At 43.9% G+C, this 144,179-nt stretch overlaps 2 protein-coding genes across 2 annotated transcripts; one reads left to right on the top strand and one right to left on the bottom strand.

Annotated features, from left to right (window-relative positions):
* The first annotated feature begins 30,275 nt into the window (after positions 1-30,275).
* LOC145349289 (lysine-specific demethylase 3A-like) lies at positions 30,276-99,710 on the top strand. Its single transcript, XM_080197826.1, has 25 exons — positions 30,276-30,526; positions 38,301-38,447; positions 42,732-42,845; positions 45,591-45,696; positions 46,728-46,852; positions 47,621-47,717; positions 51,334-51,875; positions 56,088-56,245; positions 57,545-58,275; positions 59,771-59,972; positions 61,088-61,302; positions 67,227-67,379; positions 68,227-68,322; positions 71,872-71,999; positions 73,483-73,657; positions 77,398-77,573; positions 82,081-82,347; positions 85,668-85,839; positions 87,767-87,857; positions 88,741-88,871; positions 88,965-89,084; positions 91,000-91,139; positions 93,808-93,984; positions 95,184-95,318; positions 98,955-99,710. Exons 1-25 carry the CDS (start codon positions 30,317-30,319, stop codon positions 99,048-99,050), a joined length of 4,704 nt encoding a protein of 1,567 aa, XP_080053952.1. The 5' UTR covers positions 30,276-30,316; the 3' UTR covers positions 99,051-99,710.
* Positions 99,711-108,365: 8,655 nt separating this feature from the next.
* chmp3 (charged multivesicular body protein 3) lies at positions 108,366-142,482 on the bottom strand. The gene is made up of 6 exons (XM_080197716.1): positions 142,381-142,482; positions 131,584-131,644; positions 126,364-126,543; positions 114,464-114,585; positions 112,184-112,298; positions 108,366-110,539 (listed from the first exon to the last, which is right to left on the bottom strand). The coding sequence occupies exons 1-6, from the start codon at positions 142,423-142,425 to the stop codon at positions 110,397-110,399; spliced, it is 666 nt and encodes a 221-aa protein (XP_080053842.1). The 5' UTR covers positions 142,426-142,482; the 3' UTR covers positions 108,366-110,396.
* Positions 142,483-144,179: the final 1,697 nt, after the last annotated feature.

Raw genomic sequence — 144,179 nt, 5'->3', positions numbered from 1 at the left:
GAAGACAATTATAGAACCCTACAGTGCAGAAAGAGGCCCTTCAAGTCTGCACCAAACACAATCCCACCCAGTCCCTACCCCCATATCCCTACATATTATACCCACTAATCCCTCTAACCTACGCATCCCTGGATACTAAGGGGCAATTTCTTAGCATGGCCAATCAATCTAACCTGCAATCTTTGGACTGTGGGAGGAAACTGGAGCACCCAGAGGAAACCCATGCAGACACGAGGAGAACGTGCAAACTCCACACAGACAGTGACCCGCACTGGGAATTGAACCCAGGACACTGGAGTTGTGAAGCAGTAGTGCTAACCACTGTGCTACCGTGCCGCCCAGAAGGTACAGCAATGGTGAGGCATACATAAGGGTTAAGATTGGAAATCAGGCTTTTACATAGAGGGACCTGTCTAGGGGAAGAGGAGGTCGGTGAATTCAGAGTTGGGTGTGTTGGAAAAGCTGAGATGAAAGCTGAAATTCCCAGGAGATGCTCTAAGCCTCCAACGTCGACACTGAATCTCTTGTGCTGAGGTTTCCATTTGCCTTTGGGGGAATCTTTGAAATAAGAATCCCTGCCATCTTTGTTTTATCATTTCCTTGTAATATTTCTTTTGGGGGATTGACCCAGAATATTCTGACTCCGCACCTCTCGTCAAATATTTCTCTTCATTTCTCCAAGCGACCTAGCTGCTCGTAAGGTTCTGTCACCACTTTGTTCTCCCGGAAATGTAAACATGAGGCTATTGTTTCGCATCATGCCCCAACCCCCAAACACCGCGACATCATGGGTTCTCATAACAACGAGCCACTCTTGTTCCCCACAGTGATTCACAGCGGTGATTTCATTCCCCACAGGGAGTCCACACACCGCCATTTCAGAACTTTGCTTTATGTTGTTGCTGTGATTTAACCCAATATTCTTCTACTTTATAGGCACTCACTCATATTTCATTATGATGCTGCCATATCTCAGAGGGATTTTGTAGCGACCTTCTTGATTATTACACAGCTTGATGTACTGCTCCTGTTTTCAACCATTAATACACCGTAGTTTACTGGAACACTGCTTTACTTTCAATACAGACCCTTGTGTCATCTGCACAGCTCTGATCAATTTGCTGTGATGGACTAATTTCCCACAGGAATTCTCCGCAATACCTTTCAATGCTGTGATTTATTGCAATTTCCAGCAGTTCTCCATTTGCCGGTTTCCAGTTTCTCTCTTTTCTGGATGCGTCGGTGACCTCTCAGAGACACCAGCTGCCCAGTTAGATTCACTGCGCCAAGGGATGCAACATAATGTTATCATTACTCTAATTCTGGAAGAAAAGGGAAGATAAAAGCTCTGAATATATTTCAATTCCAGAAATTAAGTAGTTTCTATTCTTTGATTGACCATTAGAAATAGGAACTTGGGGAGGCCATTCAGCCCTTTAAGCTTGTTCCACCATTTAATAAGATCACGGTTGATCTAACACTAAGTCCATTTTCCTGCCTTCTCTCTGTAACCCTTAATTCCCCGACTGATTAAAAACCTATCAATCTCAGCTTTGAGAATATTCAAGGACTTTGCCCCCACAGCTCCCTGAGATAAAGAATTCCAAAGATTCACCACTCTTAGAGAGAAGAAATTCTTCCTCAAATCCTTCTTAAATGAGCAACCCCTTATTCGGAGTCGATGCCCTTTGCTCCTACACTCTCCCATGAGTGAAATCATTCCCCCCAACATTTACCTGGCCTTACCCCTAAGAATCTTATTTTACAATCATGTCATCTCTCATTCTTCTGAGCACCAAGGAGTACAGAGCCAATCTGTTTAATCCTTCCTCATATGGCTGTCCCCCCATACTGGGGATCATCCCAGTAAAACTCCTCCGTACTGTCCCCAATGATAATATGGAGTGATGTGGTGGCATAGTGGTTAGCACTGCTCCCTCACAGTGCCAGCAACCTGGATTCAATTCCCGGCTTGGGTCACTGTCTATTTGCGCGTTCTCCCTGTGTCTGCGTGGGTTTCGTCCGAGTGCTCTGGTTTCCTCCCACAGTCTGAGAGACATGCTGGTTAGGTACATTGACCCGAACAGATGCTGGAATGTGGCGACTAGGGGAATTTCAAAGTAACTTCATTTCAGTGTTAATGTAAGCCTTACTTAAGACTAATAAATAAACTTTGCTTTATGTCTTTATTTAAATAAGGGGACCAAAATTGTATACAATATTCTAAGCATAGCCCCACTAGTGCCTTGTACAGATATAGCAATTCCTCTTTTATTCTCCAGCCCTGTTGAAATAAAAGCCAGCATTCTATTTGCCTTCCCTATCACCTTGTGCACTTATATGTTAGCTTCCTGGGTCTCATGAGTAAGGACATCTAAGTCATTTTGTGCTACAGATTCCTGCAGTCTCTTTCCATTTAAATAATACTCTGTCTTACCATTCTTTCTTCCAAAATGAACAATCTCACATTTTCCTATATTGAATTCCATTTGCCAATTGTCTGTCCTCTCACTTAACCTGTCAATATCTTGATGTAAACTATTTATCTCCTCCTTACAAGTTACCTTCCGTCCCACCTTTGTATCATCCTCAAATTTGGCCACAATACTCTCTGTTCCTTCCTCCAAATCATTAATATGCATTATGAAGAGCTGTGGTTCTAGCACTGATCCCTGTAGCACTCCATTAGTTACTGAATGGGAAGCAAACATCTCAGGCAAGGTCCATTATTGCCCATTTCTAATTGCCCTTGATCTGAATGGCTTACTTGGCCATTGCAAAGCACAGTTCAGAGCCAGGCACAATGGTGTGGGTCTGGAGCCACATGTAGGCCAGGCCAGGTAGGGATGATAGATTTCCTTCCCTAAAGGGCATTATTGAACTCAGATGGGTTTTTATAACAATCAGTGATAGCTGTCATGGTCACCACTATTAACCAACTTTATAATTGAGTTTAAATTTCACTAGCTGCCATTGATTTGAGTCCATGTTGCCAGAGCATTGGTCAGGGCCTTCCCTGAGTGAATTATTGTTGGAAACAGGGAGGCCTAAGAACAATAACAAGCTATTTAGTCCCTCAGGCCTGCTCTGCTATGCAGTTAGATCATGGCTGATCTGCACCTCAGCTCTCTTTGTACATCTTAACTCCCTGTTCTGTGATATAGAACCATAGAATCCTACAGTGCAGAAGGAGGCCATTCAGCCCATTGAAACTGCACCGCCCATAATCCCACCCAGGCCCTATCCCCATGACCTCTTGCATTTACCCAAATTGGTCCCCTGACATAAAGGGGCAATTTAGCGTGGCCAACCCACTTAACACACACATCTTTGGAGTATGGGAGGAAACCGGAGCACCCGGAGGAAACCCACGCAAATACGAGGGGAATTTGCAAACTTCAAAACAGACGGTGATCCAAGCCGGGATTCAAATCTGGGTCCCTGGTGCCGTGAGGCAGCAGTTCTAACAACTGTGCCAGCATACCACCTTTATATATCCTCACCTAACAATAATCTATCAATTTCCGTTCAATTGTCTCAGCATCTGCAAATATTTGGGGGATAGTATTCCAGATTGTGACTACCTTTTCATGAAGGGCAGCTTCCTGATTTCAATTGTAAGGGCCAGCTCAAATTTTTATATTATGTTTCTCGTTCCTGACTTCCCCGAGAATCAATCTAATTTCTCTGTATCTACCCTATCAAATCTACTTTACATTTTACACAGTGGTCAATCTGCTATATGCAGGAGAATGCAAGTTATGTTTCTGCAACCTGCACTCATAAGTTAATCCTTTGAGCCCTGGGGTCATTCTGATTAATCTGTGCTGCGCCCCTTCTTTGCCAATATAGCCTTCCTGTGGAGAAGTGCCCAGAACTGAAGACAACACCCCAGATGGGGGTCTAACCAAGGATCTCTACAAATGAAGCATAACACCATCCCCTCTGTATTACTGCTCCGCTCAGATCATATAATCCTATATAATCATATACAATCCAAAAGGAGGCCATTCAGCCCATTTAGTTTGCACTGACAACAATCTCATCCAAGCCCTATCCCCATAAACCCCATGTATTTAACCTGCTAAACCCCTGAATTAAGAGGCAATTTAGCATGGCCAATCAACCTAACATGCACATCTTTGGACTGTGCGACCAGAGCACCCGGAGGAAACCCACGCAGACGCAGGGAGAACATCCAAACTCCACACAGTCACCCAAGGCTGGAATTGAGCCCAGGTGCTGTGAAGCAGCAGTGCTAACTACCATGTCATTGTGCCACCCCAACATCTTCCCAGTTGCCCTGGTAGGATTTGAACCTGCGTCATAGAGCATGAATCTAAGTCAACAAGAGAAACAGAAAATGCTGGAAAATCTCAGCAGGTCTGACAACATCTGTGGGGAGAGAATAGAGCCATTGTTTCAAGTCTAGATGACCTTTCATCAGAGCTAGGTCTAAATCTCTAGATTAACACTGAAACTGGGATTTTTTGGTCCCATTGCGGGTGGGATAGAAAATCTGATGGACCAGCCAAACCGAATTGACTTTGGGCATGAACTTTCAGTCTTGATGCCGGTGAGACCAATAAATCTTGACCTGAGATTCCATTCGCATTTATGATTGATTTTTGTACCTTGTCTATTGGTTTCTGTGCTGCAATTTTTTGATACAGGAAAGTAAATTCATGGAGCAAAGGTACAATAGTGCCCAGACACCCTGCGTTAATCAGGAAGAGAAAGGTGGCCTGGATCGGTAGTTGTTTTCACTGGGATTCAAGAAAGTTGCAATGTTCTTAGCACAATAAATCCCAACTCAACTGAAGTCTTCAAAGGAGGAAATGTACAGATTCCTAACTTGTGGAGGGCAATTTTTTATTCATTCAGGAGATGTGGCTAAACCAGCATTTATTGCCCATCTATATTCACCCTTGAGAAAGTGGTGGTGAGCTGCCTTCTTGATACGCTGCAGTCCATGGAGCGTAGATACAGTCACAGTGCTGTTAGGGAGGGAATTCCAGGATTTTGACCCAACAACAGTAAAGGAATGGCAACATATTTCAAATCAGAATGGTGAGTGGCTTGGAGGGAACTCCTTCCCTAACAGCACTCTGAGTGTACTTACACTCCATGAACTGCAGCGTTTCAAGAAGGCAGCTCACCATCACCTTCTCAAGAGTAAATATAGATGGGTAATAAATGCTGGCCCAGCCAGCAATACCCACATCCTTTGAATGAATAAAAAATTGTCCTCCATGAGTTAGGAATCTGTATGTTCCCTCCAAGGTGGTGTTCCCAGGTATCTGTTTCCATTGTTATTCTGGAAGGAAGCAGTCATGGGTTTGGAAGATGCTGCCTAAAGGAGCCTTGATGAATTCCTACAGAGCATCTTGTAGATGGTGCACGCTGTTGCCATTGTGTGTGGAGGGACTGAATGTTTGTGTATGGGGTGTCAATCAAACAGGCTGCTTTGTCCTGGATGGTGCCGAGCTCCTTGAGTTTGTTGGAACTGTCCCCATCCAGGCAAGTGGAGAGTATTCCGACACGTCTCTGACTTGCGTAAACTGTGCCTAGGCTTTGGGGAGTCCATCCACCAGTGCACTGATTTCATAGTCTCTGAACTACTTAGGGAGAAGAAAGTTGGATGGAAGTATTCAAAAGGGAATTGGATTGTTTTCTGAAAAGAAAGAATGGGCAAGTTATGGGGATTAGGCAGGGGAATGGGATGAGGTAAAAGGCTCTTTCAGAGAGCAGGTGCAGACTCAGTGGGCTGAATGGCCTCCTTCTGCACAGTATAGATTGTGTGATCCTGTGGATGAAAGATTTTCTCCATGTCTAGGCAGAGTTTTGGCTGACTCTTTTTTTTTCTTTTGCTTTGCTTTTTGTTCTTTATCTACCTTGTTCATAACCTCTTTCTTTATTCTGGGATGAGCATTCATGTGGGAGCCAAAGTCTACAAAAAATCTTTGCTTGTTTCTGGCTGCAGTCTTCCTTGTTTCTCATAACAGAAACCACAGAAAAGTTACAGTGCAGAATTAGACCATTCAGCCCGTCGTGTCAGTGCTGGCCAATAAAGAAAGAAAATAATCTAGATGTTCATTTTAACTTTAACTCCTTAGTTATTCTCAATGATAATTTGCCACTCAGAAAGTTCATTGCTGCCAAAGCTGTTACTGTTGTTTTCTTCAATAATCTTAAAATTTATTGCATCACATTCTGGACACATTCTGCTTAAGGTAGTGTATTTATTGATTACCCCAGCAGCAAAGTTATATATTCATAGCTTCACGTCATCTCGGCATTAAGGACAGGGTTAATTTTTAATACGAGATTATTTATAACCCATGTTAATATTGTATGAGAAAAAAATGCATTGTAAATAAGTAATTGTACTGCAAATTGATGGACTATATCAATACATCATCATAATGTACATATAGCAGCGAAGACCTTCACACCTGCAGAGGGTGCTGTTGGTGGAGGTAATTTATTTCTTTGACCTGACCATGGAGAGAGATCTGGTTAATTGACCAGGAGATGTGTGGATGAGCTTTCAGGAAGCCTTTGTCAAGGTACCACACACTATTGGAGACAATTAGAGCACGTGGAATTAGAGGGAAAGTGACAAAATGGATTAAGAACTAGTTAGAAGGGAGAAAAGAGGGAGCAGAAGTTAAGGGACATTACATAACAGCATTATATAGGATTCACAACATGGGGACAGGCCATTCGGCCCAACAGATCCATGCTGATATGCAGGCTCTCTCAGAGATCTGGAGAGGACCAGAACACTTCCAAGCTTTTGAGACCCCTAGTCATAATAACAAAAGATGAAGATACGTGAAAACAAAATAGGGCACCAAAAAAAGAGACATAATTTGAATTTTTTTAAGGAATGTTTTTATTGAAAGTTTTCCATTTTATATTTTACCCAAAGTGTGACAAATCCTCCAAATCTAGTACAGATGGAGTGAACATTATTCCATATAGGGGAGACAATGGCCTTGCCATTGCCAACTACCTCTGGCATGCACCATGACATAATTCTTCCACTCCAACAAAACAGAGGCACTAACAACAGCAAAAAAACACTCAGGCGGGACTTTACAGCCTTGCTTGGATGAGATCATAAAACCCCACCCAAGGCCAATGCAGTTTCCGTTCTGGGAACCTCGCGTGCAGTGAGATGGTAGGGTTTCAGCCTCAGTCTTTTCCAGGATGCATTATCTGTCTGTACCTTCATAGGAAACAAGCAAGTATTCCTTAATCCCAAAATATTCTATAACACCAAAATAACTAAAATACAAAAAAAATCCTGAGTCCATAAGTTCTAGGGGGGGTTTTCCTCACCAGCTGTGAGGACTTGTAGGGCCCTACCCTCTACACCCATATTAAACCACTTGCCCATTTCCCTGCAATGATGCTATGCATCTTAATCACAATTATAATAAAGGATATCAGGTGAAAAAGTCCATCATTATATATGCCAGGGTTATAAAACGAGAAGATGGATAAAAATTGAACAATCAGGATAGCAAGTGAAAATTTGCAACCATGCTCACTCACAGGACTGCCCCCATCAATGTGATAAATCACATAACAGAATCAATTGTGAGATAAAGTTACAGGAGGTAAGGATAAATGGATGTTCTTGGACTAACCGGGATGATAGGATAATAGGATAATGAGTAAAAATTCATTACCATGCTCAGATACAGGATTGTCCCTATAAGAACATAAGAACTAGGAGGAGGAGTAGGCCATTTGGCCTCTCGAGTCTGCTCTGCCATTTAATAAGGTCATGGCTGATGTTTTTGTGGACTCAGCTCCATTTAACCCACCCGTTCATCATAACCCTTAATTCCTTTACTGTTCAAAAATCTACATAAGAACATAAGAACATAAGAAATAGGAGCAGGAGTAGGCCATCTAGCCCTTCGAGCCTGCCCCGCCATTCAATAAGATCATGGCTGATCTGTCGCTGCTCAGTTCCACTTTCCCGCTTTCTCCCCATAACCCTTAATCCCCTCTCTTATCAAGAACCCATCAACCCGCTTCTTAAAAATATTTAGCGAGGCAGCCTCCACCACTTCAACGGGCAGAGAATTCCAGAGATTCACCACCCTTTGAGTGAAGAAGTTCCTCCTCAACTCCGTTCTAAACCGCCTCCCCTTTATCTTGAGGCTGTGCCCCCTAGTCCTACTGTCTTTTTTGAGCGGGAAGAGTCTCTCCACCTCTATCCTATCCATCCCATTCATCATCTTATACGTCTCAATGAGATCTCCCCTCATTCTTCTAAACTCTAACGAGTACAAGCCTAGTTTATTCAGCCTCTCCTCATAGCTCAATCCCCTCAACTCCGGTATCAGCCTAGTAAACCTCCTCTGCACTCCCTCCAAGGCCAAAATATCCTTGCGCAGGTGCGGCGCCCAAGACTGCACACAGTACTCCAGCTGTGGCCTCACCAATGCCCTATACAGCTGCAGCAAGACCTCCCTACTTTTATATTCAATCCCCCTCGCTATGAAGGCCAGCATCCCATTCGCCTTCCTGACCACCTGCTGCACCTGCAAGCTGGGTTTTTGCGACTCATGCACAAGGACCCCGAGGTCCCTCTGCACCGTCACCTGCTGCAGTTTTTCGCCACGTAAGTAATAGTCCTTCCTACCATTCTTCCTACCAAAGTGGACCACCTCACACTTGCCAACATTAAATTCCATTTGCCATTTCCTGGCCCATTCGCCCAGCCTATCTAGATCCTTCTGCAGACTCTCCACACCCTCCGCACAATTTGCCGTTCCCCCAATCTTGGTGTCATCAGCAAATTTCGACACCTTACCCTTGCCTTAAAAACATTCAACAAGGTAGTCTCAACTGTTACATTGGGCAGGGAATTCCACAGATTTACAACCCTTTGGGTGAAGTTCCTCCTCAACTCAATCCTAAATCTGCTCCACCTTATTTTGAGGCCATGCCCCCTAGTTCTAGTTTCACTGACCAGTGGAAACAACTTCCCTGCTTCTATCTTGTCTATTTCCTTCATAATTTTATATGTTTCTATTAGATCTCCCCTCATTCTTCTGAATTCAAATAAGTATAGCCACAGTCTACTTAGTCTCTCCTCATAAGCCAACTCTCTCAACTCTGTAATCAACCTAGTGAATCTCCTCTGCACCCTCTCCAGTGTCAGTATATCCTTTCTCAAGTAAGGAGACCAAAACTGTGCACAGTAGTCCAGGTGTGGCCTCACCAGCACTTTATACAGCTGCAACATAACCTCCCAGTTTTTAAACTTCATTCCTCTAGCAATGAAAGACAAAATTATATTTGCCTTCTTAATTACCTACTGCATCTGCAAACCAACTTATTGCAATTATGCACAAGGACACCCAGGTCCCTCTACACAACAGCATGCTGCAGTTTTTTAACATTTAAATAGTAGTCAATTTTGCTGTTATTCCTACCAAAATGGGTGCCTCAGTATCAACATTGTACTCCATCTGCCAGATCTTTGCCCACTCACCTAAACCATCTATAATCCCTTTGCAGACATTCAGTGTCCTCTGCATAATTTGCTCTACCGCTCATCTTAATGTCATCTGCGAACCTTGACACACACTTGGTCCCCAATTCCAAATCATCTATGGGATAAATCATGTAATAGGATTAACTAAGAGATTAAACTACAGGGGACATATTCAAGGATTAACAAGGATTGCTCTAAACAGGATAATCAGCAAAATTTGCCTCAGAACTCAGTTGCAGGATTGCCACCATCAATATGAAAAAAATCAAAGTACGGGATCAACAGAAGGATGTAATTACAGGGGGTACAGTATAGGATTAACAAATCGTGATTTTCACAGTATAACAGCAAAACAGGCCACAAACACCTCTGTGCTCATATATCATATACCCTAGTCAGGATAAAAGACAACATCACAAAATCAGGAGTATAATCACAAGGGAACAAAGTTCCAGATTAATGATAAACTGCAGGATAATATAATCTACCATGCATCTTAAAAAGACCACATCCAGGATCCGTCCAGAGTTTCACCTTTGTCCCAAAGCCTGGCGGGTGGTGAAGATCCCTCGCGTCCCTTCTTGACAAACACTGAGGACAAGACAATGTAAGACCAGCGGTCGGAATCTTCGGCCGATCCCAGGCCTCGGAGATCGGACATAATGTGCCCCAGCGAACTCGAAACACCCAGCTTTCAAATCAAGATTGTTAAAGCATGTCAGCCAGCCCTCAATTCAGCTGGGAATTCATCCCCAGGAGTTCTGACACATGGATACACCTTCTCCGGTCCCATCTCCCCGAATCAACAAGGATGTTTGACATGCCATGCAGCAGGGTTTCCAAGTACTGAAGGTGAACCCTCCCATCGAGGAAGCTACTCTCTTAACTGAATGGATTCTCTTCTCCGCTTCATTCATTCTCTTTAGGATATCTCGTCTGAGGTTCCCTTTGAACCTAAGGCCCCTCTGATTGGCTTTTCTGGGATGTACGATCCACATTGTTTCTGTGGGAGCTTGTTGTGTGCAAATGGCTGCCACAAATACTACATTACAATAGCAACTACACTCCAAGGATGTCCTGATATCGCTGGGACAGACCTGCTTTTATTTAATTTTGTCCCCACATTTCCTGGAAATGGTTCAAATATCCCACTTTACACTTTCCTTTTTTATCAAATATAATTGCATTACATGCAGCAGATCTCTATCCTTCTCTTGACCATTCCTTTGACATCTCCAAGGGAGTTGTCACAAATGTTTTGACACTGACGGCTCCATTGCTGTTGATGCCTTTTAAGCAGCCCCACGGAATAGGGTTGCCAATTCTGGCTGGACATATTCCAGGAGACGTCATCACTTGACCTCCCACTTCAACTACCCCTTCCTCAACTCTTGCCATTGTTCACCCAACATGTCAATCATCATAGAGCCCTGCCTTCCCATGGCTTTTCAACATATCCCAGTATTGACATTAGAAAATTTAGTTATCCCATACACTTCAAAAGTACTTCACCAACCGTAACACATTTTGGGTTGTCCTGTGGTTGTGAAGGTGTTATGTAAGTATCATTTCTTTTTTCCTTTCCAGTCCAGAACACTTCCATTACTCTGTCTCTCCATATGATCAATTCCATCTTATTTCCTTCCTCTCTAGTTTATTCTAAATGGTGTCTCAGCAGCTATTCTCATACCAACCTTATTGGTGTCTTTTTTCAGTGCAGCCTACCAATATTTAAATTGAAGTTTATTTATTAGTGTCACAAGTAGGCTTACATTAACAGTGCAGTGAAGTTACTGTGAAAATCTCCTAGTTACATCAACACGTCTTATTTCAAAACCAATCCACTTTTTCTCCCTAACTCCTGCACTGTTCAGTTGGACAAGTTTTAACTTCCATTTTTCTATTAGTCACAGTCCCTCTGCCTCGCACTATACTGTGCTGCAGAACACTGGGGTCCATCATTCCCTCTATCAATTTTCTACCTATTCCTAAGTATGTCTTTAAGGGGCATAATTTGTAAGTTTCGCTATGATTTATCACTATGTAGATGTCTATATTGCTCCCAAATAGCTCCCCAGACTCTCTTCAATGTGAACAGTTCTGATTTAAGGTCAATAGCACACTATTCTGTTTACATTATTCTGTCCGCTTTCAAAAGCATAAATGGTCTTGTAACCATAATCTTTTTGAGCCTTCTTGCTTGGTCCCCTAACCTGGCTGTTTTATCTGCCATCACATGTTTAGTGCATTTATCAGCCTGCTTTGCACAGGTCAGGGCTTGGATTCTGTGTCCTGGGACAATTTCTGTGTCACCCTCCCTTCATCACCTTTTTCTAGTCTATCTCATTGATTGTTACCCTTGTCAATGCCCTGGCCACTCTGAACTCTGTTTCTTCTCCAATACATCCCATCAACATTACCTTTGAAATGTGAGGTGATGTACTTTGGGAAGACTACCAAGGTAAGTGAATGCACAACAAACGGTAGGATGCTAGGATGTACAGAGGACTAGGGAGACCTTGGAGTAGCCAAAGATCCCTGAAGGCAGCAGGACAGGTAGATAAAGTGGTTGAGAAGGCGTATGGGATACTTGCCTTTATTAGGCAAGGCAGAGAAGATCAGGCAGGTTATGATGGAGTTTTAAAAAGCTCTCGTTATGCCACAGCATACAGTACTGTGTGCAGTTCTGGTCACCACACAATAAGGAGGATGTGATTGCACTAGAAAGGGTGCAGAGGAGATTCACCAGCTATGAAGAGAGCCTGTGTTGTAGATAGAAGATACCTCTGACACCAATTGTAAGTCAAAGTACAGCATGTTTATTCAAAAGCTTTTGGGAGATACACCTGGTACCTAACAGCGGTTCCCCAGGCGTCTCCCCGAACACAACTTAAGAGTATATATTTATACCCCCCAGTTACGTACGCATCTTCTCAGTTTCAGCAGTTTCCCAGGCTGTGGGTTAACATAGAACATAGAACACTACAGCACAAACAGGCCCTTCGGCCCACTGGTTGCGCCGATCACTTCTATACCTACTAAGCCATAGACCTATCTATAACCCCCAGTCCCATTAGATCCCATTTACTCATCCAGAAGTCTTTTAAAAGACCCCAGCGAGTTCGCCTCCACCACCACCGACGGCAGCCGATTCCATTCACTCACCACCCTCTGAGTGAAAAACTTACCCCTAACATCTCCTCTGTACTTGCTTCCCTGCACCTTAAATCTGTGTCCTCTCGTAGTGACCATTTCAGCCCTGGGAAATAACGCCTGAGAATCCACCCTATCTATTCCTCTCAACATCTTATAAACCTCTATCAGGTCGCCTCTCAACCTTCGTCTCTCCAGGGAGAAGAGTCCCAGCTCCCTCAACCTATCTTCATAAGGCATGCCTCCTAATCCAGGCAACATCCTTGTAAATCTCCTCTGTACCCTTTCAATAGCTTCCACGTCCTTCCTATAGTGAGGTGACCAGAACTGCGCACAGTACTCCAAGTGGGGTCTGACAAGGGTCTTATAAAGACCCTTGGGTTGTCCTCCATTGTGGGAACATGGCTGCCTCGGCGTTTCTTCATGGTTATCTCAAGGCCGCAATTGTCGTGTGTGATTAGCCGTTAGCTAATATAAGGCAGCAAGACAAGTTAAAATTAACGGGCCGGTATAACCATCTATGTTCACAAGTTATATAGCATATAATATGTATAATATGTTGGTACATGACACATAAGCAGTACATAACGAATATTTATATGAACATATATTTAGGGCACGCAAGCTTCACTACGTTAGGCAAAAGTCCACAAAAATTAAAGGCACAAACATAGATACGGGCTGGGTCAGCTACATTTATGAACGGACTATCATAAACTTGTGTACAACAGCAAGGGCAGCTGCAGTCCCTTTGTCTGGGCCACACGGAAACAAATCTTGCATCTGTCTGAGATACATGAAAACAAGCTACATACAAGTTGTACAATACTTTTTTTTCATTCTCCAAGTACTACAAAGTTCATTAACCCATCTGCTCCTGCAGCCTGGGGTTGCAGTAGGCTGGGGCTGTTCTCCTTGGAGCAGAGAATGCTGAGGGGGGAACTGATTGAGGTGTACAAAATTATGAGGAACGTAGATAGAGTAGATAGGAAGAATTAATAGAGGAGTTAATAACCAGAGGGTGTAGATTTAAGAATGCTGGAAAATCTCAGCAAGTCTGACAGCATCTGTGGGGAGAGAGTAGAGACAGTGTTTTGAGTCTAGATGACCTGTCATCAGAGCTCTGAAACATTGGCTCTGTTTTTGTTTCACATTCCAGCATCCGCAGTATTTTGCTTTTATATTAAAAATGGTATAAATTTATTTGACTTGATTTGATTTGATTTATTATTGTCCATTGTATTAGCATGCAGTGAAATGTATTGTTTCTTGCTCACTATACAGGCAAAGCATACCATTCATAGGGAAGGAAACGAGAGAGTGCAGAATATAGTGTTACAATCACAGCTAGGATGTAGAGAAAGATCAACTTAATGCAAGGTAGATCCATTTAAAAGTCTGATATCAGCAGGGAAGAAGCTGTTCTTGAGTCGGTCGGTATGTAACCTCAGACTTTTGTATCTTTAAGGTCAGGGGTAGAAGCTTTAGGGGGATTTGAGCAAAAGCTTTTTCAGCCAGAGAGTGGCAGCAATCTGGAACTCACTGCTTGAAAGGGTGATAGAGGCAGGAACCCTCACAACAGTTAAGAAGTACTTAGATGAGCACTTGAAATGCCACAGCATACAAGGCTACAGATCAAGTGCTGGAAAAATGGGATTGGAATAGATATCTGCTTGATGGTTGGCACAGACATGTGGGCCAAAGGGCACCTTTTTGTGCTGTAAAACTCCATGGCTATGAATAGATGAGCTTCTCTTCATTGTACTCAGATACGCCATCTACTGGGTTGCACTTGTCAATAAAGCTTTCTCAATTACCAAGTTCCCTGAGTGCCTGAACTCCTCCTTAATCTGCTCTTTGCAACATCACACCTGCCTGAATTTCTCACTGCTGACAGCTGAAAGCTTTTTGCAGCATATTCAGATTATTGTCCTCCAGTCTCTCTTGTGGGGTTTTTTTGGGTCTGATTTAACTGTAGGTAACTTTTGATATTAAAATTTTGGATTGCGCAGAATGTAAGACGTCTGTGTGTCACCAGAATATGGAAGTCCTTTTTTAAGCAATACAAATGTGAGCATCAGCACACAGGCACAGACTTACCTTAATCTGGGCTAAAAACAGCGATGTAGATAAACCTTGTGTTTGGTGTACTGAACCTCACAACAAAGACGCAATAATGTTAATTTTCTTTGACTTCAAGGGTTGAAATTGGTATGTGCCATATCCAAGAAACTGACACAAAGCAACTTACATCCAATCCACTCAGGGGTTGATTCCACCATTACATTCAAGAGTTCCTTTTTTAAAATAGGAATATTGGAGTCAATGCCTGCTTGAAGGACCCCACTGAGTGTGATCAGTGATGAAGTGGGCTGGATTTAGGTCTGATTCACAAATGAGCACAAATGACCTGAAATATCACGCCTGATCTGATTCTCTTGGGAAGGACATATTAACCTAGGAGGGAGTGCAATATACATTCACTAGAATGATTCGAGGTTAAACTACAAAGGGAAGTTGAACAAGCTAAAGTAAAGCTTTATTTATGAGCCACAAGTACACTTATATTCACACTGCAATGAAGTTACTGTGAAAATCCCCTAGTGGTCACACCCCAGTGCCTGTTCAGGTACATTGAGAGAGAATTTAGCATGGCTAATTCATCTAATCTGCATATCTTTGAAGTTTGTGGAGGGGGGGAGGGGGAACTCCTGGAGGATATGCACATGGACACAGGGAGAGTATACAAACCCCACGCAGTGATCCAAGCCAGGAACTGAACCCGTACCGGGCACTGTGAGACAGCAGTGCTAACCACTGTACCGTCATGTCACCCCATTGCATTTCTGGGAATTTCAAATGTTAAAGGCCAATTTGATTGACGTTTTCAAGATATTCAGGGGAACTGATGGAGGTAGATGGAGACAACTACTCCCACTGGTTGGGAAGTCTAGGATGAGAGGGTGTAGCCAAAAGTTAAAACCAGACCTTTTAGGAGTGAAATTAGAAAACACTATTGCACACAAAGTGCGGTGGGAGTTGGGAACTCTTTTCTGCAAGTGGCAATTGATTCCAGAGCAATTCTTAATTTTAAATTGAGGTTGATAGATTTTTGTTAACTAAAGGTGTTAAAGGATTTGGGATAAAGGCAGATGATTACATGGAGTTAGTTCAAGAACTATTGTTCTTACCTGGTCTGGCCTACATGTGACTCCAGATCATAGAACATAGAACACTCCAGCACAAACAGGCCCTTCGGCCCACAAGTTGCGCTGATCATATCCCTACCTACCAGGCCTATCTATAACCCTCAATCCCATTGAATCCCATGTACTCATCCAGAAGTCTCTTAAAAGACCCCAACGAGTTTGCCTCCACCACCACCGACGGCAGCCGATTGCACTCACCCACCACCCTCTGAGTGAGATCAACGGCAATGTGGCTGACTCTCAAATACCTTCTGAAATGAAAGGCAGTTAGGGATGGGCAATAAATGCTGACCATACAGCGACTCCTACATCCTGTAAAAAATGAATTTTAAAAAAATCAGTTATGACCTCACGTACTGGGGCCTGGGCTCAAGGCACTAGACGTCTCACTAATGTGCCGGAATTCTATCACACCGCTCACCATGAGAATTGGAGCAGACGAGGGGCAAACAACGGGAAGGCCCGTTGACCTCAGGTGGGACTGTCTGGTCTCCGGTCGAGCAAGTCCAGAAAATTCTATTCATGTTCTTTGGATACTTCACTTGCCCTCACAGCCACCAATGGAAGGTCATTTTGAACGGGCTAGTAATTGGAGCTGAATCCATGAAAAATGTTAGCCATGATCCTGTTGAATGGTGGAGCAGGCTCGAGGAGCCAGATGGGTTACTCCTGCTCCTAGTTCTTATTTTCTTATATTTTAAATAAACCGCCCCAAGAGGAGCGGGAGTGCTTTACAATTGAATGTTCCATTTGTAGTTCTCTCTAACACCCGACTCAGGACTAACCTGAGGGCTGCTGATAAGGCAGAAGGCCTGATATTGATCACTTTGCTCTGACGGTAATCTTTTAGGAGTGTGATCAGTTGCGACCGTTGGTATTGAGCCCCTAATTGTGTAGGGAATGCACTAGCCACAGATTTATTCATGAGACTACTTTAATGTGATAATGGCAGAACATGTCTATTAAGTTCTCAGGCAAACTATATCAATAAACTCAAGCAGTGAATTACAATTTAACATGGGTTGTACTTCTCGTGTTAAGACTGGGTAGGGAGTGCACAGTGACTCCTCTCCTTGCAGCTTTTGTTCCTTCTCTGTGTTTCTTTCTCTCTCTTGTCTTTTCTTCTGCCTTTTGTTTTTCCCCACTGCACAGCCTCGCTGGGGAGGTTCTCTTTTGTATTGGCCCTCATCTGGTTAACCCTCCCTGCGCCCACTCATAGTACATGTGAACAATGTCAGCCACACTTAGTCACATAACGTTCTGCGTTTTAATTATTGTCCTATTTCCTCTTATCTCAAGGTTGCTCGTTCTTATTGCACCTTATCTCAGACAGGGCCCCCTGCTTTAATATACAAGGTTTAGCTTTCAGCTGCTATCGACATTTTTTTTTTGAAGCTTGCTACTACTTTTCATAATTCTTCTACCTTGGCATCAGTTTATATTAGACTCTATGACTGGAATTTTACTGACCCGCCTGCCACGGGAAGTGGGCGTGGGGCAGACAATAGGATGGTCCATTGACCTCGGGTGGGAATTTACAGTTTCAGGGCGAGCGAGGCCATAAAATCCCGCCCTATTTCTAAGTTTTTCCACTCCACTGTGCTACAAAGAAGAATATCTGATAAAATTGTGATACTTTCTGATAAAGTTGAGTGTTAGTTTCAATGAAAGTTAAATGTTCTCCATTTCTTAGGCAGTCCCTCGGAGTCGAGTTGATTGCTTCCACGTTTAAAAAAAAATTTCTGAGGTGACTGAGGAAACTAGTGTGTGAACCACAGTCTGTGACACAGGAAGGGCAGATGGAGAGATGGGTGGGTGGGGATGTTGCACTTTAGTGAGGAGGCTTTGATGATGTCCTTGAGACATTCTTCTGCCCTCTGCTGCTCACTTGCATTAAATATTAACAGCCTAACGAACAAGATAATTATCGTACAGTGCCAAGAACGCTGGTGCTACTTGTGTTCCTGATTCCAGCCCAGAAATAAATCCAGACCAAATGCTAATCGAAGAGGGTCTGGTGGACTGAAGTGCATTTCTTTCAATAGGAGAAGTATAACAGGTAAGGCAAGTGAACTTGGAGCTTGGATTAGTACTTGGAACTATGATGCTGTTGCCATTACAGAGACTTGGTTAAGGGAAGGAAAGGATTGACAGCTTAACATTCCAGGATACAGATGTTTCAGGCGGGATAGAGGGGGATGTAAAAAGGGTGGGGAAGTTGCACTACTGGTTAAGGAGAATATCACAGCTGTACTGTGAGAGGACACCTCAGAGGGCTTGTAGAGCGAGACAGTATGGGTAGAGCTCAGGAATACAAAGGGTGTAGTCACAATGTTGGGGGTTTACTATAGGCCACCCAAGTGCCAGCAGGAGGTAGAGAAACAGATATGTAGGCAGATTTTGGCAAGGTGTAAAAGTAACAGGGTTGTTAAGGTGAGAGATTTTAACTTCCCCTATATTGACTGGGACTCACTTAGTACTAGAGCCATGGATGGGCCAGAGTTTGTAAGGAGCATCCAGGAGGGCTTCCTGAAACAGTATGTAAATAGTCCAACTAGGAAAGGGGCCATACTGGACCTGGTATTGGGGAATGAGCCCAGCCAGGTGGTCGAGGTTTCAGTAGGGGAGCACTTCGGGAACAGTGACCACAATTCAGTAAGATTTAAGGTACTGATGGAGAAAGAAAAATGTAGTCCTCAAGTTAAGGTGCTAAATTGAGGTAAGGCTAGTTACAACAATATTAGGCCGGAACTGAAGGATGTAGATTGGGGGGCAGATGTTCGAGGGCAAATCAACATCTGACATGTGGGAGGTTTTCAAGTGTAAGTTGATTGGGATTCAGAACCGGCACATTCCTGTCAGGATGAAGGATAAAAATGGCAAGTTTTGGGAACCTTGGATAATGAGAGATATTGTGAGCCTAGTCAAAGAGAAAAAGGTAGCATTTGTCAAGGCTGAGAGGCTGGGAACACATGGAGCAAGTGTGAATACAAGGAAAGTAGAAAGCAACTTAAGCAAGGAGTAAGGAAGGCTAAAAAGGGTCACAAAAAACCATTGGCCAGCAGGATTAAGGAAAATCCCAAGGCTTTTAAGACATGTAGAAAGAGCAAGAGGGTAGCCAGGGAGAGGGTTGGCCCACCCAAGGACAGGGGAGAGAATCTATGCGTGGAGCTAGAGGAGATGGGTGAGGTATTAAATGAGTACTTTGTGTCAGTATTCACCAAAGAGAAGGACTTGATGGATGATGAATCTGGGAAAGGATGTGTAGATAGTTTGACTCATGTTGAGATCAAAAAGGAGGAGGTATAGGGGTTCTTGAGAAACATTTAAGGTAGACAAGTCCCCAGGGTCTGATCGGAAATACTGAGAGAGTCAAGGGAGGAAATTGCTGGGGCCTTAAGAGAAATCGTGTATCCTCACTGGCTACAGGGGAGGTCCCAGAGAATTGGAGAATAGTCAGTGTTGTTCCTTTGTTTACGAAAGGTAGCAAGAATAATCCAGGTAATTATAGCCTTACGTCAGTGGTAGGGAAATTATTGGAGAGGATTCTTTGAGACAGGATTAACTCCTATTTGGAAATAAGTGGACGTATTAGTGAGAAGGCAACATGGCTGTGTGAAGTGGAGGTCATGTCCTACTAACCTGATCAAGTTTTTCAAGGAAATGATGAAGATGGTTGATGAGGGTAGAGCACTGGATGTTGTCGACATGGACTTCAATAAGACCTTTGACGTCCCTCATGGCAGACTGGTGCAGAAGGTGAAGTCACATGGATCAGAGGTGAGCTGGCAAGGTGGATACAGAACTGGCTCGGTCATAGAACACAGTAAAAAGTCTGACAACACCAGGTTTTAGTCCAACCTATTTATCTGATAATATAGAAGACATAGAGAGACAGAGGGTAGCGGTGGAAGGGTGTATTTCTGAATGGAGGGCTGTGATAAGCGGCATTCCTCAGGAATCAGGGCTGGGACCTTTGCTGTTCGTAATATATATAAATGGTTTGGAGGAAAATGTGACCGGTTTGATTAGCAAGTTTGCGGACGACACAAAGGTTGGCAGATTTGTGGATAGTGATGAGGACCATCAGAGGATATAGATAGGTTGGAGGCTTGGGAGGAGAGATGCAAATGGAGTTTAATCCAGCCAAATGTGAGGTGATATATTTTAATAATGATAGGAAATATACAGTAATGGTAGAACCCTTAACAGTATAGATAGGCAGAGGGATCTGGGTGTACAGGTACACAGTCACTACAAGTGGCAACACAAGCAGAGAAGGTAGTCAAGAAGGCATATGGCATGCTTGCCTTCAACAGCTGGGGGATTGAGTTTAAAAATTGGCAAGTCATGTTGCAGCTTTACAGAATCTTAATTAGGCATCACTTGGAATATAGTGTTCAATTCTGATAGCCACACTACCAGAAGGATGTGGAAATTTTGGAGAGGCTACAGAAAAGAGGATGTTGTCTGGTATGGAGGGCATTAACTATGAGGAGAGGTTGGAGAAACTTGGTTTGTTCTCATTGGAACAACGGAGGTTGAGGGGCGACGTCATAGAAGTCTACAAGATTTTGAGGCGCATGCTCAGAAGGGACATTCAGAAGCTTTTTTCCAGGGCAAAAGAGTCAATTACTCGGGGCCATAGGTTTAAGGTGCGAGGGGCAAGATTTAAAGGAGGTGTACGAGGCAAGTTTTTTACACATAGGGTGGTGGGTGCCTGGAACTCACCAGGGGAGGTAGTGGGAGGAGACACAATAGTGAGTTTTAAGGGGCATCTGGACAAATACATGAATAGAGGAATATGGTTCCCGGAAGGGTGGGGTGTTTTAGTTAAGTCGGGCAGCGTAGTCGGTGCAGGCTTAGAGGGATGAAAGACATGTACCTGAGCTGTAATTTTCTTTGTTCTTTGTTCTTTGCTACCCAACATACCTAAACTGAGCTGCTTAACACTGGCTCCTATTTCTCATGATCTTAAATTATAATAATATAATAATATAACATGCTTCTGAAGGAAAAATCAGTTGAAGCCGGATGAAGGCTGCAACTGTATCTAACAGGCCGTTAAGTGGAATAGTTGACATGCACCAGGGGTGAACGACCAGAACAGCTAGAAGATCCGACCCCAAAATCAGTTGGTGCCCAACTTTGTCAGCTGACTTTGGCTGTGGCCCATGGTGGTTTACTGGGAATAGTTGACTTGTGAGATGGGAACTGCAGTCACTGTTCCCCATTCTCTGTAATGCAGGTCCCCTGCTGTGTATCAGACTAGTGTTCCCCAAAAATTGCATATTCATTGGACAATTTGTATATTTTTCCCCTTTCTGGTTATCAAATCTTAGAGTCATAGAATCCTTACAGTGTAGCAGGAGGCCATTTGGCCCACCAACAACAATCCCACCCAGGCTCTACCCCTATAACCTCACCTGTTTACCCTGCTAATATCCCCCTGACACTAAGGGGCAATTTAGCATGACCAATCAACCTAACCCGCACATCTTTAGACTGTGGGAAGAAACAGGGGCACCCAGAGGAAACCCACACAGACACAGGGAGAATGTGCAAAGTTCACACAGAAGTCACCCGAGGCTGGAATTGAACCCGGGTCCCTGGCCCTGTGAGGCATCAGTGCAAACCACTGTGCCACCAAGCAAATCTCGCCAGGTATAGTTCTCTAGGTTGCACACAGACTCTTTGCCAAGCCTCCACTTGATTGACTAACTGCCTTGTATTTCACGGGATTGTCCTGCAAATTTGCACTGCTGCTCCTGTGTCCTGCATGTTAGTTGCCCAGGACGCCATTTGTCCTAGATTCCTCTGGCCAGCGACTCACTCAGTCAGAGTCTTTGGGCCAGAGTCAGGGTTGGTGGGGGAGGGGTGTGGAGGCACGTTCCAGCAGCAATCAGGTCTGATTTTCCATTGATCCCACAATCCATGAAATAATATAATTTAGCTAAGAAGAGCTGAAGAGAAAAACAAACAAAAAATGTCATGGCTAAACCCTCAGTGGAGTACAAATTTAGTCTCCTAAGGATAACAATACAGCTGTGTAGTATAAAGCTAACACTGTAAGCAAAGCTCTTGTATTAGGATACTAAATATATAAGAAATAAAAACTCTACTAAAACAAACTTGGGTAGATTATTTTTTCTATTAAATAAAAGTGCAACTATAAACTTTAATACATCTTCAACATCAAGAAAATAAAAATTGAACAATACTGCACTGACATTCCAGTTGAGAAAACATCTTACAGGTTAATTGCTGCCCCTTGGGTCTCCAGCATGGGTGTTGCCAGAGCTCATCAACAACACTATATCTTCCAAAATCCCTTTTCATTTGAAACCCTCTCCCGTACCCAACAATTTTGACCTTACTTAAGTTTGACTAGTTAAGCCAAATTCTGGTTTTCACTTTTTATTTTGTGATTTTTAAAAGGGATTGAAAAAGTGAAAACGTGGACCAAATGTTTTCTCTTATGGGGAAATCTCAAACAAGAGGCCACAGGTGAAGGTTGAGGGACGGTATTTTTAACACTGAGATGAGGAGGAACGACTCGCAGAATTTGTGGAACTTGCTGCCCCGTAGCACACTGGAGGCTGAATTGTTGAATGGTTTCAAGAAGGAGATAGATATATTTCTAATAAAAAAAAGCATAAGGGGATATGGGAACAGGTAGGGAGATGGATTTGAGACTAGGCAGAGATCAGCCATGATCTGATTGAATGGTGGAGCAGGCTCGAAAAACTGAATTTACTTACTTCTGCACCTAATTCCTACATTCCTATGATTTCCTCTTGTTTTGCATGTTGCTATAACTGTCTATTTGGCTCTCACTGTTTCAGCTTTCCCATTTTACTCCTTTCTTCTTTTTTTCCACCTTGTTGTATTCGCTTATGCTCCTTTGCTTCCGCCAGCATCACACATTTTATGAAGTTGAAGTCTGCCACCTTGCATGCCCATATTCTCCCACTCAGCCTCAGTTAATCATGTGGTTTGTCTATGGGCAGTGGCACAGTGGTTGGCGCTGCTGCCTCAGAGCACCGGGGACCTGGGTTCAATTCCAGCCTTGGGTCACTGTCTGTGTGGTGTTTGCACATTCTCCTTGTGTCTGTGTGGGTTTCCTCCCATACTCCAAAGATATGCCGGTTGTTGATTGGTCATGCTGAATTGCCCCTTGGTTTCAGGAGGACTAGCAGGGTAAATTATGTGGGATTATGGGGATAGAGCCTGAGTGGGATTGTTGTTGGTGGGCTGAATGGCATCCTGCACAGGAGATTCTATAATTCAAGCTTTCAGGCCTTTTGGATATCATGTAGCACATTCTCATTAATTTATTTCATGCACTTTTGGCCTGTCCTTCCATAGTCAACCTGACTATAACCTGAATTTTAAGATTGGGTAAGGAAAATGGTTTCATTGTAATTTCAAATTAATGATTAAAATATTTGTGTGAAACAGAGTCAGTTTTTTTCTATGAACTGCTCCAATTATTTTACAGGCCCTTTTTCAGGTCCACCGTTCTGCCTCTGGCTTTTTTTTGATTTCATTCATGGAATGTGGGCCTCAATGGCTAGGCCAGCATTTAATGCCCATCCCTAATTGTCCACAAGAAAATTGTGATGAGTTGCCTTCCTGAACCATTGCAGTCTATAAGGTCTAAGTAGACCCACAGTGCTGTTAGGGAGGGAGTTCCAGAATTTTGACCCAGCGACAGTGAAGGAACGGCAATTATATTTCCGTCGCAGTACAAACTGTAAATGGCAGGACCCTTAGGAACGTTATCATCCAGACGGATCTGGGCATGCAGGTCCTCACATTGGCAACGCATGTGGCCAAGGTGATTAAGAAGGCATATGGCATGCTTTTCTTCATCAGCTGGGACATTGAGTACAAGAGTTGGGAAATCATTTTGCAGCCAAACAAAACCTTGGTTAGGCCGCATTTGGAATATTGTGTGCAGTTTTGGACGCCAGACTACCAGAAGGATGTGGAAGCTTTGGAGAGAGTGCAAACAAGGTTCACAAGGATGTTGCGTGGTCTTGAGGGTGTAGACTATTACGACAGGTTGAATAAACTAGGATTGTTTCTACTGGAAAAACGGAGGCTGAAGGAGACCTGATCGAGATCTACTAAATTAGGAGAGACAAAGATAGGGTGGATACTAAGAGTCTTTTTCCAAGGTTGGAAGGGCCACTTATAAGGGGACACAGGTTGAAGGGGAGTGGGGGAAAGTTTAAGGGAGGTATGCGGGGCAAGTTTTTTTATGCAGTGCCTGGGACGAGCTGCCAGAATATGTGATGGAAGCCAGCACATAGCAACATTTAAGAGGCCTTTGGATGGGTACTTGAACTAATCATAGAACTAATCATAGATTCATAGAAGAACTAATCATAGAACCCTACAGTGCAGGAAGAGGCCCTTCGGCCCATCAGGTCTGCACCGAACACAATCCCACCCAGGCCCTATCCCCATATCCCTACATATTCTACCCACTAATCTCTCTAACCTACGCATCCCTGGATACTAAGGGATTGTGTATAGGGAGGGAATAGGGAGGGAATAGAGGCATATGGATTGAGTAAGGGCATAGGGATTTTCTTAAAGTTAGTTAGGGCATCATGATTGGCACAGATTTGGAGGGCTGAAGGGCCTGTTCCTGTGCTGTACTTTTGTTTGTTCTTTGTTCTCTTTGTTCTAAATCAGTGAATGGAGGAGAACTCCCAGGTGGTGGTGTTCCTAAGTATCTGCTGCTCTTATTCTTCTGGAAGTGGGTTTGGAAGGTGCTGTCTAAGGAACCTTGGTGTGTTCCTGCAGTGCATCTTGTAGAATGGAAGGAAGGAGTTGGCATAAATGGGAATTTTTCCAGTTGACAAGTTGGGTACTGCAGGGATCAGTGCTAGGATCTCAACTGTTCATATTATATATTAATGATTTGGAAGAGGAAACTAAATGTATTATCTTCAAATTTGCAGATGATACAAAGTTGAGCGGGAGTGTGAGCTATGAGGAGGATGCAGAGATACTTCAGCACGATTTGGACAGGCTGAGTGAATGGGCAAATGTGTAGCAAATTCAGTCTAATGTTGATAAATGCACCTGCGCAAGGATATTTTGGCCCTGGAGGGAGTGCAGAGGAGGTTTACTAGGCTGATACCGGAGTTGAGGGGGTTGAGCTATGAGGAGAGGCTGAATAAACTAGGCTTGTACTCGTTAGAGTTTAGAAGAATGAGGGGAGATCTCATTGAGACGTATAAGATGATGAATGGGATGGATAGGATAGAGGTGGAAAGACTCTTCCCGCTCAAAAAAGACAGTAGGACTAGGGGGCACAGCCTCAAGATAAAGGGGGGGCGGTTCAGAACGGAGTTGAGGAGGAACTTCTTCACTCAAAGGGTGGTGAATCTCTGGAATTCTCTGCCCGTTGAAGTGGTGGAGGCTGCCTCGCTAAATATTTTTAAGAAGCGGGTTGATGGGTTTTTGATAAGAGAGGGGATTAAGGGTTATGGGGAGAGGGCGGGAAAGTGGAACTGAGCCACGACAGATCAGCCATGATCTTATTGAATGGCGGGGCAGGCTCGAAGGGCCAGATGGCCTACTCCTGCTCCTATTTCTTATGTTCTTATGTTCTTATGTTCTTATGTTCTTATCCACTTCAGTAGCAAAAATAGGAAGACATTATTATTCGAATGGGTGTAAATTGAAAGAGGTGGACGAGATCTTGGTGCCCTCGTGCATCAGTTGCAGAAAGTAATTGTGCAGGTACAGCAGGCAGTAAAGAAGGCAAATGATGTATTGGCCTTCATAGAGAGAGGACTTGAGTATAGGGATAGGGATGCTTTCCTGCAATTGTATGGGGTGTTGGTGAGGCCACACCTGGATATTGTGTGCATTTTTGATGTCCTTATCTGAGGAAGGATGTCCTTGCTATAGAGGGAGTACAGCGAAGATTTACCAGGTTGATTCCTGGGTTGGCAGGTCTGTCATATAAGGAGAGACTAAGTGGGCTAGAATTATATTCATTGGAGTTTAGAAGAGTTAGAGGGGATCTAATAGAAACTTGTAAAATTCTAACAGGATTAGATAGGGTAGATTCAGAAAGAATGTTCCCGATGGTGGGGGAGTCCAGAACTAGGGTCCATAATTTGAGGATAAGGGGTAAACCTTTTAGAACTGAGTGAGGAGAAATTTCTTCATCCAGAGGCTGGTGAATGTGTGGAATTAACTACTACAGTATGCAGTTGAGGCCAAAATGTTTTCTGATTTCAAGAAAAAATTAGATATAGCTCTTTGGGTAAAGGGATCAAGGGATATGGGGGTGAGAAGGCAGGATCAGGATATTGAATTTGATTAGTCATGAAAAAATTATGAAAAATGCTCAAAGGGTCAGTGGCCTTCTCCTGCTTCCTTTTTCTATGTACAGAGCACTGCTTTAAGGCAAGGATGGATACATTTTAAGGCAAGAATGGATAAATTTTTGAATAGTAAAGAATTAAAGAATTAAAGAATAGTAAAGAATAGTAAAGAATAGTAAAGAATTGTCAAATAGGAGGCAGAGAGTGGGGGTCAACGGGTGCTATTCAGATTGGCGGATGGTGACTAGTGGAGTGCCTCAGGGGTCGGTGCTGGGGCCTCAGCTTTTTACCATTTATATAGATGATCTGGAGGAGGGAACCGAGTGTAGGGTGTCGAAATTTGCTGATGACACCAAGATTGGGGGAACGGCAAATTGTGCGGAGGGTGTGGAGAGTCTGCAGAAGGATCTAGATAGGCTGGGCGAATGGGCCAGGAAATGGCAAATGGAATTTAATGTTGGCAAGTGTGAGGTGGTCCACTTTGGTAGGAATAATGGTAGGAAGGACTATTACTTACGTGGCGAAAAACTGCAGCAGGCGACGGTGCAGAGGGACCTCGGGGTCCTTGTGCATGAGTCGCAAAAACCCAGCTTGCAGGTGCAGCAGGTGGTCAGGAAGGCGAATGGGATGTTGGCCTTCATAGCGAGGGGGATTGAATATAAAAGTAGGGAGGTCTTGCTGCAGCTGTATAGGGCATTGGTGAGGCCGCAGCTGGAGTACTGTGTGCAGTTTTGGGCGCCGCACCTGCGCAAAGATATTTTGGCCTTGGAGGGAGTGCAGAGGAGGTTTACTAGGCTGATACCGGAGTTGAGGGGGTTGAGCTATGAGGAGAGGCTGAATAAACTGGGCTTGTACTCGTTAGAGTTTAGAAGAATGAGGGGAGATCTCATTGAGACGTATAAGATGATGAATGGGATGGATAGGATAGAGGTGGAAAGACTCTTCCCGCTCAAAAAAGACAGTAGGACTAGGGGGCACAGCCTCAAGATAAAGGGGGCGCGGTTTAGAACGGAGTTGAGGAGGAACTTCTTCACTCAAAGGGTGGTGAATCTCTGGAATTCTCTGCCCATTGAAGTGGTGGAGGCTGCCTCGCTAAATATTTTTAAGACGCGGGTTGATGGGTTTTTGATAAGAGAGGGGATTAAGGGTTATGGGGATAGGGCGGGAAAGTGGAACTGAGCAGTGACAGATCAGCCATGATCTTACTGAATGGCGGAGCAGGCTCGAAGGGCTAGATGGCCTACTCCTGCTCCTATTTCTTATGTTCTTATGTTCTTAAGGGTTATGGTAAGCAGGCTGGTAAGTAGAGCTGAGTCCATGAAAAGATCAGCCATGATCTTATTGAATGGCGGAGCAGGCTTGAGGGCCAGATGGCCTACTCCTGCTCCTAGTTCTTATGCTGTTATGTTTTTATGTCCTTATGCCACTGTTTATCGATGGTGGAGAGAGTGAATATTTGTGAATGAACTGCCAATCTAAGCTAAGCGAGTGGGCGAGGACCTGGCAGATGGAGTATAATGTTAGCAAGTGTGAGGTTATCCACTTTGGCAGAAATAATAGTAGGAGGGATTATTATTTAAAAGGCGAAAAGCTGCAGCATGCTACGGTGCAGAGGGACCTGGGGGTCCTTGTGCACGAGTCTCAAAAACCCAATCTGCAGATGCAGCAAGTGATCAAGAAGGCGAATGGAATGTTGGCCTTTATAGCGAGGGGGATAGAATATAGAAGTAGGGAGGTCTTGCTGCAACTGTGCAGGGTACTAGTGAGGCCGCAGTTGGAGTACTGTGTGCAGTTTTGGTCGCCGCACTTGCGCAAGGATATTTTGGCCTTGGAGGGAGTGCAGAGGAGGTTCACTAGGCTGATACCGGAGATGAGGGGGTTGGACTATGAAGACAGACTAAATAGACTGGGTCTGTACTCGTTGGAGTTTAGAAGGATGAGGGGGATCTTATAGAGACGTATAAGATAATGAAGGGGATGGATAGGGTAGAGGTAGAGAGATTCTTCCCGCTTAGAAAGGATAGCAGGACTTGAGGGCACAGCCTCAAGATAAGTGGGGGGGGTCAGTTTAGGTCAGAGTTGAGGAGGAACTTCTTCACTCAAAGGGTGGTGAATCTCTGGAATTCTCTGCCCATTGAAGTGGTGGAGGCTACCTCGCTAAATATATTTAAGTCACGGGTAGATAGGTTTTTGATAGACAAGGGAATTAAGGGTTATGGGGAGAAAGCAGGAAAGTGGAACTGATCCACTTCAGATCAGCCATGATCTTATTGAATGGCGGGGCAGGCTCTAAGGGCTGTCACTATTTCTTATGTTCTTATGTTCAATCAAGTGGCCCGCTTCGTCCTGGATGGTGTCGAGTTTCTTGTGTGTTGTTGGAGCTGCACTCATCCAGACAAGTAGAGAGTATTGTGGCACTTGTACCTTATTGATAGTAAACACTCTTTGGGGAGCCAGGAGGTGAGTTACTTTTTGCTAGCCTTTGGCCTGCTCTGGTAGCCACAGTATTTATATGGCTAATCCAGTTCAGTTCCTGGTCAATGGTAACCCCTGGGATGTTGATAGTGACGGGATTCAGCAATGATAATGCCAGTGAATGTAACAGGGCGATGGTTAGATCCTCTCTTGTCAGAGATGGTCAGTTCCTGACGTTTGTGTGATGTGAATGTTAATGGTAGCTCAGCTGGCGACAACAATTAGGGCAGCATGGTGGAACGTTGGTTAGCACTGCAGCTCATAGCTCCAGGAACCTGGGGTCAATTTCCAGCTTGGGTCACTGTCTGTATGGAGTTTGTGCATTCTCCCCGTATCTGCGTGGATTTCCTCCGGTGTTCCAGTTTCCTCCCACAATCTGAAAGACAGGTTGGTTTGGTGCATTGGCCACACTAAGTTCTCCCTCTGTGTATCCGAGCAGATGCTGGAGTGTGGTGACTATGGGATTTTCACAGTAAATTCATTGCACTGTTAATGTAAGCCTACTTGTGACAAATAAATAAACTTTCCTTTAACGTTTAGTATACAATCAAAAGTATTGTTTCTTGCACAGACAAAGCATACCATTCATTCAGAAGTAGAGGGTGCAGAATGTAGTATTACATTCATAGCTAGGGTTTAGATAAAGGTCAGCCTAATATATGGTAGGTCCGTTCAAAAGTCTAATTGCAGCAGAGAAAAAACTGTTTTTGAGTCGGTTGGTACGTGACCTCACTGTGTGGAGTTTGCACATTCACCATGTGTCTATTAAAAGTTTAAAGTTTTTATTTATTAGTCACAAGCAGGCTTACATTAACACTGCAATGAAGTTTCTGTGAAAATCCCCCAAGTCACCACACTCCAGTGCCTGTTCGGGTGCACTAAGGAAGAATTTAACATGGACAATATCCCTAACCAGCACATCTTTCAGACTGTGGGAGGAAACTGGAGCACCTGGAGGAAACCCATGCAAACATGAGGAGAATGTGCAGACTCTGCACAGACAGTGACCCAAGCTGGGAATCAAACCTGAGTCTCTGGCGCAGGTGCAAGAGTGTGGCGACTACAGGATTTTTTTCCATAATTGCAAGCCTACTTGTGACACTAATAAATACAACAAACAAAATAAATAAACAAGTGGGCTAATGCGGAAGACGTGGGGATAGGGCCTGGGTGGGACGGCGGTCGGTGCAGACTCGATGGGCCGAATGGCTTCTTTCCGCGCTGTAGAGTTTCTAGGAGAGGAGAAAGTTGCAATGGTAAGTAAAAGGCTTTATTTTTCCGGTGCACCCCCTTCCCGGTTGCACTGCAGCGGTGTAAGCTGCAGAGGGCGGTTGTACACCGGTCTGACTCTGCGTCCCCATCCCCCCCCCACCACCACCACCACCACCACCTCTCCTCCAGCCTTCGGTGCCTACGCACGGATCGGCACGTAGTGTGGAGCTGCTCGCCGCCCAGCAAAGTGCTGCGGGGCGGAGGGTGAATGATTGACGCGGGACGCGGGGCCGGGCGTTCCCGCCTTCCGGGCGCGCGGCGACCAATAGTCGGCGGCGGCTGGCTTGTTACAGCGCGTGGAACTTGGGTCCCGGGTGAAGGTTCTGAGGATGGAATGTTGGAACATGTCTCCTCCGCTCGAGCAGCAGCAGCAGCAGCAGCAGCGAGATGCTGCACCCTCACACCTGGTGGGGAAGCGCTTCCTCTGCCTCTTGGCCACCAGTCCCGGCCAGCAGCTCCAGCCTGTGCCAGAGTGGGGCTGGAGAGCAGGAACCATCAGAGCTGTCTCCCACAAAGATCTATCTGACCCAAATCTGCTGGTGAGTGCGGGCCAGCGTTTTAATTGTTTTATTTCTTAGGGCCGGGGGGTGGAATGATGGATTTGAAATTGTGAGGCACGTTTGTCCTTTATTTAAAAAAAATAAAAGCCCCTGGCAGATGTCTGCCGATGATTAATCAACTTGATCCACCTTTTCTGAGGGGGAATAAAAGTAGGGAGACCGGTGCAGTTCGAGAATTCCAACTCATTCTGGTGCAAATTTGAATCAACAGGCTGCGACTTTTTAAAGTGTTCCATCATTTTATAAAGCTTGTGAGGTTTTTTTTTCCTTTAAGGATCAGAGGAATAATGTAACTTGCTTCCCACCTTTTCCCATCGGTTATCAGTTAGCGCTGTGCTGCTTGGGTTTCCAGCACTTCCCGTTATAAATTCGGTGTGCAATTGAATATTCCACTCGACTTGCTTCTATTTTGTTTACGAATTTTTACCGGGATGAACTTGGAGGGAAGAGAGCCAACTAGTCAGCAGTACAATTATCGATCTCTGAATATATCTGATCGTTAAGCAGCATTGTATCGAGTCAACAAAAGGGACCAGTCTCAATCTCCTTGCGGATTAGTACGGTTGAGTTTTTTTTTATTTTGATTCGGTGAGTTCATCACCGGGTTAAACAAGCCGGAAACTAGCGACTCCAATGTAATCAATGCCAATGTGAAAGTGATCCATTTTGTGCTTGTAAGCAAAGCCAAGAGAACTTGCTGAGGAGCGTCGATATTAAACAAAACTCCAGTTTGCAAGATCCTCTATGGTTTACTGGAGAAGTTAATGATATTGAGGGCAAAACACCAGAAGAAATAGGATCAGGAGTAGACCGTTTGGTTCCTCGAACCTGCTCCAGCATTCAGTAGGGATCATGGCTGATCTGACATTGCTCACGTCCTCTTTCCCCTGATTCCCTTAATGATCAAAAATCCATCTATCTGTTATTTATTTATAGTAATTTCTTATTTATAGTAAGAAGTCTCACAACGCCAGGTTAGAGTCCAACAGGTTTATTTGGAATCGGAAGCTTTTGGAGTGCTGCTTCTTTATCACTCACCTGATGAAGGAGCAGTACTCTGAAAGTTTGTGATTTCAAATAAACCTGTTGGACTTTAACCTAGTGTTGTGAGACTTCTTACTGCACCCACCCCAGTCCAACACCAGTATCTCCACCTCATTATTGTTTATAGTATATATAAATGACCTGGAGAAAAATGTAGGTGGTCTGATTTACTAGCAATTTGTGGATGGCACAAAAATTGGTCACAGTTGCAGATAGTGACAAGGATTGTCAAAGGATATAGATAGATTGCAGACCTAGGCAGAGAAATGGCAGTTGGAGTTTAATCCAGACAAATGCGAGATGTCGCATCTTGGAAGATCAAATTCATGCGCAAATTATACAGTAAATGGCAGAAGCCTGAGGAACATTGACATAAAGAGGGATCTGGGTGGACAGATCCACAGCTTCCTGAAAGTGGCAACACAGATGATTTGATTTGATTTATTATTCAGTCGTGGAGAAGGTGTTGTTTCCTATCCTTACTGATTGTGGTCTGTGAATTAGGAAGTTCAGGATCCAGTCGCAGAGGGAGGTGCCGAGGCCCAGGCCAAGGAGTTTGGAGATGAGTTTTGTGGGAATAATGGTGTTGAAGGCTGAGCTGTAGTCAATAAACAAGGACACCTATGTCAGACTCCTATTATCTGGGTGTTCCAGGGTTGAGTGCAGGGCCAGGTGGATAAGGTGGTGGAGAAGACATACAGCATGCTTGTCTTCATCAGCTGGGACATCGAGTATAGAAGTTAGCAAGTTATGTTACCACTGTATAAAATTTTAGCTAGGCTGCATTTGGAACATGTGTGCAGTTCTGGTCGCCACACAACTACAAGAACGTGGATGCTTTGGTGGGGATGCAAAGAAGGTTCAACAGGACGTTGCCTGGTCTGGAGGATTTTAGGTATGACAAGACTCCTGGGTGGCACAGTGGTTAGCACTGCTGCTTCACAGCTCCAGGGACCTGGGTTTGATTCCCGGCTCAGGTCACTGTCTGTGTGGAGTTTGCACATTCTCCCCGTGTCTGCATGGATTTCCTCCTGGTGCTCTGGTTTCCTCCCACGGTCCAAAGACATGCGGGTTAGGTTGATTGGCCATACTAAAATTGCCCCTTAGTGTTTAAAGATGCTTAGGTTAGAGGGATTAGCAGGTAATAATATGTAGGGATATGGGGGTAGGGCCTGGGTGGGATTGTGGTCAGTGCAGACTGGATGGGCCGAAGGGCCTCTTTCTGCTCTGTAGGATTCGATGATCTATGATCTAAGAGGTTGGATAAACTTGGATTGTTCTCACTGGAAAGAAGCCTACAAAATTATGAGAGGCTTAGATGGGGTGGACAGTCGGAGGCTTTTTTCCAGGGTGGAAGAATTGACTACAAGAGGGCACAGGTTTAAGTTGAGAGGTGGCAAGTTTAGGTGAGATGTGCAGGGAAAGTTTTTCACGCACGGTGGTGGATGACTGGAATGCACTGCCAGTGGAGATGGCGGAAGCAGGCATGTTAGCAACATTCAAGGTGTATCTTGATAGACACACATCGGGAGGTACACAGAGGATAGAAACTGCGTATCGCCACAGACTTGACAAAGGGCTTGTTCCTGTCATAAAGTCATAGAGGTTTACAGCATGGAAACAGGCCCTTTGGCCCAACTTGTTCATATGATGCCTTTTTTTTAAACCCGTAAGCCAGTCCCAATTGGCCCATAGTCCTCTATACCCATCTTGCCCATTTAACTGTCTAAACACTTTTTAAAAGGGAAAATTGTACCTGCTTCAACTACTACCTCTGGCAGCTTGTTACAGACACTTACCACCCTCTGTGTGAAAAAATTGCATTTTTGGACCCTTTTGTATCTCTCTCCTCTCATTATGCTGTATTGTTTTTTGTTCTTTACCCTCATAGCTCTCTGTGGCAAGGAGTTCCAAAGACACTCACCCTCAGAGAAGAAATTACTCCTTGTTTCAGTCTTAAATTGACATGCCCCTTTATTCTGAGACTATGCCCTCTGGTCCTGAACTTCCCCACAAGGAGAAACATCCTCTCAACATTTACCCTGTCAAACCCCTAAGAAGCCTATATGTTTCAATAAGATCACCTCTTATTCTAAATTCCAATGAGTCTCAACCTGTTTAACCTTTTCCTCGTAAGACACTCCCTCCATACCGGGGATCATCCTAGTGAACCTTCTCTGAACTGCCTCCAATGAAATGATATATTTCTTTTAATAAGGGGATCAATATCCTTGCATGAAAGGGAAAGACTGCATGTTGCAAAGAATACTGGTCAGCTTGAGGATTGGGAGACTTTCAGAAACTCGCAAAGGGAGTTACAGAAACTCGCAAAGGGAGTTACAGAATTATTGCAGTGCAAAAGGAGACTATTCAGCTCTGCACTGACTCAGTTCACTTCGTGCCATTTCCCTCTTTTCTCCCCATAACACTGTATGTTCTTTCTTTTCCTATGATAGTCTCATTCCCTTTTGATTGCCTCAATTGAACTTGCCTCCACTACACTCTTTGCCAGTGAATTCCAGTCCTAACCCACAAACTGGATGAAAAAGTTTCCCCCCTTGTTTATTTTGCTAATTACTTTCAATCTGTTCCCCCTCATTCTTGATGCCTTCACTAGTGGTAATAGTTTCTCTCCAGCTGCTCATGATTTTTTTTTTGAGTAACTCGATAAATCTCCTGTCAGCCTTCTCTTCTCCAAGGAAAATTCATTGTGCTATTAAGGGAGTGCTGCCTTTTAAATCAGCTCTCAAACGATGGCACGATGGAGTACAGGAAAGAGAGAGAGAGCCTGGTGAAATGGTAATCAACGTAAGAACGTAAGAAATAGGAGCAGGAGTAGGCCAACTAGCCCTTCGAGCCTGCCCCGCCATTCAGTAAGATCATGGCTGATCTGAGGTGGATCAGTTCCACTTTCCTGCCTGCTCCCCATAACCCTTAATTCCCTTGTCGGTCAGAAATTTATCTACCCGTGACTTAAACGTATTCAACGAGATAGCCTCCACCATTTCAATGGGCAGAGAATTCCAGAGATTCACCACCCTTTGAGTGAAATTCCTCCTCAACTGCTCTCTCTTCTCTCCCCCCCCCCCCCCCCCACCCCACTTATTTTGAGGCTGTGCCTTCTAATTCTGGTTTCCTTTCTGAGCGGAAAGAATCTCTCTACCTCTACCCTATCTAGCCCCTTCATTCTCTTGTAAGTCTCCATAAGATCCCCCCTCAGCCTTCTAAACTCCGAGTACAGGCCCAGTCTATTTAATCTCTCCATCAGGACATCACGAAGCGTAGTGGAGAACATGCCTGTGTCTACATCAATGGTGGTGAAATGGAAATGGTCGAGAGCTTCAGGTTTCTAATTGTTCAGATCACCAAAAACCTACCTTAGTCCCTCCACGTTGATGCTATAGTTAAGAAAGCCCGCCAACACCTCTACTTTTTTAGGAGGCTAAGAAATTCAGCATGTCTGCTACAGCTCTCACCAGTTTTTACAGATGCACCGTAGAAAATATCCTCTCTGAATGTATCAGCTTGGAAGGGCTCCTGCTCTGACCAAGAGCTCAAGAAACTACGAAAGGTTGTGAATATAGCCCAGTCCATCAGCCTTCCATCCATTGGCTCTGTCTACACTTCCAACTACCTTAGCAAAGCAGCCAACATAATCGACGACCCCACGGACCCTGGACATATTGTCTTCCACCTTCTTTGTCAGGAAAAAGATTCAAAAGTCTGAGATTGCGTACCAACAGACTCAAGAACCGTTTCTTCCCTGCTGCTTTCAGACTTTTGAATGGATCTACCTTATATTAAATTAATCTTTCTTTACACCCTAGCTATGACTGTAACACCATATTCTGCATTCTCTCCTTTCCTTCTCCCCTATGTACCCTATGAAAGGTATGTTTTATCTGTAAAACACGCAAGAAACAATACCTTTCACTGTATATTAATACATGTGAAAATAATAAATCGAATATTAAACTGGAGCCTAAGCTGACCAAAAAAACTTGTGGCATTTTTCTGAAAAATAGCTGGGAGTTCCTGGCCAACACTCAATGTCCTTCAGCTGCCACCACGAAAACAGATTAGCCGTTTACTCATCTGTTGTTTTTTTTTTCTCCGAAGAGCAACAGTGACTTCATTTCAAAAGTAACTTATTGCTTGCGAAGCACTTTGTTATCTCCTGGACACGTGAGAGATACTATGTAAATGCAGATTCACAGAATGGCTGCAACACAGGAGAATTTCAGCCTGTCTGAATTGTCATTTGAAATGAAATTGAGTCCATATTTGTAAAGCATGGAAATAACAGGCAAATGGGATTAGAATTGACAGCACCAGTACGAACACAGTTGCACCTGTTCAGAAGATTCCTCCAAACAATGATTTTCAAAATTGGCATCCTCATATTAACCAGTTGATGAGGGAAAACATTGAATAACAGTAAATTAATTGAATATGAAAACATTTATGTACATATGAAAAGGAGAAGAAGAGTGGCCAAAATAATTTCTGACCCCTTCGAGGAAGACATGGAAATCCTCATGGAGTGAGGAAACGGTGGAAGATTAAATAAAAATATTACCTCCACTTCTTGGAGTGCACAAATTACACACTGGAAATAGGGGATAACTAAGGAGCTAATATATCAACAGATGAAAAGTATTGGAGAAACTTGAATCTAAAAAGCCGACAAATCTCCAGCACCCGATGGCGTAAACCCTGGGTTTTAAAAACTGGCTGTGCCAGCTACGTTTTTCCAAGATTCCTTAATGGGTGGCATAGTGGTTAGCATTGCTGGCTCACAGCGCCAGGGACCCGTGTTCGATTCCCGGCTTGGGTCAGTGTCTGTGTGGAGTTTACACGTTCTCCCCATGTCTGCGTGGACTTCCTCCGGGTGCTCCGGTTCCCTCCCATAGTCCAGAGATGTGCTGGTTAGGTGCATTGGCCATGCTAAATTCCCCCTTAGTGTCTTAGGATGTGTAGGTTAGGGGGATTAGCGGGGTAAATATGTGGGGTTATGGGAATGAATCCTGAGTAGGATTGTGGTCGGTGCAGACTCGATGGGCTGAATGGCCTCCTTCTGCACTGTAGGGATTCGATGTTTCTTAAGCTTTTAGAACGATTGCAGCAGATTGGAAGTTAGCAAATGGTTACAAATTTGAAGTCCACTTAATAATTGGAGTAAATAACAGGTTAAATAAATTGAAGTAAGAGGTCTCACAACATCAGGTTAAAGTCCAACAGGTTTATTTGGTATCATGAGGTTTTGGTGCACTGCTCCTTCATCAGGTGAGTCAACCTGATGAAGGAGCGAGACTCCGAAAGCTCATGATACAAATAAACCTGTTGGACTTTACCCTGATGTTGTGAGACCTCTTACTGTGCCTCCAATGACGGCATCTCCACATCAGAAATAGGTGATGAGAGAGAACCTCCCTAGGTACAATGTGCATCCGAATAAACCTTTTATTTGTTAATTATGAATCTTTTACAGCAGAGGAAGTAAAATAAATGGTGGGGGGGGGTGGTAAGTGGATGGTCTGTTCTCTGCAAACATGTACGTGGAGATAAGTAGATGCACTTACCTGACAAAGGGGCCAACTCTGAAAGCTATTGGCTTTTACTACCAAATAAACCTGTTGGACTTTAACCTGGTGTTGTGAGACTTCTTACTGCACGTATCGTATGCAACAGATGGTCTGGCCCCTGCACTGGTGGTTTACGTCCCATGTAAGCCTCCATCCACCCTGCCTCTTTAGACAGTATGACCTATACTTACTTTCCTTTCTTCCTTGTGTACTTGTCAAGCTTCAATATTAAGTTGAGATGAGGTGAGGGGGAAGTGGTTTAAAGGATTGGGACTTCAGGGTGATGGTATGAATGTTGTTGCTTCCTCCTAGATATTTCTTTACAGCCAAAAATTGCACATACAATCAAAAACTCAAATTAGTTTGCTCAGTTTAAAAACCTAGCTCGTATGATAAATTGCTTAAGCATAAGCTGCTAATGTAGTAATAAATCTACCCACTATGAAAAATGCTAACGTTTATGAAGTTTATTATAAGCTCTAGCCTATGCAATGGTTTTATTTTTGCCTCCGCCATTGAAGGTGAGCAGAAATAATGTTTTTACCCATGATTGTAAGCAATATTTTGGAGGGATTTCAATAATACTTGGTGCACAGGTAAGATACAACCCAAGAAAGAACTTCTTGTTATTCGGCAAAGATGCACACCCCTGGATCCTAAAATTTTAAAACCATCCGTTAACGTTGCTAAAGAGTTGGCTTTTTTTTCAAAAGAGTGTTGTTGGTTGTTTTTTAGAATGCAGTTGATATCAGCTGCTGTGGTGCAGCTTGTCATAATGGTCAAAATTATAAGCCGAGTTTTCAGAGCAGGTTGTTGGATATGGTTTGAGCTGAAGCCTCCTTGGTGAGGTGGAAGCTCTTAAAGTTGGAGCATCAAGCAAGAATGAAAAACACCTAGGATGAACTATGTAATTGTGATAACGTTTGAGTTAATACAAAGCGGTGGAGGTATGTGGTCTTCTGAGTGCTGTCTTATCTTTGGTTTTCAGTTGTATATAATTGATAAGGGTCCTGATTATACAGACGTGTAGTATGGTGTCAGTACATTCAGATTAACCTAAAACTTTTAGTAATGGTGGATTTGTTGGTTACATTCATTGATGACTCTTTCTTTCCCTACTTCAGGTCTTTTTAGAATTTGATGAAAGTTGGTGTCGGTGGATGAAACTTCATGACGAGGAGTTGAGGGTCTTCCTGATCGAACACCAGTTAGTTTTGGCTGAAAGGAAATCTCCAAGAGAGAGTACAGATTGTCTGCAGTGGCCTGCACTAGTAAGGGACTTTTCTTCTGTTTTTTTTTAAGTATTGTCGGTTTGGATGAATGTTCTTGATTAGGCAAAATTGATGGACAACGTTCCAAACCGACAGGAGTTTTATTTAGCAAAGATTCATGGGTGGGATTCTCCCAAAAAAGCTGAGTGCCGAATTCACGTTAAAAACGAGTAAATCCTGGGGTTTTTTTTAGTGAGATTTTCAAAATGAATGCCCCACACTTTGTGCTACACCAGCATGAATCTCATTAAAAATCTGGGAGTGGGGCCTATTCTCATTGGAGAGGTCAGCAGCATAGCGCTGAGTGGGCCACTGCATGCTCCAATCTGTCATAGCAGAGATGAGTTCATGTGCAGTAACCTGCACTGCCAGCTTCCCAATCGCTGGCTAACCCCATGACCCCCGCGTTGCTGGATATGTGAATTCTTTACATTCCCTGGGTGAAGGTGATTTCAGTATCGGCACAACATTCCTGAGTAGGCAGTGGTATTGTCACTGGACTAGTAACCAGAGACCCAGGGTAATGTTCTGATTCGAATCCCATCATAGCAGATAGGATTAGTGAACTAGATGGGTTTTTAATGCCCTTTTTAGGGAAGGAAAACTGCCGTTTTTACCTGGTCTGACTTGCATGTGACTCCACATCCACAGCAAAGCGGTCAACTTTTAACTGCCCTCTGAAATGGCCAAGCAAGCCAGTACATGGGCAAACTCTCAGTTCAAGGGTACATAGGGATTGACATCAAATGCCGGCCTAGGCAATGCTTCATGGATGAATTAAAAAGGCTTCTAGAGCTGAGGCTCTTTCTCCACCCAGCTGCATTAAGATACCCCGTTTGTTCTTTAGCCTCCAGTGTTTTGCCTGACTAACACTGACCAGTTGCAATGTGACATGGATTGCTGTACAGTTCCCATTTGTAAGGGAGAAGTACAAGTAGACATTATGTACAAGTAGGCTTTAGCAGGAGAGAGTAGTGGAAAAAAATATATATATTCGGTGGGGACCAATGCGATGGGCCCTTCTAAAAGAAATTCTGAATTCTATTGACTGAAGGAATAGTTGCCAGGAGGAGAGAGATATGAAGGGCAGACCAGAGCCTAAGAAGGTTTGTGATTGTGGAGTTATCAAGACGGTGGCTTAATTTGAAGATGAGGACAACACACCTTAAAGTCATTTCTTTTGGACCATCTGGGCAATGGATGGTGGTTCGCATGCTGGCCCCATTGTGGGTGAGAAGTTAAGCCGTATGTATTTTAAAATTTAGGTAATTTTATCCTGTGAATTGACCACCAGGTTTGTTCACTCTGGATTCTTTCAGCTGACTTGAGTTATTCACTCTGAGATCTGGGCTGTATCTGTAATAGATGCCAGATGTGAAAAGTTTCTCTGCTATGACCAGCTATTTTGAATTTGGGTGTTTAAAGGGCCATAGAATGGGTACAGCACAATAGAGATTCCATTCAGTCATCTTGTCCCGTAGAGCTATTCAGCTAGTTCCCTCCCCCACCCTTTTCTCCACCAAAAATCATCCTGTGCCTTTTTTGAAAGGCAATTGAATCTGCCTCCACACTTTTGGGTAGGGCAATCTGCATCCTAACCACTCATGAGGAAATGTTTTTCCTCCTGTCACTGTTAGTACTTTTGCCAATTGTTTTAGATCAGTGTCCTCTGGTTTTTGATCCTTCTGCCAATGGGAACATTTTCTCTCGATCTCCTATGTCCAGGCTGCTCATGATTTTGAAAACCTCCATCAGATCTCCTCTCAATCTATGCAGTTTTTCACTTAACAAAATATTTCCTTAAGTCTTATCTGCATTCCTTTATTGCCTTCACATTTTTGCTGAAGTGCAGTCTCCATCTTGGGACATAATCCTCCATTTGAGGCTTTTAAAGATTCACCATAACTTTCCTACTTATTTGTACTCTTGTGCATCCCATCCACATGCCTTTCAATCCTCGTTCAATCTGCGTCAGCAACGTCAACGACTTGTCCACGTACTCTCAGGTCTCCACGCTCCTGCATCCGTTTTAGAATTGCATCCCTTATACTGCCCTGCCTCGTTAAATTTTCTCTGGCACGTATTGGTCGATCCCACCAGCCTTTTTAAGTTTATCATTCTCTCCTCGCAGCTCACAATACTTTACATTTTGTGTTGCACGCCCTGAGAAGGTCATTAGTATCAATCAAGAAAAGCAGTGGTCCTAACATTGACCCTGGGAGCTCTACTATAAACCTTCTTGCAGTATGAAAAATAATTATTCACCATTGCACTGAATCCTGTTACTTGGCCAACTCTGTATCCATGCTGCCACTGTCCGTTTTATTTCATTGGCTATTAATTATAAGAACATAAGAAATAGGAGCAGGAGTAGGCCATCTGGCCCTTCGAGCCTGCCCCGCCATTCAATAAGATCATGGCTGATCTGTCGTGGCTCAGTTCCACATACCCGCCCTCTCCCCATAACCCTTAATCCCCTCTCTTATCAGACACCCATCAACCCGCGTCTTAAAAATATTTAGCGAGGTAGCCTCCACCACTTCAACGGGCAGAGAATTCCAGAGATTCACCACCCTTTGAGTGAATGAAGTTCTTCCTCAACTCCGTTCTAAACCGCCCCCCCTTTATCTTGAGGCTGTGCCCTCTAGTCCTACTGTCCTTTCTGAGCGGGAAGAGTCTTTCCACCTCTATCCTATCCATCCCATTCATCATCTTATACGTCTCAATGAGATCTCCCCTCATTCTTCTAAACTCTAACGAGTACAAGCCTAGTTTATTCAGCCTCTCCTCATAGCTCAACCCCCTCAACTCCGGCATCAGCCTAGTAAACCTCCTCTGCACTCCCTCCAAGGCCAAAATATCCTTGCGTAAGTACGGCGCCCAAAACTGCACACAGTACTCCAGCTGCGGCCTCACCAATGCCCTATATAGCCGCAGCAAGACCTCCCTACTTTTATATTCAATCCCCCTTGCTATGAAGGCCAGCATCCCATTCGCCTTCCTGACCACCTGCTGCACCTGCAAGCTGGGTTTTTGCGACTCATGCACAAGGACCCCGAGGTCCCTCTGCACCGCCGCCTGCTGCAGTTTTTCTCCACGTAAGTAATAATCCTTCCTACCATTATTCTTACCAAAGTGGACCACCTCGCACTTGCCAACATTAAATTCCATTTGCTATTTCCTGGCCCACTCACCCAGCCTATCTAGATCCTTCTGCAGACTCTCCACACCCTCTGCACAATTTGCCGTTCCTCCAATCTTGGTGTCATCAGCAAATTTCGACACCATACACTCGGTTCCCTCCTCCAGATCATCTATATAAATGGTAAAAAGCTGAGGCCCCAGCACCGACCCCTGAGGCACTCCACTAGTCACCATCGCCAATCCGAATAGCACCCATTGACCCCCACTCTCTGCCGCCTATTTGACAACCAATCCTCTATCCACGCTAACACCCTACCCCCAACTCCATGCCCCCTAACCTTCTGCAATAACCTCTTGTGAGGTACCTTGTCAAACGCCTTCTGAAAATCAAGAAACACCACATCCACCGGCTCTCCTCTATCCACCGCCCTAGACACATCCTCATAGAACTCCTGTAAATTCGTCAGACACGACTTCCCCTTAACGAAACCGTGCTGCGTCTGCTCTATCAAGCAATTCCCCTCAAGATGCCTCGCAATTTCCTCCTTGATGACAGATTCTAACATTTTACCTACAACAGATGTTAAACTAACAGGCCTATAATTCCCCGCCTTTTGCCTGGCACCCTTCTTAAACAACGGCGTAACATTAGCTGCTTTCCAATCTTCCGGCACTTCCCCAGAATCCAGCGACGTCTGGAAAATAACCACCAAGGCATCCACTATCACCTCCGCCATTTCTTTCAGAACCCTCGGATGCATTCCATCCAGCCCTGGGGACTTGTCCACAATCAGCCCCTCCAGTCTGTCGAGCACTGCCTCTCTAATAACAGTAATGTCATCGAGACCCTCCAGTCCTACCACCTTTCCATCTCTAATACCCGGCAAATTATTCACGTCCTCCTCTGTGAAGACCGAAACAAAAATAGTTATTCAAGATGTTATCAATTTTTATGGAACCATGAATTGTTATAGCAGTCAAGAGGCAATATTCTAGTTTCACTTCCCTAATGAGGAATGGAGTTTGGTCTCGCACCCAAATTAATGCAGCAGCTGCCCCTGCATAGAGCTTAGATACAGCTTTAAGTCTTGCGCGTCTGTGTCTGAAAGTAGTTTTTAAGCTGTGGTGATTGTGTTTCAGACTTTTAAATGCTTGAAGGACAAAGTTGGTTTTGGATCGGTGACTCCTGTGGAATTTCTTACGGACAAGTACCGAATGTTTCTGCAAAATGAAATCCCTCTTCAGCCATTAAAGGTAACTGATATTGGGGGAAGGAGGCTCTTAAGTAGGCAACACAGCTGCTGCCTATTTAGAAAATTGTTAGCAGAACTTGACTTTAAATGTCCTGTATTAATGTAGTACGTTGCGCTCCAGCACATGTGTGTAGTTGGTCTGGGGCTCGAGTCCATGGATTTTTGCCACAACCAAGCTGACTATCCCATAAAATGACACAACCGGAGGTTGAAACTTCAACAGTGTGCCCAATAATGTGTTACATGTCCAACATCAGAGGATTGCTCCAGTACCACACTTGCCACTCTTGTAACTTGTTCTGAGACTGTGTACCATATGGAAGTTTCAATTTCCCTCGATTGCACTATTCTGATTTTGATTTAGTTTGGCAATGTTAATTTTCTTTTGCTTTGTGCTTTTCGATGAGGAGAGGGTTGGGAGGGAAGATTAGACTTGGTTTTGACACTCTTTTGCCACATCTAACAAAACCGGCCAACACCAAATAGGATACCTATTTGAAATAGTGCCGTGAGGCCAATCTAGAAAGGATAGGATTGCCACTACTCATTTCATTGTGGGTTAACGGATGATCTAAAGTGTCAGAGAAAATTTGTGCCTGTGCATTTCATTGCAGTTGCATAATTTTTAATTTCCTCCTCCTGTCACACCACTCCCCCACAACCTCTCCTGATCATTTCATCGTTAAACAAATGAGATTTTTCACACTCTCAACTGCTGTAACTATTTTAACATTTCCATTGATTACGCTGAGGTAATGAAAACTGTGCAGTTTCTGTCAGTTCTGCTTCTCAGCCTGTTTAGAGGTTACAATGATGACCTTTGGGTTACAGCCATTGCCACAGGTTCAGAAGTTACATGGGCTAAACATACTTTAAACATTAGTACCAAATTGACTTTGTCCTGTTGGCATAAGCCTGAGGGCTTCTATGATTGTGATATCAGTCACACACACGAATCAATCAGTAGGGTATCTTCCAGTCACCATTTGATTGACAAGTGGTTACAGACTCTTAAGTGGGATTATGAATTCCAATGCTTATTGTTATACGGGATTGTGTACTTAAATGTTTGTTGTTATGAGGCTTAGTTGGAGGAATGTAGATGGGCTTTTATGAATTTTTTCAATGTAGTGAAGTCTGCAGTAGATGCTTTATTTTATTTTGACTTTATGCTTTAACTTTATTTTATCTCTGCATGGATCCTGAGGTCTGCCCTTGGTGTGTATGGTTGGCATGGTAGATGTAGAGGCAAAAGGTGATGGCTAGGGGATGGGGGGAGGGAGAGCATGAATTGGCACAAAAGGGCCATGGGGGAATATAGAACTATGAGGTAACATTGGGGAGTTGAGGGTTGCAGGGATGTTTTTCCTAAATTTTCGCCCTGGGGCAGGCGAACCGCGACTGCTTCTGTACCCAACATCCCCTCACTTCTTTCCGAATCACCTGCTCCAACTCCTATATAAGCTTCCTTTCTTAAAACCCTCCCCTCCCCCCAAAAAAGGTTAAGGTTGTGGAGCAGGGATTTGTCCCATCTCTGTGCACCCAACCCCAGGAGCAAAAACTAGGGCCCTGTGTGCATCAGAGCCCTGCAGATTAGTAAGGTGCCACATAAGAACATAAGAAATAGGAGCAGGAGTAGGCCATCTAGCCCTTCGAGCCTGCCCCACCATTCAATAAGATCATGGCTGATCTGTCGTGGCTCAGTTCCACATTCCCGCCCTCTCCCCATAACCCTTAATCCCCTCATTTATCAAAAACCCATCAACCCGCGTCTTAAAAATATTTAGCGAGGCAGCCTCCACCACTTCAACGGGCAGAGAATTCCAGAGATTCACCACCCTTTGAGTGAAGAAGTTCCTCCTCAACTCCGTTCTAAACCGCCCCCCCTTTATCTTGAGGCTGTGCCCCCTAGTTCTACTATCCTTTCTGAGCGGGAAGAGTGTCTCCGAAAGGATAGTACACTTGGTACTTGTGCAGTCAGGAGCTGTACTGCAGATAGATTACAGAGCAGAACATTTGAGGTGGCTTTCCCTTGCTTGATCCTGAGCAACTTAATGTGTGTGGACGTAAGATGCAACCCAAATCTAAAACGGGAGGTGATGGCCTAATGGTATTATCGCTAGACTATTAATCCAGACCAGACAAGACCCCAGAGCCACAGCATTGTGGTTGACTCTCAACTGCTCTCGGAAATGCCCTAGCAAGCTATTCAGTCACTACTACAGCGTTTCAAGAAGGCAGCTCACCTACCACCTTCTCGAGGGCAACTAGTGATGGGCGATAAACGCTGGCCAGCCTGTGACGCCCATGTCCCACGATGAATTTTTTAAAAAAATGTGAAGGTGATGAATGGCCACTTGGTTACAGTACAAAACGGCGGCAACGTGAGTCAGAATGTAAAAGTCTCTTGTTACTCTGTGAATCGACCACTATTCATTATGTAATGTGACTTGTACTTTTAAGATTAGACATTGTTTATAAATTCCCAGAATAAACAATAACCCAATTGTAACATTGACTTCTGAAATCAATCCCATTGCAATGTCCTTTAAACAACCAAGGCCAAACACTGTGATTGTACTAAGGCCATTCACTGAGTGACTGCCAATTTCTGTGTTCTTCTTCTGCTCTTTCAATGAAACACTTGCTGAACTTATTGAAGTTTGTAAGTCAAACTTGAAGTTTGTAAAGTTTGATTTTTGTATGTTAATTTAAAGAAAAATTATATTGTGGGTGTCTTCAATAGATGAATAAGGATTGCTGGGCAGAACACCTCCAGGACAACAAGGAAATTTGTGCCAAGGTTAAGACCTGGTTCATAAAAAAATCCACACAAGAACTGCTCCTTTATGGTAAATATCCTTTTTCTTCCAAAAATTATGAAACTTGTTAGTAATTTTGAAAACAGGTTTGTGTTGTCATTGGGTTTCCTCAAGTGTTTGTTGCAGTTAAAGTTCTCTTAGAAATGGGAGTGACAATTATTGTTCTTGGCACGTTGGAGTATCAGAGAACCAGTTGGAATCCTAATTGGTGTCTTGAGCAAAGATGTTCATAGCTAGAGATCTGAGATAGGAAATAGAAAATGCACAGCAAGGCACTTGGCATTGGGAAAAGAGAAAGTTGATGTTTGGGTAGTAGCCATCATTTAAACCATCACCAGTTGTGGAGTAAAATTGAAAAGATCTGATAGTGACTGGACTTTCATGTGTTTCCAATTGTGTTTGATCAAATCATGCTATTGTTGAAACCATGGGTTATGTGAGCATACAAATGGATACAGGTCAGTGTGTCACCGAATCTGAGAGTGCAAACAATTGAACTAAATCTGTAATATCACTGTTTTCTGAGTAGTTTTTGTTGGCATAATTTTTCCCACTCAAGGCTTGATTCCTAGAATCTCCAAAGAACAGGAGGAGGCCACTTGTCATGTTATGTGAGACCTTATTGAAAGTCTAAATAAAAGTTTAAATAAACCACATCCATTAGGAAAAAGGAAAAAAAAGGCTAATAGCAGGGATAGTGCCTGCTTCTCCCACACCTCCCCCCCCCCCCCCCCCACACACACACACACACACACACACACACACACACACCTATTCTGCTTTTGACCCAGATAAAGAGTTCAACAAGGTAGACACGAGCTCACCTGCATGTTGAATAGTTTTTGTAATTGACATACTTGGTATTAACCTATTCCCGATACTGATGATGTAAAAATCACCCTGATCAGATAGTCGAGACTTTCAGATAGGAAAGAGCTAAGTATTTTCAACAATTAATTAAACTTGATCAAAATGGTACTCTGAACCTCCATGAACAATTGGCAACCGTAGACTGAAAGTTTTACAATGCTTACTTTTCAACCTATGTTCCTCTTTATCAGGTAGTAGCAATCTGACTGGCTATAAAGTTAAGGTGTTTGACTTGAAATCTGCTACACATTGGTGCCCAGCCACAGTGACTCATCACAATTCTACAACTCGATTAATGCAAATCAAAAGTGAACAGGTAAAGACAGTCTTTTGACAGCAGTTAAAAATATACTGTTCCATCACCTTTTTGTTCTTCCACTGCAGTATCGGATTTCAGATGTAAATGACTTTAACTCCTTGAGAGATGATGACCTTTAATATCTGTTCAAGTATGTTACTGTCTTAGTATTAACACATGGGATGTTAATTGTACCCTGCTGCCCAGAGTGATTGGATGATTTCATTTGGACTCTTTATAATTATAAACAGGGTTTTATTGTTGTGAGATTAAAGTGTTGAGGTTAAGGAATATCCTTGGAGAAAGTTGTTAAGCTAAACTTAAATGCTAAGCTTGATGATAAGAGCAAGATACTGAGGAGGCTGGAATCGGAAACAAAAACAGAAAATGCTGGAAAATCTCAGCAGGTCTGACAGCTACAGTGGAAAGAGAATAGAACCAACGATAACCTTTCATCCAGACTTTCAACGTTGGCTCTATTCTGTCTCCACAAATGCTGTTGGACTGGCTGAGATTTCCCAGCACTTCCTGTTTTTGTTGGCTATGCATGGTGGCTGCTCATTGACATCAAAGATAACACATTCAATTATATTGCTTCATGAACCTGTACTGAATTTGTATACCTTGTATTTTAAACAATACTGCCTGATTCCCTAAGCCCCTAACTTCCAAGACTGAGTAGCATTCGGCTGTTTATCACTCTTGCAGTAGACGGTCTGTTTTGAGAATTCTAATGTGAGCTTTCCCTGGAGAATTTAAGTAGCTTTTTTTTTTGAACTATTGCAGTTTCCAGAGAAGCAAATAGTTGACCCTGCTCTGATACACATGGCTTTCCTTCATAATGAAGATATTGAGGCACTGACCAATGATGGAATGGAATTTGGTGAGTGGCATTTCCAGTTCATTCTTTTGTTTTTGCTATTAACCCATCTCTCGTGTTGGTAATTCTGGATGACTTGGGGTATTTTATGTCTCCATGTTCTTCCTACCAAAATGCATCAGCTTGTATTTCTCCACATTGAATTTCACCTGCCACCTACCTGTTCACTCCACCAACTTGTCTCTATCCTTTAGAAGTTCTGCATTGTCCTCTTCATTAGTTGAAATACACAGCAGTGTGCATGATATCAAATTGGAAGAAGGTGATTTGTTCCAAACCCATTACTGCTGAGAGTTATCTTGACCCACATATTGCAGGAACATGGAATTCTGCAGTATGGCCCTTCTCCCTTGCATTTCAGCTTGAATTTTTTTTAACCCTGTAACTATAACATAACAATCTGTGGAGAAAGCAACGAGGTATCTGGGAGAGTTGATGAATGAGCAACAGCGTATGCTCCTAGCCAATGAATGTTAAGAATTGAGAAACAAACATAGGAGCAATGCAGAAGGTCAGAGAGTTAATTCCAGTCAAACCAAGTTTGCAAAGAGAAGGTAAAGAGATGGCAAGCAAGATTGGATTAAGAGAGAGAGATAAAACAAAAGCAAGTTAGGAAATATAAGAAAAGAAATTAAAATCCAGGAAGCTCTTAAAAAATGAAGAATAGATACCATTCAAATGAATACAGTAGTAGAGTTGTGGAGAGCTCTCAGCAAATTGTGACAATGTGTAGTTCACTATGTAACCTTTAATCCCCTATATTTACTGGCTGATTAGTGTATTTATAATAGTAGCCATGCTGTGATTTTTTCCAGCAATATTTGAATTAATGACAAAATCATTGCAAAGTTAACCAGTCAATGCTTAATCTTGGCATCCTTAGTTTCCTTCATATTTTTCCTGTGTTTCCAAGGGGAATATATGTGTAGAGCAGCGAATCAGAAGCAGTGTAGACAATGGCCAATAACACATTGCAAAGCTAATTCTGAACATCACAGATGAGCCACCATGCGATGGCAGCCATGGGAAAATCATGTAAAGGATCTGCAAAGATAACTTTTCTTATGATTTATGATTAATTATGGGAGTAGATGAAAAGGAGCACTTGCAGCAATATTTTGCATTTATGTAAGTAACAAAAATCCCAGAGTGCTGTAGAATGCCTTCTGAAAGTCCATGTGCACCACATCAACGGAAGTACCCTTGCCGACCCTCTCTATTACCTCCTGGATAAAATTCCAGCAGTTTGTTAAATATGTGAAAGAATCCCATGATTTTTTTTCGAAGATCATTCTCTTGACTCTTCCACTGTTGATCAATTGTCTAACTGCTTATCAACATCCAATATGAGATGAGTTAAGATATCCCGCAATTAACTGTTGGTAAGATTGATGCTAATGTTTTTAGTCCCCACGTGAAACCCTGTTTTCTAGCTACTGACTCCATCCCTCTTCCTTGCACTCTACAATCTGTGTCTTAACTTGCACAAAGTCCCCTTCACCTGTGTTCACTGATCTACATTGAACATAAGAACACAAGAACATAAGAAATAGGAGCAGGAGTAGGCCATCTAGCCCTTCGAGCCTGCCCCGCCATTCAATAAGATCATGGCTGATCTGTTGTGGCTCAGTTCCACTTTCCCGCCCTCTCCCCATAACCCTTAATCCCCTCTCTTATCAAGAACCCATCAACCCGCTTCTTAAAAATATTTAGCGAGGCAGCCTCCACCACTTCAACGGGCAGAGAATTCCAGAGATTCACCACCCTTTGAGTGAAGAAGTTCCTCCTCAACTCCGTTCTAAACCGCCTCCCCTTTATCTTGAGGCTGTGCCCCCTAGTCCTACTGTCTTTTTTGAGCGGGAAGAGTCTCTCCACCTCTATCCTATCCATCCCATTCATCATCTTATACGTCTCAATGAGATCTCCCCTCATTCTTCTAAACTCTAACGAGTACAAGCCTAGTTTATTCAGCCTCTCCTCATAGCTCAATCCCCTCAACTCCGGTACCAGCCTAGTAAACCTCCTCTGCACTCCCTCCAGGGCCAAAATATCCTTGCGCAGGTGCGGCGCCCAAAACTGCACACAGTACTCCAGCTGCGGCCTCACCAATGCCCTATACAGCTGCAGCAAGACCTCCCTACTTTTATATTCAATCCCCCTCGCTATGAAGGCCAGCATCCCATTCGCCTTCCTGACCACCTGCTGCACCTGCAAGCTGGGTTTTTGCGACTCATGCACAAGGACCCCGAGGTCCCTCTGCACCGTCGCCTGCTGCAGTTTTTCGCCACGTAAGTAATAGTCCTTCCTACCATTCTTCCCACCAAAGTGGACCACCTCACACTTGCCAACATTAAATTCCATTTGCCATTTCCTGGCCCATTCGCCCAGCCTATCTAGATCCTTCTGCAGACTCTCCACACCCTCCGCACAATTTGCCTTTCCCCCAATCTTGGTGTCATCAGCAAATTTCGACACCCTGCACTCGGTTCCCTCCTCCAGATCATCGATATAAATGGTAAATAGCTGAGGCCCCAGCACCGACCCCCGGGGCACCCCACTAGTCACCAACCGCCAATCCGAATAGCACCCATTGACCCCCACTCTCTGCCTCCTATTTGACAACTCCTGGTAAAGGAGTGTCTTAATTTTAAAATGTTTGTTCTTGTCCTTATTCCCTTTTTCTGTAATCTTCTCCAGCCTTTCTACCATCTAAAATACCTATGCCCATCAAATTCTGGATTCCCTCTCAACCGTTCCATCACTGGTAGTTGCACCTTCAGTTGCCTCAGACTCAATCTTTGGAATTTCCTCCTTGTTCCTCTCTGCCCTTTTACCCTGCTTTTTTTTTCTTTAAGCTACTTCTTAAAATCCAAAAATAACCTGTATATTGTATAGTCTGATGTTATGCCTGGTTTTACATTGGGTGCCAATGTGCAGGACCATTATAACATTGGTCTCACATACTGCATCCACTTGTACCTCACAATTTGAAAACTGGTTCTGTGCGCTAGAAGACACTAATTTGCATGTCGATTCTTCTTTCATATCTCTGTGAAACGTCTTTGGCATGGTTTACTAAAGACTCTATTGTCAACTCAGAGTGGTGGTGGTGTTTCAAACTGAAATGGGAGTGGTGGGTAACTAGAGCTCACACTACTCAGCATCCTACCTTAGAGAATAGTTGGAGTGCCAGCATAAAAAAGTTGGTAAGTGACCATATTTTTGGGTCACTGCTGCTGCGTTAACTCCTGGCAGATAAATTGGGACCAGGGAGTCCAAGCCAAGAGTAGATTTCAGGAGAAAGCTGCATTGGAAGTTGAGGAATAATCAGGGCAGTCTTTGGGTACTTCATCAGTCTTCATTGTGAAGTCTCCCATTCTGCTGTTGTTCATTTCTCCAGTATAAATTCGCAACCATGTCTTTATTGAAAAGCTGATGTAAACTGGGCTGGGAAGTCTTTGGGAAGCCCATTTGCGACATTAAACAAAGTATACAGTGTCCTTACTTGAGCAGATATTGTTACTGATGAGCATTGCACTGCTGTGTGACACTGCAGCAATAGTACACGACAGATTACAATTCCAACTTCCCCCTTTAACTTCAGTTATGTTATTTGCAGATAAGTCCGTAAAAGCTTGCTGTACAAAACGAAAGGCGACCGATGGCCACAGTGACAGTGGAGTGAAGAGAACAAAGTGCATTACGTTGGCCGAGAAGAAAGAACACAACCCTGAAGTGGCTGAGCGAAGTAAGGACCAATGCAGTAATGAGCAGTCGCCCCCCTCAAATCCAGAAAAATTAACAGGATATGATGATATGAAAGTGCAGCAGTTCCTCGAATCCAGAACCTGCCCTCTAAACAGACTCCTTACAAAGGAAGGTATTGAAAATGTGAAGGTTGCAGATCCTCAAAAACCAAAGCCTTCGCTTGGGTTTGGTGGAAGTTGGAATAGTTTTAACCATGTTTTCTCAACCTGGGCGACTGACAATGGAAGAACGTTGGTGGTCAAAGACAAACCTCTGTCGGGGACTAACCTGTTGACGCCCCATCGAGCCGCGGGTCCATTACAGTGTCCAGAGTCTGTTTCTCCTAGTCTTCAGAAACCCGAACGTTCTTTGATGCAGTCCAGCAAAGAATCAACCACTTGCTCTTCTTTTGAAGTAAGGCTTATTTCACTTAATATTCTTCTTAGTGGTGTTTTATTCTGATAAGAATTTTTTTTGCAGATTGTCCATGATCAGCTTCAGTGCAAGTTGTCAGTGAAGAGCTGAAATGAGCACTGTTAAATGAATTGGGTGATATGAGTACACAGTCCTGGTCTCCATATTGTAGAGAGCATTAGAGAAGGTGAAAAAACTAAGATTCACAAGCATTATACTAGACCGGTGAGGAAATGCCAAAAGGCTGAATAGGCTGCAGATCTTTATCTAGAAAACAAAATGCTGAAAATTATCCAAGGGATTTGATCAGGTAGAGGCAGAGAAGATGTTCCCAATCATGGGGAGGACAAAGGGGACAAATCATAGGTGTTATGAATATAAGATAGCCAACAGCAAAACCAGTAGGGTGGCACAGTGGTTTGTAATGCTGTCTCACAGCACCAGGGACCCAAATTCGATTCTAGCTTTGGGTGACTGTGTGGAGTTTGCACATTCTCCCATGTCTGCATGGGTTTCCTCCAGGAGCTCCGGTTTCCTCCCAGAGTCCAAAGGTGTGTAAGTTTGTTGGATTGGCAATGCTAAATTGGCTCTTAGTGTCCCAAGTTGTGTAGGTTCGGGGAATTAACCATGGTAAATTGTGTGAGCTAACGGGTTAGGTGGGGGGGAGAGACGCTGGATAAAATACTCTGTCAGAGAGTTGGTGCATACTCGATGGGCCAAACGGCCTGTTCTGCACTGTAGGGATTCAATGATTCTAGTGAATTTAGGAGAAACCTCTTTGGTCAGAGAATGGTAAGAATATGGGGCAGTGCCCTCAAGTGTGTTGGGAATCAGACCAGAAACTGTAAGGTATAGTATGCAGTTAGCCTTAATCCCAACCTTTACATTTGATTTTTGGCAATAGGGTGAGCACAAGGTGTTTCACTCTGGGTATGATTTAAGTGACCCACGAGGAAGCTTTTATCAAAACAAAGTTTATTTAGCTTATGAGGAGAGATTAAATAGACTGGGCCTGTACTCGTTGGAGTTTAGAAGGCTGAGGGGTTTTTTTTTTAAGAAACTTACAAGATAATGAAGGGGCTAGATAGGGTAGAGGTAGAGAGATTCTTTCTGCTTAGAACCAGAGGGCACAGCCTCAAAATAAGTGGGGGGGGGGGGGGCAGTTTAGAACAGAGTTGAGGAGGAATTTCTTTACTCAAAGGGTGGTGAATCTCTGGAATTCTCTGCCCATTGAAGTGGTGGAGGCTGCCTTGCTGAATATGTTTTAAGTCACAGTTAGATAGATTTCTGATAGGGGAATTAAGGGTTATGGGGAGAAGGTGGGAAAGTGGAACTGATCCACTTCAGATCAGCCATGATCTTATTGAATGGCGGGGCAGGCTCGAAGGGCTAGATGGCCTACTCCTGCTCCTATTTCTTATGTTCTTAAGTGCACAGTTAGAACATAACAAAAAGAATTAGTACAATGCTTGCTATCTCTTGTTCCAATCTAAAGCAATATCCTCATAGACATGTACTCTTCTTCAGAATTAGTTTGCATAAAAGAAACCAAGTAAGCTCATATGGTGCTAGATTTCCAGCCTTTAACACTTCTGAACAGAGCCCCAAATAGCAGTTTGCAGAGAAGGATAAATCCACAAACAGCAGAACTTCAGAAAATAAAACATAAATCTGGAGACTGGGAGCTCCCAGAGACTAAGAGAAAAGTAGTGCCCTCTCTCAGCTCAAAAGCAGCATTGGGTGGTACAGTGGTTAGCACTGCTGGCTCACAGCACCGTGGACCCAGGCACAATTTCTGCCTCAGGTCGTTCGTTATCTGTGTGGAGTTTGCACATTCTTCCCTTAGCTGCGTGGGTTTCCTTCCGGTATTTTGGTTTCCTCCCACACTCCAAAGATGTGCAGGTTAGGTTGATTAGCCATGTTAAATTGCTCCTTAGTGTCATGGGGGACTAGGAAGGTAAATATGTGAGCGTTACGGGGATAGGACCTGGGTGGGAATGTTGTTGGTGCAGGCTTGATGGCCCACGTGGTGTCCTTCTGCACTGTAGATTTTATGATTCTATCTAACCTTGAATTCGCTGTACAAACCTAGCTGCATTCAGTCATATGAGCTTTCCAGTCAATCAACCTAACCAAGTCCTATTCTGCAAAACCCCTGAGGAAATCTCAAAATTAGCAACCCTGCATTAGTCCAGATTAAAATGAACATAAGAAATAGGAGCAGGAGTAGGCCATCTAGCCCTTCGAGCCTGCCCCCGCCATTCAACAAGATCATGGCTGATCTGAAGTGGATCAGTTCCACTTTCCTGCTTTCTCCCCATAACCCTTAATTCCCTTGTCTGTCAGAAACCTATCTACCCGTGACTTAAATATATTTAGCGAGGCAGCCTCCACCACTTCAATGGGCAGAGAATTCCAGAGACTCATCACCCTTTGAGTGAAGAAGTTCCTCCACAACTCCAATCTAAACTGCAGCCCCCCCCACCCCCCCGCAACCTTATTTTGAGGTTGTGCCCTCTAGTTCTGAAAATTGTACATTATAGCAATTAAGATCAATTATGCTACTGCAGTAACAATACAAGATGCTGGTCACAGACAAAACAACCCCAATAATAACCAAAACAGATCCGACACAAACACGACCAAAATACATTTCTTGAAGGCGCAATATCGTTGTGCGTGTAGTTGATGTGAATAGGGCAAATGCATTTCAGGGGGAAGCTAGATAAATATAAGGGGCAAAGGAATTCGAGCACATGCTGATGGGGTTAACAACAACTACTTTGTATTTGTATAGCACTTTTTAAATGTAATAAACCATTTCCAGGTTTTGAAGGAATATTTGAAAAGTAAAAGAAGAGCTGATGAGGTTTAGGGAGGAAATTCATGGACAGGCTACCAGTGGTGGAACAATTAAAATCAGCGAGATCAGATTGAAACCCTGCAACCCTCGAGAGATATCTGCAAACCTCTCAATAGGGAAAGGGACGATGGGGTGGAGGGGTTAGAAGGCAAGAAACTTTACAATTGAGGCATTGCTTGCCAGGGAGCCAGTGTAGATTAGTGAGTGCAGGGTTGAGGGTGAATTGCAAGTAAGGACACAGGCAGCAATGCGGTGGATGTCTTTCGGTCTGCAGGGGTTAAAACGTGCTTGGGCAGATAGAATGAAGATGATGAGGAGAAGGAGGGCTGGTAAAGATGGTTGGATGAAATTATACATTCTGTGTAACCTAATATGTGGACCAGATGATTTAACATAACACTTTCTTCATCTCTGAAACTTCTCCTTGGTGCTTCAGGAGAGTAAACTGTAACATTTTCCCTCTTCCAACCTGCCCAGCAAACAGAAAATCACCACACCTGATCTGATCATAGAAGTTTGCAGCATGGAAACAGACCCTTCGGCCCAACTTATCCATGCTGCCCCCTTTTTAACCATTAAGCTAGTCCCAGTTGCCTGCATTTGGCCCATATCCCTCTATACCCACCCTACCCATGTAACTGTCTAAATGCTTTTTAAAAGACAAAATTGTGCCCACCTCAAGTACTACCTCTGGCAACTTGTTCCAGACACTCACCACCGTCTGTGTGAAAAAATTGCCCCCCGGACCCTTTTGTATCTCTCTTCTCTCACCTTAAACCTACGTTCTTTAGTTTCAGACTCCCCTAGCTTTGGAAAAAGATATTGACTATCTAGCTGATCTATGTCCTTCATTATTTTACAAAGCTCTATAAGATCACCCCTCAGCCTTCTATGCTCCAGAGGAAAATGTCCCAGTCTATCCAGTCTCTAGGTGTAACTCAAGCCATCAAATCCCTGTAGCATCCTCGTAAACCTTTTCTGTATTCTTTCCAGTTTAATAATATCCTTTCTATAATAGGGTGACCAGAACTGTACACCTGCTTACTGTAACTTGGTAACGTTGAATTCAGTAGGTATGTGTTTTACAGGTTGGGGAGTTGGAAGAAATACTTCAACCTGATCAAATCAAAAATGGTCAGGGTATAGTTGATGGAATTAAAGGATCTTGCACGTTTTTCACTTCTCCCACGAATGAGAGGGGACTTGTTCCCGTTTCCCTAGGATGCTCACGATTGTTTGTGATGTTGAATGTGCTGATTTCTCAGTGTGTCTTCCGAAGGGTGAGGTGGTGTCTTTGACTGAAGTTGTTGCCAGGTTAATGTTGACCTGTTGCCTTGCTCCTGCTGTAGGTTTCCAGGACGATTCGTGCAGCTCAGTTTGTTCACTCAACTTTGGGTGACATGCTGCTGGGCAGCACTGCTACCACCCCCGAGAGCAAAGACTCGAGACAGACGACCCCGCCACCTGCCAATTCCCCTCCAGCCATTACTGCAGTGGTACCCCAAGGGTAAGTGGTCTGATTAAAACTGTAGGCCAAGTTGACACAAAGTGCGTTTAACTTGGGTGGGAGGGATCACAAGCTTCCAGAGCGCTGCTCCTTCACTCACCTGATGAACGAGCAGTGCTCCGAAAGCCAATTGATTCCAAATAAACCCGTTGGACTCTAACCTGGTGTTGTGAGACTTCTAACTGTGCCCACCCTAGTCCAACGTTGACATCTCCACATCAAACCTAATCTCAATGTTAGCCTGATGCCTTCACAGCCACAGTAGAATCCATTCTGAAGGAACCTTTTTTCTATGAAATCATCGGGAAACATTTTCATTCTCAATTGTTCTATTTTGGATTTTTTTTTTAATCACAGTTGAGATGCAGATGAGCAGAATTGCAGACTTTTGTGTAAGCACATTTTTCCCTCTTGACAGAGCTCTGCAAAGCTAGCACCATATCAATGTATCAAGTCCGTCTCAGTCCAAATGGGCATTAGTCTCTACTAGAACCACTGGTATATCACTATCTTTAGACATTCCTTTCTCTATTTATTTTCTTCTCTCCTTCTGAGGGAGCCAAATCTGTGTAACTATAGTGAAATGTACATTTCTTGACTTAAGGGAATGTGAAGTTGAGGCCATGGTTGGACCAGCCATAATCTTGTTGAACGGCAACGGAGTAGACTCGAGGGGCTGAGTGGCCTACTCCTGCTTTAGGAGGTTCACCAGGATATGTTGCCTGGACTCGAGGGCGTTGACTATGAGGAGAGGTTGAATAAACCGGGATTGTTTTCGCTGGAAAGATGGAGGCTGAGGGGAGACCTGATAGAGGCCTACAAAATTATGAGGCATAGACAGGATAGTCAGAGACATTTTCCTATGGTGGAAGTGACAAATACAACGAGGCACAAGTTCAGGGTGAGAAGGGGAAAGTTTTTAAAGGAAATGTGAGGGGAAAGTTTTTCATGCAGAGAGTGGTGGGTGCCCGGATTGCGTTGCCAGAGGAGGTGGTGGAAGCAGGCACATTAACAATATTTAAGAGGCATTTGGATGGGTACATGAATAGGGAAGAAATAAAGGGATACGGACTAAGGGCAGAAGATTTTTTTTTAGTTTAGTTAGGGCATCATGATCAGCACAGGCTTGGAGGGCCAAAGGGCCTGTTCTTGTGCTGTACTGTTCTATGTTCTTTGCTTCTAATTTTAATGTATGTTCATACAATCGTGAAACCAATTAAATGCAGTTGTGCTGTAGGCCAGTGTTTCATGTGTCTGCGGTGTTGATATTTGGCAGTGTTGTCTTTTTTTTCTCTGTAGGACTGTTGAACAGGAAAGATTGGGAGAAGTGCTGAGTGAAAAGCAGTGTACTCCAGTAAGCAACAGCAATGCTAACCCCATCTGTCCAGATTCCAATAGGTCAGCATTATTTGTAGAAGATCACCATAAACCACCTTCTGTGGGGGGCCTCTCCAATGCTGGTGGTCTGGACAAGCGTGAGTCATGGCCAGGTTTTTCCAGTAACTGCCCTGTGACCACTTCACCAACACAGATGGCTAGAAATGGACTGCCTGAAAGATGCGAGAAGGAGAAATCCCTTCAACAAGAGAAGGGGGCGAGCTTTCTGGCGACTGATCCTTCAAACTGCCAGGTGTTGCTTCCTGCTGCAAACATCAAGGCAGGTGTGACGACTGGCATTCAGTCCCATTCACCCCCCACGTTTAACCTGTCCAGTGGCTTTTCAGTCAGCCCGTGTGGTCAGCCCCCTGCCCTGTCATTGGGCCTTTCTGAGCACTCAGAGGCAAAACATGCCAAGGGTTTACTGGCAGATTCTCGGCTACATATCGACGGCAATGAGAGTGATTCAGAAAGTACAGCGAGTGACTTGAGCTGCTCCTCTGGCATGAGTTCAGAACTAGGATTTGAACCCCTGAGCCCAAAAAGTTTGAAGAATTCGCCGTTTCACAAGACCTGGTCTCCGAATCAGAGGCACAAAGGGGAAGGAGGTGACCTGCTGAGCAAACCTGTCTTCAAAGGGAGAAGAGGCAGAGGTGAGTAATTAATTGTTGGGTAAAATATGTTTTAGACAAACGAGAACATTCTCACCTTTTGAACCTGTTGTGCCATTTGGTAGGATGATGGCTGATGTATGACCTAATTACGTTTATCCGCTTTTGCCTCCCCTTCCTTAACTGAAGATATTAACAAATCTGGCAACCTCGGATATAAAATTCACAACTGACTTGGCGTCAGTTTCCATTTCTGGAGCAGTCGCAAGTTTCTACTACCCTTTGTGACTCCTGAAAAGACCAGCTTATTTTTAGGTTATTGCTCTCCAATCCAAGACCCCCCAAAACATTGGAAGTACTTTTCCTCTATCTATCCCATCTGTTCCCCTTCATGGGCCGCACTGCTACTTCACAGTGCCAGGGACCTGGGTTCAATTCCCGGCTTTGGGTCACTGTTCTGTGCAGAGTCTACACCTTGTCTGCGTGGGTTTCCTCCCACAGTCCAAAAGCTGCGCTGGTTAGGGTGCATTGGCCTTGCTAAATTTTCCCTCGGAGTACCCAAACAGGCGGTGGAGTGTGGTGACTAGGGGATTTTCACAGTGACTTCATTGCAGTGTTAATGTAAGCCTACTTATGACACTAATTTAAAAAAAAGACTTAAATTCCAAGAAATATAACTGATTTTGTGTAATCGCGTGTTTATACAGGATACAATAATTTAACCCTTAGAGTGCTGACACACCCTTTGACAATTCGAATGATCCTAACTTTTGTCGATACTTTCCCTTGAGTTCGCAACTGTTTTGTAAGTGGTTCCACACACCAAAGCTTCAAGCTATCACTTTGCGGGTAGTATTGACTTGGGCGTTTCTTTGCTTTGCTGTCAATAATCAAATGCTTTCGAGGTCAATTGCAGCACTGTCGTGTAACGCAGCTGCCAGTGGCTCGTGAAACACTGGTGAGGACTTAGAGTCTCCTTTGCTTGTGTGGCCTGGTCCAATATGTTACTGAGTCACTGGGTGAGTCCCGTGCCCTAACTATTACATCCTTTGTTCTGATTCGGCTTTTAAATAATTTCGGACAGCAATGGACGGTACATGGCGGAGCAGGCTCAAAGGGCCAAATGGCTCCCTCTTGCTCCTATGTTTCTATATACAGCAGCTGGGTAATGGGTAACTTAATAGGGTTCTGTGGTAGGGGCTGTATTTAATATTCACTATCTGCGTATTTGTGGCTCTATTGGGCTGTTTGCTAAATGGATTAGTGAGGGAAAGGGATTGCAGGGGGGCTGGTGTCGAGGTGGCGTCACCTGGTGTGAGGCAGAGATGATCCCGGGATGTAACCACGTGGTGTCTGGGTTCAGCCGGACCAATTTCCGAAGGATTGGGAGGAGTGTTAAATGTTTGTTTATTTAGCCGAAAGGCTGCCTTGGTGCATAAACCAAGCTCAGGTTGGTAGGGGCAGTGAAACACTGCCATTCAGGTGTGCCTGCTATCTAATGAGACTTCCTGCTCACGGGTGTTGCTGTGTTTTGTAGCTGATGTCTCCCAGTCGGTGCTGAACGATGCTCAGAAAGTCCGGGCTTTGCAGCAGAGCGGCGAGTCCTTCCTGCAAGACGGCTCCTGTATTAACATTGCTCCCCACCTGCACAAGTGCAGAGAATGTCGCTTGGCCAGTTACCACCGGTACCGAGACGAGGCCGACTCCACTGTCTTCTGCAGGTTCTTCCACTTCAGAAAGTGAGCATTGGCTTTTCTAACGAACCGAAAGATGTATAATTTCTCACCTTTCTGCTGCTTCACTGTGTTAACCCATTAACTTGACCCAGGTGTGTTTCTCACTGCAGTTGGATGTCCGGTTGGACGTCTGCACCTGACAAACTCCTATCATGTGGTGCGTTTAACCGTAGAGAGCACAAAACTTTCTGGTTCACCTGCTGAACTCTGTCCCACCAGCTGGATTCGCTGTGGGCACCATAATTAGCTCCCGGTTGTAGTCACACAACCAATGAGAAGTATTGCAGATCAGCGGGTATTATTTCTGCTCAAATAATCTGGCCGCATGACAAATGGCCACCTGACTTACGGTCCCATTGCACAGCTTCAAGAGAAGGGCTCAGGTGGTCATTTTGGACCTGTTTTCAATGGAAGGTAACCTGCGGTGAATGGTTATCCTGGGTGCTATTTAAAAGAAAGACTTGGGGAAGGGCTCTCTGATTTCAGCCATTCCCGCCCCTGCTTTTGGCAAGAATGGAGAATTTGGCGCTCAGCCAAAACTCCATTCGTTGCAGCGGCACTGGAGAATCCCAGCCCGGACAAGGGCAGAAGTTTTGGTGCTGTCCTCACAAACTAAGGCTTTCAGAACTTTTAAATGTACAACTAAATTTCATCTCTGCTCGTCTTCTGAAGTCACTTGCTTCCTCCGTTTGAGATGCAGAATAGAAATCTTCTAATTCAGCGTGATCACTTTTGGACATTTGTGATAAAATATAATTTCAAATAGATGAGGGGGGATATGGATTGAGAAATATGCTTTGCTCAGACATAATCTGGAAAAGCATTGCCTGAACTGCTGGGAATCAGTTTCAATAGTAACTTTCAATGGGGAATTGGAGATGGATTGAAAAGGAAAATATTTGGGAGGTGGGAGGGGAAATAAGCCAGGAGAATGGACTAATTGATCAGTCTTATCAGAAAACTGGCCTGGGCGCAGTGGGCTAAATGGCTTCCTTCTGCTCAACAATTTGCCTGAACATTTGCAAATATTGTATCCTTCCCCCGGTTGGAGGCTGGCTCGTTTCCTATTATTGCAAAGTGGCAGTTCGATTTAAGTTTCAATAACTTTGTCATTACAGGTTGCATTTTAACAAACATGGAGTGCTGCGTGCTGAGGGGTTCCTCAGCCCGAACCAGTGCGACCCGGAAGCCTTGCGATTGTGGATGCCCTCTGATGGTAACGTTGAGGGTTTGGACCTGGATACCTCCAAGTACATTCTGGCTAATATTGGAGACCACTTCTGCCAATTGGTTATGTCTGAAAAAGAAGCGCTGAAGTTGGTGGAACCTTGCAGTAAGTATTCATGACATTGTTTGGCACTCTTAATTTGTGTAATTGGTTTGAAGCCAGATATGATTTCAAACACATCTGAATTAGAAGAATACCATTGGGTTGCAAAGAAACAAAAGAGGGTTCTGAAAGAAATGGCGGAGGTTATAGTGGATGCCTTGGTGGTTATTTTCCAGACGTCGCTGGATTCCGGGGAAGTGCCGGAGGATTGGAAAGCGGGTAATGTTACGCCGTTGTTTAAGAAGGGTGCCAGGCAAAAGGCGGGGAATTATGGGCCGGTTAGTTTAACGTCTGTGGTAGGTAAAATGTTAGAATCCGTCATTAAGGAGGAAATTGCGAGGCATCTTGAAGGGAATTGCTTGATAGAGCAGACGCAGCACGGTTTCATTAAAGGGAAGTCGTGTCTGACAAATTTACTGGAGTTCTATGAGGATGTGTCTAGGGCGGTGGATAGAGGAGAGCCGGTGGATGTGGTCTTTCTGGATTTTCAGAAGGCGTTTGACAAAGTACCTCACAAGAGGTTATTACAGAAGATCGAGGGACATGGAGTTGGGGGTAGGGTGTTAGCGTGGATAGAGGATTGGTTGTCAAATAGGAGGCAGAGAGTGGGGGTCAACGGGTGCTATTCGGATTGGCGGGTGGTGACTAGTGGAGTGCCCCAGGGGTCGGTGCTGGGGCCTCAGCTTTTTACCATTTATATAGATGATCTGGAGGAGGGAACCGAGTGTAGGGTGTCGAAATTTGCTGATGACACCAAGATTGGGGGAACGGCAAATTGTGCGGAGGGTGTGGAGAGTCTGCAGAAGGATCTAGATAGGCTGGGTGAATGGGCCAGGAAATGGCAAATGGAATTTAATGTTGGCAAGTGTGAGGTGGTTCACTTTGGTAGGAATAATGGTAGGAAGGACTATTACTTACGTGGCGAAAAACTGCAGCAGGCGACGGTGCAGTGGGACCTCGGAGTCCTTGTGCATGAGTCGCAAAAACCCAGCTTGCAGGTGCAGCATGTGGTCAGGAAGGCGAATGGGATGCTGGCCTTCATAGCGAGGGGGATTGAATATAAAAGTAGGGAGGTCTTGCTGCAGCTGTATAGGGCATTGGTGAGGCCGCAGCTGGAGTACTGTGTGCAGTTTTGGGCGCCGCACCTGCGCAAAGATATTTTGGCCTTGGAGGGAGTGCAGAGGAGGTTTACTAGGCTGATACCGGAGTTGAGGGGGTTGAGCTATGAGGAGAGGCTGAATAAACTAGGCTTGTACTCGTTAGAGTTTAGAAGAATGAGGGGAGATCTCATTGAGATGTATAAGATGATGAATGGGATGGATAGGATAGAGGTGGAGAGACTCTTCCCGCTCAAAAAAGACAGTAGGACTAGGGGGCACAGCCTCAAGATAAAGGGGGGGGGGGGGTTTAGAATGGAGTTGAGGAGGAACTTCTTCACTCAAAGGGTGGTGAATCTCTGGAATTCTCTGCCCGTTGAAGTGGTGGAGGCTGCCTCGCTAAGTATTTTTAAGACGCGGGTTGATGGGTTTTTGATAAGAGAGGGGATTAAGGGTTATGGGGAGAGGGCAGGAAAGTGGAACTGAGCCACGACAGATCAGCCATGATCTTATTGAATGGCAGGGCAGGCTCGAAGGGCTAGATGGCCTACTCCTGCTCCTATTTCTTATGTTCTTAACTCAAATCAGTTCAACAGATCTCATACCAATCTTTTATATTCGCTACAGAAAGCTATTGATGAATGAAAATCTAATTTAGTCAGACTTTACATAGAAGTTACAAGATTCAAGCAGGTACCATCCATGCAAGCAAATAATTGTAATCACGTTATCTATCCTGTGCCTGTATCCCTTCATTCCTATGCCATAGACCTTTGTGTCTTGAGCACTAACCATGCAACTGTCCATAACCTCACAGTTGAATGGGATACAGAGTGAATCAATGTTATACCCTCTCTGAAGCGTCAATATTTGCCTATAATAAGGAGCCCATTGCTGCATGCGATACTATGAGACTGTATCAAGGTTTTACATAGACTTTTTTTTCTCCTATTCTACCCTTACTCAAATTTCAAATTGGAATTTTAGTATCAGTTCACACTTGTTGACATCAAATTCATCTGCCACTTTTTAGCCTATTTCACCCATCTTTCAATCTTGATGTATCATTCATATACCCAACTGAACACAGTTGGTTGCAGAACTGAACCAAGGATGCGCGGGTTAGGTGGATTGGCCATGCTAAATTGTCTGGGGGAGCGAGAGAAGGTAAAATGCATAGGTAATGGGGATAGGGCCTGGATGGGATTGTGGTCAGTGCAGACTCGATGGGTGGAATGGCCTCCTTCTGCACTGTAGGATTCAGTGACTCTGTGGGCCACCACCATCCTCCTATTCCATCCCAGATCCTGGAAAAGCTACCTTTAACTTTGACTCAGTATGTTGTTACCCTTTTTTAAAATTTTAATCCGGTGCCACTCCTTATTCCTCTTTAGAAACAATGGCTTCGGTCTTCCCAATATTTAATTGGAGGAATTTATTCTTGTAACTTTCCCATCTGCGATCCTGTCAGAGGCTTTCCCTCAATCTGTTAAGCAGCAGTGAGAAAGGGAGAGTTGGGGTTGAACATCTAGTGCACCATAAAAGAACTCGTTCCTCCTGTCAACAGTTGCTGCACTTGGTATAACGCCTAGCTGTGTGAGGTGAACCCAAAACTCTAATTTAGTTCTTTAACACAAAGTTAAATGATTCAGAGAGCGAGGATATGTTACATGTGCGATGTATGTGTAACATATGTTAAGGGGAGGTGATGGCCTAGTGGTATTGTCACTAGACTATTAATCCAGAAACTCAGCTAATGTTTTGGGGACCCGGGTTCGAATCCTGCCACCCCAGATGGTGGAATTTGAATTAAAACAAGTCTGGAATGAAGAATCTCCACTGATGACCATGAAAACCTTATCAATTGTCAGGAAAAACCCATCTCGTTCACTAATGTCCTTTAGGGAAGGAAATCTGCCATCCTCACCTGGTCTGGCCTACATGTGACTCCAGACCCACAACTATGTGGTTGACTCTCTGAACAAGGACAGTTAGGGATGGGCAATAAATGCTGGCCAATGATGTCCCTGTCCCATGAATGAATAAAAATAATTTAAAAACGTGCCATACTGTAACCTAGAAGAAGCTGGATTCCTTTGGTCCTCTGATCCGCACTGTGGAGAGAGTGGGTGTGCGTCCCCGGTGCATCTGGTAGGTTTTGAGCTGAACGTTATTTTAGAATTGTTATCCAAAAAAATGCGAATTTAGACTATGTTGCAACTTCTTCCATCAACAGATACACCAGCCTGTCATGGGGCACTGCTACACTATAGGAACCATTTGCTGACAGCATGATTGCAGCAAACAGTTGGTGCATTTGATGTTAAGATCCCAGTTGAACATGTTTGACTCGAGTTAAATGTACCCTGGAAGTCATGAACTAATTGGCTGATTTGATTTATTATTGTCACATGAATTGGGGGGGGACAGTGAAAAGTATTGTTTCCTACGCAATACACAGACAACATACCATAGAGTATATAGAGGGGAAGGGAAAAAGAGTGCAGAATATAGTGTTACAGTCACAGCTAGCATCTAGAGAAAGGTCTTACCTTTATATATGGTAGGTCCATTCAAAAGTCTGATGGCAGCAGGGAAAAAGCTGTTCTTGAGTCGGCTGGTGTGTGATCTCAGACTTTTGTATTGTTTTCCCGATGGAAGAAGGTAGAAGACAGAATGTCTGGGATACGTAGGGTCCTTGATTATGCTGGCTGCTTTTCTGAGGCAGTTATCTGAATCAATGATTAGGAGGCTGGTTTGTGAGTTGGACTGGGCTACGTTCACAACCCTTTGTAGTTTCTTGCACACTCGGCTGTTACTCTTTCAAGGTTTAGAAAAGAGTAGATTGGCTTGTTCTTTATTGTGAAATACCTAGTTCAGTCGAACTCTTTAAAATGTGACTTTTTAACCAGGTTGCTGCTAAAATCAGGTTGGTGCGATTATACCTTGAGGTGGTTTTGCATTTCTTGTTTTCAGTGCAGATATTAACTGACTCCCCCATCAATTGGAAATGGAGGCTTGCTAAACGAACACTGTGTATCTACTTTCACCATAGAGGAAGAGGATAAAATATTGGGTGGTGTAATAAGGGATATTAAAATAAGCCGGCAATGGAGATTTATGGATTTAATATAACTGAAGAAATAAAATTGTGGTAATGGAGAAAATAATAAGACTTAAGACAGACAAAATTGCCAGGACTGGATACTTTCCATCCCATTCCATCCCACCCAAATAAACGAGCGTGGAAATTATAGTTGCACTTCAGAATTTTCCCAAAGCCTCCTTTATTCATGAATTTGCCTCTTTTGGATTGTAAAATATTATAACTGTCACTCTATTACTGAAGGGAGAGTGAGAAACCAGGTGATGATGGGCCTGCTGGTTTATCATCAGCTATGAGGAAGTCTCTGAAATCCTAGCTGCAGAGGGAGAGTACCTGAGCAATTGGATGTGTATCAGCGTGGAATTGTGAAGGGTAGATCTGGATAATATAATTGAATATTTTTCAGGTGGTCACTAAATTGCTAGATAGGGGAATGTGCATGGATGTTGTCTATGTGGATTTCCAGGAGGTGTTTAGTAAAGTTCCGTGCACCATTATTAACAAAATTGAAAAGCAATGGATAGGAGGTAAAGTTGGTGTTAAGGATTTGTCATTGATTGTCAAGTTGGAGGCAGGGATAAAAGGAATATCTGATTGGCAGGACATATTAAAGTGGAGACCGGTACTGTGGCTCTGCATTTCACCATGCGTATTAATGACTTGGATAAAGTTTCATGTCACCCGCAAACTGGAAAATGTTACTTTTGGTTCCCTCATCTGTTGGTGTATATTGTGAATAGCTGGGACCCGAGCACTGATCCCTGTTGGATTCTACCTGCTACTTCAGAGAAGACCCATTTATACCCACAGTCCAATCCATCTACATTTCCATGGCTGCCTCCTTTTCAAAGGAGCATGGAAGAAGACTTGAGTGAAAAGGCAAAACTGTAGCACGTGGTGTTCAGTGTGAGGTTTATGCTTTTTTTCCCGATGTGGGAAAGATGGATCGGAATATTTTGAATGTGGGAAAAATATTACTTCGGAAGGAGACCAGTCAGCCCTTCAAGCTTATTCCATCAATCAGTTAGATCTTGACTGATTCATACTGTTGCTGCCTCCTTGGCTTCATTTAATTCTGAACTGTAAAACCAGAATTTATTTTCAATAATGCAAACTTTTCTTTCAGTGATGCAGCACATTTTTGCTTTAATTCTAATTCGGATGGAGGAAAGTTCAGCTTTTGAGTCGTTTGGGACCTGAATCCCACATAACTTGTTTTTAAAATGTTCTGAAAACTTCATAAACCCCCTTTCTTCACCCTCTGAGCAAACAAACAAGTGATTTACTAGGATTCGTCAGTGACATCCACGTAGGTGTTTGGAAAAAATAAAGGCAAAAGGCTGTTGCTGATTTAGAATTGAAAACTTGGAGAGAGAAAATCTATTTAATTCTTGGAATTTGCTCAAGTTAAGAGGAAGTAAATCGATGCTAGCGCCTTGTTGCACTAATAAAGTAAACAGGGTTGAGTCACAATTAAATTGCCTCCTCCGTTCAGTGAAAGGTGGTTCCTATTCCTAGGACAGTGAGAGAGCGATTTATGATGAACTGGTTTTGTGAAGGCTGTTGATCAAGTAATTAAGTTTGAGGCGTACGGTCTTTGATTTTAAAAATGTAAAATGTTCTGTAAACGCTCTTTTTTTGTTACCATCTCTACTGCATAGACATTGAAACAACAAGCGGGAAAAAGGATCTTTGTTCAATCCTTGTCTGTCTGTCTCTTTTAGAAAAGATCGCATGGAAGCGAGCGGTCCGAGGTATTCGAGAAATGTGTGATGCCTGCGAGACAACCCTCTTCAACATCCACTGGGTGTGTCCCAAGTGTGGTTTTGGAGTCTGCCTCGACTGCTACAAGATGAAGAAGATCAGTCCACAGCAAGGTGAGCTGCGCAGCTGAACTGGCCTGTAACCGTCGGATCCCTACAATGCAGAAGGAGGTCGTTCAGCCCATCAAGTCTGCACCAACAACAATCCCACCCAGGTCCTATCACCATAACCCCATGTATTTGCCCTGCTAGCTCCCCGACACTAAGGGGCAGTTTAGCATAAACCCATCTAACCTGCACATCTTCACATAGCTAACTTCCCTCCTGGAACACATACCCTGTATTAGTGCAGCATTCTTCACTGTGTCCCTGACCCGTGACCATGGAATCGAGCGGTGGAGACTTATTTGGCTGTTGCCGTCTGGACCGTTCTATCTGTGACCACCACCACCACTTCACCTTCCCATACAACAAATACTCAATTTCAGCACTGATACATTGATTCAGGCACTGGGATTTGCCAGAGGATCAGTGCGGTATCTCCGCTCCATCCGTATCTTTGCAGCTGAATTGGGCAGAGTCCCAGAGGCACAACTGCACGGCAAGTCTGATCAGATCAGGAGATTGGGGTTCTAAACAGTCCATTGAAAGACTTGGATATGTATAGCTCCTTTCACCACCTATGGAAGCTCTGAAGCATCTCATGGCCAATGGAGTCCTTTTGTTTTTGAAGCATAGATGGAGCGCTGCTGTTCCATGGTTATGTCTGAGCACTTTTGCATTTCCGGGCTGCTGACCTTTCGTTCCTGCAAGCCATTATGTACATTTGGTGGATAATAAATTACGTGAAAGTGTAATGCCACTGGAGAAATAACAACCTGATTTTTTTTTTAATATATAATATGTGGTTGTAATGTTTTTACATTTTTTTTCCCTCTTCTTCCCCCAACCTGATGCACAGATGGCAAAGAAGAGATGTTTTCTTGGTTGAAGTGTGCTAACGGCCACGTCCATGAGCCAGAGAAGCTGATGCCAACACAAATTATTCCTGGTTCAGGTAAAGGGGTATTTTGCTCAGCAAGTTAACACAATTGTAAAGACTGATCTGCTCCTGTGGGGTTGATATGAATAAAACTTTTGCGAAAAACACTAGTTTGTAAGCAAGTGATGCATCTGCCATCAGCACTGGGCATTTGGATCCCAAAATCCTAAATTTGCTCCCCGGCCTCTGACTTTGATGTTCACCGTGGAATCGTTACAGTTTTCAGTGTCTGAGCTAAAGGGGAGAAGAAACACAGTGGCTACAAGAGCAGGTCAGGGGCTAGGATACTGCAGTGAGTAACTTACCTCCTGATTCCCCAAAGCCTGCCCACTATCTACAATGCACAAGTCAGGAGTGTGATGGAATACTCCCCATTTGCCTGGATGGGTGCAGCTCCAACAACACTCAAGAAGCTTGACACCATCCAGGACAAAGCAACCTGCTTGAATTCGCATCACATCTACAAACATTCGTCTCTCCACCACCGACACTCAGTAGCAGCAATGTGTACTATCTACAAGATTCACCAAAGATCCTTAGACAATATCTTCCAAGCCCACAACCACTTCCATCTAGAAGGACAAGGGCAGCAGATAAATGGGAACACCGCCATCTGCAAGCTCCCCTCCAAGCCACCCACCATCCTGACTTGGAAATATATCGCCGCTCCTTCGCAGTCGCTGGGTCAAATCCTGGAGTTTCCTCCCCAGCCCACAGAACAGGGACTGCAGCGATTCAAGAAGGCGGCTCACCACCACCTACTCAAGGCCACTAGGGATGGGCAATAAATGCTGGCCAGCCAGCAATGTCCATGTCCCACAGATAAATAATTAAAAAAAGATACCAGCTCTTGATTGCTAGACAGTGAGCTGAATGTATAGGCGGGCATCAAGTAAGGATGTGATGTCGTATTGCAGTTATACAGGCCCATGGTGAGGACACACCTGGAGTATTGCGTACAGTTTTGGCGTCCCTACCAAAGAAGAGATATACTTGCCATAGAGGGAGTGCAGCGGAGGTTCACCTGTCACACATACTTTAGACGATTGCATTCTGCATTCTGGCAATGGATTTCAATAGGTCCCCCTACTGCTGATGCTTCATCCTGTGTTGCCTAGTAACCCCTGATGCTGGGCTACAAAGGTCAAATTTAAGATTTCCACCAACTCTAGCCAAACAAAACAGATATACGTTCTCACATCTAAGGGACCTGTCTTATCTGAATCGTGTGAGAAAACTCTCTTCCTAAGTAGCCCCGTGAACCCTACTGCTAGCAGCCCTCACTGATGAGAACTTGCACATTCTGAGGTTTCATTGTTTCCTAAGAATGTGGTTCTGTCTGCTAAGACTTCATCCCGTCACCCCTCACAGCAGCCTGCTTCTGGCTAAAATGCACAATTACTTTTATACAGTTGGTGCATCTAACATACCAAAATACATGTTTAAATCAGAAATACTGTTCAAATCTCATTCTTGTGTGCGTTTATGCAGGCACTTTCCCAAGTTAAACTGTTAATCTGATCTGAGGTCATTTCGCTTTTGCTGGTATTTTGTTAGTGACTTAAATCCCTGATTATCTGACATTTTTCTAATCTACTCGGATTTTCTCCCCCACAGTGGGGAAGATGAGTACTAGTGCACGTGGTTTGAGATTAAGAGGTCTCCCTTTTTTAAGACTGAGGTGAGGAGAAATGTTTTTCTGAGAATCTTATGTCTGTGGAGTTCTCTTTCGCTGACAGCAGTGGAGGCTGAGTCATTGAATTTATTCAAGGTAGGGGGAGTGGAGTTGGATAGATTTTTGATAGACAAGAGAATTAATGGTTACGATGGAGGGGGCTGACTGGAAAGTGAAATTCGGAGCACGAGCCGATGAGCTGTAATAACTCCACGGAGGCAAAAGTCCCGTCACCAAGTTACTTTATTTACACCATACATCTGTACACAGCCAGCTCCCTGCTGAATGCAGGCTGGGAGGCTGACACACCTGCTTTAAGTAGGGAGTATGACACTTCCTGATTTAACCATCAGTTAGGACTCATCAGGTACCTCTTTTTGTGTACCAACCAAATAAACTAAATCAAATTAACTTGGGGACAAGTCAAAAAGGGCAGCTTCCCAAAAGGAGGGGGAACCGCTCAGAGTAAAAAACTAAAGCACACAAGAAACTAAAAACGTCAAATTAAAATGTGATTATCGGGGTCGATAATAATACACCCCTGCCCCTGCGGTGCCCAGTGGGCACGGAAAAGACCCTTAGTTCATATTCTAGCAAGCCAACCTCATTAGCCTGGCTGAAGTCATCACAGTAAAAAGTCTGACAACACCAGGTTTTAGTTCAACCGATTTATTTGATAATAGACTCACAAGCTTTCGGGGTTAGTCCCTTCATCACCTGACAAAGGGACTAACCCCGAAAGCTTGTGAGTCTATTATCAAATAAATCGGTTGGACTAAAACCTGGTGTTGTCAGACTTTTTACTGTGTTTACGCCAATCCAACGCCGGCATACCCACATGAAGTCATCACATCAGCCATGATCTTATTGAATGGCAGAGTGGGCTTTTGAAGGGCCAGATGGCCTCTACCTGCATCTGTGTAGCTTCTTAGTCTAAGTTTTCACTTGAAGGGTTGCCGCATTGGTGAGATGCTAAAGGGTTTGTGGAACAGAACCTCAGCAAGAGTCTTGAAAGGTGGTGTTAAAAATGTAAGTCTTGCATATGATTAGCACATGAATGTGACTGAAGTGTCTTGCTGCCGTTACTAGTTCAATGATCCTATCCTGGCAGAGCAGCAACACTGTCTGAAATGGGAAGAAGTTGAAATCCTCCCCTTGTCATTGCTCAGTAGCTTTGGGAGGTTAGACCACCGTTCTTTATAATGTTTGGTTGACTCACTGAGGAGTGGGTGAAGAAATTAAAAGGGAATATTGTTAAGCCCCGCCCCTGTGCACCAATTCCCAAACCTGCTGGTGCTAAACAATTAAGTTGCTCGTGTGTAGAATTGGTTCTGAATTATTATGCGCAGTAACTTCACAAAGGCTGAACATAACTACCTGCAGTGCGTAGTTCATCCTCTGCACTGTAAATGGTAGAAGCCCTTCACTGAACTATAACTGGAATTAATGGAAAATGAGTGCTCCAATTGACATTGCTACCTGCCATGTACATCGGTGTTGCAGTCCTACTGAATGCAGGACCTTTTAGTTGTCCTGATGGTTGCACAAACTGGCTGTGGATTTCTGATTATTATTAGGCAGATCTCACTTCATTTCAAATGATTACATCTCCCAACTTGCTTGTCTGTGATTTGAATTGTGCAATAACCACTCCCAGCCGCGATCTATATTCCAGCTGGGCAAAGCCCTGCTTATCTAACTTGGCTGCTGCCGGTGTGGACATTGAGTAGCTGTTGTATAGGCACCTGAGGCAACTTAGCAACAGTCTGAGCCTTTGTGAATCCATTAGATAACGGGATTAACCAAGATTGTTCTGTGACAACAGTCTGCTGCTCCGTTCAACTTATCGTCTACTTGATCCATTTTGTTGTTTGTTCTTTTCGTTTCAGCTCTGTATCAGATTGGAAACATTGTTCATTCTACCAGGGGGAAATGGGGCATAAAAGCCAACTGTCCTTGTACATTGAGGAAGAACAAGCCTTTGTGCAAACCTCCCTTGACCAGTGAGGTTGATCAGGTACAGGACGTGCTAAATTAATTTGAAATTTTGTGCTGTCGGTGCATATGAGAATTCAGAAATTCAGAGCATGGACTTCTTTGTTTTAAGGATGAAGTGTTGCATGGTTCCAATGTTATTTTCCCTTATTTCCATTCATCTATGCTCAAGATGGTTGGACTTTCAGCTGTGGCTGAGTGGGTAGTGCTTGCCCCAACACACCACCCACCCCCCGGACACTACCAACAGAGCGGCACTCCTTCAGTTATTACACTTCTGTCACCCTAGATGTTGTGCCCAAGTCTGTGGCATAGGGCTTGAAGTACTGACCTTCTGACTCCATCGTGAGAATAGTAATACTGAATCAAGGCTGATGCTTAGGAATACCTAACCTGGTTTCTGTAGGTAGTTGTTCCTCAGGGGTTCGTGGTGGGAGATATAGGAAGGATGTCCGAGGTAGATTCTTCACCCAGAGAGTGTTTGGGGTGTGGAATGCGCTGCCTGCTGTGATAGTGGAGTCGGACACTATAGGAACTTTCAAACAGTTATTGAATAGGCACATGGAGCACACCAGAATTAGAGGGAGTGGGATAGCTCGATCTTGGGATTGGACGTAGCTCGGCACAACATTGAGGGCTGAAGGGCCTGTACTGTGCTGTAATGTTCTCTTTCCTGAATTATATAATGAATCATCTGTTTTTATAAAGCCCTTGGCAATCTTGCTTTCTTTTTTTTTTGCAATGACTGAGCTTCATGTGGTCCTGTTGCATCACAGCATGACGGTATGCAGCAATCAGGTCTCAGTCTATTTTTATTCCTCATCCACCTTCTGTCTAAATTTTCTCCACATGTGCGCAGCCTGTTCACTTTGAACGTGCAGTACATCATTTTCTGTGGCTGAACGTGCGTGGGATCTCAAAGGAGACACTATCCAGAACAAAGCAGCCTAGATGATTGCTGTGCCTTTCACAAATCCCTCTACCACCAGGTGAATACTGGCAGCTGTGTGTGCCGTCTACAAGATGCTCTGCGGGAACTCACCAAGGTTCCTTAGGCAGCAGCTTCCAAACCCATGATCCCGACTGTTTAGAAGGACAAGGGCAGCAGAGCACCAATGCCTGGAGGTTCCCCTCCAAGCCTCTCACCATCCTGGCTTGGCAATTATATCGCTGTTCCTTCACTGTCACTCGGTCAAAATCCTGGCATTCTCTCCCTAACAGCATTGTGGGTGTACCTAGACCTCAGGACCTGCAGTGGTTCAAGAAGGCAGCTCACCACCACCTCTTGAAGGACAAATAGAGATGGACAATAAATGCTGGCCTAGCCAATGACGCTACCATAATCCGTAAATTAATAATGTTTACCTATTTTCAACATGCCCCCCCCCCCCCCCCCCCCAATTTTGCTGGTGGTCTTTGTGGTTTTTCTTGTGATAGACAATGTTTGGAAAGAAAGCTGTTAATGTCTTGTATTTAATTTTGAATGTCATTTGTCTGTATTCCAGAAGGTAAATAGCAGCGAGGGATCAACCTGTAATAAACCACCACCCCCTGAATGTAACTCCACGCCAAGTGCGACCAGCATCAGCAGTAACCTAACCTCTCCCGCCACTGCTCCAACCCTGAGGAAGAAGGAGGACTCTCCCTTCGACTGGATGATGGGCTTGAGTGATACTAAAGGTAACCCTGTTCATCTGTGATGTACTGAACCCTTCCCTGCCCCTGTCTGATTTTTTTTTTCTTCTCCCCCAATGTCCCAATGCAAAACCCATCCCTTGGCTATGGATTCTCTCTCTCTCTCTCTCTCTCTATCTATCTCTATATTCCCCCCTCCCCCCAATTTTACATACAGCCCCACACGCTTGCCTCTTGCTTGCTTCTCCTCTTGGCCTCTGTGGAAAACGGCCCCAGCCCATCTGACTCACCACAATAACCAAACCTCTGCAGTCTTGGCAACGTTGCTTCAGTTCTCTACATCCTCTTCTGTGCAACTACATCTCACCCACAGTGCAGCAATCAGAACCAGCTGCAATCCTCCCACTACAGACCAACTGATGCCTCCACTGGTGGAATAATGTGGTCCAGGCAGCAGATAAACCCAAAGGATCTGAGTACTCTTCAGCATCACTGTTTAGTGGCAGGGTGGCACAGTGGTTAGCATTGCTGCCTCACAGCACCAGGGACCCGGATTCAATTCCAGTCTTGGGCGACAGTCTTTGCAGAGTTTGCATGTTCTCCCCGTCTCTGCATGGGTTTCCTCCGGGTGCTCCAGTTTCCTCCCACAGTCCAAAAATATGCAGATTAAGTGGGTAGACCATGCTAAATTGCCCTCTTAGTGTCAGAGGGACCAGCAGGGTAAATACATGGGGTTATGGGCCTGGGTAGGACTGTTGTGTAGGCTTGAAGGGTGGAATGGCCTCCTCCTGCACTTCAGGGCTTCTATGTTTCTAATGTCGCCAGGCTCTCTTACTTTCAGAAAAAACCTAGAAGAGTGACTGGTGGAATTCTCTTCCTCCGCTGTGCTTGATGTGATCCATGGCCTAATAGTTTGATATTTGGGTGGGGTGGAATTTTAAATATATGCAGCCATTATGGAATGTTCCTGGAGTCAGGGCAAATTTACTTTCTGATAAGTTTATAGTGTTTATTAATTCAGTATGAGCATCATCCCACATCGATAACCTAGCCAATCTGAGCGGTGGAAGCCAGTGCTGACTGCGCAGAAAGGAAAGAATGAAATCACCTCATAAAATTTACAACATATTCTAAAACGCTGGCATTGTTTAAAGGACGGTAATCATCCAGTTCAGAAGATTATTCGAAACCGCCTGAGCTTTGCTCTGTCTTTGTTTTCAATTACTGTGTGTGTGTGTGTGTGTGTGTGTGTGTGTGTGTGTGTGTCGTGTAAATGTCTTGATTAGATTGCTGCCTTCTAATTGCTGTTGTGGTTTATAACTTGTACAAAATATCAGGGAAAAATGTTTTGGTGTTACAATTGGGGACAAGTGAAAACTATTTTAACAATTGGAAAACTCATTTCTCCTGTGCGTCCTCTAGGGGTGATGTGGAGATGCCGGCGTTGGACTGGGGTAAACACACTAAGAGGTCTCACAACACTGGGTTAAAGTTCAACAGGTTTATTTGGTAGCAAAAACCACTAGCTTTCAGAGCGCTGTTCCTTCATCAGGTAAGTGGATTTCAGTTCACAAAGAGCGCATATAAAGACACAAACTCAATTTACAAAATAATGTTTGGAGTGCGAGTCTTCATAGGTAATCAAGTCTTAAAGATACAGACAATGTGAGTGGAGAGAGGGTTAAGCACAGGTTAAAGAGATGTGTACTGTCTCCAGCCAGGGAGATTTTGTGAGCCCAGGCAAGTCATGGGGGTTACAGATAATGAGACATGAACCCAGGACCCCAGCTGAGGCCGTCCTTGTGTGTGGAACTTGGCTATCAGTCTGTGCTCAGCGACTCTGTCGTGAAGGCCGCCTTGGAGAACACTTACCCAAAGCTCAGAGGCTGAATGCCCGTGACCAATGAAGTGTTTCCCACCCAGAAGAGAACACCTTGCCTGGTGATTAGGTGTTTGTTCATCCATTGTCGTAGCGACTGCATGGTCTCCCCAGTGTTCCATGCCTCAGGACATCCTTTTCTGCGCGTATCAGGTAGACAATGTTGGCCAAGTTGCAAGAGTACGTACCGTGTACCTGGTGAATGGTGTTCTCACGTGAGATGATGGCATCCGTGTTGATGATCCGGCACGTCTTGCAGAGGTTGCTGTGGCAGGGTTGTGTGGTGTCGTGTTCACTGAAGGCTGGGTAGTTTGCTGCAGACAATCATCTGTGAGGTTGTGCAGTTGTTTGAAGGTTCAAAGAAGCGTTCTCCAAGACGGCCTTCACGACACACACCAACAGAGTTGCTGAACAGAAACTCATAGCCAAGTTCTGCACGTATGAGGACAGCCTCAATCAGGATCTTGGGTTCATGTCACACTATCTGTAACTCCCATGACTTGCCTGGACTTGCAAAATCTCACTAACTTTCCTGTCTGGAGACAATACACATCTCTTTAACCTGTGCTTAACCCTGTCTCCGCTCACATTGTCAGCACCTTTTAAGACTTGATTGCTTGTAAAGACTCGCATTCGAACCATTATTTTGTAAGTTGAGTTTGTGTCTTTATGCGCCCTGCTTGTGAACTGAAATCCCACTCACTTGACGAAGGAGCAGCTAGTGGCTAGTGCTCCCAAATAAACCTGGTGGACTTTAACCTGGTGTTGTGAGACTTCTTACTGTCCTCTAGTGGTGGCAGTAGATATTACAGCAGTAATCCTTTTTAAAAGAAACAGAAAATGTTGGAAATGCTCGGGTCTTGCAGAATCTGTTGGTGGGGGAGAGGGAGAGAGAAACGTTGTTAATATGTATAGCATTTCTCTTCAAAATCTTATGTTCAATGCTGGGTGGGTCCAATTTCTATTCTTCTACTCCCTACTTTTCCATGAACTAGCATCATAGGAGCACACTAATAAACAATTTATCATGGCTAAATCACCTAGCCCGCACAACTTTGGACATCTTTTACCTTTGAACCTCTTCTGCTGATTAAATGGTGGAGATCGAGAGTGCACAAAAGAGGACAGTAGTCACATAGAGTCATAGAGGTTTACAGCATGGAAACAGGCTCTTTGGCCCAACTTGTCCATGCCACCTTTTTTTTTATCACTAAGCTAGTCCCAGTTGCCCACATTTTAGCGCATATCCCTCTATATGCATCTTACCCTTGTAACTGTCCAAATGCTTTTTAAAAGACAAAATTGTACTTGCCTCTACTACTACCTCTGGCAGCTTGTTCCAGACCCTCATCATGCTGTGTGTGGGGGGGAAAAAATTGCACCTCTGGACACTTTTTTGTATCTCTCCCCTTTCACCTTAAACCTATGTCCTCTACTTTTAGACTCCACTACCTTTGGGAAAAGATACTGACTATCTAGCTGATCTATGCCGCCACATCCACTCCCCCCCCCTCTCAATTATCTTACAGACCTCTAAGATCACCCCTACGCTCCAGAGAAAAAAGTCCCAGTCTATCCAGCGTCTCCTTATAACTCAAGCCATCGAGTTCCGGTAGCATCCTAGTAAATCTTTTCTGCACTCTTTTTAGTTTACTTTAATAATGTGTTGTGTGAATTTATTTTCAGTGTTCCCCAATTCATTACGTTTTCAAAAGATTACTAATTTGATTATCAAAGTTTCTTACTTGAATGCAAAAAAGTTAATCTGACTTTCGTTTAATTAATGTAAATATTCTGGGCCTAATGTTTTAAACCCAATAATCCTGCAATAATTTGCAATAATCCTGAATTTTATTTTTTCCATGCGGTTACAGTTAACCATTTTTCTCCTGAATCTTTCCTACAGGAAGCCTACAGCTGCCTTCATTGAATAAAGAGATGAAGCCTGTTGGCTTGTTTGATTCCTTGAGCACTTTGTCGAAGCCTTCAGCATCCCTGCAAACATTCAACAGTTTGTTAACGCCCAGTAGCTGCAACACCACCAGCTCGCTGAGGAATCTCCTGTCCTCCAGTTTGGGGAAGGTGAGTCTCGTACAACCTGTCAGAGAAAATTATAGAATCCCTACGGTGCAGAAGGAGACCGTTCAGCCCATCAAAACTGCATCGACCACCATCCCACTCAGGCACTACCCCCATAACCCCATGCATTTATCTTAGCTAATCCTCCTGACACTAAGGGGTAATCTAGCATGGCCAATCCACCTAATCGGTACATCTTTGGACTGTGGGACGAAACAGGAGCACCTGAAAGAAACCCACATAGACACTGGGAGAACTTGCAAACTCCACACAGATTTCCAAGGCTGGAATTGAACCCAAGTCCATGGTGCTGTGGAGGCAGCAGTGCTAACCATTGTTGCCACCGTGTCCTCATTGTGCCACCATGCTGCCCATATTGGGAGATCTAGAATCATAGAAATCTTACAGTGCAGAAGGAGTTCATTTGGCCCATTTGAGACTGCACCTACTGTCTGACAGTATCCCACCCAGGCCCTATTCCCATAACCCCACTAATCCCTCTTAACTTACACATCTTGGAACATGAAGGGGCAATTTAACATGGATCTCCTGGACTGTCACTCTGCCTCTCGGTTTTATTTTGAGCATTTAGTCCTAAATTGTGATGAATTGCACCAGATCATCACTCTTTGTGTTTGTTGCTGTGAGCTGCTGTACTAAACCTCCATTAAAGTGCAGTTTGACCAATAATTTTTTTTTTGTTGTGCGTTTTGCAGTTAAAAACAGAAAACGCTGGGTAAACTCAGCAGGTCTGGCAGCATCTGTGGAGAGAAAAGCGGGGCTAACGCTTCGAGTCTGCGTGACCCTCCTACAGAACTGTATTGTCCTTTTTTTATATATAGGCTAAAAGTTAAAAGTGAAGAAGGAATCTGGAAATGAGTTTAGCTGCAGATGCAAGACAATGGGGTGTGTGTCAAGATTGAGGTGGGGGTGGGAATGGGAACACTTGCACGGACACGGTACCTTACGTACCTCAGAACATTTCCAAGCATTTTATGACCGGTGAGTGTGATAATCCAGGAAAGGCAGCAGCCAAATCGTACACGGCAAACTCCACAATCAGCACGGGGTATAAATATTGGCTAGAACACACTGCTCTTCTTTTAAAATAGTGCCGTAGGATCTTTATCTGAGAGGCTACATGAGGTCTCCATTTAACATCCTACTGGAAAGCATACATCCCTGGGGGATGGCACTGTGGTTCGCACTGCTGCCTCACAGCGCCAGGGACCCAGGTTCGATTCCTGGCTTGGGTCACTGCCTGTGTGGAGTCTGCACCTTCTTTCTCTGTCTGCATTTCGTTTCCTCCCACAGTCCGAAAGATGTGCTGGTTAGGTGTATTGGCCATGCTAAATTCTCCCTGTACCCGAACAGGCTTCGGAATGTGGCGACCATGGGATTGTAACTTCATTGCACTGTTAACGTAAGCCTACTTGTGACACCAAATAAATAAACTTAAAAACTGTTAAAACTTAGGGGGCAGCAGCCCCTCCAAATTGGTGATGGCATTAAATGGTTTCAAATCAAATATAGCGCTAACCCAGTGGGGTAAAGTTATCATTTTCCATGGGTATGGTAGTGCACCAATTACGGTTCTGAATTAACTCCAGGGACAGTCGTTTCAAATTCCAACATCATAAATTCAAAACTGAATTCTGTACACTTTTTTTGCTAATTTTTGGATTACTACCAGAAAAATCGAGTGCTAACTCCTGTATTGTCACAAAGCACCAAACCTGTTTCACTAATGATCTTCAAGATGGCAACCAGCCACCTCCACATACTCCGTGACTCCAAATCCCACATTGTAATGCCCTCCCAAGTGATTGGGCAAGGCACTGAGTTGAGCAAGTGCCTTGCCCTCACATTCTCAAGACAGCGGTTCGTACGGCCTTGCCAAGTCCCCACAACAAACACATTAAACGTTAATGGGAGACTGCTGTGCCAACAGGATACAGTTCCTTCACCCCAGCCATCCTTTTAATACCAACTGCAACAAGAGGATTTAAGTGTGGGCAGCATTGTATGAGCTCTGAAGGGTCACGTAGACTCAAAACATTTGGTTCTATTCTCTCCCCACAGATGTGAAAGTGTTAAATTAAAAGCGGAGGCGTTTAGAGTAGCTAAGAGTAGTGGGCGAGAAGAGGATTGGGAGAGGTTTAAATGTCAACAAAGATTGACAAAGAAGTTGATAAAGAAGGGTAGGAGAAACTATGAAGCTGGGCTAGCGCTTAATATAAAAAAGGATAGCAAGAGTTTTTATAAATATATAAAAAGGAAGAGGCTGGCTAGGGTGAACGTTGGTCCCTTAGAGGATAAAAAGGGGGACTTAATGGTAGGGGATGGGGATATGGCTGAGGTCTTGAATAACTTTTTTGTTTCGGTCTTCACAGAGGAGGACGTGAATAATTTGCCGGATGTTAGAGATGGAAAGGTGGTAGGACTGGAGGGTCTCGATGACATTACTGTTACTAGAGAGGTGGTGCTCGACAGACTGGAGGGGCTGATTGTGGACAAGTCCCCAGGACCGGATGGAATGCATCCGAGGGTCCTGAAAGAAATGGCGGAGGTGATAGTGGATGCCTTGGTGGTTATTTTCCAGACGTCGCTGGATTCCGGGGAAGTGCCGGAAGATTGGAAAACGGCTAATGTTACGCCGTTGTTTAAGAAGGGTGCCAGGCAAAAGGCGGGGAATTATAGGCCTGTTAGTTTAACGTCTGTTGTAGGTAAAATGTTAGAATCCGTCATCAAGGAGGAAATAGCGAGGCATCTTGAGGGGAACTGCTTGATAGAGCAGACACAGCATGGTTTTGTTAAAGGGAAGTCGTGTCTGACAAATTTACTGGAGTTCTATGAGGATGTGTCTAGGGCGGTGGATAGAGGAGAGCCGGTGGATGTGGTCTTTCTTGATTTTCAGAAGGCGTTTGACAAGGTACCTCACAAGAGGTTATTGCAGAAGGTCAGGGGGCATGGAGTTGGGGGTAGGGTGTTAGCGTGGATAGAGGACTGGCTGTCAAATAGGAGGCAGAGAGTGGGGGTCAATGGGTGCTATTCGGATTGGCGGTTGGTGACTAGTGGAGTGCCTCAGGGGTCGGTGCTGGGGCCTCAGCTATTTACCATGTATATAGATGATCTGGAGGAGGGAACCGAGTGTATGGTGTCGAAATTTGCTGATGACACCAAGATTGGTGGAAAGGCAAATTGTGCGGAGGGTGTGGAGAGTCTGCAGAAGGATCTAGATAGGCTGGGCGAATGGGCCAGGAACTGGCAAATGGAATTTAATGTTGGCAAGTGCGAGGTGGTACACTTTGGTAGGAATAATGGTAGGAAGGATTATTACTTACGTGGAGAAAAACTGCAGCAGGCGACGGTGCAGAGGGACCTCGGGGTCCTTGTGCATGAGTCGCAAAAACCCAGCTTGCAGGTGCAGCATGTGGTCAGGAAGGCGAATGGGATGCTGGCCTTCATAGCGAGGGGGATTGAATATAAAAGTAGGGAGGTCTTGCTGCGGCTGTGTAGGGCATTGGTGAGGCCGCAGCTGGAGTACTGTGTGCAGTTTTGGGCGCCGTGCTTACGCAAGGATATTTTGGCCTTGGAGGGAGTGCAGAGGAGGTTTACTAGGCTGATGCCGGAGTTGAGGGGGTTGAGCTATGAGGAGAGGCTGAATAAACTAGGCTTGTACTCATTAGAGTTTAGAAGAATGAGGGGAGATCTCATTGAGACATATAAGATGATGAATGGGATGGATAGGATAGAGGTGGAGAGACTCATCCCTCTCAGAAAGGACAGTAGGACTAGGGGGCACAGCCTCAAGATAAAGGGGGGGGGCGGTTTAGAACGGAGTTGAGGAAGAACTTCTTCACTCAAAGGGTGGTGAATCTCTGGAATTCTCTGCCTGTTGAAGTGGTGGAGGCTGCCTCGCTAAATATTTTTAAGAAGCGGGTTGATGGGTTTTTGATAAAAGAGGGGATTAAGGATTATGGGGAGAGGGCGGGAAAGTGGAACTGAGCCACGACAGATCAGCCATGATCTTATTGAATGGCGGGGCAGGCTCGAAGGGCCAGATGGCCTACTCCTGCTCCTATTTCTTATGTTCTTATGTCCGAGGTAGATTCTTCACTCAGAGTGGTTGGGGTATGGAATGCACAGCCTGCTGTGATAGTGGAGCCGGACACTTTAGGAACTTTCAAGCGGTTATTGGATAGGCACATGGAGCACTCCAGAATTATAGGGAGTGGGATAGCTTGATCTTGGGTTTAGACATAGCTCGGCACAACATCAAGGGCTGAAAGGCTTGTACTGAGCTGTGCTGTTCTATGTTCTATGCTGTCAGACCTGCTGAGATTTTCCAGCTTTTTTTTACTTTTGTTTCAGATTCCAGCATCCACAGCATTTTGCTGTTAACTTTTTGTTATATATCTACTGGTGAGACCTAACTTTCTTCCTGTAAAATATCTGGATAAGCGTGTTCGGGCATTAATTATTATTTTTTCCTATGTTTCTGTATTAGTCTGATACAGGATCCAGTAGCACCTCCAACCTCCTTGATGACATCTTTGCCTCGCTGGTGCAAAGTAAACCCCCCGGCGACGGATCAAAGGGACCGAGCAAAACGTGTGACGCCCGCGAGCCCCCCAAGGCCGCGCCCGGGAAAGTGCTGATCTTTGGCTCCGATACCCCTCATTCCTGGTACTGTGGCGGACGTTTGCTGTGCTTGCAAGATCCAAGCAACAAGAACAATTGGAATATTTTCAGAGAGTGCTGGAAGCAAGGGCATGTAAGCATGGAGCCTGAAAAGTTTTAACAGTGCTGGGGAGGGCGGCGGGAGGTCTGCAAGCATCTGTGGGAGGTGCAATTTGAAATTGACCTTCCGTAGATTAACGTCAGCAAAAAAAGCAACCGCTTCACTAAGCGTACAAGGCAATGAGCAAATGTATTAGCCTGTCCCTTTGGCTAGAGTTGCAACCCTTTCCTCCTTATGCTTTTTCCTCTAACCTTGTCCTGCTAACTCCCTGCTAGTTTATATTGTGTGCCCGACCAGTGGCCCAGCTGCAGAGTCTTTGCCCACTTCTTGTATTGTTACTTTACTCCATTGTGTGCCAATCCACTTGATTATCACTCAGTCTCTCCTTCAGATTGCAGCATCTGCCCTATTTCCTCTGGTCAGTAGTCCACCTGCATGTTAGGTGACTTATGGACAAGGATACCTAGGTCCCTTTGTACAGTTACGTTTACTAATTTCTTACTATTTACAAAATATTCTGTATACCTGTTCCTTCCACCAAAGTGCATAACCTTAGTCTTTCCACATTATATTGCATCTGCCATGTTCTTGCTGACGCAGAGTCTGTCCAAACCTCCTGCAGCCGTTTTGTATCCTCCTCACAACACACGTTTCCACCTAGCTTTGTATCATCTACAAACATTGAAATATTTGGCCGAATTCTCCAACCTTGCTCACAGCTGGGATTTTCCGGTCCCGCTGCAGTGAATAGAGATTTGGCTGAGTGCCAAATTCTCCATTCTTGCCAGCAGCAGCAGTGGAGTGTGAATGGCCAGAGAACTCTGACTGTTATATTTGGTCCCACATCTAAATCATTAATACATATTGTGAACTGCTGGGGCTAAGTACTGATCCTTGTGGTACCCCATTAACCACAGCTGCTAATGTGAGAATGACGCATTTATTCCTACTCTGTTTTCTGCTTGGTAGAATTTCCTTCAACTCCTCGCTCTCCTTCCCTTGGATCTCTACATCTGGGAGATTTCCTGTATATTCCTTAGTGAAAGTAATCATTTTTGGTGTGGTACGGTGGCACAGTGGTTAGCATTGCTGCCTCACAGTGCCAGGGACTCAGACTTGATTCCTGGCTTGGTCCACTGTCTGTCTGTGTGGAGTTTGTAAGTTCTCCCCATGTCTGCGTGGGTTTCCTCCGGGTGCTCTGATTTCCTCCCATAGTCCAAAGATGTGCAGGTTAGGTGGATTGGCCATGCTAAATTGCCCCTTAGTGTCAGGGGGACTAGCTAGAGTAAATGCATGGTGTTATAGGGATAGAGTCTGGGTGGGATTGTGGTTGGTGCAGACTAGATGGGATAAATGGCTGCCTTATGTACAGTAGGGATTCTATGATTTTTAGCTTCTCTGCCATTTCCCTATTCCCCATTATGAATTCTCCTGTCTGCCTGCAATGGATCGACATTTGTCTGAACCAAACACTTGCTTTTTGCGTACATACATAGATAGAAGTGTTTGTGTTTTCTAGATTGCATTCATATTCTGTTCTCCCTTTTCTTTACCAGTTTCTTGGCCTTCCTTTGCTGAAATCTTAAAATCCTCCCAATCTTCACGTCTTCACTTTCCAACATACTATAAAGTTTTATTATATTGTGGTCACTCATCCCTAAAGATTCTTTTACAACTAGATTATTAATTAGCCCTTTTTCATTACATAATACGAGATGGAGAACAATCTGTTCTCTAGCCGGCTCCTCAAATACTGCTCTAGAAACCCATCCCTCTCACATTCCAGAAACTCACCTTCCTGAGCATTAGGAGTTTAACCAGGCTATGTGCAGGCTGATGTCAACCATGATCACAGTATTGTCCATGCCACATGCTTCTCTCACCACCTGATTTAATACTATGCCCCACATTACTATTATCTGGCCTGTAAGCATCTCCAACCAATGTCCACTGCCCTTCTGCTGTTTCTTGGCTCCATCCACACACTGTTCTTCCAATCGGAGATTCTCCCTTACTACTGTCTTGATCTCATCCCTTACTATCAAGACAACTTCACTTCCTTTCCTCCCTAACCATCATATATCCTTGAATATTAATTTCCCACTCTGTTACCATACAGCCATGTTTCCATCATGGCAATTATATCCATTTACCTCTATTTGTATCTGTAGATCATCTACCTTGTTATGAATACAACACGTGTTCAGATAGAGCACCTTTAACTTTGTCTCTTTTGACACCATTACATATTCACCCTTATTGGGTGTTTTTCTTTGTTTCTCCTGCCTCTGGTCCCATTATTACTTCCTGTTGCCAACATTATTTTGTTCCAATTTGGGCCACCCTTCAGGCTGTCATCCTTTCCCAGGTGTGGTGCTCAGAACTGTGCACAGGGTGACAGGTGTGGTCTTACCTGGGCTTTGTCAAGCTATAAAAAACTTCCTTCCCTATTTTCCAACTGTCTAGGTATTATAAAAGCAAACATTCTATTACTTACATTTTTTGTGTGTTTAAGTACATTTTAGTGACCTCTGTGCATTGACTCTCGAACTTGCCCTTTCTAGTTTTTGACAAGTTAATTACACTCTGATCGATCCTTGTTTGGTCCAAAATGGATTACCTCATATCTACCACAGTTCTGAGCCAGTTACAAGTATCTTGAAATCAGATAAACCTCTCCACCTCTCTTGCTTCCTTTTTACAACATGTGTGACCGACCTTTTTAGTCACTTGTTCTAATATTTCATTATGTGACTCAGTGTCACAGTTATTTCTGACAGTGTTCCTGTGAAATGCCTTGTGACAGTTTTGATTTGATTTATTATTGTCACATGTATTAGTATACAGTGAGAAGTATTTCTTGCGTGTTATAATGCATTATACAGATAACGCATAACATTCATAGAGAAGGAAATGAGAGAGTGCAGAGTGTAGTGTTACAGTCATAGCTAGGGTGTAGAGAAAGATCAACTTAATACGAGGTAGATCTATTCAAAAGTCTGAAGACAGTAGGGAAGAAACTGCTCTTGAGTTGGTTGGTACATGACCTCAGACTTTTGTATCTTTTTCCTGACGAAAGAAGGTGGAAGAGAGTATGGTGTGGGGTGCATGGGATTATGCTGGCTACTTTTCCAAGGCAGCAGGAAATGTAGGCAGAGTCGATGGTTGGGAGGCTGGTTTGTGTAACGGTCTGGGCTATATTCACGACCCTTTTGTAGTTAAATAGTTCAAGGTGTAATGTAAATTGAACTTGATGCTGTAACCGTAAATTTGCCTTCAGCTGCACTTATTCTTCACTGCACGCTTGGATTTCTTTTTGACTATGGTTTGGACTCTTTCTTTTTTCTATGTAGCCAGTAATTGTATCTGGTGTCCACACAAAACTGCGTGAAGAACTCTGGAAGCCAGAAGCATTTGGGGAAGAGTTTGGAGAGCAGGATGCTGACCTGGTTGACTGCAGGACTAACACCATCATCGCTGGTGCAAAAATCCGAGATTTCTGGGATGGATTTGAAGACCTTTCGCGTAAGTCGTGTTGGCAAAGGACTTTTGATTGGCACCTGTCTGTCAGGGTCCGGGAATATGCTACAGTGCTTTACAGCCAATGAAGGATTGTATTTTTGAAGGATAGTCACTTGTGGGAAAAGCACAGCAATATTGTGACCTGATTATCTGCTCTTTGTTGACTTTGAGGGGAGGAATGTGGCCCCTGAGAGGACAGATGAGATTCCATTTGAATGATGATAGTGTGGCACTCACTCAGTACCGATGGTAGTCGTGGTGTGGAAATGCCGGCGTTGGACTGGGGTAAACACCAGTAAGAAGTCTCACAATACCAGGTTAAAGTCCAACAAGTTTATTTAATAGTAAACCCTCAAGCCTTCAGAAACGCTGTTCCTTCGTCGGGTGTGTGTGAGAACTTTCCACACACCTGAGGAAGGAACAGCGTTTCCGAAAGATTGTGGGTTTACTATTAAATAAACCGGTTGGACTGTAACCTGGTGTTGTGAAACTTCTTACTGTACGCATTCAGTACAGTATAAGACTATCCATTTATTGTGTCCGGAATGTTACGGCTGTTCATGCTGGTAGGATTTTCCCATCCTGCTGTAGTAAACAGAGATTCGACCCGGCGCCAAATTCTCATTCCAGCGGGAGTGTGGCATGAATGGCTGGTAGGGTCGAGCCCAATGAGTTTACATCTCTGCATTTTGGACTTCTAATGTAGAGGGAAGACTGCTACCACCTAACCACAGTTAACACCACTGTTCAAAGTGATGTAAAGCTTATTATGGTAAAGTGACAATCATCTAGAGGCAAAAGCAAACTCGCACCAAAACTACTACTCCTCCTGTTGGTCAGTACTGGAAATGTACGTGTGGCGTAGCCTTGTCCACAAAGTACTGAGCCCCCTGCTCTGAACCTGATGTATGTCATCACGGATGGTCCCTGTCTTATTAGAGCCATGACGATCACTCCGATGTATACCACTCTTGCACCTGAACAGAAGGATGTGTTCCTCCTTTTCAAAATAGCAGATTTCAGAAAAATGGTTGTGCGATGGGGGTAATCAGTGGAAGGTACCTGACAAAGACTGGGCGGCATGGTGGCACAGTGGTTAGCATTGCTGCCTCACAGCGCCAGGGACCCGGGTTCAATCCCGGCCTCAGGTCACTGCCTGTGTGGAGTTTGCACGTTCTCCTCGCGTCTGCATCGGTTTCCTCCCACAGTCCAAAGATGTACGGGTTAGGTTGTTTGGCCATACTAAATTGTCCCTAGTGTCAGGCGGATTTGTAGGGTAAATGGTGTGAGGTGACGGGATGGGGCCTGGGTGGGGTTGTGGTTGGTATGGATTTGAAGGGCTGAGTGGCCTCCTTCTGTAATGTAGGGATTCTGTGATCCTACGAAATAGGATGAGGTGCTGATGGCCTTTGACAAATGCTGCGCACGTTGTGAAATCATTAATTCTTAAAGTGTCTTAAATCTTAAATTCTTAAAAGGTCCGTTGACTTAGGGTGGGAATTTCCGTTCTTGAGGTGGTCATGACTGGAAAATCCTGGCCATTATCTTTGCGTCCATCTGTGCACAAATACTGTACGTCAGGTAAATTGTGGGGGGGTAGGGGTCACGAAACACAATAAACTGCAGATTATCGTTATCAAAAAAAAATGGGTTAATAGGATTGGTATAACCTGTCAATGGAACAGGGCTGTGTTAGTATTACTGGCTTGGCAGGAATCTTTAAAATGATTCTTCACATTGAAGATGTTGATATAAATGTTCCTGCTTATTTGTTACGGCATCTGATATGTGCTAACTTGCTCCCCATTGAGAAGTAGTGCAATACCAAAGCAAATGATCCGTTATGCAATATCCTGCACAAGGAGAAATTTTCCCAAGTGAAAATGGTTTGTTTTGAGGTTTAACACTAATTTTTTTTTTCCTCCTTAAGGTCGCCTTGCCACAAAAGAGAGGGAGCCAATGGCTCTGAAACTGAAGGACTGGCCTCCAGGGGAGGATTTCCGAGACATGATGCTTTCCAGGTACTAGAGCTGCTTGTCAAAGAACTGGCTACGCTGTACTGCAGACATATCACGCTTCGTATCTCTCTACTGTGCTGAAATTTAAATGTGGTCAGACCACATTTGGAATGTTGTGAGCAAGTTTGGGCCCAGTGTCTAAGGAAGGAAGTGCTGGCCTTGGAGAGAGTCCAGAGGAGGTTCACAAGAACGATCCCTGGAATGAAGAGCTTGACAGAGAGTGACTGAGGACCCTGGGTCTGTACTCGATGGGAGTTTAGAAGGACAAGGAGAGAATCTCGATGAAGCTTAGAGGATACTGAAAGGCCTGGATAGAGAGTATGGAGGGAAGATGTTTCCATTAGTAGGAGAAACTAGGATCTGAGGGCACAGCCTCAGGGTAAAGAGACAATCTTTTAGAACTGGGACGAGGGTGAATTTCTTCACCCAGAACGTGCTGAATCTGTGGAATTCATTACCATAGAAGGCTGTGGAGGCCAAGTCATTGTGTGTATTTAAGACAGAGATAGGTTCTTGATTGGTGAGGGGATCAAAGATAATGGGGAAAAGGCAGGAGAATGGGGTTGAGAAACATATCAGCCATGATTGAATGGTGAAGTGGACTTGATAGACCGAATGGCCTAATTCTGCTCCTATATTTTATCTCTTGTTGACTTTTCTAGTTCTTTCTGGGGATGTAGGCCATGCTAACAAAGGTGGCATTTTATTACCCATCTCTCATTGCACTTTGGTATTGGGACTGCTGTCTGCTTGAGATGTTGCAGTTATTTGGTGAAGATATTCCTGCAGTGTTAAGTTGGGAACCCTAGGAGCGTCAGTAAAGCAACAACATTATACGTCCAAATTATCAAGTGGTTTCCTATGGTTCTGCACATTTTCCTTACAGATTTGATGACCTGATGAATCACCTTCCCTTGCCCGAATACACCAAAAGAGACGGTAAACTGAACTTGGCCTCCAGGCTGCCAGACTTTTTTGTCAGACCCGATTTGGGTCCAAAGATGTACAATGCTTATGGTGAGTAAGCTGTGTTTTTCCTTTCCCTGTGGCCTGCTCAGGTTTGTAGAAGTGGTGATTCTCGTTGCTAAATTGTCAACTTTGTTCTTTTAGGATTATTATCGGCAGAGGACAGAAAGGTTGGAACAACAAACCTTCACTTAGATGTGTCAGATGCTGCTAACGTCATGGTGTACGTAGGAATCCCCAGCGGCCAGCCTAACCATGAGGAGGGTGAGTGTTTGATGACTGACCCTCCAAACCAGTTACTTTGCAATGAATTGTTGAAGAGCAATTCTTTATGTTGTTTTCATGGGATTGCGTGTCCGCCGGTATTGGCTGTCCAGCCGCCGCCGCCTGTGGTCCAGCGGTAACTCTGAGTCGCAGGTTGTGGGTTCAAGTCCCCTCTCCAGATTCTCGAGCTAGGCTGACGCTCCGGTGCAGTGCTGAGGGAGTGCTGCGCTCTGAGCTGCTGTCGTTCAGATGGAACCTTAAATTGAGGGGTTGTCTACTTTTCCTGCATGGACGTTAAAGAGCCCATTTGGCATTATTTTAATGAAGGGGAATGTCATCCCAGACTGTTTGTTTGTCAATGGCAGTGGTGGTTGAGGCATACATGTTGGTCAGAGCTTTCTTGGTACTAGATCTGGTTGTCAAAGAACTGGTTACGCTGTACTGCAGACATATCACATTTCGTATCTCTGTACTGTGCTGAAATTTAAATGTGGTCAGACCACATTTGGAATGTTGTGAGCAAGTTTGGGCCCAGTATCTAAGGGAGGACGTGCTGGCCTTGGAGAGAGTCCAGAGGAGGTTCACAAGAGTGTCTGGTTTTGTTTTCAGTAGTGTTTTTAAAGCTGTGGTGAGGGGGTCAGACGGGCTCTGGTTGAAGCCTTGTTGAAAAGCTGGGACCTCCAACAATGCAGCTATGCCTCTCTACTACCTCAAAGTGATAGTTTTATAGCAGTGGCTCCCAACCTTTTCAGCAACATGGCACACTTCCATGAGACAAACAGTTCCATGGCACACCCGTTTTTACTGATCTACCATCTCGAATACAGCCAAACTATACATGGTTTTGAACATTTTATGAATTTGTTTGTGTTCAGTTGTTTTGAGTCTGTTTATACCTTTTGTGAGTTAAGTCTTTTTTTATAATTATTGAGAACTGGGAGGAAAACCTGTAGAGACAAACTAGCCGGTTTGGAAGCTTTCAAAATTTGTCATTGTATAATCTTCCTGACGTTAGTTGCAGAGTGTGCCGGATAACTTAGTGAAGTGGAATGTCTGTACTTTTGGACGTGTAAAATATACAAAGAAATGTAAGTATTTTTACTGAACCCTGTCAGTTAATGAGGAAACTCCATGGAACAAACTGTACAGTTTGTTTCATAACATTCAATTAATAACATTTACTCGTGCTAAGTTGTAACACTTCCCTGTGGAATGCAAGCGTGCATGTAAAAAGGTACAGAAACATTTCGGCTAATTAAAAGGTCAGGTGACGAAGGCCCTGTTACTCTCTGCTAGTCCCAGGTCTTTCCATTTTAATCATCTTCTCAAGGATTTGGGCTCTTCTGAGAACTTTCTGAAGGGGAACAACTCATCCCATTTAATGGGAAAAGACCTCGATTGTTACTTTGATCTTGAAGGGCAGCTTTAAATTGGGGATCTGGACTTGGGCCTCATTGGATTGAGGGACTGATTTGAATTCTTGAAATACAAAGGAGACCGGGATTGGCAATTGCGGCTGCGACTTTGGGATCTGGTGTGACAATGCCCCATTAATCTGGAAGTGGGGGTGGGAGGGTGTGATATGAGACCTTCCCAGACACTAATTACAGACAGACTTTATGCCTGTGCTGAGTCAGGCATGTTGTCCCTAGACTACGTACTATCATCATTGATAGGAGCAGGGAGTATGAAGTTTATGTCTTGTCTGTCTCAACTCAACTGGGCACAGGGTAATCACACAACCCAATCCCCTGTCCCCAGGCAAACTTAATTGAGCATTAATTTAATTTTAATTAGAACAAAAGAGAAAACAGAATATGCTGTTTCTTTCCCTGCAGGTGCCAGACTGGCTGAGTTTTTACAGAATTTTCAGTTTTGGGAACATTTTGGCTAACGATTCCTTTTATTTTGACAGAGATTCTGAAGACCATGGAGGATGGTGATGCCGATGAGTTAACAATAAAACGGTTCACAGAATCCGGTGAAAGGCCTGGTGCCTTGTGGCACATTTACTCTGCCAAGGATGCGGAGAAGATCCGAGATCTACTGAGGAAGGTAAAATGGGGAGAAGATTGGGGTTTGGCAGAAAACACATGTAATCACTCCGAGATCGCTGTCTCTGGCAGAGAAGAGGAATTTTGTGTCTTCCTTGTTTTCCAACATAATTCAGACTATGCAGAGCTCAGTGTCTCACCAATGCCATTCACAACTTTAGCAAGACTAACTTACTTTTACACTCTATCTCCCTTAGAATAAAGGCAAACATTACAGAGCCTTTCATTATTTTATTGAGGATTGCATTAAATGGTACAAGGGTTTGGAGAATTAACAAGCTTTTATCCTTTTTTTTAGATCAAAAATGCTTAATACTGTGTCTGAATCTGTTTATGATTAAGAGTTTGAAAAAAAAAACTTTCTCCCCCCACCTTCCCTCGTACACTCAGAATATCAAAAGCACAAGAGATGTTGTAGCCTTCTCTCTAAGCCATCTCCTAATTGCTGCCAACATTGTACAACTTTCTTTAGTGGGACATCATTTGATTTATTGCCGTCACCTGTATTGGTATACAGTGAAAAGTATTGTTTCCTGTGCACTGCATATAGGGGAGAAGGAAAGGAGAATATAGGGGGTGATTCTCCCATTGCGCTGCACTGGTTTTGTAGCGTTGTGGGCCGGGAGACTCCAGCGGGGGCTGTTTCGTGGGCTCCCTGCTGCGTGCCATGGCCTCTGCACGTCTCCCAGTGGCAGATTTCCGGCCTCATCAGCTCTGTGCCAGATTTCAGCACAGAGCTGCATAACATATTCAACAGCTCACTTCCCTACACTTTCAATATCATTAGCAGGCCCAGGACTGAAGTCTTTGGGCCTGCTAGCTGCCTTCTCCACCTCCACCACCACCGCCGCCTCTCTCTCTCTCTCTCCCTCCCTCCCTCCCTCCCTCCCCTCCCCCCCCCCCCCCCCCACTTGCCGCCAGGCCATTGCCATGAGTGTTTCAGTCCAGCAGGGTCATCGCTCCCCACTTCAGTTTTTGCATGAATTCGACACTTAGGATTTTTTGGGAGAATCGACCCATAGTAGTGTTGCAGTCATAGCTAGGGTATAGAGAAAGATCAGTTTTAATAAAAGATAGGTCCATTCAAAGATCTGATGGCAGCAGGGAAGAAGCTGTCCTTGAGTCAGTTGGTACGTGATCTCAGACTTTTGTATCTTTTTCTTGACTGAAGAAGGTGGAAGAGAGAATGTCCAGGGTGCATTTTCTGAGACAGTGGGAGGTGTAGACACTGTCAGTGGATGGGAGGCTGGTTTGTGTGATGGACTGGGCTACATTCAGAACCATTCAGATTCTTGCGGCCTTGGTCAGAGCAGGAACCATTCATAAGAACATAAGAAATAGGAGCAGGAGTAGGCCATCTAGCCCTTCGAGCCTGCCCCGCCATTCAATAAGATCATGGCTGATCTGTCGTGGCTCAGTTCCACTTTCTCGCCCTCTCCCCATAACCCTTAATCCCCTCTCTTATCAAGAACCCATCAACCCGCTTCTTAAAAATATTTAGCGAGGCAGCCTCCACCACTTCAACGGGCAGAGAATTCCAGAGATTCACCACCCTTTGAGTGAAGAAGTTCCTCCTCAACTCCGTTCTAAACCGCCTCCCCTTTATCTTGAGGCTGTGCCCCCTAGTCCTACTGTCTTTTTTGAGCGGGAAGAGTCTCTCCACCTCTATCCTATCCATCCCATTCATCATCTTATACGTCTCAATGAGATCTCCCCTCATTCTTCTAAACTCTAACGAGTACAAGCCTAGTTTATTCAGCCTCTCCTCATTCCAAGCTGTGATGCATCTGGAAAGGATGATTTCCTTGTTACATCTATAAAAATTGATGAGAGTTGTAGCAGGCATGCCAAATTTCCTTAGCCTTCTGAGAAACTAGAGGCATTGGTGGGCTTTCTTATCTATAGCATCAGTGTGGAGGGTCCAGGACAGGTGGTTGGTGATCTGGACATCTAGAAACCTGAAGCTCTTGACCATTTAATTTCACAGTAACTTCATTGCAGTCTTAATGTAAGCCTTACTTGTAACTTGTAAATTTTTCTTTTTCTACTTTGTCCTTGTTGATGTAGATAAGGGCATGTTCTCCACTACTCTTCCTGAAGAGGATGACTATCTTCTTTGTTTTACTGACATTGAGGGAAAGATTATTGTTGTCGCACTAAATTGCCAGATTTTTAGAAAATGTTGCTGCAACTGGCTGTACGTTCACCAATATTTTCCCGTGGTTCACCTGGAACCTCTCCAACATTCAACGATTGACCTCAAACCTGGTTCTTTCGGTGATTAATTACAGAGCACATGTCACCCCCGCTCTGTAATGGGTTTTGTTTGTGATTGGATCATTCGTGAGCATGGTTTGGAAAGACCACAGTTTGGGTCTTCCAATATTTTGGGTCTTTGCTGTAATCCCTCGATTACTCTTTATTGATGCACTTAAAATCATTCTTGGGGTATGGGTAAAGCTGCTTATACTACTGAGGAGGGCAGCTACATTAATAATGAGCCAGATATCTTGGGTTAAATTTTAAAATATTGAAAAGGCTAACAGATTATTCTTCACTGATCTCTATCTGGTGATGGGTCAGTTAGGATTCTTTTTGTACCGGTTGACTTGTCTGGATTTGTGACTGATTGCAGCTGGGTGCAAACAAAACTCTGTCCAATGTTTCAGGTGTCAGAAGAACAGGATCAAGAAAACCCCCCAGACCACGACCCCATTCATGACCAAAGTTGGTACCTGGACAGGACTCTACGCAAGAGACTTTATCAGGAATATGGTGTCCAGGGCTGGGCCATTGTACAGTACCTCGGTGATGTGGTGTTTATCCCAGCCGGAGCTCCACACCAGGTTAGTGCTAGATTTACCACCTTTCGTCTGCAGTTAAAAATGTGTGTTTCTCTCTCTCTTTATTGCTTTTCTTTTCCTCCTCCTCCCCTTCTCTTCCCTTTTCTCCTCTCGCGCTCCTCCCTGGCCTCCCCTGTTAGATATGAACCAAAGATTGCTGCTGGGTATCTGCGCAATAAGACTTGTGCAGGAATGCCCTGTGTTAACTGGCTTCTCCTTTCTTCCAAAGTATGACCTCTGTGTCCAAAGCAGCACAGTGGATTTTTCTGCTCAGTTGGACTGACAGAATGGTTATTGAGCTGAGTTGTGTTTCAGGAAATTTTTATGTACAGGAAATGTGTAATGTCACTAGTTAGTGTAACCCGAGGGAGGATGGATGGGGGAAAGACGGGTGCCTAATACTGCCGAATGTCCAGTGCTCTCAGATAATTAGATTGCTGTGGGTGGTGAAGGAGGTACCCGTTTTGCTAAGGAGAACCCTCTGTCAAGAACCACAATATTCCAGAGAATGATGTAAATGGAATGTAAGACAGTTCCCATCATGTAAATGACCATGTACCTGGGACAAGAATCTAGACTGAGCAGAATCACACTTCCAGCGGCAAGGTGGATTCTGAAAACTTCTGTCTCAGTGTTTAAACATACAATCTTAGATAGTCTTGCTATTTCATTTCTAGATAAAGCACTTTCTTGTATTCCACATTGAATTTAGGAATAAATTAATTTTAAAATTAAGATATTGTGGAATACCAGGAATCATTTTTCATATCTCCTGTGAAATTTCAATATTTTTCAAAATTGCTAGCGTATCATTTTCTACTACTTCCCCATCGCCACTTAATTTTAGGCGATAGATGCTTGGTTCTATTCATGCCTAATCTCTGTTTTCTTTGTAAAGTTTTTTAAAATTACTGAATATTAAGTTGTGTTATGTTTAGGGACTAGCCACCCAGATAAACTGCTGCATGCAGTTTGTGGAAGTCTCCTGTCTGTGTTAAATTCAGTCAAGACACAGTCGCAACTGGCCCTCAATTGAAAAGTCATGTTGCGCATGAGAGAGTACCCAGTGGGAGCCCCTGACCTCAGGAGGAGAGAAGAGACTGACAGCTGGAATCTTGTCCTGCTACACTTCCAGCTCTGTAATTTCAGTCTTGTTTGATGGAATTAACATTTAAATATATATATTCTGTTGCTTACTACAGGTTCACAACTTGTACAGTTGCATTAAAGTGGCAGAGGATTTTGTATCTACTGAGCACGTCAAACACTGCTTCCGACTTACACAGGAGTTTCGACACCTGTCAAACACGCATACCAACCACGAGGATAAACTACAGGTACCTTGCTCCTGAGGATGATGAGGTGATTTGTTTGCAGGCCAGTGCTTGGCTGGAAACCGCGCTTGCATTAGTTTCTCAGCCCTGGCTCGGTGGGTAGCACCTTCAGCTCTGAACCGCGAAGGTGTGCGTTCAAGTCCTCCTCCTCCAGGGCTGAGCTGAGTACAAAACCGAGGCCGACGCTTGGAGCAGGGCCGAGCAGCATGCTACACTGTCAGAGGTGCGGTCTTTCGTATCCTGGCCTCATCTACCTGCTCAGGCGGACGTAGACTGTTCCCCTGGCACTCCTCTCAAGGAAGGGCAGGGGAGTTGTCTCTGACACGCTGTCCCATGTTTATCCCACAAACAGCTCCTGAAGAAAAGCAGATTAATTGGTCATTATCACATTGCTAGGTGTGAGAATTTGCTGAGCACAGGTTAGTTTCTTATATTCCTACAGTGACTGCACTTCGAAAAGGGCCCGACTGTAAAAATCTTTGACATCCAGTGGTTGTGAAAAGCGCTATACAAACAAGGGGGTTGTTCTCCAGCCTGCACTCATCATCCACGGGAATGACGACGGGGCTCTAGACCCGGCGAAACCTGGAAGTCACTTTGATTTTCGCTGCCCCTCGCCAGTGACATAATCAGGATCCTGCCCACAGTGAACCTGATTTAAATGTATATCCATATATTATATTATTAAAGAGAGCCCTCACCATATATTGAACCCGAGAGTTTACAACAGGTTCACCCAGACGCGGGGATCCCGCCCAGAGCACTGCTGCCTCACAGTGCCAGGGACCCGGGTTCAGTTCCGGCCTCAGGTGACTATGTGTGGAATTTGCATGTTTTCCCCATGTCTGCGTGGGTTTCCTCCGGGTGCTCCAGTTTCCTCCCACAGTCCAAAGATGTGCAGGTTAGGTTGATTGGCCGCATTAAATTGCCCCTTAGCGTCAAGGGGATTTGTAGGGTAAATAAGTGGGGTTACAGGGATAGGGTCTAAATGGGATCGTGGTCAGTGCAGGCTCGTTGGGGCGAATGGCCTCCTTCTGCACTGTAGTGATCCTCAGATCTGGAGAGAAACTTGACATGTTTCACTGCCATTTTTTTTAGTAGGATTTCACCCCAAAATCTTTCCACTTCTGGAACACAAGTTAAAAGCACACTCCAAGTTAAATACAGGGCATTAGTAGTTTACCTGTCATTTGAATATTTTTCTAAATATTGCTGGGGTGGGGGGAGGACTGAATTCTGTGGCTTGATTTTCTTTTTCCTCTGAATTGGAAGGTTATGGGTTCATGTCCCATTTTTGAAAGTGCTGTTTTTGTGGATGAGACACTTGATGTGCGGCATGACTATTACTTGCTGCACAAGTGCCAGCACTGATCATCTTCAACAATCTAACCATCTCCCCTTAGCATCACCATTGCTCCCCAACATCTTGGGGAGTTATCATTAACTGGCCACCCAAATAAAATACTGTGGTTACAAGAGCAGACAAAGGCCTGGGATTCTATGGCTAGTAACTCGCCTTTTGACTCCACAAAGTCTGTCCTCTTGACTTGAGCCTTGTAGTAGGGGTATGATGGAATACTTTCTGCTTGCCTGGATGAGTGCTGCTCCAACTGCACTTGACAAGCTTGACCCAAGAAAAAGCCCACTTGATCGCTACCCCCATCCTCCCATCTTCAACATTGGCTCCTTCCATTCACAGACGCAGTGTGTACCGTCTACAAGACGCACTGCAGGAATTCACCAAGGCTCCTTTCGATGACAACTTCTTAATCCATGTTCCCTACAGGCAGGGAGGATGAGGGCAGTGGATGTATAGGAACACTATATCACCTGCTGGTCACACACCATCCTGACTTGGAAACATCACCATTCCTTCACTGTGTTGTTGGCTCAAAATCTTGGAATCCCTCCCTAAGAGCACTGTGGGTGTACCTATGCCACATAGACTGCAGCAGATCTTGTAGACAGCTCACCTGAACAATTTGAATAGATTTTAGGGTTTGACTTAACCTGTGACTCCTATTACTCGGGTTTAAGAATTTCTGGCTTTGGGTTGCAAAGTATTTAGTGACTGTATCAAAGGGGCTGGTTGTGCAGTGGCAATGTCACTGGCCGAGGCTAATGCATTGGAGACATGGGTTCATATCTCACCATAGTAGCTGGTGGAATTTGAACTTAATTTATGAAATCTGGAATTGAAAGATCGTCTGCGTAAACGTGACGCTGATTGCTACTGCTGATTGGTGTAAATTGGAAACCACCCCCCCGTTCAATGTCCTTGTAAGACAAGGAAGTTGTCCATCCTTAACTGGTCTGGCCTGTGTGTAACCCCAGACACTAAATCGCTCTTGAAATGGCCGAGCAAGCCATTCAGTTCGAAGGCTAATGAGGGATTGCTACAGAAGGTTAGGGTGCATGGAGTTGGGGGTAAGGTGTTAGCATGGATAGAAGATTGGCTGTCTAATAGGAAGCAGAGAGTTGGTATCAATGGTGACTAGTGGAGTGCCGCAGGGATCGGTGCTGGGGCCTCAGCTATTTACCATTTATATAGATGATCTGGAGGAGGGGGCTGAGTGTAGGGTGATGAAATTTGCTGATGACACGAAGATGAGTGGAAAAGCAAATTGTGTGGAGGGTGTGGAAAGTCTGCAGAGGGATCTGGATAGGCTGAGCGAGTGGGCAAGGACCTGGCAGATGGAGTATAATGTTAGCAAGTGTGAGGTTATCCACTTTGGCAGAAATAATAGTAGGAGGGATTACTATTTAAAGGGTGAAAAGCTGCAGCATGCTACGGTGCAGAGGGACCTGGGGGTCCTTGTGCATGAGTCGCAAAAACCCAGTTTGCAGGTGCAGCAGGTGATCAAGAAGGCAAATGGGATGCTGGCCTTTATAGCGAGGGGGATAGAATATAAAAGCAGGGAGGTCTTGCTGCAACTGTACAGGGCACTGGTGAGGCTGCAGCAGGAGTACTGAGTGCAGTTTTGGTCGCCGCACTTGCGCAAGGATATTTTGGCCTTGGAGGGAGTGCAGAGGAGGTTCACTAGGCTGATACCGGAGATGAGGGGGTTGAACTATGAAGAGAGACTAAATAAGCTGGGTCTGTACCCGTTGGAATTTAGAAGGATGAGGGGGATCTTATAGAGACGTATAAGATAATGAAAGGGATGGATAGGGTAGAGGTAGAGAGATTCTTCCCACTTAGAAAGGATAGCAGGACTAGAGGGCACAGCCTCAAGATAAGGCGGGGGACAGTTTAGATCGGAGTTGAAGAGGAACTTCTTCACTCAAAGGGTGGTGAATCTCTGGAATTCTCTGCCCGTTGAAGTGGTGGAGGCTACCTCACTAAATATATTTAAGTCACGGATAGATAGGTTTTTGACAGACAAGGGAATTAAGGGTTATGGGGAGAGGGCGGGAAAGTGGAACTGATCCACTTCAGATCAGCCATGATCTTATTGAATGGCAGGGCAGGCTCGAAGGGCTAGATGGCCTACTCCTGCTCCTATTTCTTATGATTGATAACAAATGCTGGTGGTGACAGCGATGCCCGTGACCTGTTAAATAGTAAGAGTGATAGGTAGAAGTAAGTTTTTTTTAAAGAATTATGTGATACATTTGTGTTTTTCATTTTGCGTACAGGTGAAGAATATTATCTACCATGCAGTGAAGGATGCTGTCGGGATATTAAAAGCTCATGAATCCAGCCTTCTCAAAGACTTCAGTCTGAAGCAATAGTTAAAAGCTGGGTCGTCCTGAAAAAAAAACCCTCGCTGCAACATTAGCAGCAAATTTGTTCAGAGGAAACAATTTACTCAGTGAGGCGATCTGATGATAATCTTTGCATTAAACAGCTTGACGTTTGCTAGTGAATGGGATAGAAAAAAGCACAACATAAAGCCAGTACTTTATCTTGTCTTAATTTTGTAAATCTGAGAAATGAAGATGGTTTGTACAACTCAACGTTCTGCTTGTAGTTAAACAAATTTTAGAATTTTCTCCCAATGTTTTTTTTCTTGGTTATACAAAATTAGTTGCATTCTGCCTCTATCTCTTCCATTTCTTCTCTCTCCTTTCCCAAAGAGAGATCATTTACTGAGATCAGGCTGTCTGGAGAAATACCTTGGATTAAAAATTTGCCATTGCTACTGAGGTTGGAGCAGATGACTCAGACACAGTAAAGAGAGTAGCCCTATGAGTTAGTTGAGAATTTCATTTGCAGTGACCTTGGTGTAATTGGCGTGTGTATCCTATTGAAAACAAATTTCCATTTTCTAGCCTTGTCCCTGCCTAATGAACTGAATCCTGCTCGAGTGTATCCATGTTGCCTTTTCAGTCATGATGTGGATATGCTGGCATTGGACTGGCGTAAACACAGTAAAAAGTCTGACAACACCAGGTTTTAGTCCAACCGATTTATTTGATAAGAGACTCACAAGCTTTCGGGGTTAGCCCCTTCGTCAGGTGAATGGAGAGTTCTGGCCTCAGACAGAGCATATAAAGCACAGACAGTTTAGAGATTACTGATTAGAATGCGAATCCTTACACCTAACCTGCTGTTCAAGACCTGAAGTGGCTGACAATGTGAGTGGAAGGAGCACTGATCACAGGTTACAGAGATGTGTATTGTCTCCAGACAGTACAGTAAGTGAGGTTTTGCAAACCCAGGCAAATCACGGGGGTTACAGATAGTGCGACATGAACCCAAGATCCCTGTTGAGACCGTCCTCATGTGTGCGGAACTTGGCTATCAGTCTCTGTTCAGCGACTCTGCACTGTTGTGTGTCGTGAAGGCCGTCTTGGAGAATGCTTACCCGAAGGTCAGAGGCTGAATGCCCGTGACCACTGAAGTGTTCGCCAACAGGAAGGGAACAGTCTTGCCTGGTGATTGTCGAGCGATGTTCATTCATCTGTTGTCGTAGCGTCAAGGCGTCCTTCACGACACACGACAGCGCAGAGTCGCTGAACAGAGACTGATAGCCAAGTTCCGCACACATGAGGGTCTCAACAGGGATCTTGGGTTCATGTCGCACTATGTGTAACCCCCGTGACTTGCCTGGGTTTGCAAAACCTCACTTACTGTACTGTCTGGAGACAATACACATCTCTTTAACCTGTGATCAGTGCTCCTTCCACTCACATTGTCAGCCACTTCAGGTCTTGAACAGCAGGTTAGGTGTAAGGATTCGCATTCTAATCAGTAATCTCTAAACTGTCTGCTTTATATGCTCTGTCTAAGGCCAGAACTCTCCATTCACCTGACGAAGGGGATAACCCCGAAAGCTTGTGAGTCTATTATCAAGTAAATTGGTTGGACTAAAACCTGGTGTTGTCAGACTTTTTACTGCCTTTTCAGTCATCAGTGGTTGCTGCTCCTTTAACCTGCTAAACCAATGGTGCACAATATTCAACACCCATTTAGTTTTGGCATTCAGCTATCCACACACAGGCAATTCCGAGAGTCATCATGTAACCATCTTCTTACATTTTTTGTGTAAATACTTTATCACATTCTTTTTGTAAATACTTGAGGTGGAGGCCTTTTACTGGGGTTAAATGTAGCTAAACAACTTGGAAAATATACAATCATCCATGAATAAAGTATGTACAGAATTGGGATTGTTTAAATTTAATTTCCAGTTGTGAAGTAAGTGATTCAATACTTTACATCAGTGAGGCAGAAAAAATGACCTTATTTGATTTGTGGGGATGCCTTCTCATGCCTTAACACATTTACAAAGCTAAGTTTTGAAGTGACTTGATTTGTTTTTCTTCTTCAAAGCTTATTAATAAGCTAGTTTGCTTAGATATGTATTTGAAATAGAGAAGGCATTTGCTGCTGCACTATACCAGCTGTGCGTCATGTCTACAGGTAATTTTTCAAAATTATATCACACATTATTGAATTGTTGGAAAAACCAGCACTACAAAAATTGTCCTTTTTTTTTCCTCCATAAGTTTACCTCCTAGAAATTCACGGGTCCAAACTAATCTGCAGTTTGAGCTGTGTTTGTTTTGCCTAGTTAAAGATGTGATACTTGACTCTAACTTTCATCCTGACTACTGTTTTTTTTTTAAATATACTTGTTGCTGAAAAGTTGAACTTAAATTTTTTCAGTCTTGTAAACAGAGCTGATGTACTAATCAATAAGCAAAAGTTTTGTTTGTTTTGAGACTTACTTGCAGCTGTAAAATTGAGAGGATTCTATCCAAGCTGCTTTTGTTTTTAAGAATAGAAAATCTGTCAGAAGATAAAGGAAATTCATTGTATTAAGAATTTTGATTACTCAGGATCTATACTTGAATGTTTAATGTATTCTGTTGGTTTGTTTGCTTTGTACATTTTCTGCGTGGTTTAAATACAGAAGTTTGAGTTCTGGAAAATGACAATTTAATCAGTAGAATTGTTTACAGATTGTGTGCAATGCATTTATACACCAGATAATGATTTTCTAAAAAAACACTAAATATTTCTGAGACCCAACACAACTTCTAATTTTTTTCAATTCATTCATGGGGCATGAGCATCACTGGCTGACCAGCATCTATTGCCCATCCCTAGTTGCCTGAGGGCAGTTGGGAGTCAGCCACATTACAGTGGCTCTAGAGACGCATGTAGGCCAGGGTTTTATTTGTATCCTGTTTTGGATAGAAGTTTCTGTAAATGAAGCACTGATCAAAAGGAAGTGGTTAGGTTAGAATGTCCCCTTTCCCTGGCTGACCACATATATTTATAATGCGGTGGAAAGGTTTAATGAAATCTCACGTGCTTCTGATGCAGAAAAAAATAAACGCTCCGTATAACACTGTTCGGGTGATTTTGATATTTTCAGGAGAAAGACAGGTGTGGAAGTGCCAGGGAGTGGTGCCCTGCTGAGTGGACTGAACGCTGGCAGATGGAATGTGAGGTCATCCACTTTGAATCTGAGAAGGATAACTCCAGAATTTTCTTTTTTAAGGTGAAGGGACATGGAACTGGGGTAAATGCAGGGAGCCAAAAGAGAAAATGCTGGAAAATCTCAGCAGGAAAGGAGAGAAAACAGCTGACATTTTGAGTCCAGTTGACTCTTTGTCAAAGCTCAGGGAGGATGCAGGTGGCCACCCCTGATGGTGCGCATGTCCAGAACCAGAGGCCGGTCACAGTCTGAGGATTTGGGGTAGACCATTTAGGACGGAGGTGAGGAAACATTTCTTCACCCAAAGAGTGGTGAGCCTGTGGAGTTCATTAGCACAGAAAGTAGTTGATGCCAAACATTGAATGTATTCAAGAGGCAGCTGGATATAGCACTTGGGGCAAATGGGATCAGAGGTAACAGGGAGAAAGCAGGATGAAGCTATGGAGGTGGACAATCAGCCATGATCGTACTGAATGGTGGAGCAGGCTCGAAGGGCCAAATGGCCCTCCTCTTACTCCTATGTTTCTAAAGCAAAGAGTTTTGTGTGTCCTTGTGCAAAAATGACTAATGACCAGACAGATTCATAGAATATTGAGCCTTTATTTTGAGGTGCAGGAAATTGTTTCAGTTGTACAGAACCTTGGCCAGCCCCCCATGTGCAGAAAAGGCAGGAGAATGGGGATGAGAAAAGTATCAGCCATGATTGAATAGTGGAGCAGACTCAATGGGCTGAGTGGCCTACTTCTGCTGCTATGTCTTATGTGGAGTACCTTACTCCATTTAAAAAAAAACTTTACCCTTTCCCACATTGCTTCACTCCTCATTCCATAATTGCCCTCTACAATCCTCATTGAGCTACACTGACTCCCTGCTCCATCCCACTCTTGGAAAACTTGAAATTTAAAACAATATTTTGTGTTTACATCCCTTCGAGCCTGTGCTGTAGAAAGGTAAAGGTTGCAGTTTTTTGAAATGTGGATTTTTTTTTGCCATACATGGGTCATTACACAACGTCTTCTGGTATGAGTTAAGGCTAGTCAGAGGTCAGAATAAAGCCTTTATCCATTTGAAAAAAAATTATAAAGTAGCCAGGAGATATATTTTCCTTGCTGTGTTTTGGACAGGAAAAAAATACTTTTTGTTCAAATGGTTTCTCATTCCTAAGACATTTGATGTGACCTTCATATTCATGCAGAAAGTGTCAAGCTGGGAAGTATGATGATTGCCAATTAATTCAAACCCAAGAATGGAAGGAGTTGCTGTTACTTGTTCAATTTCGTATGATTAGCTACAAGTTAATGAAAACAGAAACCGCAGTAATTTGTGAGGGGAAACAATTCCTAATCTTTCATCAGAACTGGAAGATGTTAAGATTTGCATCTTTTTTTTAAGCACATAGACAGGGAAAAAGAAGAGGAATGAACAAAAGGGAAGGTCTGGTCAGGTGAGAGGCTGTCGAGTGACAGCGCCTCTTTGGACCTGCTAATTTACAACCTGCCCTATTCAACATTTTGACTTCAACAATGTCTGAATGTAACAGCTGCTCCCGTTTCTTCAGAGAACAGAAATTGGTAATGATTTTGACATTTCTAGCTCCTTAAACCCATTAATCCCTCCTTTTGTGTTGTTGTTTTATTGAATTGACTGTGTTCAAAGTACTGCTGCTTATCAAGTTAATTGTTGTTAAAGAGTTTAAGCACAAGCCTGCCCTACACTTCATAGAAATAACAACTGTACATCAGCATGTCAGCATTCTCCTTATTATCAGTGCAGCTATTACATCAGCAGTGTCCTTGTTTTACAGGCACCAATGTCATTGTGAGGAAATTTGACCTTCCCCTGACAGTGCTGCTCAGTGACAAGTTAGAGCTCTGCTTCCTTGTCAGCACTTTCTGTTTTTAGCCACCCTTCTGGGATCACACACAGGCTCCAGGAATACTTCAGCTGCATGTCTAGAAGTTCTGGACTAGATGTGTACATCTGGGAATGTATCAATCTATCTAACTGGTGCTAACGTACAAATCTTCCTCGACATACTGGTCGGAATGCTCCAGCCATTTACTCCGGCAGCAGCAAGAACGGAAAATTTGGCAGGCTGCAAATCTCCGTTCACTGTAACAGAACCGAAGAATCCCAGCATCACTCCTAACAATTTCCTAAAGGTCCTTCAATGAATAAATGGCAAATATTTGTACGTGTCACATGCAGGCTTACATTAACACAACAATGAAGTTACTGTGAAATTCCCCTAGTTGCCACACTCTGGCACCTGAGGGGCAATTTAGCATAGCCAATGCACCTAATCAGTACGTCTTTCAGACTGTGGGAGGAAACCCAGAATTGGGGAGAACGTGCAGATTCCAAGCTGGGAATCTAACTCGGTTCCCTGTTGCTGTTAGGCAACAGTACTAACCACTGTGCCACCTCTTCCTTTTGTATGTAATACGGCCTTGGAGCCTCAGTAATGGGCAACCTAGGTTAGTGCATGGGCCACATGAGTGGCCCCCCCCTCAATTTCAATGGGCTGCAAGATTGAAATTGGGCTTGTTGACTAACCATAACCCATGAATAAGATTGATTATGTGCTGAGTATTTTGTAATGCATTATAGAAAATGCTTAAATCATTTGTAGGTTAATAGAACAATCAACTGTAAATGGTAAAAACAAAGCAGAGGGAATACACAGCTCTGTCAATAAGAAATAGGAGCAGGAGTAGGCCATCTAGCCCCTCCAGCCTACCCTGCCATTCAATAAGATCATGGCTGATCTGTCGTGGCTCAGTTCCACATTCCCGCCTGCTCCCCATAACCCTTAATCCCCTTGCCTATCAAAAACCTATCAACCCGTGTCTTAAAAATATTGAGCGAGGCAGCCTCCACCACTTCAACGGGCAGAGAATTCCAGAGATTCACCACCCTTTTGAGTGAAGAAGTTCTTCCTCAACTCTGTTCTAAACCGTTCCCCCCTTTATTTGAGGCTGTGCCCTCTAGTCCTACTGTCCTTTGAGCGGGAAGAGCCTCTACACCTCTATCCTATCCATCCCATTCAACATCTTATACGTCTCAATGAGATCTCCCCTCATTCCCCTCGCTATGAAGGCCAGCATCCCATTTGCCTTCCTGACCACCTGCTGCACCTGCAGGCTGGGTTTTTGCGACTCATGCACAAGGACCCCGAGGTCCCTCTGCACCTTCGCATGCTGCAGTTTTTCGCCACGTAAGTAATAGTCCTTCCTACCATTATTCCTACCAAAGTGGACAACCTCACATTTGCCAACATTAAATTCCATTTGCCAGTTCCTGGCCCATTCGCCCAGCCTATCTAGATCCTTCTGCAGACTCTCCACACCCTCCGCACAATTTGCCGTTCCACCAATCTTGGTGTCATCAGCAAATTTCGACACCATACACTCGGTTCCCTCCTCCAGATCATCTATATAAATGGTAAATAGCTGAGGCCCCAGCACCGACCCCTGGGGCACTCCACTAGTCACCAACCGCCAATCCGAATAGCACCCATTGACCCCCCACTCCCTGCCTCCTATTTGACAGCTAATCCTCTATCCACGCTAACACCCTACCCCCAACTCCATGCCCCCTGACCTTCTGTAATAACCTCTTGTGAGGCACCTTGTCAAACGCCTTCTGAAAATCAAGAAACACCACATCCACCGGCTCTCCTCTATCCACCGCCCTAGACACATCCTCATAGAACTCCAATAAATTCGTCAGACACGACTTCCCCTTAACGAAACCGTGCTGCGTCTGCTCTACCAAACAATTCTCAAGATGCCTCACTATTTTCTCCTTGATCATGGATTCTAACATTTTTCCTACAACAGACGTTAAACTAACCGGCCTATAATTCCCCTCCTTTTGCCTGCCACCCTTCTTAAACAACGGCGTAACATTAGCCGTTTTCCAATCTTCCGGCATCCACTATCACCTCTGCCATTTCTTTCAGGAACCTCGGATGCATTCCATCCGGTCCTGGGGTCTTGTCCACAATCAGTTCCCTCCAGTCTGTCGAGCACCGCCTCTCTAGTAACAATAATGTCATTCAGGCCCTCCACCCCTACCGTCTTTCCATCGCTAACACCCGGCAAATTATTCACGTCCTCCTCCGTGAAGACCAAAACAAAAAAGTTATTCAGGGCCTCAGCCATTTCCCCATCCCCTACCACTAAGTCCCCCCTCTCATCCTCTAAGGGTCCAACATTCACCCTAGCCAGCCTCTTCCTTTTTATGTATTTATAAAAACTCTTGCTATCCTTTTTTATATTAAGCGCTAGCCCAGCTTCATAGTTTATCCTACCCTTCTTTATCAACTTCTTTGTCATTCTTTGTTGACATTTAAACCTCTCCCAATCCTCTTCTCGCCCACTACTCTTAGCTACTCTAAACACATCCGCTTTTAATTTAACACTTTCCTTTACCTCCTTCGTTATCCACGGCTGATTATCTCTCCTCCTACGATCCTTTTTAACCATCGGAATAAATTTCTGCTGAGCACTAAGAAAGATCTCCTTAAAGATCCTCTACTGTTCCTCAGCAGACCTACCTTCCAACGCACTCCCCCAATCAACATTTGCCAATTCCTCTCTCATCCTACCATACTCCCCTCTGTTCAAACAAAGGACACATGTCTGGGAACCCACTTTCTCCTCCTCCATCTGCATCAGAAACTCCACCATACAATGATCACTCTTCCCAAGAGGATCCTTCACCACAAGGTCCCTAATTCTACCCGCCTCATTACGTAACACCAGATCCAAGATAGCTCGCTCCCTTGTCGGCTCCAACACACACTGTTCGAGGAAACTATCCCAATGTTATGTGCCATCAGTGTGTACCTCATTTGCAATTGCTTCACGTGTATCACTTATTATACTGATAAAAAAAACTGTTCAAAGTAGCAGAATATATCAACACTGCGCAAGGGCAACAGTCAACAAAGTGTCTTGTTTACTGCATTCAAATCTGATTTTTTGATTTGTCACATGTATTTGTATACTGTGAAAAAATATTGTTTCTTGCACGCTATACAAAGCATACTGTTGTTGTTCGTCCATCATCATCATGAGGACCTCAACACCATCGGTCATTTTGATACTGGATGCAAGTCCACAACTGCTGCAGGCAGGGCATTCCACGCCCTTACTCCCTCTGAGTAAAGAATGTGAATGAGGCAGCATCAGGTAGGGTGGTTTTGTGCCAGTGTTTCCCAGATGGTTGCGTCTATGTCAAGCAACTTCAGGAAGGCCTTGAGTGTGTCTTAGTAATGTTTCTTCTTCCCTCCATGCAAGTGTCTTCCAGCAGAGTTCTCTAAAAAGGAGCTGCTTGGGTAGATATACGAGTGACATTAATCCACATTTCTGGGAAAGTGCCAGAAAACACCAATTATTCAATTTCCCTAATGGTTCATTGACAATATGCATTAGATACATTTATTAGGTAACTAGTATTTGCTTTTATAATTCTTGAAATCTTCACCTACATTTATTGTCACCGAAAAGCTAAGTGCATTTTGCTCTGAATCCCAAAGTTCAAGCTGCTACAGATAAATCACAGAATCAGAAGCTTCTAATTTTCACACAACCACAGTTATTATAACGTGAAACATCTGCTGTTTGTTGTATACATCATGTTAGACTTGGAGTGACATGATTTAGAAATTTGCAAATGACACAAAAATTGGTCTTGTAATCATTGGCGAAATGAATTGCCATCGACTCCAGCATACCAGTAGCGAGGTTGAAGTGCAGAGAAGTGGCAAATGGAATTCAACCCAAAGAAGCGTGAGGTGATACATTTGGGGAGAACAAAACAAGGGAATGTTTAAAGTTGGGAAGATATTGAGGAAGTGGGAGATCTTGGAGTGCATGTCCACAGGTCCTTGAAGGTGGCAGGACAGGTGAGCAAGGTGGTCAAGAAAGCATATGGAATGTTTTTCCTTTATTGGACGATGTATTGAATATAAAAACAGTGGCTATAATAATGGACGTGTACAAAACACTGGTTAGGCCAAATCTGAAATACTTTAGATAAGTCAATTCATCATTCTTATATTCACATTCTGGCTTGTTCATGAGGCAGCAGGGTGAAAAGCTTTACAAAAGTTGTCAGCTTTCCCAAAGCATTACAACATTTCACGATGTTAACATGTATAAACCAAATCCTTTATTAAGTTGCTACAGAGGTTATGAATCTATTACATCACAAAAAACTGTCATTAAGCTATATGATACTAATAAGCCACAAAACCATTTGAGCAGATTTGAACTAGATCATGGACGTGTTTCTAATCTCCTTTGCTTCCATCCTTAAATGGTTATGTTAATCAAGACACTGCATAATTAGGACCACATTAGTGAGTGTTAAACTGCAATGTAACCTGAAGTGCAGTATAATGAATTCATACTTTCAACATAATTTGGAGTGCCCACATGAAGTGTGTCACTGCAGTCAATCCTACTTCTGTATTACTTCAACATGAAGAAAGAGGCAATTGACTCGTTCTGTCAAAAACAGATTATGGTACAGAATGATTCCGGAAGTTTGTCAGTAAATTTGAGATTAACCATCACTGGAATTACTAAATTAAATTACAGCATATGATCCAAAATAAGTCATAAGTCAAAATTCCTGTCCAATTTTAAGAATCTGTGTCAATGAGAAATGTGTCTACAATCTGCTAATCCAAAAGCCACAATCCATTCACAAATATATATCAAAGCAAAACAGTCACCCAAATAGTTGTTCTTTAAAACAAGTTGCGCTACTAAGTGGAAAAAGTAACTATTCTGACATTACAAGGGTGACCACTATCAACAAGTACTTAATTAATTGTAAAGTGAGATGTCCTGTGGTCTTGAAAGGCTATATTTGCTTTCATTCCTCAAATTGAACAAACCCACAGTTGCACTTATATGTCAGTATCGGTAGTTCCCTACAATTTATCTACAGAAGATTCTGCAACCAGCGTTCCCTCACAGATGCGCAAAAAGCAATAAAAGGACCCACATACTTAAATCAGCCACACACAACAAAAAAAAGTAGGTGCATTGTCTCCAAGGAGAGAAAATAAATCGGAAAATGTTAGATGACCATGAATAGATGGATGGTGTCGTTTGTAAAGGGCTTACTTACCAGTGAGATTAGTGTTACACCAACAGTGGCCTACCTCCAAATTAAAACCCAACACAAAACCAGAACTGTTCTAACGAAAGAAAACAGAGTCAAAATGTTAACCCTGAGTTTCTCCCAGAGATGCTGCTGGACCTATTGAGAATTTCCAGCATTTACTGTTTTCAACTCAGATTTCCAGCATCCGTAGTAGTTTGCTTCTCCAGTACTATTTGGGGTTGTTTGACAATTGAAGTCAAGAAGCTTTAAAGGAATTTCAGTGATCAAAGACAAAGAACTCAAAGTAATCCCAAAACTTTGGGTGACTTAATACTTAATGTCACCATTAAAGCCAAGTATGGCAAAAATAGTTAATAACTTGATTTAGATAAACAAAAACATAACCCCTGTATTGATGACTATATCAACTGTGGAACTCATTTGCAGCTCAAAACTACAATTATGCTCAACTTCATTTATCAGGCATTTTGGACATTTCCCACAAGTCGCTATTAATAGTGGTAAGATTTTTAAAAAATGCTTATGTACTGTTGAGTTAAATAAGGCCACATAGACAAAATGTCTTTTCATACACTATTCTTGTGGAAAAAAGAAGGCTTGAACATTTAGACAGGTTCGTTAATGTTGCTGTCAGGCGGTAACAGGAAAAGATAAAAACATGTTTCAACCATATGCTCTTGACAAAGATTAAAACCCAAACTTCATTATATGCCCAGGAAGTGCACTTTATACTACAATGTTAATTTAATTATTATGCTGACTAATAAACTGGTAAAGTGGCTAGACAGAGATGATTTTAAAGTAAAGAGAGGAGTAACATTCACAAGTGCAATCTACGTTTCTCTTGGGAAACTTTATCCATCTGTACAAATTTAACTGCACCTACCTTTCACAAGGACAAGAAATGTTTACTTTGGTATTTGGTAAAACAAAATTACACTGAACAGAAAGGAGGGGGCGAATTTGTTAAGTGCAACAGAATGATGTCCCTGTGGAGTAAGATTGTGAAATGGGAACCGTACAGCCGGGCTATTTACACAGATCAGCTGCGCAGGGCAGCGAGTCGTGACTGCATCTCTTCAATATCTTCCTCAGCCTCGCCCTCATCAGATGCAGCTGCAGCCCCTTCAAGCTCTGGTTCTGGAAGAGCGTCTGTGACTTTGCTGGGAGCTTTCCCAAGAGCACCTGCAAAAGTAAATGCAACAAAAGGCGTCAACAGGTCGAGATTGGATGGAAGGTTACTGACGTGAAACATTAACTGTTTCCCATTCCACAGATGCTATCTGATCCAATAAACATTTCCAACACTTTTTGTATTTGTGTCAAAGGCAAGTACTAGCCCACCACTGCTATATATTAAAAAATAGAAATAAGGCAGGCAAACTCATTCCTCTCTCACCATAGGTGGTCAGATTGCAATTCTGTATATTCCAGGACTCCCAACAATTCATACTGCATTGTCCAAAGAGTTGCTCAATTGACATATCAGCAGTCATTACCAGGGTCAGCATCCTGCTCTGTACAGGATGCTGAACACAAACTCCCAGCGATACTACTGAATTCTGTAAAATCCTAATCCAGATTGCACATCGATTTCCCACTGATTTCAGCTTAACAACCAGTTGACAATCCTCAGATGTAAAGTGTTGGGTCACAGCTAGGCAGCTCTAAAGCAATCCTGTTTCGTCTTTAAACTTTAACCCTTAATATATTAATTACACAGCAGACAGGGGTATTCTACTTGAAGGTTCTCACCCTCCATACTAATCTGACCTGTCGAATTGCTTCCCTCTCATTAAATGACATTTCTATTATACAATGATAATAAAGAAGGGATGGGGACTGCAGAAAATTGTTCCCTTTTCTAATTATTGTCCCAAAACATTACCGGCAGAGGGAACTCATTTCTGGGAATTACATTCATAAATAATCTTGAAGAGATTCAGTGTCACAGAACAAAATGATGACAATGTAGGGGGCATGGTTAGTAAATTTGCAGATGACACCAAGATTGGTGGGTGGGATTGTGTTCGGTGCAGACTCAATGTGCTGAAGGGCCTCTTTCTGCACTGTAGGGTTCTATGATTCTAAAAAGAATGGTAGGGCATTGAGGAGAGTTACAGAACAAAGAGATCTAGGGGTACATGTTCATAGTTCCTTGAAAGTGGAGTCACAGGTGGACAGAGTGGTGAAGAAGGCATTCGGAATGCTTGGTTTCATTGCTCAGAACATTAAACACAGGAGTTTTGACATCTTGTTAAAGTTGTACAAGACACTAGTAAGGCCACACTTGGAATACCGTGTGCAAAACTAGAAAGAGTGCAGAAAAGATTTACTAGGATGCTACCGGGACTTGATTGAGTTATAAGGAGAGGCCGAATAGACTGGGACTTTTCTTCTGAAGTGTAGGAAGCTGAGGGGTGACCTTGTAGAGGTCTATAAAATAATGAGGGGCATAGACAAGATAGATAGTCAATATCTTTTCCCAAAGGTAGGGGAGTCTAAAACCAGAGGACATAGGTTTAATGTGAGAGAGATACAAAAGTGTCCAGAGGGGCAATTTTTTTCACACAGAAGGTGGAGAGGGTCTGGAACAAGCTGCCAGAGGTAGTCGTGGAGGCGGGTACAATTTTATCTCTTAAAAAGCATTTAGATAGTTACATGGGTACGATGGGTATAGAGGAATATGGGCCAAATGCGGGCAATTGGGATTAGTTTAGGGGTTTAACAAAAAGGACGGCATGGGCAAGTTGGGCCGAAGGGCGTGTTTCCATACTGTAAACCTCTATGACTCTAAGATTTTAAACACACACATTGACTTTAGCTTACCCGCAGTAACCTCAAAAAGTATTCGATCAATTTCCATCTCTGCTGCTTCTTCCATTTCTTCCTCATCTTCCATGCTTTCAAAAGTATCTTCCAGCATCTCCTCAATAATCCCTGCCTGGGAATGTAAAACAGCATTAATTATGTAAAAGTAGGTTAATTATCCCATTATGTACCAACATCATCTTCTTGTCACAAAAAAACAAGTTATTGAACTGATCTTTGAAATAATCTGCAACAGCAGTAAGTATGAACACACAGAACACAGAACATTACAGCGCAGAACAGGCCCTTCGGCCCACGATGTTGCGCCGACCAGTTAAAAAACAATGACCCTCTAACCTAAACCAATCCCTTTTCATCCATAAACCTATCCACGGATCTCTTAAACGCCCCCAAACTAGGTGCATTTACAACTGAGACTGATAAAGGCACTAAAAACCTTGTTTACAGTTCTTATAGACCATCTACATCTGAAACATTTCATCTCCTCCCTCCAGAAGATGCTGACTGATCTAGTCAGTCTCTTACAGCATTTACTTTCTGATTGAGATTTCCAGCAGCTTTTAAACATTTTGTTTTACTCCACTCTTAAAGTTACAAAGCCAATACTCAAGAGTGCACATGAAGACCCGAATCCATCTCTTTGCTTGCTCCAAAAACAACAATCAAAATGAATCCAATTCATTGTCCCGACAAGAGAAACAAAGGGAATTTTCACAGTAACTTCATTGCAGCAATAATGTAAACCTACATGTGACACTAATAAATAAACTTAATAACAAGATCCAAGCTTTTTTTGTTTGTTCAGGGGATGTGAGCGTTACTGGCTGGGCCAGCATTTATTGCCCATCCCTGAGGAACAATTAAGAGTCAACCACATTGCTGTGGCTCTGGAGTCACATGCAGGCCAGACCAGGAAAGGATGACCGGTTTCCTTCCCTAAAGGACATTAGTGAACCACGTGGATTTTTAGAACAATCAACACAGTTTCATGGTCATTATGGTCTTTTTTATTCCCAATGAATTGAAAGACAAGAAAAGACATTGCACCTATTTTGAGCTTGATCTTAGCCAGAAGGGTGAGAAGGGATCATTGACTCTCCCCTGCACTTTTAATTCTATAAATTAATCTACCGAACAGCTGTGCCAAATAAACCAGTTTTAATCTGCATTCTTTGTTGAATTGGTTAATCTTAGGTAGGGCAACAAAACATTACATGCAGCTTCTGCAATTTTTATCTCCTCCAATCTACCATCCACTGATCATGGTGCTGCCTCCTCTATAGTGGGATTGCCAAAATCCTGCTGCCATGAGAAAGATACAGTTTATATCTTCAATGGTTGAATAGTCTTTTAGAAGGGAAAAATAACAGCAAGATATTGCAGCAATCCAGTGCAGCATGTGTTTACACACACCATTAGGTCACAAGTTTGATCTTGACACCTGAGGCAGTGGAATGCATAAGAACACAGAAAATGGGAGCAGGCCATTCAGCCCTTTGAGCCTGTTCTGCCATTCATAATGATCACGGCTGATCATCAAATTCGATATTCCCCCCATATCCCTTGATCCCTTTAACCCCAAGAACGATATCTAATTTCTTTTTGGAATCACACCATGTTTTGGTAGTGAATTCCATGCATTCATTATCCTCTGGGTGAAGAAATTTCTCCTCATCTCAATTCTGAAAGGTTTACCCCTTATCTTCAAACTATGACCCCTAGTTTTGGATTCCCCACCATCAGGAACATTCCTTCTGAATCTACCCTGTCTAACCCTGTCAGAATTTTAGAAGTTTCTATGAGGTTCCCTCTCACTTTTCGAAACCCCAATGAGCACAATCCTAACTGGCTTACGGTCTCTCCTCATACAACAGGCCTACCATCCCAGCAATCAGCCTGGTAAATCTTTGCTGCAGTCCCTCCATAGCAAGGACATCCTTCCTTAGATAAAGACTCCAAAACTGCATACAATACTCCAGGTGTGGCCTCACCAATGCCCTGTACAATTGCCTCACCACCATACCTCACGCCTCACCTCCCACAGCTCTCAGGCAGGAGCTGATGATCATTATCTCCTGATTCCTACTAGGATCACACAAGTCTGTTCAATCATCAATCTGATCATCAGGATGTCCTGATACACATTCCTTCTGTAAGGAATAGGTCTGTATTTTAATGACAAGAATCAGGCAGCATGTTTGACACACGTTCCACCTTAAAACATGATGGCTCCATACAGCTGCAACTTTAAAAGCTGGAACCTGGTTTCTGTCTCACCTTCATCATTTCTTTGGACAGATCTCTCATGGTAGCTTGAATTTCAGGGACTTTTACTAAACTTTGCATGGCTTTCATCACCTCTGTGCTCTTCTCTAAGGAACCAGTGACCCTCGATAAAGCTGTGAAGAGAAGAGCAGGATAAGAAGTTGAAAACTGAGGGTAGGAGAAATCTACAGTAATATGATCATTGCACAATGATTTAAGGAAGTTTCAGAAAAGCACCAGCAAAGGTAATCATCACATTAGTCCAATCTACATACAAATAATTTAAACGAATGCTGGGCCCAAACATGTGGTAGCTCTTAAAATAAATTTCACAGCAAAGGAGTCAACAATGTGCTCAGAGAACTTGGCCCAGTTCAGTTCAAAAAGTGAGAAGGTAGAGTTCTGCTCTCATATTAGGGGAGGGAGCAGGGAGGGGGGCAAAATAACTGGACATGTAAGACAAAACTGTGAGGAAAGAGAGCCAGGAGAGCTGTTACAGATGCTGACCTTGTGTTTTTGTTTCCAATCATTAAATATGTTCTGTACTGTACAGTTTTGTTCAAAAATATTGGAGATGCTCTTTTCCAAATGTTACATGGGTCATCTCATACCTCAGACATAGTTTTGCATGTTTACATAATTTATCAACATCCAAATACAGATTGAGTCATTGAGGTTTACAGCATGGAAACAGGCCCTTTGGCCCAACTTGTCCATGCTGCCCTTTTGTTTAAGCCCTAAACTAATCCTAATTGCTCGCATTTGGCCCATATCCCTCTATACTCATCTTATCCATGTAAATAGCTGTGTACAGTTCGACACCATTTTAGAAATGGGATTCAATTTACATATCAGATCTTTGTGCTCTCAGCAGCAAATGTGAAATGATGCAAGTCCTTCTGTATGCTACTCTCCAGCCCCTTAATTCTACATGCATTTCTGCAAGATATCAGAGGTATGCTCCTCTGGGAAATGTGAATTTTCACATTAAAATGCAATTACTGAGTAAATATTTCTTTGAAAAGTAAACCTTCAGCAACAATTGTGAAATTTTGGTTCAAGCACAATAAACTGGCTTGGTTGCTACTTCACCAAAAGCTACTTGAGTGGAAATTGGCTCCTTCACAAACACACTGCCTCCTCACCCAGTTTTGATGTATTCTATCTCCTAGTTGAAAGGGGAACTAGTACTTCTAGTGCCTGGTTCACAGAGGCAGTAGATGCTCTTCGCATTGCTTGTTTTAGCTAGTTCTGCAATCATAGAATCCCCTACATCTCATCTTCCTGACACAAGAGGCGAGGCCGTATTGGATTTGGTACTAGGTAATGAACCAGGCCAGGTGTTAGATTTGGAGGTAAGTGAACACTTTGGTGATAGTGACCACAACTCGGTTACGTTTACTTTAGCGATAGAAAGGGATAGGTATATGCCGCAGGGCAAAAGGAGCTGAGGGAAAGGAAATTACGATGCCATTAGGTGAGATTTAGGATGCATAGGATGTGGGAGGAAACTGCAGGGGATGGACACAATTGAAATGTGGAGCTTGTTCAAGGAACAGCTACAGCGCAGGCAGGGAGGAAGTGGTCGAGCGAGGGAACCGAGGTTTACTAAAGAAGTTGAATCTCGTGAAGAGAAAGAGGGAGACTTATGTCAAGATGAGACATGAAGGCTCAGTGAGGGCGCTTGAGAGTTACAAGCTAGCCAGAAAGGACCTAAAGAAAGAGCTAAGATCCAGGAGAGGACATGAGAGGTCTTTGGCAGGTAGGATCAAAGAATACCCTAAAACTTTATATAGGTATATCAGGAACAAAAGAATAACTAGGGTAAGATTAGGGCCAGTCAAGGACAATAGTGGGAAGTTGTGCGTGGAGTCTGAAGAGATAGGAGAGGCACTAAATGAATATTTTTCATCAGTGTTCACACAGGAAAAAGACAATGTTGTCGAGGAGAATACTGAGATACAGGCTATTAGGCTAGACGGGATTGAGGTTCATAAGGAAGAGGTGTTAGCAATTTTGGAAAGTGTGAAAATAGATAAGTCCCCTGGGCCAGATGGGATTTATCCTAGGATTCTCTGGGAGGCTAGGGAGGAGATTGCAGAGCCTTTGGCTTTGATCTTTATGTCGTCATTGTCTACAGGAATAGTGCCAGAAGACTGGAGGATAGCAAATGTTGTCCCCTTGTTTAAGGAGGGGAGTAGACACAAACCTGGTAATTATAGACCAGTGAGCTTTACTTCTGTTGTGGGCAAAGTTTTGGAATGGATTATAAGAGATAGGATTTATAATCACCTAGAAAAGAATAATTTGATTAGCGATAGTCAACATGGTTTTGTGAAGGGTAGGTCATGCCTCACAAACGTTATTGAGTTCTTTGAGAAGGTGACCAAAGAGGTGGATGAGGGTAAAGCAGCTGATGTAGTGTATATGGATTTCAGTAAAGCGTCTGATAAGGTTCTTCACAGTAAGCTATTGCAGAAGATACAGAGGCATGGGATTGAGAGTGATTTAGCAGTTTGAATCAGAAATTGGCTAGTTGCAAGAAGACAGAGGGTGGTGGTTGATGGGAAATATTCATCCTGGAGTTCAGTTACTAGTGGAATACCACAAGGACCTGTTTCGGAGCCACTGCTGTTTGTCATTTTTATAAATGACCCGCATGAGAGTGTAGAGGGATGGGTTAGTAAATTTGCAGATGACACTAAAGTTGGTGGAGTTGTGGACAGTGCAGAAGGATGTTGCAGGTTGTGGAGGGACATAGATAAGCTGCAGAGCTGGGCTGAACGGTGGAAAATGGAATTTCATGTGGAAAAGTGTGGGGTGATTCACTTAGGAAGGAGTAACAAGAATACAGAGTACTGAGCTAATGTAAGATACTTGGTAGCATGGATGAGCAGAGAAATCTTGGTGTCCCTGTGCATAGCTCGCTGAAAGTTGGCACATTGGTTGATAGGGTTGTTAAGAAGGCATAAGGTGTGTTGGCTTTTAGTGGTAGAGGGATTGAGTTTCACAGCCATGAAGTCATGTTACAGCTGTACAAAATTCTGGTGTGGCTGCACTTGGAATATTGCATACAGTTCTGGTTGCCGCATTATAGGAAGGACGTGGAAGCATTGGAAAGGGTGCACAGGAGATTTACCAGGATGTTGCCTGGTATGATGGGAAGGTCTTACGAGGAAAGGCTGAGGGACTTGAGGCTGTTTTCGTTAGAGAGAAGAAGGTTAAGAGATGACTTAACAGAGGCATACAAGATGATCAAAGGATTAGATAGGGTGGACAGTGAGAGCCTTTTTGCTGGATGGAGATGGCTAGCATGAGGGGACATAGCTTTAAATTGAGGGATGATAGATATAAGACAGATGTCAGAGGTAGGTTCTTTATTCAGTGAGTAGTAAGGGCATGGAATGTCCAGCTTGCAGCAGTAGTGGACTTGCCAACATTAAGGACATTTAAATGGTCACTGGATAAACGTATGGATGATATCGGAATAGTGTAAATGGGCTTTAGATTGGTTTCACAAGTCGGCGCAACATCGAGGGCCAAATGGCCTGTATTGCACTGTAACGTTCTATGTTCTACAGTGCAGGAGGCCATTCAGCCCATCAAGCCCATCATAATATCATGCTTCTGTCAATGAATGGGCTTCTGTCATGAGACCAGGGAACAACCATTTGTAATCAACAATATGAGAATATAATCCCCAGAGCAAAACAATATAAATCAGATATAAGCTGCTGTCAGGATAGACAGTTGGATCATCAGAGAGCAGAGCTCTATGAGAGGGGATTAGGATAATTTGGCTGTCAAGATTACTTGTAACAAAAACTATATTCTGTCAGAAGTTATCGTTTTCTTAAATTCCATTGAAAACTTATAAAACACTCCACATTTTCATTCTGGGACAAATTTGAAACCATTTGGGTAGTACTTGGATGTGAGTAGTAATTTTAAAGTCACTTGCTCCATGTTTATGAACAGTTAACCATGTTATATTTCTGCTTACAATATTTCAGTGCTTTCCGATTTATTCACTGAAATTCTGAATTGGTTATTTTCTTATAAAATAAGCTAAGGTGATATTTTGGAAAACATTGTACAGTATTTTGTTATTCCGGAGCTCCCCACAGTACAGGAAATGCTTGTTAAAGCATTAAGACTAGATTATATATGTATTTAAACACTGCATGTGTGGACTTTTTAAAATTAATTGGGTATCGTCGTTTCCTAGGCCACCGCCCATCCCCAACTGCCCTGGAGAAGCAGCCGTCTTGAACTGTTGCAGTCCATTTGGTGTAGGTACACACACAGTGATGTAAGGGAGGGAGCTTCAGGATTTTGACTCAACGACAGTGAAGAAACGGCAATATATTTCCAAGTCAAAATGGTGCAAGGCTGGAGAGGAACTTGTGGATAGTGATGTTCTCATGCATCTGCTGCCCCAGGTGGTACAGGTCGCACATTTGGAGGATGCTGTCAAAGGACCTTTGGTGAGTTGCTGCAGTGGACCTTGTAAATAATACACCCTATCATTGTGCGTCAGTGGTGGAGGGAGTGAATATATCAGGTAACAGATAGGATGCTTTGCTTCTTGCGTTGTTGGAGCTGCACTCATCCAGGCAAGTGGAGAGTATTTCACCACACTTGTAAGTTGTGTCTTGCAGATGGTTATCAAGCTTTGGGGAGTCAGGAGATGAGTTATTTGTACCAGAATTCCTAGCCTCTGAACTGCTTTTGTAGCCACGATATTTATGTGGCTGTTACATTTCAGTTTCTGATTGATGGCAAACCCCGGGATGTTGATAGTTATGACTACAGTACAATGTTTATTGCTGAGCCAACAAATCCCAAAGGGAAACCTTTTCTGTGCTCTGAAAATGAGAAGAAAAAGTGCTGATCTCAGCAGCACAAAATCCAGTAACTCTTTTGGAATATTAAAAACAATGGTAACAGGAGGAAAAGAAAACTTATGCACGCAAGATTACAGTTACAACGTTAAAATTAGTTTTACAAAACGCTTGCTTGAAAAGACTCACTACTTGGCCAGACCACAAATAAATACCACCTACATGTTTAACTATAAAAATCCAGTAATATTACACCAAAGGCAATGCCACTGTCACTTTAGTGAGGCCTACCACACAACCTCTCACTTCTCTCTTTCACTCTGCTTTAGAAGTCCAAAACTTTGCATCAAGATTGCTTTGTGCAGCCTTTAGGCTTTTCTGGCTAACTGGATGGATGATTCAAAGTATACCTTTCCTCAACCCAAAGTAGTTTCCAGCAGGTCTTTCTCACACAGCCAATACTAAGCTCTCAACATCTTTCCTTAAATAATATTTCTTTTGCTTTACACCTATGATTCCATCATCCTCTTCTTTGAACTCTTCAAAAATATAAAAATATTTCATATTTTCCTGTGGTCCCTGCTTTTGGCCAACATCAAATTTAACAACCTCCCCTTGATTACTTATGAAACAGTTGCAAACTGTAAAAACCTCTTACTTCCCTTCGAAAATTAACAGCTGAAAACAGCAGATCCATAGGTATCTTTCGAAGCAAATTTCTAAACCTAATCTACTTACTTATAATTCTCTTGACCAGGCAAGTCTCATTACAAATGCATGCATCTAGCACCTTCAGTTCTTTCCCTCAAATCTTCCACTTACAATGTCTCCATTAATCATTTCCCAGCCTGATTAAATCACATACACACAGCCTTCTTCACAGAACAACATTATCTCTAATATATATTAAATATATAACCTCTCAAATATATATTAAAAAAACATCCATTCACCCAGGGTATCAACAAAGCTAATGCCAATGTATGTCAAAATAAGCTCTCTTGTATTGGGAATGGTGCTTGTGCGGCACAAATTAAGAGAGTTAAGAGAGAAATCAGGAGGGCAAAAAGTGGACATGAGATTGTTTTGACAGATAAGGCAAAGGAGAATCCAAAGAGCTTCTACAAATACATAAAGGGCAAAAGAGTAACTAGGGAGCGCGTAGGGCCTCTTAAGGATCAACAAGATCATCTATGTGCGGATCCATAAGAGATGGGTGAGATCCTAAATGAATATTTCTCATCAGTATTTACTGTTGAGAAAAACATGGATGTTAGGGAACTTGGGGAAATAAATAGTGATCTCTTGAGGTGTGTACATATTGCAGAGAAAGAGGTGCTCGAATTCTTAAAGTGCATCAAGTAGATAAGAACATAAGAACATAAGAAATAGGAGCAGGAGTAGGCCATCTAGCCCTTCGAGCCTGCCCCGCCATTCAATAAGATCATGGCTGATCTGTTGTGGCTCAGTTCCACTTTCCCGCCCTCTCCCCATAACCCTTAATCCCCTCTCTTATCAAGAACCCATCAACCCGCTTCTTAAAAATATTTAGCGAGGCAGCCTCCACCACTTCAACGGGCAGAGAATTCCAGAGATTCACCACCCTTTGAGTGAAGAAGTTCCTCCTCAACTCCGTTCTAAACCGCCTCCCCTTTATCTTGAGGCTGTGCCCCCTAGTCCTACTGTCTTTTTTGAGCGGGAAGAGTCTCTCCACCTCTATCCTATCCATCCCATTCATCATCTTATACGTCTCAATGAGATCTCCCCTCATTCTTCTAAACTCTAACGAGTACAAGCCTAGTTTATTCAGCCTCTCCTCATAGCTCAATCCCCTCAACTCCGGTATCAGCCTAGTAAACCTCCTCTGCACTCCCTCCAGGGCCAAAATATCCTTGCGCAGGTGCGGCGCCCAAAACTGCACACAGTACTCCAGCTGCGGCCTCACCAATGCCCTATACAGCTGCAGCAAGACCTCCCTACTTTTATATTCAATCCCCCTCGCTATGAAGGCCAGCATCCCATTTGCCTTCCTGACCACCTGCTGCACCTGCAAGCTGGGTTTTTGCGACTCATGCACAAGGACCCCGAGGTCCCTCTGCACCGTCGCCTGCTGCAGTTTTTCGCCACGTAAGTAATAGTCCTTCCTACCATTATTCCTACCAAAGTGGACCACCTCACACTTGCCAACATTAAATTCCATTTGCCATTTCCTGGCCCATTCGCCCAGCCTATCTAGATCCTTCTGCAGACTCTCCACACCCTCCGCACAATTTGCCTTTCCCCAATCTTGGTGTCATCAGCAAATTTCGACACCCTGCACTCGGTTCCCTCCTCCAGATCATCTATATAAATGGTAAATAGCTGAGGCCCCAGCACCGACCCCTGGGGCACCCCACTAGTCACCAACCGCCAATCCGAATAGCACCCATTGACCCCCACTCTCTGCCTCCTATTTGACAACCAATCCTCTATCCACGCTAACACCCTACCCCCAACTCCATGTCCCCTGACCTTCTGCAATAACCTCTTGTGAGGTACCTTGTCAAACGCCTTCTGAAAATCCAGAAAGACCACATCCACCGGCTCTCCTCTATCCACTGCCCTAGACACATCCTCATAGAACTCCAGTAAATTTGTCAGACACGACTTCCCTTTAATGAAACCGTGTTGCGTCCGCCCTATCAAGCAATTCCCTTCAAGATGCCTCGCAATTTCCTCCTTAATGACGGATTCTAACATTTTACCTACCACAGACGTTAAACTAACCGGCCTATAATTCCCCGCCTTTTGCCTGGCACCCTTCTTAAACAACGGCGTAACTTTAGCCGTTTTCCAATCTTCCGGCACTTCCCCGGAATCCAGCGACGTCTGGAAAATAACCACCAAGGCATCCACTATCACCTCCGCCATTTCTTTCAGAACCCTCGGATGCATTCCATCCGGTCCTGGGGACTTGTCCACAATCAGCCCCTCCAGTCTGTCGAGCACCACCTCTCTAGTAACAGTAATGTCATTAAGACCCCCCAGTCCTACCACCTTTCCATCGCTAACACCCGGCAAATTATTCACGTCCTCCTCCGTGAAGACAGAAACAAAAAAGTTATTCAAGACCTTAGCCATATCCCCATCCCCTACCACTAGCTCCCCTTTCTCATCCTCTAAAGGACCAACATTCACCCTAGCCAGCCTCTTCCTTTTTATATATTTATAAAAACTCTTGCTATCCTTTTTTATATTAAGTGCTAGCCCAGCCTCATAGCTTCTCCTACCCTCCTTTATCAACTTCTTTGTCAATCTTTGTTGACATTTAAACCTTTCCCAATCCTCTTCTCGCCCACTACTCTTAGCTACTCTAAATTCCTCCGCTTTTAATTTAACACTTTCCTTCACCTCCTTCGTTATCCACGGCTTATTACCTCTCTTCCTACTGTCCTTTTTAACCATCGGAATAAATTTCTGCTGAGCACCAAGAAAGATCTCCTTAAAGATCCTCCACTGCTCCTCAGCAGACCTACCTTCCAACGCACTCCCCCAGTCCACATTCGCCAATTCTTCTCTCATCCTACCATACTCCCCTCTATTCAAACAAAGGACGCGTGTCCGGGAACCCACTTTCTCCTCCTCCATCTGCACCAGAAACTCCACCATACAATGATCACTCTCTCCAAGAGGATCCTTCACCGCAAGGTCCCTAATTCTACCCGCCTCATTACATAGCACCAGATCCAAGATAGCTCGCTCCCTCGTCGGCTCCAACACACACTGTTCAAGGAAATTATCCCGGCAGCATTCCAAGAACTCCTCCTCGAGCCCACCTCGTCCAACATGGGTCGACCAATCAATATGCAGATTGAAATCTCCCATAACTACTGCCGTCCCATTCCTGCACGCCGCACTTATTTGCGTGTTAACAGCCCGCCCCACCTCCAGATCATTATTCGGGGGCCTATAGACGACACCCACCAGCGTCTTCCTCCCTTTGCTGTTCCTAATCTCCACCCACAACGATTCCACGTTCTGCTCTTTGGCTCCGATATCATCCCTTGCTACCACCTTGATACTATCCTTAATCAGCAGAGCTACGCCACCCCCTCTTTCCTCCTGCCTATCCTTCCTAAACACTTGATAGCCCTGTACATTCATCTCCCAGTCCCTGTCACCTTGCAGCCACGTCTCTGTAATGGCCACCAGATCGTATCCATTTGTGTCGATCTGCGCCACCAGCTCATCCACTTTATTCCGAATGCTTCGTGCATTCAGATAGATAAATCCCTGGGACCTAATGAAGTGTATCCCAGGACATTGTAGGAGGCTAAAGTGGAAATTGCAGGTCCTCTAGCAGAGATATTTGAATTATGGATAGCCACAAGTGCCTGAAGACTGGAGGATGGGAAATGTTGTGTCTTTGTTTAAAAAGGGCTGCAGGAAAAGCCTGGGAACTACAGGCCAGTAAGCCTCATATCTATTGTGGGTATGTTGTTGGAAAGTATTTTGAGAGACGGGATCTACAAGCATTTAGAGAAGCAAGGACTGATTAGGGACAATCAGCATGGTTTTATGAGTGGAAGATCATGTCTCACAAATTTGATTGAGTTGTTTGAAGGAGTAACCAAGAAGGTAAATGAGGGCAGTGCAGTTGATGTTGTCTACATGGACTTTAGCAAGGCCTTTGACAAGGTACCACATGGTAGATTGTTGTATAAGGTTAAATCTCACAGGATCCAAGATGAGGTATCTAAGTAGATACAAAATTGGCTTCTTAACAGAAACCAGAGTTTAATTTTCAAACTGAAGGCCTGTGACCAGCGGTGTGTCTCAGGGATCAGTGCTGGGTCCAATGTTATTTGTCATTTATATTAATGATTTGGATGAGAATATAGGAGGCATGGTTAGTAAGTTTGCAGATGACACCAAGATTGGTGGCATAGTGGACAACAAAGAAAGTTATCCCCAACTGCAACGGGATCTTGATCAACTGGGCCAGTGGGCTGATGAATGGTAGATGGAGTTTAATTTAGATAAATGCGAGGTGATGCATTTTGGTAAACTGAACCAGGGCAGGACTTACTCAGTTAATGGTAGGGCATTAGGGATAGTTACAGAACAAAGAGATCTAGGGATACATGTTCATAGCTCCTTGAAAGTGGAGTTACAGGTGGACAGAGTGGTGAAAAAGGCATTCAGCATGCTTGATTTCATGGGCAGAACACTGAGTACAGGAATTGGGATGTCTTGTTGAAGTTGTACAAGATATTGGTAAGACCACACTTGGAATACTGTGTACAGTTCTGGTCATCCTATTATAGAAGGATATTATTAAACTAGAAAGAGTGCAGAAAAGATTTATTAGAATGCTACCGTGACTTGATGGTTTGAGTTATAAGGAAAGGTTGGATAGACTGGGACATTTTTCTCTGGAGCACAGATGGCTGAGGGATGATCTTATAGAGGTTTATAAGAAATGAGGGGTACAAATCAACTAGAAAGTCAATATCTTTTCCCAAAGGTAGGGGAGTTAAAACTAGAGAGCATTGGTTTAAGGTGAGAAAGGAGAGATACAAAAGGATCCAGAGGGGCAACTGAGCAGCGACAGATCAGCCATGATCTTATTGAATGGCGGGGCAGGCTCAAAGGGCTGGATGGCCTACTCCTGCTCCTATTTCTTATGTTCTTATGAGTGTCTGGAACAAGCTGCCAGAGGTTGTAGTGAGGCGGGTACAATTTTGTCTTTTAATAAGCAGTTAGACAGTTACATGGGTACGATGGGTATAGAGGGCTATAGGCTAAATGTGGGCAATTGGGATTAGCTTAGGGGTTTTAAAAAAAGGGCAGCATGGACAAGTTAGACCGAAGTGCCTGTTGTATGCTGAAAACCTCTATGACTCTGAAAGTTACTTATCAGCCACAAATATTGTCCAGGTCTTACAGCATATGGACACGGGACCTCTTCAGTAGCTGAGAAGTCGGAAATGGTGCTGAACACTGTGCAACCATCAGTGAACATCCCAGCTTCCGACCTTATGGTGGAGGGGAGATCATTGATAAAACAGCTAGCCTAGGAGGAACTCCTCCATCAATATCCTGGAACTGAGATGGTTGACCTCCAACAACTGTAACTATTTTCCCTGGTGCTAGGAATAACTCCAATCATTGTAAAAAATTTCCCCCAGATTTCCACCGACTCCAGTTTGCTGGGACTCCTTGATGCTACACTTGGTCAAATGATGCCTTGATGTCAAAGGCAGTCACTTTCACCTCACTTCTGGAGTTCATCTCTTTTGATTATGTTTGACTTATTTCAGCAAATCACAAAGTTACAACTCATCTAACTTATATAAAAATCCTGTTAAAATTGAACTAGAATTGCTAATGTATCTTTTATTACACTAATAACTCAAGCCTCTGCCTTATGATATAGGATTAAAAGCTAAGTCTAGAGTAGCGTGAACCACACAAGTCTTTGCCTGTCCACACACAGTAATGTACACTGGAGCCACAAGAGGTTATGCTTTGTGTTTCAAATCCAGAAAGACTTTTCAAAATTTTACCTATTTTAATCTGGTTAAAGCTGCCCCTCTACTGAAATGGTTTGAAAGGTCTACGCTCTTCACCATAATTCAACTGCTTTGAGTTTAGTTACGATTCCAGAAAAGGCACAGACTTAAGTCAAGGCTGCCTTTAATATTTTCATTTAGAGGCTTCAATTAAGATTACTGTCGCCTGATATTTCAAGCCTTGTCATTTTGGGATGCTGACAGGGCTTAATTTGGAAACCAGGGCAAAATTATAACCAGCAAATAAAATCATCAGTGATAAATTCAAAGCACTCAGGCATGTTTGTTTCACTGAATGGGGTGAACTACAGCTAATTTTAAAACGTAAAAACAAACAACAAACAAGTGTAAAAATTAAATTACTTGAGAATTTAATAGCTAATGTCCAATCCAGCTTGGGTTGAATGGCAAGTGAGCTTTGCCAGCCTTAAATCAGCCCCTGACTGGAATGGGTCCACAGCAGTGATCACACGAATTTCAACAGACGGTATTAGGACCAATACCAACTACTTACACAATTGGTTCTTCATGCTCATAAGGACGGAGTTCATTTGGGCTTTTGATGCATACAGTTTGCTCACGGCTTTTCTTGACCGCACAATTTCTTTCGCTAATATAGTGCACACGTCCTTTTGGCCCTTCTTTGCAGCATCTTTCACAGATCTTTTGACCTTTTCCTCTTCTCTTTGAATATCTAACAAAGAGATAGAGAAGATCGCAAACAAAACCAGCATTAAGAAAAGAACATGCATTTTGTTACAATGCCATGTGGTGTTATAACCGGATGGCAAGATCCCAGAACTGAACCCCAACTCAAAGACTGTAACTTTTAACTTTATTTTATCAAACACGGACAAGTTGGAGTCACCGGACTGCTTATTAGTTTTACCAAAGGAAAACATTTATTAAACATGAAAGAAATGGATTATATTACAATACTCCTTTACTCTCTCCTTACCCTAACAAACACACACAGGTTTTAGATTAATATGGATGATCAAGTACATTTGAAGCTACAATGGTCTCATTAGCACACAACTTTGTGGTTTGTGGATTCTTTCTCAGAATTTCCTCAAGTAATTTTTATAGATGAGTTTTCACTTCACTTTTAGTAGTAGTAATTCCTGTCATGATTTCAAACCAACCCCTTTCAGTTTCCTCTGCCTCAACTGGCTTACGATTTCTTCTCACTGTCAATTGCTTTAACTTTCAAGTCCCAGCTTCTAAATGCAATTACTTCAAAACAAAGTCTTCTCCCAACTATAAACTAAGGGTTAAATAGAATGACTTCTTTAGCCCTGCTATAACATCCGTAATAATAGCTTCTAACATGTTCCCATTGATAAATCCTCAGCCAACTGGCCTGCAGTTTCCTGCTCATTGTTTCCTTCTATTTTTAAACAAACAAATTGATTTGGAAAATTAAAACCAATGCATCAACTATCTCACATCAACTAGCCACTTCTTTCAAGACCTTAAGATAAAGTCCATCCAGACCCAGGGATTTGTCAATCTGCAGCCCCAACAATTTGTTCAATACCACTTCCCTAGTGATTCCTTCCATTTCCTGATTTACAGCTATTTCTGGAATGTTATTGTATCCTCTACAGTGAAGACCAATGTAAAACATCTGTTCAATGCATCTACTTTCCATTATCAATTCCCTGGGCATACTTACTCTGGGACAACACTCACTTTATTTACTCACCTTATTTATATATGTATAGAAATTCTTACTAACTGTCCTTATATTTTTAGCAATCTTTCTCTCATCCTCTAATTCCTCCTTCTTATTCATCTTATCACTTGTTGTTCTTTATATTCTGTCCAATCTTCTGACCTACCACCTGTCTTTGCACAACATGAGTTGTTACTATTTTTAGCCTTTTAAGTTACCCAAGGATGGGGGATCCTTCCCTTATAATGTTTCTTTCTCATCAGAATGTATTTATTCTGTGTGTTCGGAAATATCCCGTTATACATCTGCTGCTGTATGTCGATTGACCCTATCTCTTAACCTCATTTGTCAGTTCACTTCAGCTAGCTCTCGTTTCTTGCCCTCATAATTCCCTTATTTATGGTTAATACACTAGTCTTCGGCACACTCTTGGCTCCCTCAGACTGGATGTAAAATCCAATCATATTATGATCTTTGCTACCTATGAGGTTATTAATCCTATCTCATTGCACAATACCAGATTTAGTATAATCTGCTCCAGATCATGCTGTTCAAAGAATCTCTACAGTGCAGAAGAGGCCATTCAACCTATCGCGTCTGCACTGACTTTCTGAGAGTACCTTCCCTAGGCCTTCTCCCTCTCCCTATCCCCATAATCCCACATATTTGCCACGGCCAATCCATCTAACCCACACATCTTGGGACATTAAGAGGCAATTTACCATGGTCAATCTACCTAACCTGCAGTCATTTTGGACTGTGGGAAGAAACCAGAGCACCTGGAAGATACGCACGCAAACACAGGGAGACATGAAACTCCACACAGCCAGTCACCCGAGGCCAGAATTGAACCCAGGTCCCTGGAGCTGTGAGGCAGCAGTGTTAACCACTGTGCCACTCATGTTCTAGCAAGCTTTGCCCATCTGATTTTTCCCGTCTATATGTAAATTAAAATCCCCATGATTATTGCTGTACCTTTCTGACAAGCTCCCATTATGACTCCCTTTATATTCAATGTCTTGTCTTTAAGATGCAAAGTTGCCATAGCCCCAGATGACCGTAGGTTGTGCTCCCCTTTGAGGCAGACAGCTGACTGGTGGTAATTTAACTTGAGGATCACCACACCTCAGGCAAGTGGCAAGGTTGTGAAGGCAGAGCCTTCATGAAAAATCTCAGCCAGTACAGGAATTGAACCCGTGCTGTTGGTGTAACTCTGCTTCATAAACAAACCGTGCCTTTATCATTTCTCATCTCAATCCAAACCGCTTCTGCATTCTGGTTTCCTGAACTTTGGTCATTCCTCTAAAGAGTCCATTATCAGCAAAGAGATGAGTGCGTAGGAAATAGGTGCAGGAGAAGTCCATTCAATCCTGCACTGCCATTCAACTGGATCATGGCTGATCCTCTCCCTCAATGTGATTTTCCCATACTATTCCTATATCCCTTGATAGTCCAAAAACGCGCAGGTTAGGTTGACTAGCCATGCTAAATTGCTCCTTGGTGTTGGGGGGAAACCAATAGGGGAAATATGTGGGGTTTACGTGTTAGGGCCTGGGTGGGACTGTTGTTGGTGCAGGCTCAATGGGCTGAATGGCCTTCTTCTGCACTGTAGGATTCTATGATTCTATGATATCTTTAATAACTGGAAATAGAAATAACTAGAAACTAGGGGCGGCACAGTGGTTAGCACTGCTGCCTCATAGCTCCAGGAACCTGCATTCAAATCTGGTCTTGGGTGACTGTGTGAAGTTTGCACATTCTCCCCGTGTTTGTGTGGGTTTCCTTCAGGTGCTACGGTTTCCTCCCACAGTCCAAAGATGTGCAGGTTAGGTTGACTGACCAATTATGGGGATAGGGACCTGGGTGGGATTGCAGTCAGTGCAGACACGATGGGTTGAATGACCTCCTTCTGTGCTGTAGTGATTCTATGAAATCTATCGACTTCAGTGTTGAATATACAATGCCTGAGGCTTGACAGCCCTCTGGATACCCTGAGTGAAGAAATACATCTTCATCTCAGTCCCAAACAGCCTTTCCATTATTCTAAGACTGTGTCCCTTGTTCTAGGCACCACAATAAGAGGAAACATCTGCATCTACCCTGTCAAGTCTGTAAGAATTTTGTATGTTTAAATGAGATTATCTCTTGTTCTTCTAAATGTATGTTTTGGTTAGTGTTTTTTGAAAGGGTTGGCCTGGATATCACAGAACCAGCTGTTGTTCTTTAAATAACATCATGGAATTGCTAAATTTTCCCTCAGTGTACCTGAACAGGCACCAGAGTGTGACAGCTAAGAGATTTTCACAGTAGCTTCATTGCAGTGCTGATGTAAGCCTACTTGTGACACTTCAAATAAACTTCAACTTAAATTGTTAATTTTTTTTCAATTATTCCATCCAAAAAGCCTAATTCAAACTGAATCTGAATCATGGCTCCCACGAGAGGAACACACAAGATCCAAGCTGACATGATGAGGCATTATATCCCATCCTGGGCTTGATCTGATGCTTGACCTTAGCCCAAAGGCCAAGATGGCTGTGAAAGACTACATCAGGTGACTCCTCAGCTGAACCTCATTGACTACCCTGATCCAGGTAAGTACCATTATCATCCACCTGAACAAGTCAACAGGTTTCACAACACAGCCAAGGAGTCACACTTTCCTAATGCCATACTGGATCACGAGCCTAGATTAGACTAAAATCCTGAAGTGAGGCTTAACCACCTAACTTTCTGACTCAGGAAAATATTAACATGCCAAGAGCTTAGTCACCTATTTAAAAGAAATGTAAATATTGTGAAGTTTAATGAGAAAAATAATGTTTAATTTGTTTCTCTAACAGAATTTGTAAAAATTGACAGACAAATGTTGAAGGAATATGTAAAACTGGCTAAAATGGGGAAGCAGAATGCAACCTCAGAATCTAACAAAGCCTATCATCAACCACACAATGGTGCTTCTAACAAGGGTCACTAGACAGAAATCCGAATTGGAAATCTTGTATCATTGTTTCCCTCTTGCTAACCAAGGCTCTCAGACCAAACCGCATTACCCCAACCACAACCATGGCTCAGATCAGCTAACTCCACGCAAGCCACTAATGTAACCTTCTTAGTATAAATAATGCACACAATGGGGGATTCATTATCTTCTTCTAAAATCTGCATTATATCATGAACTATAGTTTCCTCACTGGCATTGTTTTGTTGGCCTTCTACATTCAGGACTTGGACCTGTCTGACGCTTTTTTATTGAATGGGATCCCAATTAATAAGAATAAAGAATAGTTAATCAGCCCATCCAGCAACATTTATTTATTTCTTTATTCAATACATTGAATAAATAAGCTTGTAAATGTTATATTAACATCCGTTTATTCTCATTTAAGAAATCAATGCTACTCTTTCAGACAGTATGTTAGCACCAGACTTGATTGATACCTTTGTTTTGCTGGATGGGTTAAAAACTGCAGCTACACCATAAGATTTCATGTCCTGCAAAATGTTTATATCAACCCAGTTCATCTAAAATTGCTCTCAACATAGCCAAAGTTTGGAAGGACAATATTCTATTTGTATTGCTGGGAGATTTTAGTAAAACATCTGGATTATAGAACCCATAGAATCCCTACAGTGCAGAAGGAGGCCACTCAGCCCATTAAGTCTGAACTGACCACAATCTCACCCAGGCCCTATTTATCCTGCTAATCCCCTGAGACTATGGTCAATTTAGCATGGCCAATCCCCCTAACCCGCACATCTTTGGACTGTGGGAGGAAACTGGAGCGCCCAGAGGAAACACCCGTAGACAGGGGGAGAACGTGCAAACTCCACACAGGGAGTGACCCCAGGCCGGAACTGAACCTGGGTCCCTGGCGCTGTGAGGCAGCAATGCTACCATGCTGCCAGATTGTAGACCCAACCATTACATTTTACTAAAAGATTTCTGACAAGTTCCATCAAAAATCCTATACCAAGTGTCTTCCTCAACGCTTCACAGAATATCGCATCAAACTACATAATTGAACTACATAATGAAAAAGAAACTTTACTTACCTCGGATTTGTCTGTCAATCACTCTCATCTCCTTTCTTATTTTTAATCCCCATTCTGTGATCTAATCAGAACCAAATTGCAATAGTATTAAAACCACATCATTTATTTTGAAATTTAATGGTGGTTAAAATCATGGGAACATCCCACATAACAGTACCTTCTCTACAACCTAGATATGACTGTGACACTACATTCTGCACTCTCTCCTTTCCTTCTCTATGAACGGTATGTTTTGTCTATATCATGTGCAAGAAACAATACTTTTCACTGTATATTAATATATGTGACAATAATAAATCAAATCAAGTACTGAGAGTACTTCCACCACACAAATTGCAGCAACTCCAGACCAGAATTCACAACCACCTTCTCAATAGCAACAATGGAGGCACACCCAGCCCAGTCGACTCTCCTCAATCACATCTGGGGACTTGTGCCAAAACTAGTCAAGCAACAGTCATACTCACCAAATCATTCCAGCCAAGGTCCCAGATTCCCCCATTACCATTTCTGGGTTTGTCCTGTTCAGCAGGACAGATATAACAGAGGTGGCGGCACTGTTGTATACAGTCAGGAAGGAGCAGACATGAGAGTCCTCAACATTGACTCCAGACCTATAAGGTCTTACAGCATCAAGTGAAACATCGGTAAGGAAGTCTCCTGTGATTACCATCCATACCCCTCCTCAGCTAATGAATCAAATACATGAATAGGATGAGAATAGAGGGATATGGTCCTCGGAAGGGTAGGGGGTTTTAGTTCAGTTGGGCAGCTTGGTTGGTGCAGGCTTGGAGGGCCAAAGGGCCTGTTCCTGAACTGTAATTTTCTTTGAATCAGTGCATCTCCAGGTTCAGCCTCTCCATTCACAGGTTTTAAGTCGGTCCGCCTTGTGTCCAACGAGGGGCATACACGCGATGGGTCGTACTTGGGCTGCTCTTGGTTGTTTGAGATTGGCCTAACGCTTCATGTCGTTAGTGTGTGCCTAAACTGGACAAGATACTGGGCAAGACAACAGCTCAGTGACTATCACTATTTGCTGTGCAGACACATGGATTTGGGCCAGTGTCTGTGGGAGTTTGCGCATTCTCCCCGTGCTTGTGTGGGTTTTCTCCGGGTGCTCCGGTTTCCTCCCACACCCCAAAGATGTGCTGTTAGGCTGACTGGCAGTAATAAATTGTCCCTAAATTAGTTTCCCTCAATGTGGATGGCTATAAAACATTAGACAAGGGTCACAGGTGGAGGGGGGGGACTGGTGGTGTTAAGATGGTGGCGCGGGCTCGTTGGGCCGAAGGGCCTGTTTCCCGGGCTGTTTTTGTTCTTTGTTCCAAAGAAGCACTGAAAGGCACCAAATGCATCTTATGTGGCAGACTTCAAAGTCCATTACCGAGACTTTCTTGGTAGGGTCACTGACAATGGAAGGGGAACTGAAAATTAGAGGCCATAGGCTTAAGGTGAGAGGGGAAAGATTTAAAAAGCACTAGAAGTGCTGGTGTGTTGTGGAATGAGTTGCCAAAGAGAGTGGTTGAAGCAGGTACAATTGCAACATTTAAAAAGCATTTGGTTTAAGTACAGGGATGGGAAAGGATGAGAGAGGCTATGGGCCAAACACAGGTAATTGGGACTAGCTGGGAGGGCGCCACGGTCAGCATGGGCCAGTTTGGCTGAAGACCCTCTTTCCAGGCTACATTGCTCTATGACTCTGAGTTCTGAAGTGCATATATGCCAGATTGGCCTATGGACAAGAGAACCAATAATACAGGAAAACTTATTTGACCTTTTCCTCACCAACCTACCTGCCATAGGTGAATCTGTCCATGAAAGTATTGGTAGGAGAGACCACCATCCTGTCTTCACATTGAAGATACCCTCCATCATGTTGTATGACACTATCATTATGCAAAACAGATCTAGCAATTTAAAACTGGGTATTCATGAGGTACTATGGGCCATCAGCAGCAGCAAAATTGTAATCAAACACAAATATGTAACCTCATGGTTTGACATATTCCTCACCCTGCCAAGAGCAGCACCAGGTATACCTAAAAATGAGATGCTAACCTGCTGAAGCTACAACACAAGGCTGCATGCATGCTAAACAACGGAAGCAGCATGCTACAGGCAGAGCTAAACAGTCCCAAAACCAAAGGATCAGATCAAAGCTCTGCAGTACTACCACATCCAAATGTGAATGATGGTGCAAATGACAAGGCTGAAGCTTTTGCAACCATCTCCTCCTGAAGTTCCCATGGTCACAGATGCCAGTCTTCAGCCAAATAGATTCACGCCATGTGCCAGGAAGTGGCTGAAAGCTGCAAAGGCTATGGGCCTTGACTTCATCCCAGCTATAGTACAAAAGACTTGTGTTCCAGAACTGTGCGCCTAGCAACGCTGTTCCTACACAGCCAGAACACAGAGCACTGTCATCTACCCAACAACATGGAAAATTGCCCAGGTTTGTCCTGTCCACAAAAACAAGACAAATCCAACCTGGCCAATTATCACCCATCAGTCATTTTGCTCAATTGTAAGCAAAATGCAGAAAAGGATAGTTGACAGTGCTAAGAAGCAGAACTTACACCTTAATATCCTAGTCACTGAAGCTCAGTTTGGTTCCACCAGAGCCACATTACAGCCTTCACCACCACACGGATAAAAGAGGTAAGGTGAGAGGCAACTTCTCTTGACATCAAGACAGCATTTGACCCAGTGTGACACCAAGGTGGCCTGTGGGAATCAGCGGCAAAACCCTCCACTGGTTGGAGTCATATTTGGAGTCATTATTGGAGAGCAATCATCTCAGCACAAAGGAAGTGCAGTAGGAGTTCCTCTGGGTAGTGCCATAGACCCAACCATCTTCAGTTGTTTCATCAATGACCTTCCTTCCATCATTAGATCAAAAGTAGGGACGTTCAGATAAATTCACAATGTTCCATATCATTCACAATCCCCAGATACTGAAACAGTCCACAGCCAAGATCTAGACAACATTCTGGCTTAGAATGATAAGTCACAAGTAACATTCGTGCCACACAAGTGGCAGACAATGAACATCTCCAACAAGAAAGACTCTAACCATTGCCACTTCGCATTCAATAACATTACCATCACCATTCTGGGGGTTACTACTGACCAGAGGTTGAACTGGAGTAGTCATGTACTGTGGCTACAAGAGCAGGTCAAAGACTGAGAATTCCACAGCAAGTAACTCATCTCTTCATTCTCAAAGCCTGCCAACAATCTACAAGGCACAAGTCAGGAGTGTGATGGAATACTTTCCATTTGCCTGGATGAGTGCAGCTCCAACAACATTCAACAAGCTCGATATCATCCAGGACAAAAAAAACTCACCTGATTAGCATCCCATCCATCACTTTAAAATCCACTCCCTCCATGACCAGTGTACAGCGACAGCAGTGCGCACCATTCTACAAGATGCATTGAAGCAACTTGCCAAGCCTCCTGTAGTAGCAGTTTCTGTTTAATTCTGGAACTTCCTCTCTAACAGCACTATGGATGTACCTACACTGCATGGACTGGAGCTGTTTCAGAAGGCAGCCCTCGAAGACAATTAGAAATGGTGGCTTTGGCAGCGCCCATGAACAAATATAAACAAACTAGGAATGGATAATAAATGTTACTCTTGCTAAATAATACCCATAACCCAAGAATGAATTAAAACATATAAATTAATCTAGTCAACAGTGGGTTTTATAATTCAAACTGAAGTTAATAACAGCAAGATTATCATTAGTAGAGCTGCAAATGCAGGGATAACATTTGTTTTAGATTAATCAAAGAATGCAATTCTCATGGATGACTAGCAGAGTCGGTAAACTCCTTTGTTATTTGTGCAAAATGTAATGATCTGAGATTTATTCATGTCGTATAGTATTACTGTCTTTACTTCATGCTCAGACCATAGAAACAATAATCATAGATATGGGGAAGGAAAATAAATCACTGAATAATAAATCAGAGGATTATTCTAATGCATTCATAACCTACAGTGAGATATTTATCCAGACAATGGGAAGCAGTCTTTATCCAGATTCAGTTTGTTTTCCATATTTTCTTAATTGGCCAGGGTTTTAAAATCTATTTTTCACCTCTCCCAGGAGGTTATAAGACTCCAGGCAAGTAGGGCGTGTCTGTATCATGACGTGTAAGGCATCACAACTATTTGGGACAGGCAGGACTCTGGAGTGCCAATCTATATAAACGACATTAAACTGCATTCAAATCCTATTCCTTACTTATTTTTGTATTTACCATATTCCCATTTGGCTTGTACTATTCTCAAGTCCCGTCTGCAACTAATTTAAATCTTTATCCTTTCGTTATGGCCTGAGTTCTTTCCAACTCTGCCTTCTCTTCCAATAACTTATACTGTACGAGCTTGTGCCCTCTACTTCAATGATTCCCTTTCTGTGAGGATGCTACTACAGAATGCCTACCAGTCTGGTACAAACCACAACTGCAGCACTGCAGAAAAGAATTCACTCAGGACTTTGGGGATCTTCATTCCAAATATTTCATTCTTTCACATGTAACCCTAGACAGTAACTGAGTTACTCTACCCAAAGAGAGAAACAACAGCCGACACAAACTTAGTTCTCATCTGCTAGTAATTTGCTCTTTCAAAGCAAAATAGCCGAACTGGAGCCAGGTTTAGTGCCTTCCCATCACTAGGGATATGTGACCTTTCTGGTTTATATCTTTTGGAAGAAATACAGTCAGACTTCACATTCGATTACCACATAGAATCCCTACAGTCCAGAAGAGAGCCAATCGATCCACTGAGTCTGCACCAACTCTCCAAAGGAGCACCTCACCCAGGCCCAGGCCCAGACCCCCCATCCTATCCTTGTAGCCCGATGCATTTGCCATAGTTAACAACCTCAGGACTTCCATACGCAATCTACAAGCAAATTTAAACATCACCATGGCAAAACATGGCAGCCAATTTGAGTACAAGGTCGTAGAAGTAGCAATGTGATGCGTTAGAACTAGATCGTTTGTTTCAGGTCCTTTGTTTGAGCAATAAATACCGGACAGAATACTGGGTAGAACTCCCTTCGAAAAATTCCAAAAAATCTTTTATGCCCAACTCAGAGGACAGAGAGGGCCTCAGTTTAAAATCTTATCTGAAAGGCAATTTGTGGACAGAATTCCAGAGCTATAAGACAGGGATAGAGAGGTAAGGGGATCAGAGGTTACAGGGGAAAGGTGAGAGAGTGGAGTAGTGGAGCAGACTCGATGGGCCAAATGGCCTAATATATCTTTGATTCGATTTGATTTATTATTGTCGCATGTATTAACATACAATGGAAAGTATTGTTTCTTGTGCGCTATACAGACAAAACATACTGTTCATAGACAAGGAAACAAGTGAGTGTAGAATGTAGTGTTACAGTCATAGCTAGGGTGTAGAGAAAGATCAACATAATGCGAGGTAGGTCCATTCAAAAGTCTGACAGCAGGGAAGAAGCTGTTCTTGAGTCGGTTGGTACATGACTTCAGACTTTTGTTATCTTTTTCCCGCTGCAAGAAGGTGGAAGACAGAATGTCAGGGGTGTCCCGGGTCCTTAATTATGCTGGCTACTTTGCCCAGGCAGTGGAAGTGTAGACAGAGTCAATGGATGAGAGGCTGGTTTGCGAGATGGATTGGGCTACATTCACAACTTTTTGTATCTCCTTGCGGTCTTGGGCAGAGGAGGAGCCATACTAAGCTTTGATACAACCAGAAAGAACGCTTTCTATGGTCAAAGAACAAAAAAAAGTATAGCACAGGAACAGGTCCTTCAGTCCTCTAAACCTGTGCTGATCATGATATCCTAACAAAACTAAAGAAAGTATTCCGTCCTTACTCAGTCCAGATCCCTCTATTCCCTCCCTATTCATGTACCCATCCAGATGCCTTTTAAATGTTGCTAATGTTCCAGCATCCATCACCTCCTCTGGCAGCATGTTCCAGGCATCCACCCCTCTCAGCATAAAAAACATCACCTGCACATCTCCCTTAAATTTTCCCTCCCTCATCTTGAACCTACGCCCCCTTGTAATTAACACTTCCACCCTGGGAAAAAGCCTCTGACTACTCACCTTGTCTATTTCTCTCATAATTTAGTAGACCTCTATCAGGTCTCCCTTTAGCCTCTGTCTTTCCAGGGAAAACATTCCTAGTTTATTCAACCTCGAGACCAGGCAACATCTTGGTGAGCTTTCTTTATGCTCTGCACGTTCTCCCCATGTCTGTATGGGTTTTCTCCCACAATCCGGTTAGGTGCATTGGCCTGGCTAAATTCTCCCTCAGTGTACCCAAACAGATGCTGGAGAGTCGTGACTAGGAGATTATCACAGTAACTTCACTGCAGTGTGAATGTAATCTACTTGTGACACTATTAAGTAAACTTAAAAACTTTTTCTCATCAATTATCTTTAAATTTGAGTTGATTTATTATTGTCACATGTATTAGTATACTGTCAAAAATACTGTTTCTTGCGCACTTTACAGACAAAGCATCCCATTCGTAGAGAAGGGAACAAGAATGCAGAATGTAATGTTACTATCATAACCAGGATGTAGAGAAAGATCAACTTAATGCAAGGTATGTTCATTCTAAGTTTTACGGCGGCAGGGAATAAGCTGTTTTTGGGTCAGTTGGTACGCGACCTCAGACCTTTGTATCTTTTTCCCAATGGAAAAAGGTGGAAGAGAATATGTCCAAGGTGTGTAGGGTCCTTGGTTATGCTGGCTGCTTTGCCGAGGCAGTGAGAAGTGTAGACAGAGTCAATGAATGGGAGGCTGGTGTGTGTGATGGATTGGGCTACATTAACGACACAACCTCTTGTCACCTCTTTAAAAACGTCAATCAAATTAGTGAGACATGACCTTCCCCGTACAACTAATCCATTTTCTTCCAAATGTGCACACATCCTATTCCTCAACATCTTCTCCAAAAGTTTCCCCACCACTGACGCCAGGCTCACAGACCTATAATTTCATGGATTACCCCGGCTTCCTTTCTTAAACAAGGGAACAACGTTTAGGCTATTCTCCAGTCCTTTGGAATCTCATTTGTGGTCAAAGAGGATGTGAAGATATTTATAAAGGCTCCAGCTGTTTCTCTCCTTGCCTCCTGCAGTAACCTGGGATAGACCCCATCTGGCTTGAGGGCTTGTCTACCTTAATGGATCCCATCTAGCCTCAGGTACTGGTATATCTATCTACCTTGTCTACCTTTTATGGACTTAAGGCATGGCCACTAACAGTGTGGACTGGGATAATGTGCACAAGAGGCCAATCTTGGATGGCTGGCAGGCAGTCTGACAATTTAGAAATAGTGGAGAGGTCAAGAGAGGCGATGATGAGGTGGGGCATGGGTGTCATCAGGGTACATATAGTAAATGACAGTGTGGTGGTTGGCAAGGGGCAGCTAGAGAATTTTCATAGTAACTATATTGCAATGTTAAGCCTACATGTAATATGAATAAATACACAAACAAAGCATGTAGATGAGAAATAGGAAAGGGGAATGAAGTCTTGTTGGAGACAAGAGACAGCAGTGCAGTGATAGGCCTGGAGCATTCGATGAGAGAGAGCAGTGCAGGGAGGGGCCTGGAGCAGTCTATGAGGGAGTGGTGCAGTGAGGGCCTTCAGCAGTCTGAGAGAGGACAGCAGTGCAGTGATGGGCTGGGAGCAGTTTATGAGAGAGAACAGTACAGTGAGGGCCTGGAGCAGTCAATGAGAGAGTAGCGCAGTGGGGAACCTGGAGCAGTCTATGAGGTAGGACAGCAGTGCAGTGGGGAACCTGGAGCAGTCTATGAGATAGGACAGCAGTGCAGTGGGGAACCTGGAGCAGTCTATGAGATAGGACAGCAGTGCAGTGGGGAACCTGGAGCAGTCTATGAGATAGGACAGCAGTGCAGTGGGGAACCTGGAGCAGTCTATGAGATAGGACAGCAGTGCAGTGGGGAACCTGGAGCAGTCTATGAGATAGGACAGCAGTGCAGTGGGGAACCTGGAGCAGTCTATGAGATAGGACAGCAGTGCAGTGGGGAACCTGGGGCAGTCTATGAGATAGGACAGCAGTGCAGTGGGTAACCTGGAGCAGTCTATGAGATAGGACAGCAGTGCAGTGGGGAACCTGGGGCAGTCTATGAGATAGGACAGCAGTGCAGTGAGGAACCTGGAGCCGTCTATGAGATAGGACAGCAGTGCAGAGAGGAACCTGGAGCAGTCTATGAGAGAGCAGTACAGTGAGGAACCTGGAGCAGTCTATGAGATAGGACAGCAGTACAGTGAGGAACCTGGAGCAGTTTATGAGATAGGACAGCAGTAAAATGCAGTGAGGAGCCTGGGGCAGTCTATGAGATAGGACAGCAGTGCAGTGAGGAACCTGGAGCAGTCTATGAGATAGGACAGCAGTGCAGTGAGGAACCTGGAGCAGTCTATGAGATAGGACAGCAGTACAGTGAGGAACCTGGAGCAGTTTATGAGATAGGACAGCAGTAAAATGCAGTGAGGAGCCTGGGGCAGTCTATGAGATAGGACAGCAGTGCAGTGAGGAACCTGGAGCAGTCTATGAGATAGGACAGCAGTACAGTGAGGAACCTGGAGCAGTCTATGAGATAGGCCAGCAGTAAAATGCAGTGAGGAGCCTGGATAAGTCTATGAGATAGGACAGCAGTGCAGTGAGGAACCTGGAGCAGTCTATGAGATAGGACAGCAGTACAGTGAGGAACCTGGAGCAGTCTATGAGATAGGACAGCAGTAAAATGCAGTGAGGAGCCTGGGGCAGTCTATGAGATAGGACAGCAGTGCAGTGAGGAACCTGGAGCAGTCTATGAGAGAGCAGTACAGTGTGGAACCTGGAGCAGTCTATGAGATAGGCCAGCAGTAAAATGCAGTGAGGAGCCTGGGGCAGTCTATGAGATAGGACAGCAGTACAGTGAGGAACCTGGAGCAGTCTATGAGATAGGCCAGCAGTGCAGTGAGGAACCTGGAGCAGTCTATGAGATAGGCCAGCAGTACAGTGAGGAGCCTGGAGCAGTCTATGAGATAGGCCAGCAGTGCAATGCAGTGAGGAGCCTGGAGCAGTCTATGAGAGAGCAGTACAGTAGGGAACCTGGAGCAGTCTATGAGATAGGACAGCAGTGCAATGCAGTGAGGAGCCTGGAGCAGTCTATGAGAGAGAGCAGTACAGTGGGAAACCTGGAGCAGTCTATGAGATAGGACAGCAGTGCAGTGAGGAACCTGGAGCAGTCTATGAGAGAGAGCAGTACAGTGGGGAACCTGGAGCAGTCTATGAGATAGGACAGCAGTGCAGTGAGGAACCTGGAGCAGTCTATGAGATAGGACAGCAGTGCAGTGGGGAACCTGGAGCAGTCTATGAGAGAGAGCAGTACAGTGGGGAACCTGGAGCAGTCTATGAGATAGGCCAGCAGTGCAATGCAGTGAGGAGCCTGGAGCAGTCTATGAGAGAGCAGTACAGTAAGGAACCTGGAGCAGTCTATGAGATAGGACAGCAGTGCAATGCAGTGAGGAGCCTGGAGCAGTCTATGAGAGAGAGCAGTACAGTGGGAAACCTGGAGCAGTCTATGAGATAGGACAGCAGTGCAGTGAGGAACCTGGAGCAGTCTATGAGAGAGAGCAGTACAGTGGGGAACCTGGAGCAGTCTATGAGATAGGACAGCAGTGCAGTGAGGAACCTGGAGCAGTCTATGAGAGAGAGCAGTACAGTGGGGAACCTGGAGCAGTCTATGAGATAGGCCAGCAGTGCAGTGGGGAACCTGGAGCAGTCTATGAGATAGGACAGCAGTGCAGTGGGGAACCTGGAGCAGTCTATGAGATAGGCCAGCAGTGCAGTGGGGAACCTGGAGCAGTCTATGAGATAGGACAGCAGTACAGTGGGGAACCTGGAGCAGTCTATGAGATAGGACAGCAGTGCAGTGAGGAACCTGGAGCAGTCTATGAGATAGGACAGCAGTGCAGTGAGGAACCTGGAGCAGTCTATGAGATAGGCCAGCAGTGCAGTGGGGAACCTGGAGCAGTCTATGAGATAGGACAGCAGTACAGTGGGGAACCTGGAGCAGTCTATGAGATAGGACAGCAGTGCAGTGAGGAACCTGGAGCAGTCTATGAGATAGGACAGCAGTGCAGTGAGGAACCTGGAGCAGTCTATGAGATAGGACAGCAGTGCAGTGAGGAACCTGGAGCAGTCTATGAGATAGGCCAGCAGTGCAGTGGGGAACCTGGAGCAGTCTATGAGATAGGCCAGCAGTGCAGTGAGGAGCAATGGAGATCTCTCTATAACGCAGCAATTCTACTTCCTCGGAGAGCGAGTGAATGAGGAACAGCTCAGCCTAACTCGCTAGCTGCCCCCGCATTGTGACGTCGGCTGACCAGCAGCCGACTCGCCCACTCACACACAGCCTGAGACTGCGGCGCACCAATAAGCAGCGGAATAGGCAGAACTTCCGCCAACTGCCCGCCCCCTCCCCACCGCCACAAAGTTAGGTTTACCCGGCATCAACAACATCGATTACAGGAGAGACCGGGACAGGGAAAGAGGGAGAAAGAGTGAGAGAGAGGGAAAGATACAGGGAAAGAGAGAGAAAGAGTGAGACAGAGAGAGAAAGATACAGTGAAAGACAGAGCGGAGAAGGCGGTTTCGCCGTTTGGAAAGTGCTATCCGCGTAGCCACTTTTTTTTGCACACATGTCCCGGCAAAACCGGTAGTTCCTCGATTCGGTTGTACGGTGTGTAAATCAGTATTTTGAGACATGTATAATTACCAGGTCTTTGGGAGGCCGCTCCTGTGATTTTCCAAACAGCCCCATGTCGCCCCAGCTGCCGTGGACTGATTCTCACTCCGCCCAACCGTCACCTCCCGGACCCGTGACGTCACCGCCCCGCATTCTGCCCGGCTGCCGCGGGGCGGCGCTGCGGCCGAGTCACTCAACAACCACAACAACAACCTACATAGATCTAGCACCTTTCACAATGTAGGACTATGGAGTTCCTACCGTGCAGAAACAGGCCATTCGGTCCATCGAGCCTGCACCAACAGCAATCCTGTCCAAGCCCTATCCACCTGTAAGCCAGCCACCTGGTCAGCACTGCTGCTTCACAGCGCAGTCGATTTATGGGGTTACGGGAATAGAGCCTGGGTGGGATTATAGTCAATGCAGGCTTGATGGGCCAAATGGTCTCCTTCTGCACTGTGGTTCATCCATCGTCGTCCATGAGGACCTCAACACCATTAGTCATTTTGAGGCTGGATGCAGTGTGTCCGAAGATGACTTTGGCACGGAAAGACCTGGCATATATTGGACAGACTTCTGTAGGCATAGTAGTTGTTGCGCTGGTGACTCTGGACTTGTGCAACTCGCACTTAAGTTGTGCTTCAGCAATGCACCTTGCTTTGTAAGCTTGACAGCCCTTGTGGATATTCTGGTGGATTGAGGGGATGAGACCAATGGAAGGTCCTGCGTTGTGGGGATTCTAATGAATGCCACATATTTACCTTATTAGACCTCCAACACTTAAGGGGGAATTTAGCATAGCCAATCTATCTAACCTGCACATCTTTGGACTGAGGGAGGAAACCTGAATGCCTGGATGAAACGCATTGCAGACCGAGAGAGAATGTGGAAACTCCATACAGTCACCCGAGAATTGAACCCAGGTCCCTGGCGCTGTGAGGTAGCAGTGTTAACCACTGTGCCACCATGCCACTCATCAGGCAGCATCAGGAGGAGGCCCTGCCCTTCTTTCTCATTACTTACAAAATACATAGTGATTATGCAAGATTTCTTGCGGGATAGAAAGCCACACATTCACACAAGTGACCTCGTGACATGTTTTAGACAATACCTTTAATGTATTAAATCATCCCATGAGCTGACACTAGGATGTTAGGAAACAAAACATGACGCACAAAGTGGAGAAAGCAGGTCAGATGACCAAACGTTGAGGATCTGAAAGGAGAGAAGTGAAAAAGAGATACAGATAGGTGTGCGGAGAGAATACATGGTAGCTTAAGCCATGGCTGCTAATAGTGGAGTGAATAAACTAGGGCTGATCAAGAGGTTAGAATTAGAGGAGTACAAGGGTCTGGTATATACAGGGTTAATGTGGGACTGAATACAGTACTGCCCACACAGTAAAAATTCACATGACCCAGACCTAGGACCAGTAGCTGTCGGCCAGAGACATGTAAAATGTCCATGCCTGCACCCTTTACTATATAATTGCATATATTTAGTTACAAGTAGTTAGTAAAGACATAATATTAAAGTACAAAAGACTACAAAGACTTCCTTATCAGACATGTTCTGCAATCAACAGCATTACAACACAGATATCTAAAAGAGTTGTGTGGCTACATAGTTAGGGAGAGGCTGGACCACAGATTGATTTGAAAACAAGGATGAGAAATTTAAAATCAACGTGTTGCTGGACAAGGAACCAAGTAACAAGGAGCCTGGGGCTTGGCTACTCTCTCTGGGACTGGAACCTAGACTTCCTAACCTACAGACCGCAATCAGTAAGGACAGGTAACAACACCTCCTGCACGATCATCCTCAACACC

This window comes from Carcharhinus amblyrhynchos, chromosome 1, assembly GCF_965287045.1.
Source record: "Carcharhinus amblyrhynchos chromosome 1, sCarAmb.v2.hapA, whole genome shotgun sequence".
Lineage (NCBI taxonomy): Eukaryota > Metazoa > Chordata > Chondrichthyes > Carcharhiniformes > Carcharhinidae > Carcharhinus > Carcharhinus amblyrhynchos.
Note: the sequence above shows the minus strand (reverse complement) of the source record. Positions and strands in the feature narration are given on the sequence as shown.

Excerpts from the sequence above, each read along its gene's own strand:
- LOC145349289 (XM_080197826.1), top strand. The coding sequence starts at position 30,317 with ATGGAATGTTGGAACATGTCTCCTCCGCTCGAGCAGCAGCAGCAGCAG. Across the intron at positions 42,846-45,590 it reads TCCCTCTTCAGCCATTAAAG|ATGAATAAGGATTGCTGGGC; the intron begins GTAACTGATATT and ends TGTCTTCAATAG. Across the intron at positions 46,853-47,620 it reads TGCAAATCAAAAGTGAACAG|TTTCCAGAGAAGCAAATAGT; the intron begins GTAAAGACAGTC and ends GAACTATTGCAG.
- chmp3 (XM_080197716.1), bottom strand. The coding sequence starts at position 142,425 with ATGGGGCTGTTTGGAAAATCACAGGAGCGGCCTCCCAAAGACCTG. Across the intron at positions 131,645-142,380 it reads AGCGGCCTCCCAAAGACCTG|ATCACAGAATGGGGATTAAA; the intron begins GTAATTATACAT and ends GGTTCTGATTAG. Across the intron at positions 110,540-112,183 it reads ACTTTTTGAGGTTACTGCGG|GTGCTCTTGGGAAAGCTCCC; the intron begins GTAAGCTAAAGT and ends TTACTTTTGCAG.